General features: G+C 38.2%; 1 protein-coding gene across 6 annotated transcripts; it reads right to left on the reverse strand.

Annotated features, from left to right (window-relative positions):
- Positions 1-468: 468 nt before the first annotated feature.
- Positions 469-104,693, reverse strand: PPP3CC (protein phosphatase 3 catalytic subunit gamma). Of its 6 annotated transcripts, none has more exons than XM_019466985.2 (16): positions 104,344-104,692; positions 64,032-64,229; positions 63,583-63,707; positions 51,844-51,955; positions 39,447-39,592; positions 37,892-38,031; positions 32,736-32,813; positions 32,555-32,649; positions 28,712-28,837; positions 27,911-27,982; positions 16,127-16,153; positions 15,132-15,213; positions 14,415-14,512; positions 7,587-7,616; positions 6,027-6,230; positions 469-5,607 (listed from the first exon to the last, which is right to left on the reverse strand). In XM_019466985.2, exons 1-16 carry the CDS (start codon positions 104,390-104,392, stop codon positions 5,597-5,599), a joined length of 1,593 nt encoding a protein of 530 aa, XP_019322530.1. In that variant the 5' UTR covers positions 104,393-104,692; the 3' UTR covers positions 469-5,596. The 6 variants fall into 6 exon arrangements, with proteins under 6 accessions (XP_019322530.1, XP_019322534.1, XP_019322529.1 ...); XM_019466989.2 differs by adding an exon at positions 68,797-68,866 and having other exon boundaries at positions 469-6,230; XM_019466984.2 differs by having other exon boundaries at positions 469-6,230.
- Between the last annotated feature and the right edge of the window lie 15,602 nt (positions 104,694-120,295).

Raw genomic sequence — 120,295 nt, forward strand, 5'->3', positions numbered from 1 at the left:
TTTCCCGAGATGGAACTCATGCCTGTTATTATTAGGATCATATGCAGAGTTATTAAATTGCTACAATAAAAAGTATTTTTAATATCTTTTTAAAGACTATACATTTTCTGGGATGTCTTTCTTCCTTTTCTACAAGTAGTGGCCTCTGCCAGAGAAGCAACAGAAGGAGCTGGAACTTGAGTTAGTGGTGGGCAGAGTGCTGGGAAGGAGGCTGGGGCAAGGCAGTAGATTCTGAGTGGGAGAGCACCCTGCAGCCACCAAAGCCTGTCTAAAACTAAAGGAAGGGCTGAAGAGGGTGAAGGAAAGAGGTCTTTTTTTATTGTGATGAGATTCCTTTATCAGAGACCAGACCAGACATCAAACACCAGGCCTTCCCTTGACTTCTGGAATTATTAGGCTTTGAGCAAATGGATAAGAGCCAAATATAAGTGCCTCTAACAGGAAATAAAGGAAATAAAGACACAGGAAGCCAATAAAGTTATCATTTAATTTTAACAGTGCTTTTTTTTTTTAAAGATGACTTCCAATTTACAATAAAATTTGAACAAATTAATTTCTTGATCACAAAAAAGACTTGTTCACTTCTGCCAATAAATAACATTTTCACCATTTTCTTAAACATAACTGAAAGCAAGAAAAAGCAAGTAATCTCTCAGCACAAGCACATAATCTATCATTCAGAAGAGCCTTTAAAAAAATGACCATCACCAGCTACTCTTATGTCTGACCACCTCAGGAAGCGAAACCAGGATCCTTTCTTAGAAAATGCCTGCTGACATTTCTATTAGGAAAAAACAATATTGGTCACAGTGCACTGAGAAAGGAAAAGGTGCTCATGATGGCATCTTCAAAAAGGTTCTCTGACAGACCAAAAAATGTGTCTTTACTGCCGCAAATCAAAATCTGTGGTAGGCCTCCTTATTACATGCACTTCCACTTTAACATGCAAAACAAAACACAAGTTATTTGGAGATAGCTACGTCAAGGAAGTGAAGGGAATCTGGGCAAGAACTTACAGGAAGGCAATGTGCATGGCCCTACTTTAGAGCTGCTCGGAGGGATAGTCCACATCCATGTCCTTGCTTCTTGATCTTAAGCCACCTTGACTTGTCATGAGGGTGTAGAAGAGGAGAACATGCATAACCCTGTCTCAGACAAAGGTGTTATTTAGCCAGTCTGGCCAAGGTTGCTGGGGCGTGAGGCCAAGGCCTCCCAGGAGGGAATATCCTCTCCAGTATCACCTTTACCTTTGTGACTGCATAGATGAAGGCAGCTAACCCTGGCCCCATTCACTCTGGCTGGCTAGACATAGGCAGGGCAGGTCACAAGTCTCAGAGTAACACAGGTTACCTCTTTCACACCCTGTCAATGGCACAAAGCTTTACTGTTAACGCAATTCTCTGTACAACTCAAGAATAACAACCCTGTTTTTCGACTACACAGCTTTCTTCCCCTACATACACATCTGCTCTCTCTTCAGGCTTTCCTATGAGCATTTGATCACAGCAGTGCCGAAGAGGGGCTGTGGCAACACTGCTTTGGAACTACCCTCCAGGTCATCCAGACCCTCCTCCAGCTCCAAGGCCTCCAGCTCTTGTTGGGGGCCCCCAGGCTGCCCTTTACTCCCTCTTATAGCAGACTTCAGGAAAGCTGTGGACCAGGTGCCAGACAAGGTGGTATCTATCCATCATTATAACCACAAATGATTTAGGAAATTGGAGCCTCATGCCCACAACTGGGGCTTTGGGTTCACCTTTCCCCTGAAATCATTTCTGCCTACATATGAAAAACTGAATAATGCTCTGAAAAAAAACTTGGGTTCCACTGTTACTATAACAACTATAATAAATAGTGGGGATTCTAGAATGATATCTTAACAAGTCTTTATGGGTTCAGGAATACTTTTCAATAGAAAAACTGGAGGAAAAAAACTGGTAATACAAAGAAAAACTATAAATTAGTCAACCTGGGGCAAGCTCTTCCTAATTATTTTAACTTAAACGGTTAATTCTCAAGAACTTCAATTTTATATTTATAGATAAAGTATGGTCAAAAATTCTGGAGATCAGCTACAATATGTACATAAAACAAAGGAGGGTGGAGGGAAGTGATTTTAGCCTTGCTCCTTCAGAGAGGCTGGAGAAGACCCACGAGTAATGACCATGAGCAGTAAGCCCAGCTGTGTGCCATGTAAGCATGGTTTGTAATGTTCTTACAAAGGGCAGCTGCTTCAAACTTTGTTTTAAAATTACTTAGAAGAGGATCTGTGAGACAATGACAAAGCTGAAAGGGTCCCAAAGTTACCTAATTTTAAAAACTCCCACCCTTGCTCCTTAATAATATTAAATAATAATATTCTGTTAACAAAACAAATAAAAGGATTTTTCTTTCCCTATTTTGAACAGTATCAGGAAGTCATACCTAAGTTATTAGGATAAGAAATCAACTCTTTGTTATTGACAGGAACTTGTTTCATTGAACTGCAACTATTGTGTAGAAACAGAAAAGGCAATATAAATGTAAATAAAATTTACCAATGTTCCTGGAAGGCCTGATTTTCTATCTCTAGGCAAGAAGCCAGATCAAGCCCATAGAGAGTGACAAGCAATTTTCACTCTGCTGGTCAATATCTAGTCACAAAAGGCCAGCAGACCAGCAATGTCAGACCCATAACCACGTGTTTGCCTTGAGGTTTTAAAAGAAACTGAGGCGGCATTTGTTTTAGTATTCCATTAAACACACACACCCCTTGGCTTATTGGGGGGGGGGGGGTTGCTCTTAAATATTCAGAACACAGAGATTTAAAAAGGATGTATGTTCTAAACTTGTGTTAGATGAGTTTTTAAATTTTTATTTAAAAAAACGGGTCACCTGATCGATTTGAAATTTCATATGATGCAGACGTAAACACAAATGGAAAAACTGGTCCTTGGGAAGTGTCATTTTTAAAATGATATTTCAGTAAAGTATATAAAAGAGTCCTCCAACATGCCTAGGGAACTGATGTAAGAAGTGTTGTTTTTTTTCCCCAGATAAAAGAAGTTGAAGAAAATAAGGTCCCTAAGGACCTTAAAGTAAAAGAGAACAAGAGAAAAGTATTTTTAGTATCTTTAGAACCCGCAGGGGTATGATTTACTATAATAGAAGAGGCTTTGAAAATGGGAATACTGCAGAGCTCTGACAGCAGTGAAAATGTTTGTTTGAAATGATGGCCTTAAGGCAAACCCAGAACAGGCAGCCAGCCATCTTGGGAGCTACTGTTTAGATGAAAACATTCGAAAATATGTTAAAACCCTCCAATGAAGTCTAAAGTGAAGAACAAGTCCTGTTACCACAATATATATATCCATATATATATATACTTCCCCAAGGCACATGCCTTCTAAACCATCTTGAGTCACAGGTGTAAATACATATAAAGTATAGACTGACAGTCTCACTTTCAGAAGCTGTGTGTATTACACAGAGACACGTTTACCACACAACTTTCTCCATTGCTGAAACACACACCCCAGCTTTCTACAGAACATAAGAAATACCTTTATCTTTAGAATTCAACAAAATTTGAATTTTCAAACCTAACTTCCTTGTTGCTTTATTTTCAACTCACTCTGATTTTCTTGAATCATGACTTCTTACCCCTCTGGCTGATCCCTCAACAGCTCCCAGGGTACCTGTAAAATACATCCTCCCCCCCACCCCCATCTTTTTTTTTTTTTTTTTTTTTAAGTATAGTCGATACACGTTACATCTCAGGTGTACAACTCAGTGATTTGTCAAGTTGATACATTATGCTATGTTTACCACAACTGTAGCTACCATGTGTCCTGTTACATCGTTATTATAGTATCCCTGATGGTATTCTTTATGCTGTGCCTTCTATTCTCATGATTTACTCATTCTATAACTGGAGGCCTGTATCTCCCCCTCACCCATTTTGCACCCCCTCCCCCGCCGTGCCCTCTGGCAACCCTCAGTTTGTTCTCTGTATGTATAGGTCTTTTGCCATCCTCTATCAAGGAAACTTGCTTTACTGTAAAGCTTGTTTTTGAGAAGATAATGAAGACATTTCTAAATAATCATCCTTTTTACTAGTACAGTATCTTTTGCTTGTAAGGATTTGTAGTAACTATTTCACTACTTACTTGCTGACTGAAGCCCTTAAGAGTGGTTTCTACCTGTGGATTATATATGTATAACAATAGCCTCAGCTAGAAGAAAAGAAGAAAGGGGTAAGGGATTCCCTCCCATCCATCAACTGTCATGTGGACTGACCTTCTTATTAGGTGAGATTTCCAAAACAGTGTCCCTTCTAGAGTGGGACTCGGGGAGGGAGGAGTACGAGGCTATGCAGATGATGAATTCCCTCTTTGAATATAAAGAAATGACCATCGGTAAAGGAAACTATTCAAGACTTTGTCTCCCTCCTTTCATAGGTTTTACTCACAACCTAGTAAGAGGTCTTTTATCTCCTTCCCCCATATCCTTCCTATCTTTTTTTTATTAACAGAGTAATCCATGCCACCAGATCCCAAGCCTCAACATGCTTTCTCTCTCATAAATTGGGAACTGTTATTAGCAAAAGGTATAGGGAAACATAGATAGATGGGCTAAATCCTCATTCTTCTAGTGAAATTGTGGGTTTTTCTTTGAAAAAGGTTTCTGGTGTCCTTTAAGCTTACAACATCAAGTACTACTGTCTGAGATGCTTGCTTCAATGCTGGACTCCTACATGCCAAATGATATTAAGAACTGTGTAAATATGCACTTTGGTGTAGTATTGCCCAGACATGGACATTCACTGCAAAGCTGACAAATGAGCATTACGACATGGTACCTGTCACCAGGCTAAACCAAAAATGGGAGCCCAAGGATAACCAAAATTTCTTTCACTCACTGGTTGTTGAGAAGACTATTCAAACACTGTATCTGAACACTTGTTTTTGTTGATGGAGATTGACATACAGTTCAACCTAATGAGTGTGTAAGGTGGAGAAATATCCCAGTAACTGATACAGAAAATAGGAAATCCTCACTTGTCCAATGTCCTTTAGCAAGACTCCCAATTCATAAGGGGATCATTCTACTCTAGTCAGTTTCCTTTACCCCAGTTGGTTTTTAAAATGCTGACACAGGAATATAAGGACAATGGGGAGAACAGACGCAATAGCTGATACAATCGCACAGAAGGACACAAATACCTCTTATTTTTGAAAGTTCTACGGAGGACATTTATAAAATATTTAGAAATGTAGCTTCCTTTGCAGTTGGGTAAATTACCTGGGCTTCAAAAATGAAAGCAAAAGGATTTGGGATAAGAAACCTCCAAAATTCTAAGGGAAGTTTAAACCAACCATGCCCATGGTTGGAAGAACAGGTTTTGAATAATTCTAAGAAAACCTCTCATTGCTTTTTATTTTGTCTTACTAGAACATATTAAAAGGAATTGAGAGTCCAGAAGAAAGTAGGTTATATGGAAAACATTCTCCTTGGCCCTCAAAATCACTGGGTTTGGGTTATTCACTGAGAAGTTTGCCTATAATCAAGTTTTCCATAAGAAGAGTAGTTTTAGCCAGTGAAATCCAGGCCATCTTCTTCAACAGTACCCTGTAGAAAGGGAAAAGAAAAAACCCTCTTATGTTTGAAAAACTATTATTAGTCTGAAATGAAAGCTATCACCTTCCAAAAGAACAGGAGAAAAGCCTGGCTAGTTCAAGTCAGAAGCCCAGTGTGGAGGTTTCCAAGGCCCTTTTATTAGGGGAAGGTCCCCTGTGTAGCACAAGACTTCACATATGTATCAGACAATCAGATCAGTTCCTAAAAATTAGGAAGAAAAGGGAAAAACAAAACAGATGCACTTTTTATATATATTAAACATAAATTAAAAACAATTTATAAAATGGTCACCTTTCTTACAGCATAAATGCAAAGTGTATATGAATGCACCTCCAGGTTTAAGTTGTTAAAGTTGTTTTTGTTTTGTTTTCCAATAATAAATAAAATTTGTTCTTAAGTTTTCGATCCACCTGTGCCACAGCAGGGCTCTGTGTCATTGTTGGCTCTTCTCCCCCTGTCGCTCCTGTGCGCAGCGCTGGGCTGTGCCGGCAGTCTCACTGGCCCGTCAGGGTACTGGCTGTCTTTTCGAGGTGGCATCCGTTCGTTAATTCGGTCCAGTCCTCGGGCTTCTTCAAAACTCCGGATCCTGTGCTGAAGCGAAAACCCTCTGATGGCTACAGGAAAACAGGAAAGGGAGGAGCTCAGTTAGACAGCAAAGCAACAAGCTTAAAGCATGCTAGCACACAGCAACCTCCATAGAGAGTACCATACAGGGTTGGAGCAGACGTCTGGTGAAGGTAAATAGGCAATATTTGATCTGAATCAGACTTGTCTGAAGCTACTGCTTCCTTAAGGCTCAGAGGGCAGCTGACACTGTGGAAGTACTTTTCACAGAAGCTCTCTGTAATTAATCATGGCAGAAGCACGCCTGACAAATGGCTAAGAGGTTCGTTCCCAACTGTAACACATTTGAGAGTTTCTTATGGGCCTAAAACATGCTGAGTGTCAGAAAAAAAGGCAATGCTAGAATAACAGAACACGTTAAACAGAGTAGTTAACTTTAGCACAAACACCATATTGGCCACAAAAAAAGTACCAATAAGAGCTCATCTTTTTGTTTAAAAGGACAGCTTTTTGTCTTGCACAACCAGGAGCTGAATGTAAGTTAAAAGCCATCTGAAAAAGAGCCTCTGGAGATCTTTCTAATTGAATTTTTGTATCACCAAGGGAAGGCCTTCCCATTTTCAATCACCTTACTTAACAGAACAATTAAATTTATAACACATGTTTATCAATTCCAATGATTTTCACCATCAGATTCATAGATGATTTGTTACTTGAAACTTGTTTTCTTAGAAACAAAGATAATTTAGCCTGACTGCCTTAGTGCAACCTCAGAAATGAATTAAACTAAATCCCTGTCTACTTTTGACTCTGTTCTTGATGTCCTTTAGAATCATTAGAAAAAGAAGCTGACCTGTTTGAGTCTCTAGTAATCAAATAGAAATCACTTCCACATGGAGGGGCTACTGGATTAAACCACTTGATCCCTCATGACCACTTGCTTAAGCTTCAGCCATTGCATTAAAATTGATGGAGCCCAAGGGCACCTGGGTGGCTCAGTTGGTTAAGTGTCTGACTCTTGATTTCAGCTCAGGTTGTGATCTCAAGGTTCATGAGATCGAGCCCTGTATCAGGCTCTGTGCTGTCCGTGCAGAGCTTACTTGGAATTCTCTCTCTCCTCTTTCTCTGCCCCTCCCCACCTCTCTCAAAAATAAACATTTTACAAAAATAAAAAACAAAAACTGATAGAGCCCAGAGAGGACTTCAGCTGTGGAGAAAGTCATTTAAATTAACACCAATACAGGACACTGAGGAAACACTTTATGAGCATGCCTAGAAATACTTAATTCTTTTCTCACTGTTACAGTTCTGGCGATGCAATAATTGAAGATTTCAAATGTTGACACAGCTCTTTAAAACTAGTAGACAGACACATGATCACATCTAACACAGGAATATGGCCATACCTTCCCGGGCCTCTACCGCTTCTACTGTGGCTGTAAGAGGCAGGAGCAGTGGCATGCAAAAATGAAGACAGAAAAAGAGTGAGTAAACCAACAGCATTGCTGCCAGCACAGACATCCCAGGCTCCCACCTCAGCCTATTCCCATTCATAACAAAAGTCAACTAGAGAAGCGAGGATTGCTGCAAGAAACTAAATTGCGGGGAAATGTGAGGCGGGGAGAGTGTCTATTATTTTTAACATTTCAGGTGGCATGGGAACCTTTTAAACTAATGGCATCCATAGCTAAGACAATGGGTCAGTCAAGCTGACTACAAACAACCAAGAGTTATGTTGCTTTACTTATTTTAAATAGCCAACTGCTAATTTACGTCTTGACATTCACGTATCAAAATAGCTTGAGTCAAATAATTTAACATTACAACTGTTCTTTAGTTTCTAACAGCTCAGATGGTATTAAATGAGCTGTTGCTGGGACCTATTCAAAACAGTTATTTAAAACTACTTCCTGCTCTTAAGCAATTTATGTGGGGTCCAACTGTCCTTTTTAATTACTTAATAAAAAAATGAATGGCCTTTGAATAACAGACTAGCATTTGGAAGGGAAAGGAACGTGGGTTATAAGTGAGCGATTATTTCTTGTCCCAGGGGTGGAGTACTAAGCTGGCAAAGGCATAAAACTACTCAATCCTGGATACAAATTCACCTGCCATCTGGGATTAGAGATACAGCAGAAGCTGACATTTCCAACCCATACGGCTTCCATTTACTGTGCTTCTATTTACTGTGCAGGAGGGCAGGCCAATTACTAAGGCCTTCTCCTTCGGTGATGGAAAAGGAAGCAATTTAAAAATTAGTGCCAACAGGTAAGTTTCCTAGTATCATCTTTTTAAAACAGTAAAAACTCGAATATATGAAAAGGTCACAGGTTGTAGCAAGAAAGATCCTACTAGAAGAACCCTCTCAGTTCCTCCAGTACCAATTTTTAAAAAGAAGTCAGGAAAGAATAATGAACAGTAACAGTTTGCTGTCCTGAAGTTTTACGTGTCAATAAGAGAGGAGAAACTGGAAGAACTGACAGTTAACTTCCTATCACAATGTGAAAAATGGAAACTTGGAATCAATTTATCAAGTGCTTAAATATGTCAACCATTTGTAGGCCTGTGGTAAAGCAATGTCACACCCTCCCTAATCTCCTCAAATAGAATAAACTTTCACAAGAAAACGATAGTGCCTTCAAACAGTATATCACTGGTGTTATTACAAAGCTGATGAACAAAGTGCAGCCTGAAACTGTATACAGATTGTTGTTCTAATTGGAGTTTAAAAGCTATGTGGTAAAATATGTACTAGTGTTGCACTGTTTTGGGTCCTCCTAGAACTGCTTTTTGCATTGGGTATTTAGATACCAGCCTGCATTAAAGGACATTATAAGAAATAGTCCCATAAAACTGAGAAACTGGTTTATTTTATTTATTTATATTTATATATATATTTCTTATTTTCTATTTATTGAAATTTTCTTTGTATCTTTGTATCTTTCTTTACTGAAATATAATTCATACACCATAAAATTCACTTGCTTAAAGTGTACAATTTGATATAGAGTTGTACAACCAACAGGACAGTCTGTGGTCAGAACATTTTCATCACCCCAAAAAGAAACCTATTTACCTCCCGCCTCCCTTCCCCTGATCCTAGAGTCAACCAATAATCTACTTTCTGCCTCTACAGATTTGCCTGTTCTGGACATTTCATATAAATGGAATCACACAATATGTGACTTTAGTGACTGGCTTCTTTCATTCAGTCTAATATTTTTAAGGTTTATTTATGTTGAAACCTGCACCAGTATTTCATTCCTTTTTATGACTGAATAGTATTCTATTCTGTGTCTATCCACCTCATCAGGTGATGGGCATCTGGGCTGTTTCCACTTATTGGCTCTAATGAAAAATGCTGCTTTGGGGCACCTGGGTGGCTCAGTCAATTGAGCATCTGACTTTGGCTCAGGTCACGATCTCATGGTTCATGAGTTCAAGCCCCACATAGGGCTCACTGCTGTCAGTGCGGAGCCTGCTTTGGATTCTGTGTCCCCCTCTCTCTGCCTTTCCCCCACTTGTACTCTCTCCCAAAAATAAATAAAACATTTTAAAATTAAAAAAAAGAAAAGAAAAATGCTGCTATGAACATTTGTGTACAAGTCTTTGTGTGAATATGTTTTGATTTCTCTGAGGTATTTAACTACAAGTGAAACAGATGCTCATAAGGTCAACTGTATGTTTAATCATCCAAAGAACTCCCAGATTGGTTTCCAAAGTACCACATCATTTCACATTTCCACCAGCAGCATATAAGGGTCCCAATTTCTCCACATCCTCACCAACACTTGTTATTATTCTAGTGGGTGTAGTGGCATCTAATTGTGGTTTTGATCTGTATTTCCTTAATGTCTAATGATGTTGAACAACTTTTCACATGCTTATTGGCCATTTGTATGTCTTTGGAAAAATGTCTACTCAACTTTTTTACCCATTTTTTAATTAAGTTGTCTTTTTTTTTTTTTTAGGGTTAATCCTCTCTTTTTTAAAATTTTATTGTTTTAAATTTACATCCAAATTAGTTAGCATATAGTGCAACGATTTCAGGAGTAGATTCCTTAATGCCCCTTACCCATTTAGCCCACCCCCCACCACAACCCCCCCAGTAACCCTCTGTTTGTTCTCCATATTTATGAATCTCTTCTGTTTTGTCCCCCTCCCTGTTTTTATATTATTTTTGTTTCCCTTCCCTTATGTTCATCTGTTTCGTCTCTTAAAGTCCTCATATGAATGAAGTCATATGATATTTGTCTTTCTCTGACTAATTTCGCTTAGCATAATACCCTCCAGTTCCATCCACATAGTTGCAAATGGCAAGATTTCTTTCTTTTTGATTGCCGAGTAATACTCCATTGTATATATACACCACATCTTCTTTATCCATTCATCCATCGATGGACATTGGGCTTTTTCTATACTTTGGCTATTGTTGATAGTGCTGCTATAAACATGGGGGTGCATGTTGAAACAGCACGCCTGTATCCCTTGGATAAATACCTAGTAGTGAATTGTTGGGTCATAGGGTAGTTCTATTTTTAGTTTTTTGAGGAACTTCCATACTGTTTTCCAGAATGGCTGCACCAGCTTGCATTCCCACCAACGCCAAAGAGATCCTCTTTCTCTGAATCCTCGCCAACATCTGTTGTTGCCTGAGTTGTCTTTTTATTTTTCAATTATAAGAGTTCTTTAAATTCTTTAGATACCAGTCCCTTATCAAATGCATGATTGTTAATATTGTCACTCATTCTATGGCTTGTCTTTTTACTTTCTTGATGATGGCTCAGTTTGCTGCACAAATGTTAATTCTGATGCAGTCCAATTTATACCTAATCTGTTTTTTTATTTTATGGTCTTTGTGAATCTGTTTAGTTCTTGGCACTCCTCTTTATTTTGGTATTAGGAAGCTTGTAGTAAAAGTTGTGGCTATTGGCTTGTTTTGTTTTGTTTTCCTTTGTGCTCCAAATTCCCAGCTTCTTTACTTTACTTTACTTCCCTGTATTATGTGTGTACTGTAACTTACTCAAATCCCTCGTGGAACAAGGTAAGATGTAAGTGAATGCGTGCTATGAGGCCATATGGGATATTGTTGGTTGAAAGGTCTCCAAGTAAAGTTACAGGAACAATAGGGTAGAGGAGAGCGGAGAATGGGTGATGGGCACTGAGGAGGGCACTTGTTGGGATGAGCACTGAGTGTTGGATGCAAGCGATGAATCATGGGAATCTACCCTTCAAACCAGGAGCACACTGTACACACTGCATGTTAGCCAACTTGACAATAAATTATATTAAAAAATAAAACAAAATCACGTAAATAATTTTTTAAAAAGTTACAAGAACAATAAAAGGTCTTTTTTAGCTAATGTTCCAGTTTGCCAATGAACCTACAGAACTGAGACTCTGATGGGAAAATGACAAAATAAGCTCAGTTCCTGTCAATCAGTGAGAGAGATAAGGAAGTCTAAAAAGCTGGCTCCACCTTCAGTTCTGTTCTTATATATTCCTGAAGATGTCTATCAATTAAAAACCTTATGTGATTAAAACACTAATATTCCAATTAGGAATGAAGAAAACAATATACTTGGGACTGAGAACAGAAGGCAGATCAAAGATTATAAACAAACAAATCTCCAAACAACACATCTATAAAATTCTCTTCATTATTCATCTCTGATTTGCTCTTTCAAGGTCCAGATTAAAACAACAACTTTGTGGATCAGCAAGTTTCCAAAACTTTTCAAGAAAGGCTGTAGAAGACACTCCCTTCTTCTTCACCCATGGTGTTTCCAACTAATTCCAACCTACCAAAACTGCTCTCAGAGTAGCTCACATGACTAATTACCAAAGTAACAGTGGGAAGTATTTCCTCACAAGAAACTGCACATTTATTTGAGAGAAAAAATTCAATCTAAAATAGTTTACTGATCCTTTTTATGAAACTAAACAAATTAAGAAAATTAGTTATATACTTCCAAGGAGAAAATGTTTATTTCCTCCTTCTAAATAGCTGAACTCTAACATTCCAGTATTTAATTTGAAAGAGAAGGAGAAAATCAATCCTATAAAAAGAAAGGGGAAAAAGGGGCTTGTTCCTAGTAATCAACATCAGTGGACTTTCCACAAAATGGAAAGGATTCCTGTAAGTAATGGGATGACAAGAAAAAAAAACTTAAATAGAAACAATTCAATAAAATAAGGGGGCAAAAAGCAGTGAAACTCTAAGTTGCTAATGCTTCGACTCCAGTTTTTGTGCCTAGAATTAATTGTCTTGCTTGACCAGATCTATGTCTATTCTGACAAATATCGATCTTTTCATTCCAGGATTCCATAAAGCCCTCTCCTTACAAGCCAGCACCCACACAATTTTTAGAACAGACCTCTGTTTGGATAGGTGACATGGCAGTGGAGTAGAACATGGCTTGTAGGCAGAGGCAAACTCCCTCTCTGAGACATTCTAACACCCAAAATTAAGGTATAAAATATACATTAGGTGAGGCATATCATGTGCACGAATCTGAAGTGAACAGCTCTATACGTTTTTATGTATGAATACACTTGTGTAACTACTACCCAGAGAGTGATACAGAATACCCCCACTACTCCAGAAGTCCCTTCTGCTCCTTCGGGGTCAATTAGTCTCCCACCAGAGGAAGTGCCATTCTATTCCGACTTCTATTACCATTTGGCTAGTTTGCCTATTCTTGAACATTCTGTAAACCAGACAGTCTGTGCCATTTTGTGCCTAGCTTTTTGAGTTTACCATAATGTCTGTGAGGTTCAACCCTGTTTTTGCATGTATTCGTAATGTGATTTTTCATTGCTGTGTCGTATTCCATTGTATAAATAGAACACATTTATCTATTCTACTATTGCTGAACATTTGGGTTGTTTCCCGTTTGGGGCTATTATGAATAAAGCCACAGTGAACATTCTTATGCCTATCCTTTGGAGGACATACGCACTGATTCTCTTCAATATATACCAGGTCTTATTGCTGGGTTGCAGGGTAAGACATATGTTTTGCTTTACTGCCCAACAGTTTTCCAAAGTGGCTGAACCAATTTCCAAGTACACCAACAATGTATCTAGTTCTCTTGTCCATAAATTCACCAACACTTGGTGTTATTAGACTTTTAATTTTAGCCATTCTGGTGAATATGTAGTGGCATCTCACTGCGATTTTAATATCTATTTCCCAGATAACTTTATTAAGCATCTTTTCATATGTTCATTGGCCATTTTGATACCCTCTTTTGTGAAGTGCCTGTTAATATCTTTTGACATTAAAAACATTAGTTGTGTGGGGCGCCTGGGTGGCTCAGTCAGTTAAGCGTCTGACTTCGGCTCAGGTCATGATCTCATGGTTTGTGAGTTCAAGCCTGGAGCCTGCTTTGAATTCTGTGTTTCCCTCTCTCTCTGCCCATCCCCCGCTTGCACTCTGCCTCTCTTGTTCTCTCTCAAAAATAAACATTAAAAAAAATTACAGGGGCGCCTGGTGGGTCAGTCGGTTAAGCGGCCGACTTCAGCTCAGGTCATGATCTCGCGGTCCGTGAGTTCGAGCCCCGTGTCGGGCTCTGTGCTGACAGCTCAGAGCCTGGAGCCTGTCTCAGATTCTGTGTCTCCCTCTCTCTGACCCTCCCCCGTTCATGCTCTGTCTCTCTGTGTCTCAAAAATAAATAAACGTTTAAAAAAAAAATTTTTTTTTAATTAAAAAAAATTACAAAACAAAACATTAGTTGTGTTTTTCTTATTGAGTTTGTAGTTCTTTATATATTCTGAATTCAAGCCCTTTGTCAGACATACACATTGCAAAAAATCTTTTCTCAGTTAATGGCTTGCCTTTTCCCTTTCTTAATCATATATTTTTGTAAATAGAAATTCTTAAGTTTTTTTGTTTTTTTTTTTAGAAATTCTTAGTTTTATGGAATTTAGTTGATTTTTTTTCTTTTAAGGTTAGCACTTTTTGTGTACTATATAAGGACTTTTTATCTACCCCAATACTCTCCGTCCTTTCTTCCGGGAGTTTTATTGTTTTTATCTTTTATATTTAAGTTATAATTCATTTTGAATTAGTTTTCATATGTAAAGAAAAGAGTCAAGATTCACTTTTCCCCCAAATGGATGTCCAATTGCTCCAGTATCATTTCTTCAAAGAAGCCCTAATTTTAGATTTTATGTTGACTGCTGGGTAATGGGAGCACATCTTCCATGAAAGCAGTATTTCTCAGACTCACCTGTCTCAATAGTCTGCTTTCCTCCTGAGAGGACACCTAGAGGGAGTGTCCCTGTAGGCGTCAGGCCCTTGAGAGTCAGCACACTCTCACTCTCTTCCCTGCAAAGGAAGGTGAAAATCCTGCATTAACGCCAGGGTGTCCACCACTCGGCAGTTCAAAGATACTAGAAGGAAGTTAAGAAAGGATGCACAGAGATGGAGGACAGGTTCTCCTTCTTCCTACCCCTTCCCTGACCCAAAGAAACCGATGTTTTATGAAAATATTCCAATTTTAAACCACCAGCCAGTTCTTGCTTCTCAATTAGAGGTACTTAATAGGCAGCCGCTGTTCTAATGTTTCCCATATATCATACCATTTAATCCTCCTAATAACTGTATAAGGCAGGTCTTGTTATTGTCACTCTATTATAGACAAGGAAACTGAGGCTCCAAACCATTCAGCTAAGAAGAGGTAGAGCCAGGATGTGAACAGGCAATCTGGATCCAAGAATTCACACTAAATCACTCCATTCACTATACCTAAGCTTGTACCAAATGAATGTTTGCCAAAACATTTCTAGTCACTTTAGTAGATAGGTCAGATTCAATCTGCACTCCACTTTGAAGACCTATCCAATTGTACTACACTTTAATTCTAAAAAAAACTGTTCTGAAATCAACTTCTAATTGTCTCTCAAAATACTTTTATCCCATACTGTAATGACAGATTTATCCTCACCGCAGAATTGAAAAGACCCGTGCCATCTTCCCAATGGCTCTGATTTTATTCTTGATGATCTCCTTTCGAACTGTAGTGCCTCCTTAAAGAATACAAAGAATAAGTGAGTTAAAAGAATGTGTTAACAAGGTTAGTTTTAAAATATGCAGGATGAAGTATCTTTCTAACTTAAAGAAATTATTGTTTTAAAAAAAGAAATCAAGGCCTAAGTTTGTTTAAACAAACAAAAATCCCAGGAAGTTCTAAGGAGCAAGAGAGAAAACAACCCAGAAGGGGGGAAAAAAAGATGGAAGTAAAAATGGAGGGGTCACAACAAAGACAGACTGGATGGATCTATGAAAGGTAGGAACTTATTTGTGGTTCTGAAATGTAGAACACAGCAAAGAATGAAATATACACATAGACAAAGACAGTTGCTACAGCAAAGATCTCTTTTGCAAATGCTGTGGGCCACCTTAGGATGCAGGGTTTGGCCTGCCAAATGGCAAGTGATGATTCAAGCAGTTGTCTTCTGCATATATACAGCTAGCTCTCCTGAACTTAGTGAGGGCTACTTTCATTCTATAATCCTCACTTACTCACAGACTGGTGAGTTATTGCCTACCATAGACAACTGTGTGGTACAAATCATGATGATGGGTAAGGTCTTTATAAAGCAACATCAAAAAAAGTTACCACAACATTTTATGGCCTTTTCCCATCTATGATTCAGGAAACAGCTCACGTATGAGAAGCCAAGGTCCAGGCATGCACCAGGTGACCACATTCAAAAGTCAGAAAGAGAAACATGGTCTCTCCTTCCTCACCCTTCCAGCTCTCAATATCCTGCAGAATTATATGGCAGGTCCAGAGAAAACACTCACATTAAAACAGAAAGGGAGGATGGAGAGCCTGTCTGAAATTACTCAACTACAACTAAAAAGATCCAATAAAATTAATAGACTGTATGTGACAGACAGCGAGTAGTAAGCTCTTAGCACATTTTAGTCGGATACCTTTCCGATAGCTTGAAATGTAGTGATCTTCAGGGAGAAGAGACACCAAGAAACAAGGAGATGAAGATAGAAATATGAGAAGAGAAATTTAAGTTTACATGGAAGAGAGAAAAAAAATCAAAGTGAAATGCAATGAGAGAAGCAGGCTACTATCTTTATCAGCTCAGAAGAGACATCCTTGGTATCATGATAGAACATTAAATTACAAACTTCTTGTCAGCAGTTTTCCATTTCTTAAAGTTTATAGTTTTACATTATTTCACATCTGTTTTTATCTAACATATCCCATCCCCACAAATCATGAAAATAAAATTAGACAAAGAAAAAGATATTACTTAGGAAACAAAACGATGCTGAAAACAAGGAACAAAAAACAAAGGACAGAATGAACAGCCTACAAATCTCGTAATAAGAGCAAGATGTTTTTGTTTAACGGATTCACTATCTTCCTATACCTTTTTGGAGATATTATAGGTTTTCCTTTTTTAAGTTTTATATTTTCTTGAGAATCTCAAGCTCATTCACATTGTTTTTTGCTGTTTGTATTGTTGTTTGACTGACTCCAAGACTTTCCTGAGGTAGATGGTAATCCTTGGTGTCGGCTCCTGATTAGGAATGAGGGCCTAAAAGGCTCTCAGAGTTGCCAGGTAGACTGCAGACTTGGAGCTTTACAGGTTGTGATCAGGGTGAACTTTTGTTAGGGAATTCTCTTTATCAGTATTGAGGATGCACATGGCTGCTTAATTCACTGGTTTGGGGCCAGGTAATGATGCCCTCAGCTGTATTCCTAGCCCAGAAATTCTTTGGTTACACTTTTTTTAGAGATTAGCCTCCAGACCTGGAGGAGAGGCAACTGCCCAGTGGCAATTAGGATTTTAACTGCCTTTGAAACAGCTTCTACCCAGTCTTTTTTTTTTTTTTTTTTTTTTTTTAGCTCAGTGCCCATCCCCTTACTCCCCCTAACCCAGTCCCCAATTCTAGAAACTGGTACTACCAATTCCTTTGCTTTTTGAGGATTCTGTGCTATAATTCAGCATTCCACATTACTTTAGCTTTCTTGAATTAGCTAAGTGAGGAACACAAATTATTCATGTTTCCCAGCTTCTAAAAATTCCTATAAAAATCTCCACATTTTTCTAGGTTTATCACTTTTTTATTGTGAGGTATGATAAACATACAGAAAAGTGCACAAAACAAATGTAAAATGTCTCTCTTTTCCCAAAGAAAATCACTCTCTTGACCTTTATTGAAATCACTTTCATGCTGTTCTTTATAGTTTTACCATGTAAGTGTGTGGGTATCCACAAACACTATGGTTTTCATTGTGTTTTAACTTTGTGTATTTGGAACAATCAAATATGTATTTCTGTGTCTGGCTTCTTTTGCTCAACATTATGTTTGTAAGACTGATCCATGTTTTGCCCATTGTAGTTCATGGTCATTATTGTATACAATTCCACCATATGAATATGCCACAATTTTCCTTTTTACTATCAGTGGTTATTTGGTCTAATTCCAATTTTTGGCTATTGTGAATTCAACTGCTATGAATATTCCTATGCGTTTCTCTTTACTGCTATTTCTGTTAAGTACATTCCTAGAATTAGAACGATCAGTTACAGGGTATGTATATGTTCAACTTTGGATAAGTTAGATATTATCTACTAAAGTGGACGTACGAAGTTATATTTCAGTGTATGAGCATTCCTGCTGCTACACGTCCAGGCCAGCACTTGGTGTCATCTTTAATTCATCTTTAATTTTAGCCAATCTGGTGGGTGTATAGAATCAGCCAGTGTGGTTTTAATTTGCATTTTCACAATCACTAATGTGGATGGGTATCTTTTTATATCTTCACAGACCATTTTGATATTCTCTTTTGTGAAGTACTTATTCAAGTCTCGTCTAACTGACCTGGAGTTCTTCATATATTCTTCAAGTGAGCTCTTTGTTGATTGTGTTGCAAATACCCTCTCCCACTTTGTACCTTGACTTTTCACACTCTTAAAAGGGTCTTTTGATAAATATAAATTCATAAATTCTTACTTTTAATGTAGTCCAACTTATCAATAGTTTCCATATGGTAAGTGTTTTCTGTGACCTGTATTTAAGAAATTGTCCTCTTCCCGCAAGGTCATGAAGATATTTTGTATTATAAATACTAGAGGCTTTATTTTTTTGCCTTTCATATATGAATTATTAAAAAAATTTTTTTTATGTTCATTTATTTTTGACAGAGAGACAGAGCATGAGTGGGGGAGAGGTAGAGAGAGAGGGAGACACAGAATCTGAAACAGGCTCCAGGCTCTGAGCTGTCAGCACAGAGCCCGATGCGGGGCTCGAACTCACAGACTGCGAGATCATGACCTGCACTGAAGTCAGACGCTCAACCGACTGAGCCACCCAGGTGCCCCTCATATATGAGTGTATTAATCTGTCTGGGATTTATTTTGTGTTTGAAATATGATATGGGTCAGGTTTAATTTTTTTCTCAGATATCCCCAAAACACTTATTAAAAATACCATCATTTCCCCACTACTCTGCAGGACCACCTCTGGTGTAAATCAAGTGTCCACAAATGCTGTGATGTTTCTGGATTCTCTATTCTGTTTCAGTGCCCATCTGTCCTTGCACTAATAATCCTAAATGCTCTAGCTTTGCAGTAAACCTTGATCTTCTTCAAGACTTAAACTATTTCCACACTAATTTTAGAACCTATCCTCAGCATTTTCATACAAATTTTAGAATCTATCCTCAGTATTTCCATATAAATTTTACAGTCAAATGGTCTGTTAATAGTTGACTTTGTACTGAATCCACAGATCAATTTGGGAATAACATATCTTTACAATATTGAGTTTTCCAAAACTCAATGTACATTTTATTTCTTTACATTTATTTAGATCTCCTTTAATTTCTCTAATAATGTTTTATAGTTTGTTGCTTAGAGGTATCACACACCACTTGTCAGATTTATTGTTAGGGAGGATATTGTAAATGGCACATTTAAAATTTCATTTTGCTTGTTGCTGGTAATGGAAACACAAATGATTTTTGCTTATTAACTTTGTATCCAGCAGCTACATGCCCTTGTTGATTTTAACAATCTATAAATTCCTTTGAATTTTCTCTATACACAGTCAAATCACCTATAAATAATGATAGCTTTGTTTCTCTCTTTCTAATCTTTATACCCTATGTTGCTTTTTCTTGCCTTATTATACTGGGTATAACTTCTTTTTCTTTTTTTTTTTTAAACGTTTATTTATTTTTGAGATAGAGAGAGACAGAGCATGAATGGGGGAGGGTCAGAGATAGAGGGAGACACAGAATCTGAAACAGGCTCCAGGCTCTGAGCTGTCAGCACAGAGCCTGACGTGGGGCTCGAACTTGCGGACCGCGAGATAATGACCTGAGCTGAAGTTGGACGCTCAACCGACTGAGCCACCCAGGCGCCCCTACTGGGTATAACTTCTAATGCGGTATTATATGGAGGTATTAATAACTGACATCCTTACCTGTTCCCAATCACCAAGGAGAACTTTCAACATCTTGCCATATGATGTTTGCAATAGGCTTTTATAAATATGTTAAAGAATTCCTCTCTAAGCCTAGATTAATGGATCTATTGCAAAAGAAGGATGAATCTTACCTAAAGCTATCTCTGCATCTATGGTTTTTAATGCAGTGAATTATACTGATTTTTTAAATAAAATTTTTATTTTAGAATAGTTTTAGACATTCAGCAAAGTAGTGAAGACTCTATGGAGTTCACATACACCCCTCTCGCAATTTCCACTAGTATTAAGATTTTACATTAGTAATACTGATTAAATTTTTAATGTTAAATCTTCCAACTTGGTTGGGAGGCAGAATTCTTTTATGTATATTGCTAGTTTCAATTTGATGATGTTTTGTTTAGGATTAATGTCCTTTCACATTTTAGGATCACAGTTATACTAACCTCACTAAATTATAGGGGAGCATTTCTTCTTTTTATTCTCAGGAAGAATTTGTTTAAGATTGATGTTGTTTCTTTCTTAAATGTTTGGTAAATCTGTTGGTGAAGTTATCTTCACCTGGAATTTTCTTCATAAAATTTTTTTTTAAATTACAGATCCTGTTTCTTGGTAGGACTGTAATTATTAAGATTTTCTATATGGTGTCAGTTTGGGTAAGTTACGTTTTTCAGGAATCCGTCCATTTCATCTAAGTTTTAAAATTCACTGGTATAAATTTATTCTCATTATTTTTTTTTAAATGTTTATTTATTTTTGATGGGGGTATGGCACAGAGAGAGAGGGAGACACAGAATCTAAAACAGGCTCTAGGCTCTGAGCTGTCAGCGCAGACCCTGACAAGGAGCTCGAACCTATGAACTGGGAGATCATGACCTGAGCCGAAGTCAGATGCCTAACCCACAGAGCCATCCAGGCACCCCTATTCTCATTATTTTCTTAATGTCTGTAGGGTCCGATGTCTCCATTTTGTTTACTTGGTAAGTCTTACCAGGGATTTATCAATTTTATTAAGTCTCTTTTAAGAGCACAATTTGGTTATTACTGCTTTTCTGTATCTTTTTTCCTATTTTGTAACAATATTCTTTTTATTTCATGACATCTATTTTCTTTAGGCGTAAAGTGCTATCTACCCTTTGTCAACTTTTTGAGATAGATGCTGATTTTCTGCCTTTTTCCTTTTCCAAATATGTATTTAAAGCTATAAATTTTCCTCTAAGCATGGCTTTAGATACATCCAATTTTTGTTCCCCCCCCCCAAGTTTAAATCGGTTTGAGTTTAAGCACTGATTTTATACTACAAATGTAGTATAAGATGAACTAAATTTACAACTTAATTTGTTCATGGAAGATGCCTTAAAAAAACATTGCAACTAAGACGTATGCAAGATTTTATATGCATTTTGGAAGAACTCACACAGAAGCAGCTGATTAGTCATTAAGCTTGACCACTTTCGCATCTTTTGGTCAGTTCACCACAGTCATGACAGAGGAGAGTCACTCAGACCTTGCTGTACACACTGAACCATTCTGGGTGATGATTCATCTTCTCTGCTTCAAGGGCAACTCAGGACATGAAGCCAAATGCCTGATTAAAATTTTTGAAGGAGGGGCACCTGGGTGGCTCAGTCAGTTAAGCGTCCAACTCTTGATTTTGGCTCAGGTCATGATTCCACGGTTCTTGAATTTGAGCCCTGTGTGGGGCTCTCTCTGTTAGAGGTGTGGAGCCTACTTGGGATTCTCTGTCTTCCTCTCTCTGCTCCTCCCCCTCACACATGCTCTCTTTAAACAAACAAACAAACAAACAAACTTAAAAATAAAAATTTTAAAGAATTCTTTGTAGATGGCATCTCTTTCACTTAATTCTGACCATCCTGTTACTTTAAGGTCAAGTATAACTTACTTCCTCTCTTCTGCTGTCAACCAGTTAGCATCTGCTGACATGGCCACAAGGTTTAGGCTCCAGTCCCAAACCCAGGCCTGCCTGGTGTGCTGCCTATCCTCAAGTTTTAATATGTACTACTTTTCATAGTCATTCAGCTCAAAATACTTTCAAATTTTCAACGTCATCTGCTATTTGATTCATTGGTTATCAAGTGTGTTTGTGTGTGTGTGTGTGTGTGTGTGTGTGTGTGTGTATACTTAAAAATTTTTTTTCCCCAATGTTTATTTATTTTTGAGAGACAGAGAGAGACAGAGCACAAGCAGGGGAGGGGGAGAGAGAGAGGGAGACATAGAATCCAAAGCAGGTTCCAGGCTCCGCACTGTCACCACAGAGCCCAACATGGGGCTCGAACTCACAAGCCATGAGATCAAGACCTGAGCCAAAGTTGGACGCTTAACTGACTGAGCCACCCAGGCGCCCTGTATACATTTTTTTTTTTTTTTTTTTAAGTAAGCTCTAGGCCCAACATGAGGCTTGAACTCATGATGCTGAGATCAAGAGTCGCATGTTCTATCAACTGAGCCAGCCAGGAGCCCCTATCATGTATATTCTTAAATCTCCCAATATTATGAGGGTGCTCTAGATTGTCTTTTTGTTACTGATTTATATATTAACTGCATGTGGTCAAAGAACATAGTCATTATGATTTTAATCCTTTGATGTCTGAAACTTGCTTTTAGCTCTGTAAATTTTTGTAAATGTTATGTGTATTTGAAAACAAGGTGTATTCAGCACCTGTTGGATGCAGTGTTCTTTATATGTCGGTCAAGTTCATTAATTACATTGTTCTAATTTTCTACGATCTTCCTAATTTTGTCTGTCTGCTTATTCCATCAATTACTGAGAGGTATGTGTTAAATTCTCCTACTACCCACTGTGAATATTTTTATTTCTCATTATACTTCTGTTATTTTTCATTTTATATATTATGAAGCCGTATTATTTAATTGTATATACATTTAAAATTGTTACATCTTATTTTTTAGATTCTACTTCATGTAATATTACTCTATCTGTAACAACTTTTCTTTGGTTAGTACTTGCATGATATTATTTATTCTTCTCCTTTTACTTATAAACTTTCTGTATCCTTATGCTGTGAACTTGTCTCTTATAAAACATAAAGTCTGGGGTGTGGCTCAGTCAGTTAAGTGTCCAACTCGTGATTTCAGCTCAGGTCATGATTTCATGGTCATGGGATCAAGCCCCTCAGTGGGATTCTCCTGGGATTCTCTCTCTCCCTTCTCTCTCTGTCCCTCCCCTGCTCGAGCACATGCCCTCTCTCTCAAAATAAATAAATAAAGTTAAAAAACAAACATAAAATTTAAAAAAATCCTACTTGATAATTTGTCTTTTATCCATTTACATTTAATAAAATCTCTGAAACATTTACCATGATAATTTATTCTATTTATCTTACTGTTATATGTACCTTTCCTCCCTTCTTGCATTCTTCTGGATTATTTTTCTATTGTTCCACTTTTTCTAAAACTTGAAAGTTACATACTTTTTTTTTCTAATGTTTATTTTTGAGAAAAAGAGAGAAAGTGGGGGAGGGGCAGAGAGAGAGGGAGGCAGACAATCTGAAGCAGGCTCCAGGCTCTGAGCTGTCAGCACAGAGACTGACGTGGGACTTGAACTCACGAACTGCAAGATCACGACCTGAGCCGAAGTCAGATGCTTAACCAGCTGAGCCACCCAGGTGCCCCTTGAAAGTTACATACTTAAAAAAACTCTCTTTTCTTGAAAGTTACTCTAAATTGTAACACCCATTTCTTACCAAAGTATGACATGTTTTGTTTTGTTTTGTTTTAGAAGTTTATTTATTTATTTACTTGGTAATCTCTACACTGAACTTGGGGCTTGAATTTACAACCCCAAGTTTTTTTGTCATCCAAAGTACTTTTACTATGATGCGTTTAAGATGTCATTGTTATTTTTTAAATTCATTCTGCTTTGGTTTACAGAGCTTCTTCGACCGATAGCTTAATGTCTTGACAAATTTAGAAAATTTTTATCCATTCTCTCTTCAAATAGTGATTCTGTCCCTGACTCTATCTCTTCTTTGGGACTCTAAACACACAGATGATATGCCTGTTCACTGTATCCTCTGTCTCTTAGGCTTTCTTTTTGGTATTTTATTTTTTCTTTTCATGATTCATTCATTCTAGATTGTTTTTTTCTGACTTCTTACCTAGTTCATTTATTCTCAGTTTAAGCTTTATTGAATCTGTTAATTCATCTGTCCAGAGTTTTAAATTTTATTTTACTTTTCCTTCCTAGCATTTTCTTTTGGTACTTTATCAACTCTGCTATATCTCCTTTTATAATTCACAATTCTTTGCCAAAATTTTCAACCTAGTTTTTTTTTTTTAAGTTTATTTACTTATTTTGAGAGAGAAAGAAAGCACAGGTTGAGGAGGGGCAGAGAGAGAGAGAGAGAGAGAGAGAGAGAGAGAGAATCCCAACTAAGCTCTGCACTGTCAGTGCAGAGCCTGATGCAGGGGTCAAAATCACAAACTGTGAGATTGTGACCTGAGCTGAAGTCTGATGCTTGACCAGGTGCCCCTTCAACCTAGTTTTTTATGATCTTGAACACAGTAATCATTGTTTTGGTTTTGTTTTTAGCACAGTTACTTTATTTTAAATGTTTTTTATTTTATTTACTTTTGAGAGAGAGAATGAGCAAGCAGGAGAGGTGCAGGGGGTTTGGGGACAGAGGATCCAAAGCAGGCTTCTCACTGACAGCAGACAGCCCAATGTGGGACTTGAACCCAAGAACCATGAGATCATGACCTGAGCCTAAGTCGGACACTCAACCGACAGAGCCACCCAGGAGCCCCTAGCATAGCTATTTTAAAGTTCAGTCTGATAAAGCCAATGTCTGGAGAATCTGGCATCTGTTTTTATTTTTTGCTGTTTCTGCTGGTTCTCATTCATGTTGTTCTATCTCCTCATATGCCTAGTTATTTTGGTTGTGAGCCATGTATTATATTTGAAAGGCTATTTGTAGGAATTTAAGGCCCTACATGATGTTATCTTAGCCTAGAGAGGTTTGCTTTTGCCAGGCGCCTGCAGCTACTTTATTTAAATTTCATGGATTGAAATGATTTGAAGGTAAACTGTAGTCCCTTTGAGGGCTGTTCTATTTCCAGTTCACCCTTACCTTTACTTACATGGATGCGACCTTCTGGGATCCCAAACCAATGAGGAGAAACTTACCAGCACTCATATCATCCTTAGCAAGCCATGAGCCCTAACTTTTTAGCTTCTATCAAGAGGGCTGCTCAACCTCTTACCCTCTCTTTTGAAATTCATTATCTCCAGGAGACAAATAGTCCCAAATGTTGGTTTTACCTCTCTGGATTTATGCCTTTTTCCAGATCTCAACTTGGTAATTATTTTACTTTGTTAGCTTTCTGAATGCCTTTAAAGCAAATTTTACAATCCTGTGTGTAGCTTTTGCAGTGATCTTAAGTCAGGGTTGATTTACACTATCTAGTCTGATATTACTAAAGTGGAAATCCTTAATTTATATCACTTAAATAAAACCAAAATTGTATTGTGGTTTTAGTGTGGTTTCAGGAAGGAATGGAATTAGAGGTGTGTTCAATTCACCATTATAACCTAGATGGTTATTCTTTGTTCCTTTCAGAAAAAAAATTAAAAAGCATGTATCAGCTGATATCTTTACACCCTGTAAAAAATGAGAATGACAGGATTCTATTCATTCACTTTTGCACTTAACAGAATATCTAATAAATTTTCCATATTAGCACTGATAGCCTTACTCCATTCTTTTTTTAATAGTTGCCCTTCATATCACTGAATCTAACTCAACAAATATTTACTTTACCATGCTCACTGCACTACACTTGGTTTTAGGGCTATACTGGTAAGCCCTAAAACCAAAAACCAATTGTGTCCCAGCATTCAGGGAATTGACAGTTGAGTGGGAGTAAAATATATTAATCTTACAATAATATAAATAAACGCAAAATTACAACTCTATCAAATGCTAAGGAGAGGTACAGGTTGATATGAGACAGCATGACAGGGGTATTGGATCTAGTCAGGGAGGTCAGAAATGTCTTCCATGAGGATGTTACAATAAGCTGAATAAGAGCTGACTTGAAGAGAATGGGACAAAGGAGGTTTGCATGAAGAAAATAATATTCTATGTAGAGAATCAATCATATGGATATATCATAATTGAATTACCCACCTCTCCACTGAGGGACATTTAGATTGCTTTGAATCTGTTGCTATTATAACAATTCTTTAATATATATATTTGCAATTTTGTAATATATATATTTGCAATCCTTTTATATGTATATATATATGCAATTTTTGGCATAATTTTATAAGCATACCTTTATGATCATCAAGAATCCTTTCTTAATACATATAATAGAGTTCACAATAACTTCCATGTCCACTTAAATTTGAATATAAATTCTACTAGATCTATTTCTTCCTCTTCCTCCAACTTAAATTCTTTATTTCGTTTTAATTTTCCTTGTCTGTACTCTTCCCTCACAAAGAATTGGTTCCTTCTAGTGATCTCTTATCTTACATAAAGTTACTCACAAGCTATGCTCCATCTGCTCCTCACCTTCACTGTGGAATCTAAAACATAAATATGTTTAAGACTCTATCTGCCCAAAGTAGGCTAGGCTTTCCCCGACGTAGATAATTTATCCTAACAGTTGAGTGAATCACTTTAGCACACAGCTTGGAAAACGAGGCAGCCAGAGTTTTGAACTCAGGTACCACCATCTTTCCAAAATCTTCTGCATTCTCAGATAAGTTGGGACCTAACTTTAAAATCAACCCTCGGGGCGCCTGCGTGGCTCAGTCAGTTAAGCGTCCGGGTTGAGCGTCCAACTTCGGCTCAGGTCATGATCTCGCGGTTTGTGAGTTCGAGCCCCACGATGGGCTCTGTGCTGACAGCTCAGAGCCTGGAGCCTGCTTTAGATTCTGTGTCTCCCTCTCTCTGCCCCTACCCTGCTCACATTCTGTCTCTGTCTCTCTCAAAATAAATAAACATTAACAAATATATATTTAAAATCAAACCTCCCACAACACCCTAGGAAAAAAATACGTGGCTACATATATAACAAAATGTTACTACATAAAGATCCCTCACGCCCACAGGCCAATAAGAAAAGCAAAAAACAAAAAAATGTGCACATAACCCAGTAGGAAAATGGGCAAAAGGTATGCATTGACAAATTCACAAAAGAAAAACATATATGGTCAACAAATACAACAAAAAATGTTCATTAGTCATCATAAAAATACAAATTAAAATATAAAAAGCACCAGATTATAAAAACTATAATTGGAGAGAGCACTATGAACTATGCATCACACACAAAAAATATAACCTAGTACAACCTTTCTAGAGGTTATCTGTATCTGATTTAAATTATGATTTCTAGAAATTTATCCTATGAAAATAATCAAGAAAATGTTATTCTCAACATCCTAATATTGCTTCCTTTCTTTCATACCATATATCAACATCTGACTTGCACTTATCTATTGTTTCTCTTTCTTCCACTAGAATATAAGTTTATTGTATGCAAGGACCCAAACAGTACTTGCCATATATTAGGCATGTGATGAATAGTGGTTGTTGACAGAATGTATAAAGATTTATCTTTGAGAATTTTCCAAACTGTGGGGTTTTAAAACAAAAATGTTGGAAAAATCCAACATCCAACAGCAGGGGACTGATTAAAACAAAAATTTATCAACAAGGACAACTATATAACTGTTAAAAATTAGTCTACAAAAAAACTATAGGGGCACCTGGGTGGCTCAGTTGGTTATGCATCTTGACTCTTGATTTTAGCTCGGGTCATGATCTCATGGTTTGTGAGTTCAAGCCCCACATTGGGCTCTCTGAATGTCCAGTGCAAAGCCTGCTTAGGATTCTCTCTCTCCCCTCTTTCTGTCCCTCCCCTGCTTGCACTGTCTCTCTCTCTCTCTCAAAATAAATAACTATAAATGTTTGTGATACTATTATATGACCTCATTTTTGTTAAAAAGAAAAAATGGGAAAATATATGCAAAGACAAAAGACAGGTAACACAATATCACATCAAGATGTGAACAGTGGATATCTATGAGATGGCAGGATTATAGGTAACTTTTTTGTTCTTACTTACGGTTTCCTGTATTTTTCAAATTTAATTTTTCTGGAACGAACATAATTCTTTTTTAATAAGTCAAAAAAATTATTCAAAACGAACTAAAACCAAAACCAAACTTCTTCATTTCTAGTTCAAATGAGAAAAAGGCAAGTTTACCTTCAATTTCATCTTCGGAAATCAATTCATCATCAGAGCATATGTTGAGAACGTTAACCAGCATCTCTGTGACTATACAATAAGACAAAATAACCCAAAATTTATACAATTATTAAGGTACTTTCTCTATAATGATGTGGCTGTCTAAACATACATGTTAAATAAACATAGACAAAAATGATTTGTCATTATGCTACTAAGAGTATTCATAAAGAGTAGCATTAAATCTAGACCTTCGGGTTTATATAGAATTTGGGGAAATTACTTGCTTTGATGAAAGTTCGGTCTTGATGATTCTATTGCATTAATTACTTGATTTCATGAGACTGCTGTCCAGAACCTCTTCCTCACTGATATGTACATGAAAAGATTTCTTACCATTTTACAAAGAAGTTAAGCCACCATGTCTATGTCCAACAGACTTATTTTATATTTGCATAGCTTATTTGTATAGGTGCACAAATGAAATTCTAAGGACAGTATTTTCTTTTTAAATATCTTTACCACTGAAGAAATCCCTGAAGGAATGGTGTAGTGACTTATGTTATTTTAACATCTTGATCACAGTAGGATAGCTATTTTAAGTTGATATTTACAATAAGAAGAATATAATCGACTAGAACTTTAACTTAAAAACTAAGTACCATTTCAAAACCTTTGTAGAGAACAAAGAAAATTCGAAAATACTTCTTATAACTTTAAGAAAAACATTTCTGAACCATCAGGAGACTCATGCAAATATAAAAGTGTACTCCATCACTAATTAAGACAACTGATAGCCCAGATGCTTTAGTTCCTTACCTTTTTCCCCAACAAAAGGCAAAGACCACGTGAAAACATCCATAAAGTTTGGAAGCCAGTAGGGGTGTGGAGAACAGTTAAACTGCCTGATATTCATGACATTGTTTTCATATTTTAACACAGCAGCTAAAAAGGAAAAAGCAAGAGAATCTGGCACAGAGGAACATGACACAGCAACTGGCATGCTTCATACAGCTGCATACCTACTAAACAGAATTCAGGAACTTACTCTCCATTTGTAAATTCAGGCCTCGGTATTTAAGAGCAGATGGAAAATCTTAAAGCATTTTATACACCTCATTCTTTTAAGAATTACCCCAAGGAACAAAGTTATCTGAAGATCCCATATAATAAAAGTACAAAAGAAACTGAGCTCTGAAACTTCAAAGGGCCACTGCACAGTAACCATGTATAGAAATCTCAGGTTCCACATTAGAAAAATGTTGTCATAATTTCCCTTTATAGGCCAAATGGTTACAATTACAGCTCTCTTTTGAAGGCAAACATTTTTCATTAAATGAACACAGCCTATTTTGCTAGTCATTATCCAGAGCCAAAGATTTTATAAACTCTGGGAGTTTATAGCATAGCAATTATCAATTCACAGTGGGGGATACAGACGGTAAACTTAGAGCAATTTACAAGGCTCAAAAGTAGATTAAATAATCTACATATATAAAGAGGACTAAAACAGCCATCTCCCCTATACACAGCCAGTATATTGCTAGCACTGTATAAATGTTTAAATTAACCAGTTTATTTATTTGTACACATACTTTGGTACCAAACTAATTTTCTTCATATTTTAAAAGTTTTGAAATCCAATTTCTTGGACTTGAGCAAAAGCACTGTGATGTTGTTTGCATTATTCTCTTTACTCTTATTGTGATCATAAATAGAATCGGGTATGAAGTACTCCAGAAATGAGATACAGGTCATTCCCTGGTTCCCGTTTCTTTGCTTATTAAATGATTGCCTAGTGTGCTCAAAATGTAAGTTACTGGCTGTCTAAAATGTACATCATGAAGAAAATACATGAAAGTAAGATTGCCTGCTCTTAAAAACCTGCCACTAGATACAATGTTTTCATGTATATGTATTTTATTATGCACATATTTTACTCAATAATTCCCTCAATCTACACAGGAAAAAAGAGGTGAAAGGTGGGTCTTTACAGTGGATAATTATAAATGAAAGGATAAAAAAAAATGTTTTTGTGTACGTTTCCAGTGGAAACAAAAAAATAGGAATAGAAATCTTCAAAAATTATGACTTAAGGATCTTTCACATAATCATTGGAACTAAGAATTACTTGTTGGTACCAATATGCAAGAAAGAAAAGCAACAGAAGAAGAGAGAGAAAAAGAAAAGGGGAAGTGAATTGTCTTGCAAGACAAGTGGTCTTGTCTTTCAAGAAAAGAAGTACTTCTGTGGAGAGTAATTGAGTACAAGCAGACATTGGTTCAGATGCCACATTTTCTTTTTCCTAAAAAAAAAAATTTGAGAAAAAGCAAGGAAAATAAGAATGTTTCAAGATAAAGTTACCAGTTATATCAAAGTCAACAGAAAATTCCAGTAAACTGGACTGTGACTTTAAAAGTTTGCTAAAGGAATAATCAAGATCAATACCAGGTTAGAATGGGCCCAAAATGAGCTGGTGTTCAGTGAGTCAATAAAATGACTGCTGTTTTGGGTGGCACGTTTTAGTTGAGCACACCAATAAATCCACCGTGCAGTCAAGAGACACACTTACCAGCTGAGGTCTAAAAAGGGAGAAGGGACAGTCTTCATCACAAATATGAGGACTATAGCCACTAAGTGTCCTTGAAGAAGTTACCAACACAAGCAACACACACCATTCACAATGGAAGAAACAAGAAAAAAACTGAGTCTCTAATATATTGGGCATATTAGGAAGAAGGAAATAAGAAACAATGGAGTTAGGGAGAAGCTGAGTGTTGTGGCTAGGTAGCTAAGACTCAGAAAAGAATGACGAGATGTAAAGAACTATACGGCTGGGGGAGAACTTAAGCCAAAGAAGTGTTTTTAAAAATGAATAGGAAGCCACTGAAGGACACACTGAGATGACTGATTCAAATCAGATTGAAATGAGATGTGCCATTCCATAGTTTCCCTTTACACAGGCTCAGGTTATGTAGTGAGTATACTGTGGACTGCTTTTAAACTTGACTCCCCACCTGCATATACAAGGTATGACTATAAAGTAATGAGACTTAAGAAACCACCAACTACAAACACACCAGACCTTATATATGAGATGAGTGTGGTCCTTTGACATAGTCATACGAGGCACAACTGTAAAATGTTATAGTATTACAGCAATGTAGAGTTTCATGGATGCTTTTTAATATTTATTTTTATTATTCCAACTTATCTTCAACAACCCTATATGGCAGGTATTTTAAAGATACACTGAGGCTCAGAGAAGTTAAATATCTTATTAATGTGAAATTTAGTGTCATGTTTACTGTGGACTGAAAAGTGAAGCAGGGCTAGACTAGATCTTCTGACTCAGCTTATTAGTGCTCTTTTCAATACACCTTGCTGCCTTACCATATATTTAATCCAAAGATGCTGCCATTACTCAAAACATTTTTGGAACTCCTCTTGTGGAATTGCCTCCAGACCCATTTTATAAGCAACACAAGAAAAACCAGTCTCATTACCCTATAATCATACCTTGTTTCTGACCCCAAATGGTACCATCTAGCTTGATCACTCACCTTATTCACCAGTCTTGACTCCGAATAACTTTTGGCTGTTCCAAAAATCAAATCCACCCTCAAAGGACGAAGGTTTCCCATCACTGAGGATAATCAAAAGAATGTGTCGCAGATTCTGAAGGCAATGCCAAAAGAGGAGTTCCAAAAACGTTTTGAACAATGGCAGCATTGTTGGAATAAGCGTGTAGCTTCCCAAGGTAACTACTGTGAAGGGACAATACTCACTTGGATATATACGTTCTGGCATGTTTGTATTAAAGTTCTATTATTTTATAGTCATACTTTATAAACAACAAAATAGTTACAGAGGATGTTACAGAGGATATTACAGAGGAAGTCTGCCCTGCTACAAAACTTACAAACTACGAATCTTAAAAAATTAAAAAAAAAAAAAAAAAAGAAAGAAAAAGAAGATTTCAGGGCACCTGGCTGGCTCAGTCAATAGAGCATGTGACTCTCAATCTCAAGGTCATGAGTTCAAGGCCCACATTGGGCATACTTAAAAAGAAAAAATTTCAATAGGATAAAGTCTTAGAATGAGAACTTCTGGATTGAAGGCATATTTATATTTAATCCTCTTTTTTAATATGGGAAATTGAGGTTTAGAAAAATTACATGACAGACCTAAAGTTACTACTAGTTTCTGGCAGGGATTGGACTAAAATGATTTTTCTTAATTTTTTATGGTATTCACTCTGCCTGTACCATTCCTCAAGAAAACCAAAAACAGCTTAATAATGTACAAACATTAAAACACCAAACAGTGACATTTTATTGAGGTACTGTTACAAATAAATTCACCAAAACTAGTAATTTATGGTGACTATTCTAACTTGAACCTGAAGTAATTTATTTGTCTTATATTTTGATTCAGGAGTACAAATCAAACCTATTATTTATTTACAGAGCCCAATACTCCTTAGGAAATGAAAACCAAGCAGTAGCCTAAATTCTAAGTTTCTTGGCCTTTGTTTCAACTAAGACCTCTTTTCTTTTTATTTAAAATTTACATATGTTTTAAAACCACACACACATATGATTAAACTAGAGCTCACATTTACTCACAAATTCAAACTCAAATATCGCTGGACTCTTTTACCTTTATTGTTATAGACATCTAGGTAATTGGGGGCAGAGAAAATTGTAATGAGTGATGGAAAGCCTGTTGTTTGGCTCTTCCTGTACATTCGATACCTGGAAGAGAAATAACAGTCCGTCTGTCTTAATAATAAAGGCAAAAACTCCACAGTGATATCTGGTACAGTATAAATCTAACTTACCCAGCATCTTGGGCTTCATGGGCTCTGATTATTGATAACAAATTATTGTTCTGCAAAAATTCACAAACTGCAGGGTAACTGGAATAGAAAATTAGAAAATATAAATCCAGAACTAAAACAACTGTTTTTTAATAGGAGGAAGGGGAAAAGTCAAGATGACATTAGTTGAATTTGTTTCAAAAAGGCAGGTTTTTGACATACCACTGGACTTTTATTGTTTGTCTGATTGTTCATTTATTTGAGAGACAGAGAGAGAGAGCAAGCAGGGGAGGGGCAGAGAGAGAGGGAGACAGAATCTGAAGCAGGTTCCAAGCTCTGAGCTGTCAGCACAGAGCCTGGCGCAGGGCTCAAACCCACAAACCTCAAGATTATGACCTGAACTGAAGTTGGATGCTTAACCGACTGAGCCACCCAGGCACCCCACCACTGAACCTTTATTTATGGCTTAGCAATCATCACTGTTTTTCTACTTCATGAATATAACTCATTCCAGATCAAATACACAGGTAACAGATAACCTTACGACAGAAAAAAAGCTCCCTTATCTTTTAACTGTTTTTGTCTTAATCCATAATAATACAAAACCAAAACTTTTCTTTGTGTCTTGATATAAAAAAAAGTACCAGGGAGAGAGAGAGAGAGAGAGAGAGAGAGAGAGAGAGTGAGTGTATGTGTGGTGTGAGAGAAAGACAGAGAAAGATTATTAGTTGCTAAAAATTGAATATACAATTTTCAAACTGTCAAATGGTTTGAAAAGTTAAAGAATCTACTAACGGCTTCACAGGTTATATCTATGCCAAATTAATATTATACAGGAATATTTTAGGAGTAAATACAAATATTACACCCAACCGTATTCTAATGAAAGGTCTGATATTTACATCTGCTCCTAACATTCTCTTTCAGTAATGTTATCTTTCTACATTTAGAAATACCTGATAGGAAGAACTGGAAAATACCAAATTATCCTGGAATTATCCAAGTGTTAATTATTTACCTTATCATTATTTATTTTGAGAGAGAGAGAGAGAGAGAGAGAGAGAGAGAGAGAGAGAGAGCGCGCGCGCACTAGCATGGGAAGGGCAGAGAGAGAGGGGGAGAGACAGAATCCCAAGCAGGCTCAGCATTGGCAGTACAGAACCCAGTGCAAGGCCTGAACCCACAAACTGTGAGATCATGACCAAGAATCATGAGCTGAGACCAAGAGTTGGATGCTTAACCCACTGAGCCACTCAGGTGCCCCAATTATTTACTTTATGTTTAAATCTTTGTTTCTTATGATACTCATTAGAAAATATTAACTTTTAAAATAGATTGTACATTCATTTGGTATAAAATTGAAAGATACAAATGATTATACAATGAAATACCTCCCTCCCTTCTCTCGTTTTTTAAAAATTTATTTATTTATTTTTAGTAATCTCTACACCCAACATGTGGCTCAAACTCTCAACCCCAAGATCAACTGAGCCAGCTAGGCACCCCAAATGCCTTCCTTCTTCCTACATCTAGCTTCCAGCTACCCTAGAAACAACCAATGTTCCTAGTTTCTTTGAGTACTCTTTAAAAGATGTTCTACAGGCATGCCTTGGAGATATAGTTGGTTCTGTTCCATACCACCACAACAAAGCAAATATCAAAATAAAGTGAGTCAAATGAATTTTTTTGTTTCCCAGTGCATGAAAAAGTTACGTTTACACTATACTGTAGTCTATTGAGTGTGCAATAACATTATGTCTAAAAAACAATGTACCTATCTTAATTTAAAAATATTGCCAAAAAATACTAACCATAATCTGAGATTTCAGTGGTTTTAATCACTGATCACAGATCACCATAACAAATATAATAACAATTTAAAAAGCTTGAAATATAGGGAGAATTACCAAAATGTACACAGGGACATGACATGAGCAAATGCTTTTGGAAAAATAACACCAAGAGACCTGCTCAACACAGGATTGCCCCAACCTTCAATGTGTAAAAAAACTCAGTATCTATGAAGTACAATATAGCAAAGTGCAATAAAACGAAGTATGCCAGGATTTTATATCAGTGTACAAAGGTGTTTTTTTTTTTTTCTTTTTTAAAAACAGCTTCACTGTATATAGTCTGGCACATTCCATTGTCTGAATGTACCACAAGGTATTTAACTAGTCTTCTATTGAACATCTAGATTGTTTTAAATCTTTTATCATAAATAATACAGCAGTGAGGGGCGCCTGGGTGGCTCAGTTGGTTAAGTGTCTGGCTTAAGTGTCAAAATTAACAGCATGGAGCTTGCCTGGGATTCTCTCTCTCTGTCCCTCCTCTACTCATGCTCTTTCAAAATAAATAAACATTTAAAAAGATAATAATACAGCAATGAATAACCTTGAACCATTGACCCCTGAATAATGTAGGGAGTGCTAACTCCCTGCACAGTCAAAAATCTGTGTAACTTTTTATAACTGTGTAACCGTATAACCTTTTTTCACGTGTATTACTCTTTTGAAGTAGGCGCCATGCCCAATGTGGGGCCTGAACTCACAACCCTGAGATCAAGAGTTGCAGGCTTACTGAGCCAGCAAGGCACCCCTCATGTATATAAGTTTTGACTCCCCCAAAATTTAATTACTGGCCTGCTGACCAGAAGTATTACCCGTAACAGTCAACTGACAGATATTCTGTATGTTGTATGTATCATATACTGTATTCTTATACTAAAATAAGCTGGAGAAAATAAAATGTTCTTAAGAAAATCATAAGGAAGGGGGTGTCTGGGTGCCTCCGCCAGTTGAATATTTGACTTTGGCTCAAGTCATGATCTCATGGTCCATGAGTTCGAGCCCCATGTCAGGCTCTGTGCTGACAGCTCAGAGCCTGAAGCCTGCTTCAGATTCTGTGTCTCCCTCTCTCTCTGCCCCTCCCCCACTCACACTGTCTCTGTCTCTCAAAAAATGAATAAACATTAAAAAAAATTTTTTTTAAATCATAAAGGAGAAAAAATACTTTTATAGTGCTGTATTATATTTATATAAAGAATCCATGTTGGGGCGCCTGGGTGGCTCAGTTGGTTAAGCATCTGACTCTTGATTTCAGCTCAGGTCATAATCTCATGGCTCTCACGATCTCTGTGATGACAGTGTAGAATCTGCTTGGGATTCTCTCTCTCTCCCTTTCTCTCTGCCTCTCACCCACCCTCTCTCTCTTAAAATAAATAACTAAACTTAAAAAAAAAAATCCATGTATAAGTGGACCTGCATAGTTTAAATGCATCGTGTTCAAGGGTCAGCTGTACATACATTTTACACATTTGCACATTTATGTAGTTGATTCTTGTTATTTGCAGTAGCTATGTTCTATAAAGTTGTTGCAAAAACGGAATTAGTCAAAACTGAACCACTGCTCCTAGAAAAAATACACAGTTAGGGTCCTGGAGCCTCTGGTCACATTTTCATTAATCAATCAATACATAACCTTGTTTTATGTGTGTTTCTGTTTAAGGACATCTTATTTAATACATACTGTTGATTCATTAACATGGAACTCACGGACAACAATGTCACAAATCATTCCTGAATTAGGTTTATATAACATACACGTATTTTCTCTGCAAGGCACATCACAGCCTTCTTACACATAGAAATACCAGATAGCACTTAAGCACTATGCTTGGGGGCCATTTTACACAGCAAAATTGCCAACAAAAAATGTGAAAAATGTTGCACTAAATGGATCACAGAAAGAATGGTATAATGATAGTCTTGTAGTATGAAAGCTGGAAAAAGAAGGCAGAGCAGCTCCTTGTTAGCCTCAGTTAGGAACACACATGGGGTGACTCGAATTTTGCATTACTCTGCATGTGTGCATGTCTGTGAATGACCACGAAAGTGTTTAAGTGGTGACCTTGCAGTTACAAGTAATTCTTAGCAAGTAGGCAAATTTACAGCTCAGAATTCATAAATAACGAGGATTGACTTATGGCTATAGGATTACATTTTAGAAGGAGAACTCCTGGTTCAAAGGCCCTGGGTGGACATTTATAATTGAGAGATATTATCAAGCTGATCTCCAAGGAGACTGTACCAGTTTATACTGTACAAACAATAACAATAAAAAAATAAATGATGCTCTTTATTTTAAGCAATGTAAAGAGAAGTAAAAAAAAATTTTTTTAATGTTTATATTTGAGAGAGAGACAGAGACAGAGACAGAGAGACAGAGCACGAGTTGTGGAGGGGCAGAGAGAGACGGAGATACAGAATCTGAAGCAGGCTCCAGGCTCTGAGCTGGGAGCACAGAGCCCGATGTGGGGCTCGAACTCATGAACCACGAGATCATGACCTGAGCTGAAGTTGGACGCTTAACCAACTGAGCCACCCACGTGCCCCAAGAGAAGTAAAACTTAAATGATTCAAAAAGGAATAAAACAAGGTTGCTTAGAAAAATGTTAAAACTATGGCAATTTTGAAGTTCTTTACTTTTTGTATGTGGATTTCACTTCATGAATATATTATCTTAGGCAATTAACAGATTTTTTAGGGGACTACATTTATGCATCACTTGTCACAGTAAAATATTGGAACTAAAAATATTTAGACTTCAAACCTCCCTCTACCTCCCTATTTTTGAACGGCAGAACACAATAAAAGCTCATGTGAGATTTAAGACAACAGCCAACTTCCAGGAAATGTCCTGGGCTTAGTTCACAATGTCCTGTTCTTTTTATATCTTTGCCTATAGCAGTGGTTCCAAAAGTTGGAGACCTTTTAAAAAATAACAGGATTTTCCTGTCTCAGACCTACTCAATCAGAATCTCTGGGGGAAGAGTCAACAAACCCTTATTTTTAAAAAAGCTTATCAATGATGTTTGGGAACAAATAATCAAGATTATCTAGAGTCTGAAAATAACATTTAAGCACTGCAAGATACTCTGTTCAATCATGTTCAGTATATTACACTTAAGTATCATGAGGGTATTCATATATGAGGGCATAATGCCAATTAAGATATAAAACACAAAACAAACAAGAGTTTTCTGCCTTCTGTTAATTAAAAAATTAAACAGAAGGTCCGATACTATACAAATTAAAGATATAAAATACTTAAAAATAATTTCATGAAACATATTGCAATTGCCTTTCCTAATTTTATAACTTTGAGGATTAGCTTACCTGTAAAAATAAGAGCACCCTCGGACAGTGTTGTGGGTATAGTGCTCCAAGGTCTTTTCACTGCCATAATCCTCTGAGGGATCAGACCAAAGCAGGTCACACACTGGCCCAAAGGCTGGAGGTTCTTTAAACCTGTCTAACTAGAAGACACACAAGAGCCAAAAGAAGAAAAATCATGAAAGCAAAAGACCTTTTGGAAACTGGTATGCATCAAAAACCCAAAAGCCAAAAACCTCCCACCCACAAGAATGTATTAGGGGAAAAAGCAGCAAGCACCTTAAAGAACCGTTCCTTTAGGAAGAATACAAACACTTAACAAATTTGGATATACAATTTTTATTATTTTCTTGAAATAAATTTTTATAAATATCTCTGTCATCTAAGAAAAGGACTGCTTTACATCCTAATATTAAAAGCAGTAGTCATTTAATTCGAATGTGAAATCAACCACTATAGAGATATACTATTATTGAGAAAGGCTATGGAAAGTCTTCATTTCAACTGCCTAGGTAAGCTAAGGTTATCATCAGAGGAGCAAAGGTTTTACAATGGTTCTGTTCATTTTTTACCTCATCCCAATGGAGATTTCTAGTTTTATTTTGTAAAGGACTTTCATCCTTTCCATTCTATGCAGTGGAGGCATTTCAATGTAAGTTATCAATTTAAAGCCTTTAGTCACTGCTGCTTTGGTTAGCAGCGTAAAAACCAAGACAAAATGAGTAACTAAAATAGCTGAGGACTTCTACTAAGTGAAAGGAGAGTGTTTTTTTTAATACAGTTGGTTCAGAATTGCGAAACTCAAGACTTACAATGTAAAAGAGAAATTCTGGTTATTTTAAAGATGATAAGGCAGCAGAGATGTAGGCACACCCTCTTACCCTGAGGAAAGTGACTTTAATTCAGAGAAAAGTTTTATAAACAGAAAAATCTTTACTTTAAGTACTTACATAGACAGGTAAAAGAATACAAAGGTAGAGAAAAGAAGATGGTAACGTAGAACAACAGAAGTGAAAAAAGATTGATCATCTTTTTTTGAAGTCCTGAAAATAATAATCACCAACTCACGCAAGTATAGCAACTTAAACTCTATCATTTAAAATGTCAATGTCGACAAATTTCAGAGCTGGAAGTCCTCAGACCATCCATTCTAACTTCCTTATTTCCCAGAGAAGAAAATGTGACTAAGACTTAAGGGATTTGGTCAAGATTGCACAATTGACTGCAGGACAGGGATTAGAATCCTGATTTCCTTCCTTTCGTATTGCTACACAATTTATTTAAAGTCTCAGGACTGTACCCAAAATATGTTATGTTTCTACTTGGTAAAAGTACAGATTTCATTAAAATTTACAGAAATTTTCTGGAATAGCAAAATATTATCAGTAGTTATCTCCCAATAATGAGATTGTAGGTGATTTCCAGTTTCTTACTTTTAATTATCAGTATTTAAAAATTTTCAGACAGAGTCATATTAGCTGACTGCAAAAAAACAAAAAACCAAAAAAACTGAACTAAAGATATATATACTCCATGAGACTAATGAAAGATTACTTACTTTCCTAATGTCATCTAAACTAGTAATTTCAGGTGACATCCCTCCATGTACACACAGAAACTGCTGGTTTAAGAGGGCAGCAAGTGGAAGACAGTCAAATGTCTCCATACACGCATCATACACCTGTTCAGAATATTTGATTCGACCTATCAAAAAAGGAAAAACAGTCAAAGGAAGAAAAGCTAAAATTTACCATTACAGGACAGAAAATTATGAAGCTACTTCAAAGCCATTTATTTCAGGCAAATTTGAAATCACAGTCATCTTTATAAAAATACTCTTGAGAAGTTGTGGATAAAAGGTAAAAAAAATCTCCTTAAAGACAAGTGTGACCTTGGATTAACTTTCTATCTCTTTTGCCCTGGAAACCTGATAAGCTGTGTTACTAGGCAACATTGCTTACGGTAAAAATCACTCAATTACCTGGTGGGAAGCTATAGCTTTGAACTTCTGAGTGGGATGACTCAAGGTATGTCCCTAGGGGACCCTGGAATCTATACCAATAAAGCTTCTATGGGAGATATTAGCAGTTGTACTATATGAGGCTTCTAACCCATGGTGGCTCCCTGATCTGCACAATGTGGATGTTGTTTTCCTGCACCTGAGCTGTGACTTGGAGGGGGATGGGGAAGGAAGAAGTGAAAGGCAGAAAACCTTTGGACTGCTATACCCACTCCTATGAGGACTACTCCACTGAAAAGGGATGCCTAGCCCTGCCCCTTCCTGGACTGTATCCTCCTAAGTAGATGAATGCCAGTATGGCCCCTGGCAGTCCTGTAAGCCTGAATATTTTGTTGGGTCTAAAAAGACTCCTTGGGGGTACTGAAGACATGCAAGTGGAAACTGATGTTTTAAGAGTAATCAATAAAAGGGGAGCCTGGGTGGCTCAGTTGATTGGGTGTCTGCGACACTGGCCTAGGTCATGATCTCGCCATTCCCAAGTTCGAGCCCAGCATCGGGTTCTGTGCTGACAGCTCAGAGCCTGGAGCCTGCTTTGGATTCTGTGTCTCCATTCTCTCTCTGCCCCTCTCCCACTCATGTTCTGTCTCTCTCTCTCTCAAAAATAAACATTAAATTAAAAAAAAAAAGAGTAATCAATAAAATATCAATAATCTTTGCTCATGATTTTTAAAGTCTTTAAGTAAATTTTGTCCTGATGCTATTTTATGTAAAAATGCTCATCTTAATGAATTGTATTTTGATGTGGTTGTCATGTTGGGGCTAAAGAACAAGGAAATACTCCAGTGAGCAGAGGGTACGGTCTCCGCAATTATCCAGAAAGAATCCATCATGAACTAACAGGTGAGAAACTGAAAGATGGCTTTAGTTTAAAAAGAAAGGGAATATTTTCTTCTTCTTTGGCCTTGGATTTCAGAGTCAAGTCATGCTTGGAAGGGCATGTTGGTAGAGAAGGCCAAAGATCATGCAGGCAGGCAGCCCTACAGAACTGAGCTCCTTCTCTTCCAAGATTCTGTGAAGATGAAACAGAGCCTACAGGACCTAGAGCTACAAAGCTACAGCAAGTGAGTTAAGATTATGCAGTTGATGATTATTTGTGTATTTCCTTCTTGTATTTAAGTATCAGCGCCTGGTTGTGGCAAGCCATGGGAGAATAAAGTGAAGGGTAATGGTCTAAATTTGGGCCAGAGTACAATGCATGGTTGACAAGACATGTCTGGAGAGACATTCCTAAAGGGAAGGTATAAACCAAGAGACCATATCTGAGGTTATAAAGCTTTCTATCCTTGAATGTGAAGATTTTCTCTTTATTGTCAAGATTTGAGGGAGTTTGTGGGTTCCTTTAAAAACTTTCAGAGCATTCTCTATTAGCATGACAGCAGTTCAGATCATCTATTTCACAACATATGCTAACTCTATTATGACAACCAAGTTAATAGGAGCCAGATCTTAGGCATCTTTACATCTCCTTATAATTACATCCTTATATTCTTTTTATTTGAACACTATTAAATTTTGGCTATTATGAAAGTAGATTCATATTGGCCATAAAGTCTACGTAAGAAAAAAAATCAAACAAAAAATCCTTTCATTTGTGGCCAGTGATTGACTTTTTCTCCTGAAAATCCTTGTAGCCAGAGTTCCCTCTGTTGTCAATGTCAATAAGAAATTCCCTTATAAGGGGGAGCCTGCGTGGCTCAGTCAGTTGAGTGACTGACTCTTGATTTCAGCTCCGGTCATGATCTCGCAGTTTGTGGGATCAAGCCCCGCACTGGCCTCTGCGGTGACAGCACGGAGCCTGCTTGAGCTTCTCCCTCTCTTCTCTCTGACCCTCCCCTTACTCCTGTGAGTACGTGTGCTCTCTCTCTCTCAAAATAAATAAACTTAAAAAAAAAAAAAAAGAAATTCCTCTGTAAGAGTCTTAAGCTTGCATATAGGCAGGGATTTTTTTAAATTGAAGTACAGCTGACATGCAATGTCATATTAGTTTCCGATGTACAACAGGGTGATTCAACAATTCTACACATTATGCAATGTTCACCATGATAAGAGTAGTTGTTATCTTCATCATATAGTTATTACAATATTATTGACTATATGCTCTATGCTATACTTTTCATCCTTGTGACTTATTTATTTTCTAACTGGAAGTTTGTATCTCTTAATCACCTTAACCCATTTGGTCCATTCTCCCATTTGTTTCCCCTCTGGCTACAGATTTGTTCTATGTAATAAGTCTGTTTGTTTCCGTTTTGTTTTTCAGATTCCACATATAAGTGAAATCATGGTATTTGTCTTTCTCTGCCTGATTCTCTGATTCATTTCACTTAATATAATATCCTCTAAGTCCATCTATGTTGTAACAAATGGCAAGATTTCATTCTTTTTTTTACGGCTGAGTAATATTCCTGTGTGTGTGTGTGTGTGTGTGTGTGTGTGTGTGTGTGTGTGTGGTTCTGTCTGTCTGTCTTCTTTATATATTTATCTATCAAGGGACACTTGTGTTGCTTCCATATCTTGACTACTGTAAATAATGCTACAATAAACATAGGGGTGCATTTATCTTTCTTTTTTTTTTGTTTTTTTAATTTTTTTTTAACGTTTATTTTTATTTTTGAGACAGAGACAGAGCGTGAAGAGGGGAGGGGCAGAGAGAGAGGGAGACACAGAATCTGAAACAGGCTCCAGGCTCTGAGCTGTCAGCACAGAGCCCGACGCGGGGCTCGAACTCACAGACCGTGAGATCATGACCTGAGCCGAAGTCGGACGCTTAACTGACCGAGCCACCCAGGCGCCCCTGCATTTATCTTTCAAATTAGTGTTTGTGTTTTCCTTGGGTAAGTATCTAAGTGATAGAATTATTGGATCGTATGATACTTTTATTTTTAATTTTTTAAGGAAACTCCATAGTGTTTTCCATACTGGCTGCACCGATTTACACTCCCATCAACAGAATCCAAGGGTTCCCTTATCTCCCCACCTTCGCCAACACGTGCTATTTCTTGTCTTTTTGATACTAGCCATTCTGACTAGTGTGAGGTGATATAGCTCATTGTGGTTTTGATTTGCATTTCCCTGATGATTAGCGATATTGAGCATCTTTCATGTGTCTGTTGGCTGTATGTAGGTCTTCTTTGGAGAAACCTCTATGAATGCCTCAAAAGAATTCCTTAGCTTACTTCCAAAAGAATACCAAATCTAGAGAAAGACGGCAAGCAATACAGTATCTTAACTCCATTTTGTACATTAAAACAGGAGGTTACACAAGAAACAAGTGTTGGTGAGGATGTGAAGAAAAAGTAACCTTTGTGCACTGGTGGTGGAAATGCAAACTGGTGCAGCCACTGTGGAACACAGTATGGAGGGTCTTCAAAAAATTAAAAATTGAACTACTCCATGATCCAGTTTTCGCACCACTGGGTATTTACCCAAAGAATACAAAAACACTAATTTGAAAGGATATATTCACTCTTACATTTACTGCAGCATTATTTACAATAGCCAAATTATGGAAGCAGCCCAAGTGTCCATCAACAGATGGATAAAGATGTAATACACACACACACACACACACACACACACACACACACACACACACACAGGAATATTATTCAGCCATAAAAATAAGGAAATCTTGCCATTTGCAATGACATGGATGGAGCTAGAAAGTATAATGCTAAGTAAAATAAGTCAGTCAGAGAAAGAAATATCATATGATTTCATTTATATGGAATTTAAGAAACAAAAGAAAAAAAAGAGAGAGACAGAGAGAAAAACAAACCAAGAAACTGACTCTTAACTATAAAGAACAAACTGATGGTTTCCAGAGGGGAGGTGGATAGGGGGATGGGTGAAACAGATAAAGGGATTATGACTTATCAGGACTCCTGGTGGCTCAGTTGGTTGGATGTCTGACTTCTGCTCAGGTTATGATCTCATGGCAAATAGGTTTAAACCCCACGTAGGGCTGTGTGTTGATAGCTCAGAGCCTGGAGCCTGCTTCAGATTCTGTGTCTCCCTGTGTCTCTGCCCCTCCCCGACTCGGGTTCTGTCTCTCTCTCCCTCTCTCTCAAAAATAAACAAACATTAAAAAAATGTTAAAAAAGAGTACACTTATGATGAGTACTGAGTAATGTATAGAATTGTTGAATCACTATATTCTACACATGAAACTAAGATAATGCTACATGTTAACTATACTGAAATTAAAATAAAAAAATTTGATAAAATTTTTTCAAAAACCCAGGAGATGATGAATCAAATTAAGCAAAAAGGAGTTAATGCTGTATTAACACATGACCAAAATAGTTTACAAGATGCTATTTTCTTTAAAAAAACTTTAAGTTTATTCATTTTTTTTTCTGAGAGCGTGCACACAAGCAGCAGGGAAGGGCAGAGAGAAGGGGAGACACAGAATCTGAAGCAGGCTCTAGGCTGTCAGCACAGATCCCAATGCGGGGCTCAAACACACAAACCCACGAGATCATGATTTGAGCCAAAGTCAGACTGAGCCACCCAAGTGCTCCAAAATGTTATTTTCTTAAAGTATATGAATAGGTATATAAATACCAACATATTTGTTTTCTGAGGGGTTAGACTGAAGATGATATCTATATATTTTGTTTACTTCGTTTATCTGTATTTTCTCCAATGAATACATAACTTTCATAGTAACATTTATTATTATATTACCTTTATTATTGAAATTTGTTGAAGGCTCACAATTCATCTGTGCCATCAGGGAGCTATGTGTTCTACACAGCATGGTGGTCAAGAAAATGGAGTTTGGAACCTGACTGCCCTGATCTGAACCTTGGCTTACTAGCTGTGGTACTCAGCACAAATTACTTCATGCCTTGTGCTTTGATTTCCTCATCTATAAATGGGCATAATAACAATACATATCTATGTTACAAGACTGCTGTGAAGATTAAATGAATTCATATATGTAAAATGCTTTGATAATGTCTGGCACACAGCAGATACTATGTAAGTGTTAACTAATAAAATTATTTTATCTTCACAGAAACCCTATGAAACAAGTGCTATTAGTATCGTCCTTAAAAAACTGAAGGAACTGGGCCTACTTGCCCAAAGTTGCAAGCTAGTAAGTGGCAGGACTGGAAATTGAACCTACTTATGCTCTTAATACCATGTGATACTCCTCCCAATCATTATTTGAAATGAAATATCTACTAGGAGAATTTAAATAGCCAAATATGTAATTCCCAAACATTAAATTAGTTGACTCAGTGTTTTATTTTCATGACAAATTTTAAGCTACATCTCATAAAACAATCATTTCTATAATAAAGGAAAAATGCACCTCAGTCACAGGGATCACACAGATGATACAAGTTCTAACTAGTATCAATAATATAACATTCACAAAACAAAATTTCAACAATATTCTCTAAAGTGATTTTGAGGGGCTCCTGGCTGGCTCAGTTGGTGGAGCATGTGACTCTTTATCTCAGGGTTGTGAGTTCGAGCCCCACTTAAAAAAATAAAATCTTAGGGGCGCCTGGGTGGCGCAGTCGGTTAAGCGTCCGACTTCAGCCAGGTCACGATCTCGCGGTCCGTGAGTTCGAGCCCCGCAACGATCTCGCGGTCCATGAGTTCGAGCCCCGCGTCAGGCTCTGGGCTGATGGCTCGGAGCCTGGAGCCTGTTTCCGATTCTGTGTCTCCCTCTCTCTCTGACCCTCCCCCGTTCATGCTCTGTCTCTCTCTGTCCCAAAAAAATAAATAAAAAACGTTGAAAAAAAAAAAATTAAAAAAAAAAAAATAAAATCTTAAAAAAATTAAAAAAAAAGTAATTTTGAGAGTCAGCACTATTTGTAAGAAACCATGACCTGGTCTAGCCACTGATTATACACTTGTCTTCATTTTCATTTGCTTTCATTATTTAAAAAAAAAAATTACATTTACATGGTTCAAAAGCAAAAGTCACAAAAGATTATATGGTGTCTCATACTCCTACTCCTCCTACCCACTCCCTGAAGGCAACTAGTGTTACTAGTTTTCTGGGTGTCTTTACAAAGATACTGTATGCAAACACACAAGATGTGTACATTTACTCTCTTTTCAACATCCTTTTGCTTTTTACATAAATGGAAGCATATGTACACTGCTTTGCACTCACTTTTTGTACTTAACATATTTTGGAGAACATCTTTATACGGAGAGCTTTGTAATTATTTCTTTTATATCTACAGAGAATTTCACTTTAAGGATATACCACAATCTAACCACACCACACCTATCTCTTACTACTATAAATAATACTGTAATTAACGACAAACAATATTTGTTTATTAAAAAAGAAAAAACTTGTCCAAAATATAAACTGTCATAACAATACGGTTTTCTTTTTAATGTTTATTTAATTTTTGAGGGACAGCACAAGTGGGAGAGGGGAAGAGAGAGAGGTAGAGAGAGTCCCAAGCAGGCTCACACTGTCAGCGCAGAGCCTAATGCTGTGCTTGAACTCACTAACCCCAAGGTCATGACTTGAGCCAAAATCAAGAGTCAGACACTTAACTGACTAAGCCACCAAGGCACCCCTATTTTTTGTAAATATTTATTTATTTTGAGAGAGAGCACAAGTGGGAGAAGGGCAGGGAGAGAGAAAAGAATCCCAAGCAAGCTCCACGCTGCCAGCACATAGCCCCATGTGGGGCTCGATCCCAGGAACTGAGGTAAAATCAAGAGTCAGTCACCCAACTGACTGAGCCACCCAGGTACCCTGAGAGGAGTATTTAAAGACCCCTGCAATATAAAGCAATTCAAAAATTGATGTAAGAGTGGCACCTGGGAGGCTCAGTCGGTTAAGCGTTCGACTACAGCTCAGGTCATGATCTCGTGGTTTGTGAGTTCAAGCCCCATGTTGGGCTCTGTGCTGAAAGCTTGGAGCCTGGAGCCTGCTTCGGATTCTGTGTCTCCCTTTCTCTTTGCCCCTCTCCCACTTGCACTCTGTCTCTCTCTCTCAAAAATAAATAAACAAAAAAAAATTTTTTTTAAAGAATTGATGTAAGGAAAAAACAACTCCTCCCTTACAAAATATTCTAACTCCCTTAGAAATACTCTCACGACTACAGCTGCACAATCTGGAACTAAGCATCACTTAGCAGTAATTATAAGGTGCTGATTCTAAAAGCCATGGTGGCCCTTTACGAGAGATCAGCTTATCACTGAAAATATCCATGCAAAGCAGCACACATGCTCCTTGCTTATAAGAACAAAATTTGAAATTATATTCGTGTATTTGTTCCAAGATTTATTCACATTTCAGATGTAGCATTAGAATGAAACAGGAGTATGTCTGTAGATAAGAGAAGAAAAGAAACCTGGTTTAAAGCATGTGAAAAGCAAATAAAAACCGAAGATAAGAAATTCTGTAAAAAATGAGAACACTTAAAATGTTTCCCAAACCTATTGTTCCATCTTCTAAAAATAGTCTGAGCCAATTTATACTAGTCAAAAAAAGAATTCTGATAAAACAGAGGAAGAACTGGATAAAATGTTGCCTAAAAAAACCTAAACCTTAATTCAGAACAGAGGCATCCTGAGGCAGCTTTCTTATTACTTATCTATTGCTAAATACTAATCATTCTAGGGCCTTTGTCAACTGCTTGATACGCATTATTTAATTTTCCCAGGTAAAGAAAGAGAAGTGTAATGAGTAATATCCCCATATTTGGCTTAGAAAAATAATACAAAATAGTTGCAATTTTTCAACTATTTGGTGAAGTGGTTCTCAAATGAAAAATAGTAGATATTTTCCAAACCTCTGGAGCAGGTGTGCTAAACTGCTGCATGCAGGACAATTATCTGGGGTCTTTAAAAAGCCTCTTAAATGCTTGGCACCCATCCAGGTGGATTTTAAGTTACCAGTTTAAAAGTTTATTACAGTAGTAGTACACGGTGGTGATGAAGCACAACTCCAGCAGCACCACAGGAAGATACAAAATCAAAAATACAAGTCCTGCTGACTCAACTCCCCACAGATAATCACTGCTATCAATTTCTTCTGCTCTCTCTCTATATATATATTCCTCGTGTGTGTGTGTGTGTGTGTGTGTCTGTGTGTGTATGCCCCTACACATTATGTATCTTTAATTTACAAAGGAGCACATCTAGGCCCACGGTGATCTTTCAATAGCTGCCTAGTATTCCATTTTTTAAAACATATTATCACTTATTTAAGCAGTCCCTTACTGATATTCAAATTCTCTCTCTCTCAAGGGCGCCTGGGTGGCTCAGTTGGCTAAGCGTCCAACTCTTGGTTTCCGCTCAGGTCATGATCTCACAGTCAGTGAGATCAAGCCCGCATCTGGCTCTGTGCTGACAGTACCAAGCCTGCTTGGGATTCTCTGTCTCCCTCTCTCTCTGTCCCTCCCCCACTCACATGCATATGTGTGTATGCATGTGCGCTCTCTCTCTCTCTCTCAAAATAAATATTTAAAAATAAATAAGCCTGGGGCGCCTGGGTGGCTCAGTCGGTTAAGCATCTGACTCTTGGCTGTGGCTCAGGTCATGATCTCACAGTTTAAGGTTCAAGCCCCACATCAGGCCCTGCACTGACAGTGTGGAGCCTGCTTGGGATATTCTCTCTCTCTCTCTCTCTCTCTCTCTCTCCCTCTCTCTGCTCCTCCCCCATGCTCTCTCTCTCAAAATAAACTTTAAAAATAAATAAACAGCTAAATTTGTGGTAATTTGTTATATAGCATTAAAAAACCTATACAATCCAAAAAAAACCAAAACCAAAAACAAAACACCTATATAATCTGCATGATAAATTCCTAGAAGCCAAATTGCTGGGTCAAAAATTTTTACAGAAACTCCAAAACTGCTGTTCAAATACTTTATAGCAATTTAAACATTCACCAAGAGATCTAACTTTAAAAAAAAATTTCCTGGTTATTACCTACTGATTTGAACTGTTTATTCTAATAAGTCCCAAGGGCTGGAATGATCTGTAGAGCAAAAGCCCACTTGTAGCTGACTGTTCTGTCAGAGGAATTTTTTTTTTAAGTGTTCATTCTCTAAACTTTTTTGTAATAAGAATGACCTTTCCTTTCAGGGTCTACTAGGAGAAAGGCCATCATTACAACTGTCAACTTCAGTGTAGGAAGCTATGGTAACGAGAGTTAATATGAGCATATGAAACACTACCAAGTTGTATTAATTAAAGGGATTTTGGGGCCAAGGATTGGATAAACTCTTGAGTCTCAGAAAACAAATTTAAAAGTTTTTTTTTTTTTAAGTTTATTTATTTATTTTGAGAGAGAGACACAGGAGGGGCAGAGAGGGAGAGAGAAAGAGAATGCCAAGCAGACTCTGCACAGCGACTGAGTGGAGTCTGATGTGGGGCTCAAACGCATGAACTATGAGATCATGACCTGAGCTGAAATCAAGAGTCGCTCATTTAACCGAGTGAGTCACCCAGGATCAGTTTTTTTCAACTTTGAATATCTTGGGGGGAATAAAACTTTAAATATTTTATAATAGATTCCTCCAAGATAATCATTGGAATAGGACACAAAGTGAAATCTGATCAAACCATCAGTTATATGACATTAAAACATTTGTATATATTTATTATTATTTGAGGAAAGAAGCAGATTTTAGAGCAGACAATATCCAAGAATTTAGTTCAGCTTCCTTATTTTATACAGAATATACTAAATTTTAGGAATGAGAAAAGGTAAAATTTTGTGGTTTTTATTTCAGTATTTTCTTTTCACCTTATATAAAAATATAAAACTTCATTAAAATATAAACTGATATATAATCTTTTTGGAGGGCTAGAGTATGTATCAAAAAGTCTTTTAAAATGTTCATGCTCTCTGACTTAGTAATTCTCTTCTGAGAATTTGTGCTAAGATACAAATCCTAGATGATCATTCATTTAACAAATTAATTCAACCACTATTTTTATTTTTATTTTTATTTATTTATTTTTTTAACGTTTTTTTATTTATTTTTGAGACAGAGAGAGACAGAGCGTGAACGGGGGAGGGGCAGAGAGAGAGGGAGACACAGAATTGGAAGCAGGCTCCAGGCTCTGAGCCATCAGCCCAGAGCCCGATGCAGGGCTTGAACTCACGGACCGCGAGATCGTAACCTGAGCTGAAGTCGGACGCCGAACCGACTGAGCCACCCAGGCGCCCCACAACCACTATTTTTAAACATCTCCAATGAGTTATTAGATACTATTCTGGAAAAATAACAGTGGATAAAACATGTCATCATGGAATTTAACTTACGGCAGGATAGAAAAACAACAAACAAATAAATATATTTTTTAAATATAAATTTAATTTTTTTAAAGAATACTAAATAAAAAAGTTTTAAATGATTATTTATTTTTGAGAGAGAGAGAGAGACAGAGAGACAGAGAGACAGAGTGAAAGAGAGGGAGGGATAGAGAGAGAGGAAGACACAGAATCCAAAGCAGGCTCCAGGCTCTGAGCTGTCAGCACCTAGCTCAACGTAGGGCTCGAACTCGTGAACCACAAGATCATGACCTGAGCTGAAGTCAGACACTTAACCAACTAAGCCACCGAGATGCCCCTTGAATATAAATTTTATATAAAAATATATATACATAAATTTCAGGCGTTGATGGATACCATTAAAAAAAAGACAAGGTATGAGAGTAAAATGATGAGATCTTTAATTTAGAAAAAGGAACCAGGGAAGAAAGTCTCTGAGGAGATGACAAGAATGAAGTAAGGATGTAGGTCTTATATATAAACAGATAGCTATCTGGGAAGACAAGAAACAATAAGCACAAATGCCCTGGGGCAAGTTCTCTCAAGCCCAATTTAGTTACCATCACACTGAATGTTAAGAGTCAACTGTGAGTGCTGGTCAAAGAAATGTGCCAGTTTTTTTGGTTTTTTTTTTTCAAATGGTTTAGCAATGGTTTGCCTTTCAAAAAAATTCTACCTTAATAATAAGCTTTTTTTACTAGTACAGTATGATTTATAGTTGGAAACAACAGAAATGTCATACAGCTGTTACTAAATTGGCTACATATATGATAGTGCATTAATAAGATGAAATACTTTTAAAATATTATAATAACATTTTAAAATCATGTTCAAAGATATTTAATGGTACTTAATGATTTAATTAGAAAAAGTTATTATAGGGGCGCCTGGGTGGCTTGGTCGGTTAAGCGTCCGACTTCGGCTCAGGTCACGATCTGAGGTCGCGGTCTGTGGGTTCGAGCCCCGCGTCGGGCTCTGGGCTGATGGCTCAGAGCCTGGAGCCTGCTTCCGATTCTGTGTCTCCCTCTCTCTCTGCCCCTCCCCTGTTCATGCTCTGTCTCTCTCTGTCTCAAAAATAAATAAACTTAAAAAAAAAAAAAATTTAGAAAAAGTTATTATATAAAATGTAAAGAGCAATTTATTAAACAGTACATTTAATAGTCTAATTTTTTTGAAAATATGTATAGATACATATGTATTTCAACTATTTCATGATAGGTTTTTATATATGCAGAAAAGAAGACTATATCTCAAATAGTGAGATAATAGTTATTATTTTTAAGTGGCGTGACTGTGGACAACTTTTATCTTCTTTGGACTTTTCTATGTTTTCCAAATATCCTAAATGTATTACATTACATAATAGGGAGAAACCACAAAAGATATTTTCAAAATAAATGTCTTAAAATGTAGAATCTTGGTTCTTATCAGAAAATAAACAACAGAAACCATTTGGGTTCCATTAGTTTCTTTATTTGGTTTCTGTGCGATTCATTTTGGGACTGACAAAAGGGTAACTAAAAACGTTATGGGGCGCCTGGCTAGCTCAGTCGGTAGAACATGGGATTTTCGATTTCAGAGTTGTGAGTTCAAGCCTGTGAGGGGTAGAGTTTACTTAAAACAAACAAACAAAAAGGTTCTGGAAAAGTGATCATACTTACATTCCTGTTTGAAGGTGAAATATTCTGTAAGATGCCTGCACTCATGATTTCCTCGAAGCAGAAACACTGTTTTGGGATGATTAATCTTTAAACTCCACAAAAACAGCACACACTATAAAAAGACAAACATAAGGATAAATTTTTATTTGTGACCATGACAACGCACAAAGACAATTTACGTGAATTCAAATGACTTAAATGACTTGTTGTAATGGCATATCTAATTGTCATTCCCAAACTGAAACATGAAACCTTCCAGCTTTTTGAAAGGAACAAGCTGTTGCCCTAGACTCCAACAGAGCATAGAGTAGACTTCATAGATACCTTTCCTTAATTTCTATTTCCACGGTTTTTCCAAGTATCTAGAGCTCTGTGACAAATCCACCCCCATATAAATATATATATATATATATATATATATATCCCCATATATAAATATATATATACATATATTTTAAAATCTGTATTTTATTTAATGAGGAAATACCAGAGAAATTTCCACTAAATAAGGAACTAGACAAGGATATCCACTATCTCTGCTACTATTCAACACTATATTAGAGGTATTGGCTAATTGAATTAGACAAGAGAAATCAATTAAAAGCTTAAGAATGGGTAAAGAAAAAAATAAAACAACTCTATTTGAAGATGATATGATAGTATACCTGAAAAACTCCAGAAAAATCAATGATTAAACTAATTCAAAAAATAAAAGAATTCAGTAATAAGGCAGGATATAAAATTAATATCCACAAACAATAAATAGGACACATGGTGGAGAAAACTCCATTTGCAATACCAGCAAAAAAGACTAAACACACAGGAATAAATTTAGTAAGAAATGTGCAAAACTAATACCAAGAAAAATTTAAAAATCTCCTGGAAGACACAAAAGTAGGCAAGAACAAATGAAAAAACATTCCTTGTTGGATAGGATGATTCAGCATCAGTTCTTCCTAATTTATAAAACCACTGCAATTCCAATACCAACAAGTTATTTTATGGAGTTAGATAAGTTGATAATAAAATTTCTGTGGAAAAATAAACATGCACGAACAGCCAGGAAAAAACAAAAAACAAAAACAAAAAACACTGAAAAAGAGAAATATAATGGGGAGAGGGGCCTAGCCCTACTGGATATTAAAAGATACTGTAAAGCTTCTATAATTGGGAGCACCTGCGTGGCTCAGTTGGTTGAGCATCTGATTTTGGCTCAGGTCATGATCTCGAGGTTCAGTTCCTGAGTTTGGGCCCCAGCATCTGGCTCTCTATTGTCATTATGGACCGGACTTCAGATCTTCCCTCCCTCTTTCTCTCTGCCCCTCCCCCTCTCCTGCTTGTTTCTCTCTCTCTCAAAACTAAAGATTTAAAAAAAATTTTTTTCATTTTATTTATTTGAGAGAGAGAGAGAGAGAGAGAGAGAACACGAGTTGGGGAGAGGGGCTGAGGGAGAGAGAGAAAATCCCAAGCAGGCTCCATGCTCAGCACAGAGCCCATAGCAGAGCTCCATCCCACGACCCTAGTATCTTGACCTGAGCCGAAATCAAGAGTCAGACACTCAACCAAGTGAGCCACCCCCATGCCCCTAAAAATAAATAAACATTTTTTTTAAATCTTAAAAAAACAAAACAAAACAAAACAGTAGTACTGGCACATATAGAAATAAATATACCAGTGGAATAAAACAGTCCAGAAATTAATCCAAGTACATACAATATTGGTATATAATAAAAGTAGCATCCTAAGTCACAGGGGGTAATGATGGACTTCTCAAAAAATGCCTCTGGGACAACTGGTGGCATTTCAAAAAAAAAAATAGATCTATATTTCTCACATAATACATAATGAATGACAAATGGATAAGGGAGATAAATGTATCAAAAAACAAATATATCAAAATGAAGTCATACAAGCTCTGGAAGAAAAAGTGCTGAGTTCTTTATCCTTTAGTGTAGGGGAAAACTTTATCACTAATGACAAAAAACCAAATGCTTCTCGGCCTTTTGGCTAAGATAAAGTGTACTAATGACGAAAAACCAGAGGCAAAAAACGGATAAATTTGACTATCTACAAATAAAAATAATTTGCACAGTAAAAAAAAATATGGCGAAAACTGATAAAACAACATATTCATTTAACTTTTGACCACTTCTAGAAGCATACCCTAAAGATACACTTCCAACAATAAGAAAATACATATGCACAAAGTTGCAGTGTTGCTTATAATAGCAAAATTTTAGAAACAAACTAAATAACTATACATAGGATGTAAGGCTGAGCAAACACAATAAAGTACCATGAAGCTGAAAGAAAGAAAGAAAGAAAGAAAGAAAGAAAGAAAGAAAGAAAGAAAGAAAGAAAGAGATAAAGAAAGGGAGAAAAAAGAAAGAAAAGAAAGAGAGAGAGATCTCTATAAACAGATTTGGAGCAATTTCCAAAATATACTGTGAAGTGAAAAAAAGCAAAGTACAAAAAAGTATGCTACTGTTTCTGTAATAAAGAAAGGATATAAGAGATCCACATGTATTTACTCATTTGTGCAGAAGAAATACAGGAAGTATAAATCAGAAACTAGAGACATCAGTTACCTACAAAGGGCACAGAGGAAAGGGGTGGAAAGAAGGGAGCATTGAGAACACTTTAAGGGGGATGAGCAGGGTACAACACTTCTCAAAGCATACCTTTTTGGATAGCTTTGATTTTCTACAACAACAGTAATGTTCTACATGTGCCTCCACAAAACAGGTAATCAACCAGCATGTGAAAGAAACCCAAAATAGAATGCAAACAAGTAATAAACCTAACTGTATTATAAACGAAAAACAAAGCAACAAAGGAGGGTATGGGGAAAAAAGAACCCAAGTAACTTTGGAAAACAGCATTTTGACTGCATACTGCAAGGTAAAGACACAAAGAAATATACACAAATACTGTATCTCTAGTTAGTGAATCTGTTTTCAAAGCATGATTTGGCTGCTATATACCTACTTTGTGAGTATATTAGAATTGACCAGACAAGTGAATATATTATAAATCATGAGAATAGGAAAGAGGTAAGGTTAGGCTGAATCTTGTGAATTTGGACTGAAATCAAAACTCACTTTTCTAAGGGTATATACAGATAGATAAAGAAACAGATAAAAATGTGGGTATATGTGCAGCTTAGTATGCTTATATGTATTTCCTAGCTCCTGATGAAAGGGACTAGAACCTCAAAATCACTATATGTATTGATTTTGGGACTACAAATAAATTTTAGCAGGGAGGCATGTATGCAAAAACGGAATCTGCAAATAATGAAGAGCAATCATATATACTAATAATGAAGTATACATATTGATGAAGTTTTGGGGTGATGGTGGGGTGGTCTGGAGCCAACAGCCAAGAAATTCTTGAGGACGTCTTTGGTGCAAAAAGGTGATTTTATTAAAGCATGGGGACAGGACCCATGGGGCAGAAGAGCTGCACTGTGGTTGTGATGGGTTACTGATTATATGATTATATACCCTCAAGTTGGGAGGGGGTCAGGTATAGAGTAAGTACCTAAGGTATTGTGGAAGCAAGGTTTCCAGGACCTTGAGAGGCCAGCTGTTGCTAGGGAAGTGCCATTTATTACCGTTTAGTAAAACCGTAGTCATGAGACCTTTCAGATGTATGGGGGGTGGGCATTAAGCTTGGAGTATGATTGCCAGCATATATCTTGGGGCACTTGAGATAAACGAAGTAGATTTACAGGATCCTGGAGGTTGAGATAAGGTTAAACTAAGATTCTCTTTTGCCCCTAGCAAAAATGTCATCCTTGAGGCAGCTGGGATCCTAGAGGGAGGTCACTCTGCTGGTTTCAAGGACTTGTCAATGGGCTGCAGGCAGCATGGAATTTAATTTTTCATTTGCCTTTGCTTCCCACATTACCATGGCAAGCCCTTTAACCCCTTTCCTTTGTTCTTGGGTAGCCAGGAGTGTCCACAGAATATCACGCATACTCCACCTGAGGTGGGAGAGGGGGTGCTTTAGCCTGCATTTTGCCCTCAGCTTGCCACACACTCCCTCATTACATATCTCAGTCTCAAAACACACGCAACAACTGACAGGACTATGGTACAGTAATAACTGTAGTTGGCTCTTCTGAAACACCCAAAAAGTAACTCCTAGTTCAAGCAGACAAAAGTAATGAACGTCACAGGGAACAATTCAACAGAGAATGCATTAAGTTTCAAGTATACACAAGACAGTCATAAAGGGGTGGTTGGCTGGCATAGTTGGTAAAGCATGTAACTCTTGATCTTGGGGTCATGAGTTCAAGCCCCATTTGGGTGCAGAGATACTTAAAAAAAAAAAAAAAAGATAGTCACAAAAATCTACTAGGTATCTCATCACAAATAGAGTCCCCATAAATTCCAAAGAATGAATATGTCCAGGTTATGTTCTCTAAATAATTACACTAATAAAATCAATAACAAAATATTAACTTTATGAAAAAAATCTTGCATGACTAGAAACAAAAAACATACTACTTCATTGTGTTAAGGTTAAAGAGAATCTTAAAATATAAACTACTGAATGATAATAGAAACAATACGGGTCAAAATCTGAAGGACCCAGATAGAGCAGCACTTAAAGGGCAAATGTACACTGATAAGTACATTTATTTTTTAAAAATAGATATGGAAATATGCTGGTAAATGCTTAACCTATATCTTAAAGGTCATATAAGAAACTCTTAACAGTGATTATAAGAGTGGAATGGCTAACATGTAAGGAGATGCTTAATTTCATCAGTAATTGGAAAAATATTACTTGAAACATAAAATACTATTTTATACCCATCATTTTTGTAAATATAGAAAATGAGATAAAACCAAATTCTGGAAAGAGGGCTATAAGGAAGTATGAACTCTTAGCTGCTACAGGCAGGCGTATAGATTAGTACAGCTATTCTGAAGAGGAATCTATGATGGTCAGTTCAAGTATGGAAGGTATATACCCTTTTCTCTGTCAATCCCACTCTTGTACATAAGCCACAGAGAAACTAAAACATGGTACCATCAGTAGATTTATATTTTTATGAATATTCATAACAGTAATGTTCATAGAAAAAAGAAACTGGAGGCAACCTAGGTGTCCACCATTGAGAATAAAGAACTAAAATGTCATAGATGTGTACTATGGAATACTCTACGGCAAGCAGAAAGCAACGACTGAGAGACAGCAACTTGGATAGATCTTAAAAACATCATGATAGATAAAAACTCAAATCAACAGAAACAGGGCCATAGCGTGGTCACATTCATCTCAAGTGTAGTGCATTAGCATCACATGGGAACTTGTTAGAGACAGAGATTTTCAGACTCCAGGAATTCTGGGGTGGGGCCCAGCAATCTGTTTTTGAACAGGTGCTCGAGGAAATTATGATGTATGCTTGAGTTTGAGGACACTGAACACTACCATATTTATGTAAAATTAAAATACTTTTATCCACCAAAACCTTACATATTATAAAATTAGCGTAATGTATTATATGTCTTCTGAGGCATATACCAAATATAACAGAAACATATATAATGGCAAGAGGGGGAAAATATTAATAGAGATCATAGATAAGAAAAAAATAAAACAGAGAGGGACTTTGCAATGACTAGTAATAAATGTGTCATGATCTGAACAGCTTGATGAATTTAACTGAGATTTTCCCACCTCCCCAAAAAAAGGTTTCAAAATTCTAAATCCAGATGCTTCCCAAAATGCTTAATTTAAATCACCAATGTCTCTTGCCCATGCTTACAGGATTAGATTCCTAACTGGCCTCCCTGTACCCACTCTTAGGCTTCCACAGTTTACCACAAACCAGCCAGAGTGACTGTTTCAAAACATACATGTGAATATGTCACTCCCACCTCAAAACAATCTCCAATGGCTTCCTTTCGCATTCAGGATAAAACCCAAACTCCTTACTATGGTTTCCAAAGCCTGATATCATCTAACCCTTGCCTATCCCTCTGACACATTGCCTACATCTCCCCCCCTACTCATTTTTCCATCTAGCCAAACTGGCCTTGTTACTATTCCTGGACTGCATTAGGCGTGCTCCAGCCTCAGAGCTTTAATACTTGATGTGTCCTCTGCTGGAATGTACTCACCCCTCCCCCACCTCCCATCAGGTAAGCAGGGCTCACTCCCTCAGGTCATTCAAGTTTCTCTTCAGATGTTACCTCCTCAGATAAGCCTTCCCTAATCTCCATCTAAATTAGCTATCCTTGTGGGCTCTTTTAGTCCCTTACCCTGATTTGATTTTCATAACACTAAACAAATACACAATGCTGCCCCTTTCACTAGAAAACACAGTAAAAGACTTGGCTTTGTTTGTTCACACCCATCCCCAAAATTTAACAGTGTTTCCCAACAGAGGTAATACTGACTATGTGAAAAGCATGATCCTTTGTTGTTTAGGAGTTTCTGCATATTGCAGGATGTTTGTTTCCCTGGACCCAGCCCATTAAATGCCAGTAGGACCCGGACATCTCAGTGAATCAAGATAGTTGAGCATCCAATTCTTGATTTCGGCTCAGGTCAAGATCTCATGGTTCATGAAATCAACCCCCACGTTGGGCTCTGCACTTAGCATGGAGCCTGCTTAAGATTCTCCCTCTGCCTCTCTCTCTCTCTCTCTCTCTCTCTCTCTCTCTCTCTCTCAAAAAAAAAAAAAAAAATCTCCTTTAGCCCTTTCTCTTATTGAAGAATCAATTAAAAGAAACTAAAATTTAGCTTGCCCTACCTCAGAGTAAGTAGTTTATAATAGGTACAAATGAAGAAGGGATGTCAAAAAGCTCAGAAGTAAGTGAAACTTTACTATTTTGTTTTGTCAATGAGATTTGGATCAGTCCCTAAATGCCAAAACTCCTTAGTATTTGTACTAATCAAAGCCTGCATTGCTTCAGGAAAGACATATGCTTGCTCTGGGCATGAAAAAAATCATCTTGCCTTGATTATTTCACACAGGCTCAAGGAAAACAATTATTAAGTATAGAAAGAAAATATAAATACAGTGAATAAAGTTCTGTGAAAACAATGAGGCAATATGTATCAAAAATCTTTAAAATGTTCATAGTCTGGGGCACCTCGGTGGTTCAGTCCATTAAGTGTCTGACTCTCAGCTCTGGCCCAGGTCATGATCTCACTGTCATGGGATAGAGCCTCATGTCGGGCTCTGCCCTGACAGCGAGGAGCCTGCCTGGGATTCTCTCTCTCCTTTTCTATCCCTCCCCCACTTGCTTGTGCACTCGCGTGCTCTCTTCCTCTCTCTCACAAAATAAATAAACTTAAAAAAAATAGAATGTTCATAGTCTTTCATCCACTTCTTTTACTTATAAGAATCTAACCTAAGTAAATATCAGAAATGTTATTAATTCAGAAAGGTATTAACTGTAGCAATATGCAGAAGTAACTAGAAAACATCCACTTACATTACAAGTGATAAATATCCAATTAACAATTGTTTAAGCCATAAAGACATTAAGTATCTCATGAAACAAGAAATCTGGAGGTAAGATGTCCAGATTTAGTGTACCAGCTTAATGCTGTCACCAAGAAACCATGTCCTCTTTCCCTCTATGATCTGTAATTCACAGGTCTGCTTTTCATCCTTAGCACCTCCTCATGATCACAAAATGGCTGCTATAGTGTACCCACCCACATTCGATATGATGTAGTTAAACAGGGGTTCAGAAACTTTCACCTTGCTCGTCTTTTCATCTGGAAACGAAGTGTTTCAAAGTGTGTGTCAGCACACATGCGCACGCGCGCACACACTCACACACCTAAAAAGCACCCAGCAGAGTTCCCTTTATATATTACTGGGCAAAACAGAATCCCATGTTTATCCCTAGACCAATCACTGGTGACAAGGAATGGGTTTATATGACTAGCTCAGACCAACCAATTCATTCCCTGGGGCTGGGTTAAGGGCTTCCCCAAAGTGAAATCAAAGGTTTTCTCTGAAACCCCAATCTCACTTATCTGAAAAAAGTAGAATTTTGATAGTAAGGAAGGAGAGAAAAGATAGGCAGCAAGCAGTATCAACAAACCAAACATCCAAAAATAAAGAATAGTGAAGTAAATTCTGATATTTTTACCATTAACCACAGAGAAAAGTGTTTTCAATACAATGCTGAGTGGGGAAAAAAAGACTACAAAAGGAAATGTCCAAAATGATTTCAATTTTCTTTAAAAAAGGATAAATACAAATGTAAAAGAAGAAAAAGGACTGCAAGAAAATACAAGATGTTGGGGCACCTAGCTGCCTGAGTCAGTGGAGCATGCAACTCTTGGTCCAGCGGTTGGGAGTTACAGCCCCACATTGGGTGTAGAGATTATTTTTAAAAAATAATTTAAAATCTTAAAGAAAAAAAAAAGAAACTATAAGATATTAACAGTGATTATATGTGATTTATACAAGTTTTTGTTTTCTTAGAGTCTACATTTCCCAATTTTTCTACAAAAATGAACTATTTACAACAACAAAAATGTAATAAGGACTCCATTGCCTTATTTTCATCCATTTGACAAAAACAACATACTCGTACTTATCAAGGACACTGATAAAAAAAAAACCAAACTGTGATCCAGTATATACCTATATCATGCTGGACTAAGCTGTAGCCTACAGAAGTTTATAACCTTGGTAGTTTATAAGTAGGTGACTTCCAACTAACACTATATACACCCTGAATTTTAGTTTTAAAACTGGTATAAAATAGCATTGTCACTTTAATGTTTTGATCCATTTACCTCTTAAGCTATTCCAGAAAAATCCTTTAAGTTAGTCAAACGTCAAATAACAGGATAAAGCCAAATACAAACTATGATTTATTAACATTCATTCATTGAGCAAATATTGATTGAGTGCCAATTATGTGTCAGGTACCATGCTAGTATGCTAGGTCTTAATATGAAGAATATTGCAGAAAATTAAACAAGCACTTTTATACAGTATTGAAAAATCTAGTTACAAGTGCATCTTTTCTAACAGACTGTCAGCTCCTATAGAAAGCATTAATCTTAAAAACAAACAAAAATAGAAAGCATAAATCTTATTCATTATTTTATCCTCAGAGCCTGCCATAAAGTTGGCAATCAGGAAACATTTGTTGATGAATGAGGAAAAAATATGTAACAGAAAATATTCTGAATATAGTATGTGTGTACAAAAATCATTATGGAGTTTTTCAGTGTGTGCTTTATACTGAATGTATTAATGCATTGAAACTATTTGTAAATATGTCAGTTAACAACAACGAGAAGATGATTTGGCATAATATTATCTTTTTAAGAAGTTGTTTCATTAAATATAATGACTAATTAAAAATTCAGTAAGTTCTGTATTCTTCTCTTCAGCCTCTAAAACCTCTTCATGCTGGGGCGCCTGGTGACTCCATCAGTTAAGCATCCAACTTTGCCTCAGGTCCATGATCTCACGGTTTGTGAGTTCCAGCCGTGGAACTCTGGGTGAGCTTGAGCCCAGCTCTGGGCTCCATACTCTCCCTCTCTCTCTGCAACTCGTGGAATTCTCTCTGCCCCTCGCTCACTGGCTCTCTCTTCTCTCAAAAATAGATAGATAGATAGATAGATAGATAGATAGATAGATAAAACCTCTTCATGCTAATCAATACCCAAAGAAGTAAACATTCAATGTGTCTTTCAAACATCCACATTTTTGATTGTCTCTTGAAACATGATGTGAATAGGAATTAGAAAGCTTTTCCTTTTTAGACTATGTTTGCTTCCCTTTTTATTTTATTTATTTATTGAACTACAGTTGACATACAATATTAGCTTTTGGTGTACAAATAGTGATTCAACAATCCTATATATTATGCAATGCTCACCACAATAAGGATAGTTATCACCTGTCACCATATGAAGTTATTACAGTATTTTGACTATATTCCCTGTGATGTACATTTCATCCACGACTTATTTATTTTATAACTGGAAGTCTGTACCTCTTAATCCCCTCTACCTATATCCTGACTTCCTACTCCCCTCTCCTCTGGCAACCACCAGTTTGTTCTTGGTGTTTATAAATAAGTCTGCTTCTGTTTTGTGTGTTCACTTGTTTTGTTTTATAGATTCCTTACCTGAGTGAAATCATAAGTATCTGTCTTTCTTGGACTTATTTCTCTTAGCATAATATCCTCTAGGTCCATCCATGTTGGTGCAAATGGCAACATTTCATTCTCTTTTATGTCTGAGTAATTTTCTATTATATTATATCCATTATATATATTTATTACATCTTATTCATCTATCAATGGACAATTTTTTAATTAAAAATTTTTTTAATGTTTATTTTTGAGAGAGAGAGAGACAGAGCATGAGCTGGGGAGAGGCAGAGAGGGAGACACAGAATCCAAAGTAGGCTCCAGGCTGTTGGCACAGAGCCTGACTCAGGGCTCAAACTCATGAACCGTGAGGTCATGACCTGAGCTGAAGTCAGACAATTAACTGAGCGACCCAGGTGTCCCTACCAATGGACACTTAGGATACTTGGAATAGAGAAGCATTTCAATGATACAGTCTGCAGGTATCATCTCCACTCATCTCAGGTACGTACTTGGAGACCTTGGGAATTTACTGAGCAGCGGGGCAAGAAGATAATTTTCTTAGCTTCTACCATTAACCTTTGTCCTCACAGATGACACTAAATTAATTTGGGGCACTGGCACATAACTCTGAACTTCTCTGATTCATCAATTTAGACACATCTATTTAACTAAAGAGTTTCTGCCAGCTTTAGAATAACCACTGCTTCTTTAAGCACTAGGTGAGAGAGTTGACTTGGATTTAGGAGTGATGCTGCACAAATAAACTTTTAACCACTAGAAACACACTAAATACACCGAGACCATCACACTATGAGGGAGAGGCAGGACTAAAGACTACAAGAACAGCAAGCGGACTCAATTTCTCATCTCATGCTTATTCTTGGGCACATTATAAATTCAATTACCTGTACTATTTCAAAAGTTACTTGCCTTTTATTTGCCAAGCATGTACAGCTAAATCAATTGATATTAAATATGAATATGGTTCCACTGTACTCAAGTCTTTGCATGATGTTCTAAAATAGTTTTATTTTTTATACACAACAGCTTATACTTTAATTCCAATCATTTTTTCTCTTCATTCAGTTTTCAAAATACACGAAAGTAAATTTTGAGTTTCCATTAACTTCATTAATTTTAATCATTTTTTTTTATTCAATGAACATTTATTAAGTGCTTACTATGCATAACAGTATCAAAAATTATTCCTACAGTAAACTAAGTGCCTGGTGGTTTAGCATTGGAAGTTAATCTAAGAGTAAATTACAGCCCACCAGCTTGTGGTTTTAGAATTAGTGTCTGCTAATCCAAATCCTGTTTAGGGTGAATAGCAATTTATGCCATTTATATACAGCCTGTACACTATCTTCAAAGAGGAAAGGTTGGTAAACATTTGACTTACCTGCAAAGCTGGGTTTAATATAGCCCCTTCTATATGTCTACCACATATAGAAGCTACAAGAAGGAACAGAACTTTCTTACACCAATGAAAACATTTTTCTAACACCTTAATTACTAAAAGTAACAAGGTTTATAAGTTCTGCCAGTGTTCTCATTTTAATTTCTTCTACCGAAGAACAGAAAGCAAAGTTCTAAAAAAAGGTAATGAAAGTTCCCACGTATCCAATTTAATTTTTACCTCTATACTGAAATAGCCTCTGTCCACATAGTCACCCAGAAAGAGGTAGCGTGTGTTAGTAGGTGATCCTCCAACTTCGAACAACTTCATCAAGTCAAAGAATTGTCCATGAATGTCACCACACACTAGGAAAAAAAGGGCATAAGGTGAGGTGAAAAATGATGTCTTAGAAGAGAAAGGGCAGTACATCAATAAGATCACAGTTTAACTTTTAACTGAAATCACTTTAGCTTTTGACTGGACTGTTCTATAATTGTAGTCAATCTATCAATACTGAATAGTCCCATAGGAAATATGAGATATTTTAAGTTGTATTTCTTCAATAAACAACAAACAATCCTAAGACTACCTCATAATTCCTAGAAAAATTATCACACATTTTAGTTGGTTATTTGTAATAATTTTTCAAATAAGCTCAAATCTAAGTGCCACCCAAATATTTCTCATACCTGTGATTGGAGAATCTAGTTCTATCATAGTCTTCTCTTGTCTCAGGATAGCAGCCCCATCATTGATTATCTTTAAGGCTACTTCCTCTTCCAGTCGCCCTTCCTTCACCAAATGGTTTCTTAAGACATCAATTTTAGGTTTCCCATTCTCAAATACTTCCTTCAAAGTAAGCCGTTGGGTTGGAGGAAAGGGGACAGCTAGAAAGAGAGAAAAAGTAATTCAAAATACTTAAATGCATAGAGAACTGTGAACCCATTTTTTTTTAATGTAACAAATTAAACCTAATACATCACATGATTTCAAATCCACAGCAACAGAACCATGTGGGGGAAAAAAATCTAAGATACTATATGTTACAGAAGATCGATTCTAATTTTTAAAAAGGCCACAAAGTCAAAGTCAGTGTGTGGATGTATGAATTATACTGTTTTACATATAAACGTCAAAGACTTGAAGCCGATTCAGAAAATAAACTAAAAAATAGGGGCGCCTGGGTGGCTCAGTCGGTTAAGCGTCCGACTTCAGCTCAGGTCACGATCTCACGGTCCGTGAGTTCAAGCCCCGCGTCGGGCTCTGGGCTGATGGCTCAGAGCCTGGAGCCTGCTTCCCATTCTGTGTCTCCCTCTCTCTCTGCCCCTCCCCCATTCATGCTCTGTCTCTCTCTGTCTCAAAAATAAATAAACGTTACAAAAAAAATTAAAAAAAAAACAAACAGAAAATAAACTAAAAAATAAAGAACTAGATGATATGAGTTATCTTTTACTTATAGAAAAAGTATTAAAACTGAAACTGTGGTTAAAGAAAATGAAAGGAAAGAAATTTCAACACTAAAGGGTATTTATTTTTCCAAAGAACTGGCCTAATGGAATTGTGTTTTAAAAGTCTGACTTCAGCTCCTGATCGGGGCAATCACAGATGTATACTTTATTATTAAAAGGTAGCTGCTTAATGGGAATGCAAGCTGGTGCAGCCATTCTGGAAAACAGTACAGAGGTTCCTCAAAAAAACTAAAAATAGAACTACCCTACGACCCAGCAATTGAACTACTAGGCATTTATCCAAAGGATACAGGGTGCTGTTTCGAAGGGACACATGCACCCCCATGTTTATAGCAGCACCATCAACAATAGCCAAAGTATGGAAAGAGCCCAAATGTCCATCGATGGATGAATGGATAAAGAAGAAGTGATATATATATACACAATGGAGTATTACTCGGCAATCAAAAAGAATGAAATCTTGCAATTTGCAACTACATGGATGGAACTGGAGGAGGGTATTCTGCTAAGCAAAATTAGTCAGTCAGAGAAAGACAAATATCATATGACTTCACTCATGTGAGGAATTTAAGATACAAAACAGATGAACATAAGGGAAGGGAAGCAAAAATAATATAAAAACAGGGAGGGGGACAAAACAGAAGAGACTCATAAATATGGAGAACAAACTGAGGGTTACTGGAGGGATTGTGAGAGGGGGGATGGGCTAAATGGGTAAGGGGCACTAAGGAATCTATTCCTGAAATCACTGTTGCACTATATGCTAATTTGATGTAAATTTTAAAAAATAAAAAATAAAATCAAAAATAAATAAATAAATATTAAAAAAATTTTTTTAAAAAGGTAGTTGCTTAAAGTATTACTGATAATAAGCAAACACTAACTGGATGGAGCTATTTCTGAGAATTACTTGCTATAGTAACACAGCATAAACTTGAGAAGAATAGATAAAGAAGGTCTAGCTGTGTTTTCTAATCTGAAAATGCTAAAAACTAATTTCAGTTTATGCTAGGTATAAAGTTAATCTAATATGGTGAATTACCAACTTTAACAGAAAAAACCTTTGACATTTTAGACTTGACCATCATTTCATTTACCTACTCTACTGTATAATGTATTCTAATTCTCTATGATCTAATATCCACAAGCCTATAAACCATACATTTAAACAAGGGGTTCATTGTAATTTGTGATTTATGCCTGATGGTTCCACTTCTACTTTTATGAAAGTGTTATTAAGAACCAAGTTAAGGGAAGCAAAAATAATATAAAAACAGGGAGGGGGACAAAACATAAGAGACTCTTAAATATAGAGAACAAACAGAGGGTTGCTGGATGGGTTGTGGGAGGCGGGATGGGCTAAATGGGTAAGGGGCATTAAGGAATCTACTCCTGAAATCACTATTGCACCATATGCTAACTTAGATGTAAATTATAAAAAATAAATTAATTATGAAAGAAAAAAACATTAAAAAAAGAAGATACATGAACAGTCAATAAGTCAATAAAAGATCTTTAACATCCCTAATCATCAGGGAAATGCAGATTAAAACCACAATGAGATACCATTTCATACCAAGTAGAATGATTATAAGAAAAACACAAAAACAGAACAGAAAATAAAAAGTATTGGAAAGGATGTGAAGAAATTGGAAAAAAACAAAAACAAAAAAAAACCCAAGTTGGGGCACTTGGGTGGCTCAGTCAGTTAAAGCGTTCAACTTTGGCTCAGGTCATGATCTCACAGTTCCTGAGTCCAAGCCCACCTACATTGGGCTCTGTGCTGACAGGGCAGAGAGAGCCTACTTGAGATCTTCTTCTGTCTCCCTCTCTCTCTCTCTGCCCCTCCCTCACATGCATATTCTCTCTCTCTCTCTCTCTCTCTCTCAAAAATGAACATTTAAAAAAACCTAGAAAAAAAAAAAAGAACCAAGTTGAGGGCACCTGGCTGGCCGAGTCTGTGGAGTGTGTGGTTCTTGATCTCAGGGTTTTGAGTTGAAGCCCCATGCTGGGTGTAGAGGTTACTTAAAAATAAAATCTCTAGGGGTGCCTAGGTGGCTCAGTTGGTTAAGTGTCTGACTTTGGCGCAGGTCATGATCTCACAGCTCATGGGTTCAAGCCTGAAGCCTATTTAGGATTCTGTGTCTGCCTCTCTCTCTCAAAAATAAATATTAAGCCATCCATTGATGAATGGATAAAGAAATTGTGGTTTATATACACAACGGAATACTACGTGGCAATGAGAAAGAATGAAATATGGCCTTTTGTAGCAACGTGGATGGAACTGGAGAGTGTTACGCTAAGTGAAATAAGTCATACAGAGAAAGACAGATACCAAGTGTTTTCACTCTTATTTGGATCCTGAGAAACTTAACAGAAGACCATGGGGGAGGGGAAGGAAAAAAAAAGTTACGGCGAGAGCCAAACCATAACAGACTCTTAAAAAAACTGAGAACAAACTGAGGGTTGATGCAGGGTGGGAGGAAGGGGAGGGTGGGTGATGGGTACTGAGGAGGGCACCTGTTGGGATGAGCACTGGGTGTGGTATGGAAACCAATTTGACAATAAATTTCATATTAAAAAATCACAATCAATCAAATAAGTTCAAATTAAAAAAAAATAAACATTAAGAAAAAAATGTTTAATAAAAATTAAAAAATAAAACCTCTCAAAAAAAAGAGAGAGAACTAACTTGAGGGGTGCCTGGCTGGCTCAGTCACAGGAGCATGCAACTCTTGATTTTAGGGTTGTGAGTTTGAACCCCACATTGAGATTACTTAAATAAAAAACTTAAAAAGAAAAAAAAAACAAGTTGAAATCTACAGGCACTATAAAAATTTTAGACTTGAGGGGCGCCTGGGTGACTCAGTCGGTTGAGCATCCGACTTCTGTTCAGGTCATGATCTCACGGTCTGTGAGTTCGAGCCCCATGTCGGGCTCTGTGCTGACAGATGAGAGCCTGGAGCCTGCTTCGGATTCTGTGTCTCCCTCTCTCTCTGCCCCTCCCCTGCTCATGCTCTGTCTCTGCCTGTCTCAAAAATAAATAAAAACATTTAAAAAAATTTTTTTTAATTTTTAGACTTGAAAATTCAATGTAAGTTTCATCATGCTCCTAGCTACAACTTGACTAATTTAGGCAATTCAAAGCTTATTGAAAAAATGTAGCTATCCAAACAGCAAATATTACTTTGAGAGGACCACATATATCCCAGTTTAATCAGGACAGTCCTAGATTTCCACTGCTGTCCTAGCATAACTGTTAATAGCACCCCCTTTTACTCTCACAAGTATTCCAATTTGAAAGATAAATCAGTTTAATTTGTGTTAATTTGTATAAGATATTATGATGAATCTTTTATTTATTTATCTGGTGAGTCTTTAAGACAGAGTGAAAGGTAAGTCCTAAACAAACTTACTTAAATTTTTACTAAAATGTAATGGCAATATGGTTGTGGTTAACAACAAAAATCCTTTATGGTTTAGAGATTCTTACTGAAATATTTTCAGATGAAATTATATGCTATTTGGAATCTGCTTCACAACAGTGGGAGGACAGGGAATAAGCAGGGGTACAGATGAAAAAAAAAACTGGTAAGGAGTCAATAATAACTAGTGAGGCTGGATGATGTTTACTTGGAAGTTCATAATACTATTCACTCTACTGTTCTAATATGGTTGAAATACTTAGCATAAAAAGGTGGAAAAGTTGCCCAAACTAAGAGTATATCTTTTTTTTTAAGTGTATTTATTTTCAGGGAGAGCAAAAGAGAATTCGTATATGCATGCAGGCATGAGCGGGAGAAGGGCAAAGAGAAAGGGAGAGACAGAATCCATAGTCAGCATAAGGCCCGACTCTGAGCTTGATCCCATGAGCCATGGGATCATGATCTGAGCCTAAATCAAGAGTCAGACACTTAACTGACTGAGCCATCCACGTGCCCCTAAGAGTGGAAGTCTTAGAGAAACTTTCTTTAGAGAAACTTACATGAGGTTCAATCAAGAGATATACTTAATCGCTTGTTTGTGACTTCAGAGAACCCTCAGTCCTATGAAATCTTGATCCAGAAAAACGAATGGAAGATACCACATTTAATCATTCCCCTTTTCATACCTAGTTTACCTCTTTTTCAGTTTTCAAACTCTTACTCTCAATTTCTAGCTAGCCAATCTGCCCTTCCCCATTTTGAAATGAACCCCATAAGAAGCCAGCTTGTTTTTAATCCCCACTTTGTAAATAATTGAAATTGGTTAACAAACTAAAAATAAAATGAAATAATACAAAATCAAATATATTGGAATTGACAAAAAAGGTATTATTATATATAGACATAGTTCCAGAGACAAGAGATCCACAAAATATTACTTGACTTCTACCAGTAGTATTATACCTACTAATAAAAATAATTTTCCTCCATTATTGTTGCAATCAGGTAACAGTTTACAAAATAGGAAACCATTTTTCTTATGTATCATATAAGTTATGAAAGAGATAAGCAACCTAAAGAACTTCCGAGAAAAAAAGTTAGAAAGATATTTTTTCTTTCTTTCAAAGTCTCTAGTTGCAATTTACTTAAAACAAGTAAACAAGTCACCTAATTAAATGAAAGCAAAAGCAAGGTTGAAATGGATCAAGGGGATTATGCCCAGCTAAGAGAAATGGGACACAGCTGATCCAGGAACACTAAGAGGAATTAAGATTGGCTTGAGACAACATACATAACAGAAAGTTCCAGAAGAATCCTAAGTTTTTAGGTAAGGGCAAATAAATTCAATTTCCTTCAAATCAAAAGAAAAGAATCTTCAACTTTAAAGGAGTGGGTCCTATCCCCTCTCAAGTTACTCCTAGCTATGTTTAGAAGCCCTAAATTACAACTTCCTTCCTTTATTAGATAGTTGTATACACAATATAGTTGAGGTTGATTCATAGAAGAATGGGAACAGCCACCATCCTGAGAAGACTAAAGGGAATCTAGCTAAGTTTGGTCACGATAGGAAATAGCAGGAACTTTCCAATTAAATTTTAAAACCCCATTTTTAAGGGCTTCTGGCTGGCTCAGTCGGTTAAGCGTCTGACTCTTGATCTCGGCTCAGGTCATGATCTCTTGGTTCATGAGACTGAGTTGGGCTCCTAGTGACAGTGCAGAATCTGCTTGGGATTCTCCCTCTCCCTCTGCCCCTCCTCCACTCGTGCTCACTCTCTCTCTCTCTCTCTCTCTCTCTCTCAAAGTAAATAAACTTAAAAATAAAATAAGTTCTCGAGTGAAATTTTAAAACTCTATTTTTATTTTTTTTTAATGTTTATTTATTTTTGAGAGAGACAGAGAGAGAGAGAGAGAGACAGAGTGTGAGTGGGGAGAGGGGCAGAGAGAGAGGGAGACACAGAATCCAAAGCAGGCTTCAGGCTCTGAGCTGTCAGCACAGAGCCTGACTCAGGTCTCCAACTTACAAACTGAAATCAGAAGCTTAACCAACTGAGCCACCCAGGCACCCCTGAAGTAAGCGTTTTTAAATGAAAGAACCAAAATGTCACTAGTGTCAGCGCTCAAGTTACTTACTGCTTTACTGGTTATATCATATCCTAATTTGGGGGGGGGAGAGCAGTCCCTTCATCTTTTTTTTTTTTTTTTAATTTTTTTTTTAACGTTTTTTTATTTTTTTTTATTTTTGGGACAGAGAGAGACAGAGCATGAACGGGGGAGGGGCAGAGAGAGAGGGAGACACAGAATCGGAAGCAGGCTCCAGGCTCCGAGCCATTAGCCCAGAGCCTGACGCGGGGCTCGAACTCACGGACCGTGAGATCGTGACCTGGCTGAAGTCGGACGCTTAACCGACTGCGCCACCCAGGCGCCCCCCTTCATCTTTAATATAGGTCTGTTATTTTATAAACTACAACCCTTACCAATGAGAAAGGAGACTTAACAGAGGGTTGAAGGGTCTCAAAACACCACTACACAGTTAAAAAAAAAAATGTGAACCGAAACATCACTTATCCAGAAATGTAATAATTCATGGGTAATAAAACTACAGTATTTTTCTTTTTTTTGAAGAGTAGAGGAGGTACTTGTTATTCAAAGATGACTGGTACTAAGAAAGGCCACTTAAAGTGTATCCACATAAAATAAACATACACAGTAAACTGTGGGGGAAAACAATTTGGCATTTTATCTTTAAATGCGAAACTAAGAATTATGAAAATGTTTCATTTCATAATACAATTTACAGCATGATCATAGAGTTATTTTTACAAATACAACCAAGGATTTCATCATAAAACTTCTAAAAAATGATTAGCCTAAATTCTCCTTTGACTCTTAAATCCAACAGCCTATTTAATATCTGCTTGGAGGTTTAATAAGCATTTAAAATTTAACATGTCATGGAAACAACATAAAAGTGGACTGATGGATGAATGATAAAGAACTTGTGATACACGCGCGCGCGCACACACACACACACACCAGAATATTATTCAGCCATAAAATATGAGGAAGTCCTACTATTTGTGACAACATGTACGGACCTTGAAGGATTTTGCTAAGTGAAATAAATCAGACAGAGAAAGACAAATACTGTATGATCTCACTTATATGTGGATTCAAATCAAAACAAAACTCACAGAAAAAAAGAACAGACTTGTGGTTGCCAGAGGTAGTGGTTGGGGCAAGGGAGGTGAAAATGGAGGACTATAATCAAAAGATAAAAAACTTCCTGTATAAGGTAAAAAAGTACTAGGGATATAATGTACAACATGATAACCACAGCTAATACTGCTATATGATAGAACAGTTGTTGAGTAAATCCTAAGAGTTCTATTCACAAGGAGAATTTTTTTTCCTTTTTTTTCTTTTTATTGTATGTATATGAAAAGATGGGTGTTAGCCAAACTTACTGTGGTAACCATTTCAAAATACAGTGAAACCTTGGTTTATGAGCATAATTTGTTTCAAAAACATGCTTGTAATCCAAAGCACTCGTATATCAAAGCAAATTTCAAAAACCATTGGCCCAGTTGTGATCATGTGATATTGAGTGTCACGTACTACTCATTATGCAAGACACTGCTACTTTATCAAGTTAAAATTTATTAGAAATGTTTACTCGCTTTGTAGAACACTCACAGAACAAGTTACTCAAAATCCAATGTTTTACTGTATATCTAAATCAAACCATCACGCTATATGCTTTAAAGTTATACAGTGATGTATGCCAATTATTTTTCAATAAAACTAGAAAAAAAATAACATGTCTAAAATTAAACTTATTATTTCCCAGACTGCCTCTAATCTTTTCCATCTAAATATATGGAAACATCGCTAAACCCAGGTGCTTAGGCCAAAAACCTGTGGGATCTTCCCTTAATCCTGACTTCCCCAGTTCTCCCCAAATCCCAATTTATCAGCAAAACTAGCTCTTTTTTTTTTTTTAATGTTTATTTTTGGAAGAGCACAAGCAGGGGAGGGGCTGTGAGGGGGGGACAGAGGATCCGAAGTAGGCTCTGGAATGACAGCAGTGAGCCCAATGTGGGGCTTGAACTCTCAAACCATTAAGATCATGACCTGGGCTGAAGTCAGACACAACCAACTGAGCCACCCAGGTGCCTCTCTTTTTTTTTCCTTTTTTAAAGTAAGCTCTGTGCCCAACATGCAGTTTGAACTCATTACCCTGAGATCAAGAGTCACATGCCACGCCGGGGTGGCTCAGTCAGTTAAGCACCCGACTTAGGCTCAGGTCATGATCTAGTGGTTTGTGGGTTCAAATCCCTCATGGGGCTCTGTGCTGACAGCTCAGAGCCTGGAGCCTGCTTCAGATTCTGTGTCTGTGTTGCCCTCTCTCTCTGCCCCTCCCATCTTGTTTGCTCTCTCTCTCTCTCTCTCTCTCAAAAATAAATAAATGTTTAAAAAAATTTTTTAAAAAGTCACATGCCCTACCTGATCTCTACCAACTGAGCCAGCCAGGCACCCCTAGCTGATTCTACCTTTAAAATATACTTTAAATTCAAAAAGTCTCCAGCTAGCCCTCATTTATGTTGGGAGTACAGTGTAGGCAGGAGTTCCAAGCAGATGCAGTCACACTGAGTTTCTGTCTTTTGAAAGTGGGGGGAGGTTTTCCAAGGTGTATATTTTTTTGAGGCAGCAGTTTTAATTGCTTTGAATAAATACTCCCTAATAAAATAATAAAATAAACTCTGGATTCAATAATTTTTAACACATCCGTCACTACTACCTTAGTCTAGCTATGACTGTGTCTTCCAGATTACTGCAACAGTTTTCTAACTGGTCTCTTTTTCCACTCCTCTATTCTTGGCCTTTTATAGCAACTGAAGTGACCTTTCTCCCCCAGCTTCATTGACACAATTAACATGTAACAATGTGTAAGTTTAAGATATACAGCCTGTTGATTTGTGGTAAGAATGTTTAAGGGGCGCCTGGGTGGCTCAGTCTGTTAAGCGTCTGACTCTTGCTTTTGGCCCAGGTCATGATCTTGTGGTTTATGGGATCAAGCCCCACATCGGGCTCTCTGCTGACAGCTCAGAGCCTTCCTGGGATTCTCTCTCTCTCAAAAAAATAAACATAAAAAATAATTTTAAAAAATTCATGCAGTGGCATGTTTAAAAAATAAGAAGAGGGGCGGCACCTAGGTGGCTCAGTTGGTTAAGCATCCAACTTTGGCTTAGATCACAATCTCACAGTTCATGAGTTTGAGCCCTACTCGTGCTCTCTCTCTTGCTCTCTCTCAAAAATAAATGAACATTAAAAAAATTTTTTAATAATAATAAGAAAAAAAATAAATGGCTGTCCTATATTTTCCAAGCTATTATCAAATGAGAATATTTATTCACTTATTAGAGAGAAAACATTAAAGTAGATATATTCCTAAATGTTTCAAAATAATTTAGGGTGCTATATTAGAAGTTGCATAAACTAAATATTTTCTGATTAGCCAGGTGTTAAAAAATAATCAAGGTTTTGGGGCGCCTGGGTGGCGCAGTCGGTTGAGCGTCTGACTTCAGCCAGGTCACGATCTCGCGGTCCGTGAGTTCGAGCCCCGCGTCGGGCTCTGGGCTGATGGCTCGGAGCCTGGAGCCTGTTTCCGATTCTGTGTCTCCCTCTCTCTCTGCCCCTCCCCTGTTCATGCTCTGTCTCTCTCTGTCCCAAAAATAAATAAAAAACGTTGAAAAAAAAAATCAAGATTTTTTCCTTCTAAATAAACAGAAGGGATAAAAATGCAAAAATAAACTATCCATGTAAAGTATACATTTTTAAAATACTTGATTCAAAATAAAATGGCAAGTTCCCAGTTTAAAATGAAGCTATCATGGTACTAAAGATTTTCAAGTCTAGCTTTTATCTACTTTGAACCCTAGACTCAGAAGTCCAGGTTGATTTCAAGATTATGCAACTCTGAGATCAAACTTCTCCTCGTGTGCACAACAACTTCCATTTCAGTTCCTTCCCAGTCCCAGAAAGGTGTTTCTGGAATGATTTTTTTCATCCCATTGTTAAAACAGAAACTCTCTTGACATGGTTGATGACCACATCCAAATTACATTTTGGACACTCTGCAAGGAAAATTACATAACAAAATATCTGTCTTTCCCTACCCTCTCTCCTCAAAAGCAGAAGCACAGTAAGTAATAAACTATTTTCACTGCCAAGTAACTCAAGTAATGATTTTCCGTATTATTTAAAAACTCACATAGCAAGACAGGAGCCTGGGTGGCTCAGTTGGTTGAGCCTCTAGCTCTTGGTTTCGGCTCAGGTCATGATCACATGGCTGGTGACTGCAATGACAGTGTGGAGCCTGCTTGGGATTCTCTCTCTCCCTCTGTTTCTGCCCTCCCCCTGCTTGTTCTGTCTTAAATAAATAAATAAATAAATAAATAAATAAATAGTCACATAGCCAAGAGAGCCCAGTCTAGGGGCACCTGGGTAGCTAAGTCAGTTGAGTATTGGACTCTTGATTTTGGCTCAGGTCATGATCCCAGGAACATGAGATCAAACCTGAGTTGGGCTCTATGTAAAGCCTGCTTAAGATTCTCTCTCTCCCTCTGCCCAGGCTTGCAGGTGCTCACTCTCTCTCTTTCTAAAAGAAAAAAAAAAAAAAAAAAAAGCCCAGTCTGTCAGTGTTTCAGCAGAAAGACACTGCACTGAGAACTGATATCAGTCAGTACCTTCAGCTGAGACATTCTGGCATGATAGTATAAGAAACCAGGAGAAGAGGTGAGAGGGGGCACATAGTGCTCTGTTTTACTAAGTCTGGAATGTTCTTTTGAGAAATTTTTTCAAAGCGTTTTTTTCTCCTAAACTGCTGCCCCCACAGGGATGCCAGAACCAGGGGAATCTTGTCCCAAGGAGCAAGAGGGAAGAGCCAATGGAAACACTGATGTCCCTGGACCATTGATAATAATAATAAACAAGGTACAGTGAAAACTCAGCTGTCAGGGACCCTTAGGGAGTGAATCAATTTGAGCAATGGAGTTTTTTGTGTGTTCTTTTACTATTTCATTAAATACTGAATTATGAACCTATATCAATACAAATATATACAACAAATATATACAACTACAAGCATATATAAAATTTTAAAAATAAAAAACACATTTATGAATCTAAAACAAACTTATACAGAATCAATGAAGTTATTTTAATGGTTAGGACAAAAAAAAAATGACTAGGCAGTAAGTAATATGTCAAATGCCTCTTATTTAAAATCTACAAGTGTTCCAGTGTTAACTCTATTTAAAAATAAATCCATACAGGGGAGCCTGGGTGGCTCTGTTAAGTGTCTGACTCAATTCCAGCTCAGCTCATGATTTCATAGTGCATGAGAAATAAAAACATTTTTAAAAATTAAAAAAAATAAATCCATACACTAGGATCTAATCTGTGACCAAGGAATGCATTAGAACAGGCACTAAGGAAATATACCCAAGTATTAGTGCTGGGTAACAAGATTCTAAATTATTTTATTTTTATTACTTTCCTATTTTTTTTAACTTTCTCCAATGACTGACTTTTATTTTTTTAATGTTTATTTATTTATTTTGAGAGAGAGAGTACACACCCAGGGGAGGGGCAGAGAGGGAGAGAGAGAATCCCATGCAGAGCCTGACCTGGGACTTGATCCCATGAGCCGTGAGATCATGACCTGAGCCAAAATCAAGAGCTGGATGCTTAACTGACTGAGCCACCCAGACGCCCCTGTATTACTTTTATAATCAGAAAAAAACATATACTTAGGAAGTCAGTATATATAATTATTTCATATATACATGATTATAATAATATTCTTTTAACCGAACAATAAAAACTGGAAGAAAATGATAAAAGTATAAGGAAGAGTGTTTGGACTACAGGTGATTTTTGTTATTTTTCTATCTGCTTTGCCCTACATTCGAGTTTTTCCAAGTTTTTATAAACTTTATTGAAAGAAAAGTAATAGACACTAAGGGGGAAAAAAGCAATCCCATTGGCAATAACTTTCCTTCTGTTATTCAGTTTTACGAATAAGACTTTTCTCATATCAGCAGAGCTGTATCCCAAGCTGACTCTTACCAGTAACATTCCAAAATTCAACCTCAAATTTAAGTTACACCTATAAACCACCAAGAGTTACTAAGATGACCCAGAGGCTTATGCTTAAAATGTTAAAAAGACATTATGGTAGGCTGGAGGTAGGCTCCCCAAGATTCATGGCCCATGATATACACACATCTCATCCCAGTTATTCCAGCAAACAGTGATGTAGGTACTGCTGTGAAGGAAGTCTACACACATAATTTAAGTCCCAGGGGTGCCTGGGGGGGCTCAGTTGGTTAAGCGACCGATTTTTGGCATCAGCTTGGGTCATGATTTCACCATTCATGAGATTAAGCCCTGCATCGGGCTCTGTGCTGGCAATGCAGAGCCTGCTTGGGATTCTCTCTCTCCTCACTTCTCTCTGCGCTCCCCCCCCCCCCATTCTCTTTCTCTCTCTCAAAATAAATAAACATTTTTTTTAAAAGTCCCAAATCAGGGGCCCCTGGGTGGCTCAGTTGGTTAAGCGTCCGACTTGGTCTCGCAGTTCTTGAGTTTGAGCTCCCTGTTGGGCTCTGTGCTGACAGCTCAGAGCCTGGAGCCTGCTTCAGATTATGTGTCTCTCTCTCTCTGCCCCTCCCCCACTCATGCTCTGTCCCTCTTTCTCTCTCTCTCAAAAATAAATAAACATTAAAAAACAAAATTTAAAAGTTCCAAATCAGCTGACCTTTAAATGAGGTTATCTAGATGGGCCTGGCCTAATCATATGAGACCTTTAAATCTGGATCTAGAGGTCAGATATGTAGGATTTCAGAGATTTGAAGCACAAGAGGGATTTCATGTGCACGTTCTGCATTGTTGGCTTTAATAGAGAGGGCCATTTAGCAAGGAATGCAGGTGGTCTCTGGGAGTTGGGAGTGACCCCTAGTTGACAGACAGCAAAATTAGGGACTTCATTCCTACCACCACAAGAATTGCCAACGACCTCAATGAGCTTAAAAGCAGATTCTTCCCCAGAAGCTCCACATGAAAACTCAGCCTGGTGGGCACTCTGACTTCAGCCTTTGAGACCCTGAGCAGAGAAATCCATGTCATGATTGGACTCTGACCCACAGAACTTTGAGCTAAAAACTGGCCACTGAGTTTGTGGTAATTTGTTACACAGCAATAGAAAACTAATGCAGAGGCACCTGGGTGGCTTAGCTGGTTAAGCATCTGACTTCAGCTCAGCTCATGATCTCCCAGCGTGGGTTCAAGTCCCGCATCAGGTTCTGTGCTGATAGCTTGGAGCCTGGATCCTGCTTGAGATTCTGTCTCCCTCTCTTTCTGCCCCTCTCCCACTCTCTCTTTCTCTCTCTCAAAAATAAATAAATATTAAAAAATAAAAAAGAAAGAAAACTAATGCAGAATTCTTTCAAAATTATTTTCTACGTCCCTTTAACAATTATAAACACAGTTTTAAATACACAAGAAACTAACATGGGCTGTCTCTTAGAACTGAAAACAGAAGCCACACCTTATAACTGTACTATGACTCATAAAACAGATAAACTGAACAGAACTAAACCACAACATGCAACACAGACTACCTATGCTCAAACTTTTTATTTTTCCATTTTTCTCCTTATCTATTTCATCCATTCCCCTACCTATCTCCTCTCTGGCAACCACCAGTTTGTTCTTTGTATTTGAGTCTGTTTTTTTGTTTGTTCATTTGTTATATTTTTTGAACTTCACATACAAGTAAAATCACATGGTATTTGTCTTTCACTGTCCAACTTACTTCACTTAGCCTAACACCCTCTACGTCCATCCATATTGCCTCAAATGGCAAGGTCTCTTTTCTTTTTTATGGCCAAGTAATATTCCACTGTATGTACATCTATATGTATATAGACATACACACACACATATACACACACCCCACATCTTCTTTATCCATTCATCTATTGATGGACACCCAGGCTTAGACTGCTTACATATCCTAACTAATGTAAATAATGCCGCAATAAACATAGGGACGGGTGTATCTTTCTGAATTGTTTTCACTTTTTGGGGTAAATGCCCAATAGTGGAATTATTGGACCACGTGGTATTTCTATTTTTAACTTTTTGAGGAACTCTGTACTGTCTTCCATAGTGGTTATATCAATTTATATTCCCACCAACAGCGCACAGGGTTCTCTTTTCTCCACATCCTCACCAACACTTGTTATTTCTTATGTTTTTGATTTTAGCCATTCTGACAGGTGTAAGGTAATACCTCATTGTGGTTTTGATTTGCATTTCCCGGATGATCAGTGATGTTGAGCATTTTTTCATGTGTCTGTTGGCCATCTATATGTCTACTTTGGGAAAATGTCTATTCAAGTCTTCTCCACTTTTCTTAATCAGATTTTTTTTTTTTTTTGTATTGAGTTCAAACTCCTTTTAACACCAGATCCTTCAAATCCGTATGTTCCAAGATAAGACCTCACACAAACTAATTTAATAGTAACTGCACAACACTACATCTGATCTTACACTAGAACTTCACAAGTTCTACCAACTCATCTATTACACAAATTCTATCTAATCCTTGCTCAGATTACAAACTTCCACCCTAAAATCTAACAACAGTCCCTAATCTAACAACAGTCTCAATGAGCAGCCTTTCTTAACTGTCCTCCCATTTTGAGAAGATCCCAAGTTCCTCCAGTTCTCTCTGCTTGTTGCAGCAGGTTAAATAAACCTAACTTTTTTTTTTCTTAACTACAAATAAATCCTGGATGATCTTTGGTAGGTGGTTTATGGGCGTCCTACTATTTAACAATTGGCATTTCCAAGATTCAGCTGACCTCCTTTTCCTGGGGAGACGTATGACTCTCTGCCACAGTGTGCACGTATGTGACCACTGATTTCTACCTGCTCAAGGCCATCCTGCCTGTGACAGTGAGGTATCTGAGCCTCAGTAATTTTGTTGAGCACTTCAGGATTGAGGTGATAGTTGGGTCCTCTGACTTTAAGTCTTATCGATTATACTGTTCATGAGTGAAGTTTGGCTTCTACCTAATTAACAGCATTCCTATCATCTGCCCACTTGCTCAGTATCTTTTTTTAAGTAGGTTCTATGCCCAACATGGGACTTAAACTCACAACCCCAATATCAAGAGTCACATATTCTACTGATATGCCAGGCAGGCACCCCTTTTTCAGTATCTTGAGTGTCATGCATCTGTAAGACGAACTCCACAGCATAGGACAGACATAGGCCTAATATGTATACCTTCCAGCCAGCTCCAAAAGCTGACAAGTCCAGGAGGTCTTATCAGACCAGTGTCTTTACATAAACTTTGTACTGGGTCACATTTCCTAAAACTTCTTAAGGACTTCCTTAGTCCTTATAATCTTGAGATACGTTTTGCTTAGTTCTGTCTGCCTGGAGCTGAGGTTCTGCGAAGTCCTCAAATGATGACAGCCAATCTTTGGTGTCACTTCATGTCTTCTGGAGACAGGTGGTTGCAAAAGCCCCATCCTCACCAATTACCGTAGGTCACATAAGAATCTTCTCAGTCTAAATCCACGCCTACTCTGTGCTTTCTGTATCTACTTCTTTCCTGTTTTCAGATTATGAATATAACTCAACAATAATTTCACGAAGGAAAAATTCTGAATTACAAATGTCTTCTTGGGGAAATTTTGACATGAACAAGATTGTTTGAGAGGCACCTCGAAAGAAAAAGGGAACCAGAACTCTGATATCCAACGGTTTGCATTCTTTAAATGCAATTCAAATTCTAAAACTGCCTCCCTGAAAGAATTCCCAAACCCCAGGGTAAAAAGCAGAAAGTTTACTGAAAAAAAAAATCAGCCTTGCGTAGGCCTCCCAAATCAATTAGTCCATACTTTGATGTGCCTACAAGATGCAAAACCTGGAAAAGGCTAGTTGGCATCACCCTAGAAAGAATTTCAAGATTAATCCTTAAGAAACAATTAAAAGCCCTTAAAAATTTTAACTCTCTGGGAAGCTATGAGATTACTCAGTGAGAGCAATTCCTAACACCTCCAGAGTTTCCTTCTCACTTTAATATTGTCTTGCAGTTACAGTGATTTTGGAGGAATAAAAAAGAATGTGTGTGAAGACAAGGGAATATGAATGCATAGTATCAGAAATGCTTTTGTTTATCTAGAAATAAAAAGGATAACTTTGTCTTAAATAAGTAACGTATGATTTACCACAAAAAAGAAATGGTAATTATGTGGTGTTATATGTCATTAGCTAATCCTATGGTGGTAATCATTTTCCAAAATATATAGCTGTATCAAATCGACACATTGCATACCTTAAAATTATGCATGTTATATGTCAACTGTATCTCCATAAAGCTGGAAAAAAAGAGAAATTTCTGGTTGTACCAAGATGTGAAAGAATCTAGTGAGAAACAAATTTGACAATACACTGTAAGGGAAGAAGGTCTAAGAATAAGTACACTTTATTTGTCTGGGTTTGTAATAGTTACAAAAAAAAGAATTTGAAGGAAGAAATATATTAAAATTTTTGACAAAATTGGTCAAATATGAGAGGTTTATCATAAAAAATAAAACCTTATAAATCCTTTTAGTGTAGCTTCTTCATGAATAATAGACTAAATCTAGAATTTAATTTTCATTTTGTTAAAAAAGAAAAATTAGGGGTTCCTGGGTGGCTCAGTCAGTTAAGGGTCCAACTCTTGGTTTCAGCTCAGGTCACGATCCCACGGTTCATGCGTTACAGCAATGTTCAGCTCTGTGCTGATGGCAAAGAGCCTGCTTGAGATTCTCTCCCTCCCGCTGTCTCTGCCCCTTCCTCTCCTCTCCCAAAAATAAGTGAATAAACATTAAAAAATATAATAAATAAATAGCTTTGCTTTGTTAAAAAAAAAAAAAAAGCAAATGTTTTGTGCCCAGATAAAACATCCCTTACATCATCAAAATATTCTGTTAACTCTCTCTGCTTTTTGAAATAGTCTAGTCATAAACCTTTTTTTTTTAAGTTCCTTACTTTTAGGGAAAAGTTAACTGTCATTTATCGCTGTTTTTGAAGATACTGCCTGGGGGCACCTGGTTGGCTCAGTCGGTAGAGCAGGAGACTTGATCCTGGGGACTTGAGTTTGAGCCCCACATCAGAGGTAGAGATTACTTTTAAAAAATTAAAAAATAAAATAAATTAAAAAACTGCCTATAACTGTTTCTTTGGATAGTCATGACTTACATTTTGTCAAATGAAAATTCTCTTTGATTTTCTTCTTCTCCAAATTCAGAATAATAAAACTGTTAAGATGCTTCTGACACCTATGACATCTTTGGGTTTATGCTAAATGATCATTAGGCAACATAAAGATTTGGTCCTTCATCTTATTAAAAATGTTTTTAAAGGATTACAGAAATTATTAGCTTTGTTTGGCATTCTCCAATTTTTAATTAACTCAAAACTATTATGAGAGCTTTTTTGCTTTATTAAAATTGGGTTAAAAGAAAAAAAAAAACCTGATAAAGAGTTCAACCTTCCTAAGTTAATCATGTGTTGTGTGAGTAAAATATGCTTCAATGTTTGTGTATCTTTCAGGTTAAAGGAAACAAACCTTCATATACAAAGACTGACACAACAGCTGTCTACACAGATTGTATCTTGAGGCTTAAATAAGTTTGTACTGGTGAAATTCATGATACATTTTATAGGGTAAATAAAAGGCCTGGAGATTTGGCATAGCACATTCTTACTTTCAGGATAATCAGTGACTAACTCCTTATAAAACTGATTATGGGGGCACCCAGGTGGCTCAGTTAGTTAAGTGTCTAACTCTTGGTTTCAGCTCAGGTCATGATCTCATAGTTGGTGAGATCGAGCCCTATGTCAGGCTCTATGCTGACACTGTGGAGCCTGCTTGGGATTCCCTCTCTCCCTCTCCCTCTCTGTCTCTGCCCCTCTCCTGCTTATGCACTTGCTCTCTCTTTCTCTCTCTCAAAATAAATAAACATTAAAAAAAAAAAACAAAAAACCACCTGATTACATACATCAGTAGAAGATTCTGGTTAACAATGCTGGTTAATATAATAAGTTAACTAAAGCCTATAGCTCAATATCCACAAGTGGTTTCTGCTTTTTCCTTACATTCACCTAAAGTTGCCATCTATAATCTAAGATCAAGTATTGAACTGTGTGGAGATATATCGAAAGAACTTCTATAAAGGTATGCATCATGCACTTACAACTATTGATGCCGCAGAGAATGAATTACATGTACTGCTGACATCATTGCTACAGACAGACCTTGTGGCTGAATCTGGGTTTTCAGAACTGTTTTGATCCAAAAGAAGACAACAATGTGAATAGACAACCTATTTCCAAGATCATCAGAACACAACCTCTCAGATGCCCAGAAGCCACTGATTACCATGTACTTTGCATGATTTTGTCCTTTACCCTCATGGCTATTTTCTTCTCTGCCGGTTCAAGATTACAGACTGTCAGGCACCTGGGTGGCTCAGTAGGTTAAGCGTCCAGCTTTGGCTCAAGTCATGATCTTGCAGTTCATGAGTTCAAGCCCTGCATCGGGCTCTCTGCTGTCAGCACAGAGCCCACCTCAGATCCTCTGTCTTCGTCCCTCTCTGCACCCCGCCCCCCGCTTGCTCTCTCTCTCAAAAAAATAAAATATTAAAAAAAAAAAAGAGGGCCACTTGGGTGGCTCAGTCGGTTGGGCGTCTGACTTATGCTTGGGTCATGATCTGACAGTTCGTGGGTTTGAGCACTGCATTGGACTCTGCACTGACAGCTCAGAGCCTGGAGCCTGCTTCAGATTCTGTGTCTCCCCTCTCTGTCTGCCCCTCCCCTGCTCACAATCTCTCTCTGTCTCTCAAAACTGAATAAACATTTTTTAAAAAGAAAGAAAAAGAAAAGATTCCAGACTGTCAACAAACACCCTGTCCTTTATTCTTAGTACTACCAACACCTTTATCCTTGACAATCACTTTTACATAAAGGATGAATTCTTCAGACACTGGTAAGGCAAATAATCCACATTCAAAATTAAAGGAGAAAAATTTACTTGGTTACTAAACGAAGATCCAAATAGATAATGGTACATATAGGACATTATTTCAAACTTTAATAGTAACTCGTTTGAGGTTTTGTTTGTTGCAGAAACCATGTATGTGTGATTTCCAGGGTCTTAAATGCTACAGTCAGATATTATCATGCCAGATGATTTAACACATGATCATCTAAGAAACAGAACAGGGTTGTGGTGTTTACAGAGGTCAAAATTCCTACCATCAAAAGCTTGATAAACATTCACAACCTACCTAACAATGATATAGATCTTGACTGATCACTTCCCCTAAAGGTTAAATCCTCCAGCTTAGAAAAAAATGATCAAAAGCAGAGACTAAGAATTGAAAGAGAAACCACAAAGTGCTCACAAACACTCTGAAAAACACCATGACTTATAAAACAGATAAACTGAACCAAACCAAACCACAATGTGCATCACATACTATCCAAGCTCAGATTTCTTTAAACATTAGCTCATTATGTTCCAATACCATAGTCAAAGTGATCTAGCTATAACTTCTCAGGGACTCTTGTGTACTAAAGATAAAACCATTGCCTATCCCAGCAACTCACCTAAATTACAGATTTTAGCCAATCCCTGCTGAAACTAATTTCCACCCTAAAATCACTTTATAACTAACCTCAGCTCCTAAAACCCTGTGTATCTTCTTTGCTAACCGCCTCCTTCTGAGATGCCCCACAGTTATTCTGGTGCGTGTCATTCCTTGCTGTAGCAAGCTAAATACATGTGAACTTATTTTTGATTACAGATATGTTCCTGGTGGTCGTTGGCCGTGGGCTTTAACATTCCCAAGGCAGGCAACTGGTGGCCCAGAATTGGGAATAGGAAGAAGACTTTTTGCTGTATACCTTTTTATTATTATTTTTTTTTTTTTTTTTTTCTTTTTGAGAGAGAGAGCAAGAGACAGAACAAGAGACAGGGCCTCCGAAGCAGGCTCCAGAATCCGAGCTGTCCACATACAGCCTGACCCAGGGCTTGAACTCACAAACCATGAACTCATGACCTGAGCCAAAGTTGGACACTTAACTGACTGAGCCACCCAGGCGCCCTTGCTGTATACCTTTAAAATTTTTTATACCATGTTATTATATTATTTATTTAAAAGAATAAAATGAGAATCTACAAATATATATAACTCTTATCATAAATGAGTCAACCAACAGTTACACTACCAATATACAATCAGTAACAACTCATCCAGGAATCATAGTATTGCTGGCTGTCAGCAGACAGGAAAACTCACTACCTGTTTCTATAAGGCTAAGAGGGATTACAGAACATTAACAGATCATCAATATATCATCAATAGATCTTTATGTCAAAATTCAAAATCTCAGGGCACCTAGGTGGGTCAGTAGGTTGAGCGACTGACTCTTTCTTTTTTTAAAAAAATTGTTTAATGTTTATTTATTATTGACAGACAGAGAGCAGAGGAAGGGGAGAGAGAGGGGGGAGACACAGAATCTGAAGTAGGCTCCAGGCTCTGAGCTGTCAGCACAGAGCCTGACGTGGGGCTCGAACTCACAGACTGTGAGATCGTGCCCTGAGCCGAAGTCGGTCGCCTAACCAACTGAGCCATCCAGGCACCCCGAGCGACTGACCCTTGATTTCACCTTAGGTCATGATTTCGGGGTTTGTGAGATCAAGCCCAGCCTGGTCAGCACAGAGCTTGTTTGGGATTCTCTCTCTCCCTCTCTCTCTGCCCCTCCCCCACTCTCTATTGCATTCTCACTCTCTCAAAATAAATAAAATTTATTTTTTATTAAAGATTTTAAGTTTATTTAATTATTTTGAGAGAGTGAGAAAATGTGAGAGAGAGCAAACAGGGGAGGGGCAGAGAGGGAGGGAGGGAGGGAGAGAGAGAATCCCAAGCAGGCTCCATAGAGTCAGTGCAGAGCCTGACTTGGGGCTTGGCTTGACACAGGGCTCAGTCCCTTGGACCGGAAGATCATGACCTGAGCCAAAACCAAGAGTCAGACGCTCAGCTGACTGAGACACTCAGGTGTCCCAGCAAATTTTTCTTATAAAATGTTCAACAGCATAATGAATACCCATGTAGTATCAATTATCAACCTTCAAACTACTCTTTGAAGATTTCTTTAAATCAAAGATACTACATTATAACTCAATGCAAAAGAATTTTTTAAGACTAAAGAGCACAAAAAACAGTAACTACCACAAGACAAAAACAAATCTCTTAGAATGTCAAAGATAACCATTTAAAATTTTGGTATATATCTTAACATTTTAAATATTTAAATATATTATTTTATAAACAGTTATACTATACAATCTTGTAATCTGTCTTTTGTTAAATTTTGTAGTAAACTACTAAAATCTTCTCATAACAACAAATGATCTTCTATAATTTTCAGACTGCATCATGGAGATAACATAATTCACCTAACTAATCTGCTTTATTAAACATTGCAGATTTTTTTTTATTTTCTTTGCTCTTATGAATAATGTAGCAACAAGTATCTTTGTTCATACATTATAAGCTCACGTGTTTATCAGCCATTTAAATGTACTCATTTATAAATTATCTATAAACATTGTATCCTTTGCTCATTTTTCTTTTTCTCTTTTTCTGTGATTTGCAGGGAGGTATAAAAGATCACTAAAAACACACCCACATATTAAAGCTAGCAATAAAGGGCAGATATTTTTTTCCCTATTTAAAAGGCATTTCAACTCTAAGCAATGTTTATTTTTTAAGTAATCTTTGAACCCAATGGGGGGCTTGAACTCACGACTCCAAGATTGAGAGCTGCATTGTTTTTCCAACTGAGCTGGCCAGATGCCTCAACTCCGGGCAAATTTTTATTTTACTTATGTTTTTAATATTTTATTTGCAGGCAATCTTTACACCCCATGTGGGTTCTGTGCTGAGAGGAGAGAACCTGACGTGGGGCTCGAACTCATAAGTCACAAATCATGACCCGAGTCAAAAATCGGGCATTTAACCAACTGAGCTACCCAGATGCCCCTACACTGAATGATTTTCAAACCAATTTTGCATTTCTGGGATATACCCTACTTGCTAATGATGTGTTACTCTTATAATTCATACATTCAATTTGCTTTAAAAAAAAAAAGTACATTCAATTTGCTAAAAAATATCCGATGCTAAATTATTTATATTGTGCTAAACTGCTAAAACTACAGTATCCACAAAGCCTTTTCAATATAGGTTTTAGATTTCAATTTTCTTAACTGGATTTGCAATAATAATAACGACCATGATGTTTACTGTTTGTGTGCTAACTACACAACAGGCATTATGCTATGTGCTTTAAATTTTTTTTTTTTAACGTTTTATTTATTTTGGGGACAGAGAGAGACAGAGCACGAACTGGGGAGGGGCAGAGAGAGAGGGAGACACAGAATGGGAAGCAGGCTCCAGGCTCTGAGCCATCAGCCCAGAGCCCGACGCGGGGCTTGAACTCACGGACCGTGAGATCGTGACCTGAGCTGAAGTCGGACGCCCAACCGACTGAGCCACCCAGGCGCCCCGCTATGTGCTTTACATATACTCTCATTTAACCTAATAACACTCTATGAAGTATTATTTTCTCTTTTTGACAGGTGTGGCAACCAAGGCTTAGGAAGTTAGAAAATTTGTCTAAGACCTCACAACTAGCAACTAGAGGAGCTGGACCTTGATCCCATGTCAGCGGAGTCCAGAGCCTAAGTAAGCTCTTCTCCCTCTTTCGCTACACTGCTTTACCAAATAATCTCTAATACTTTTTCTTAATGTACAAATCAACATGATATAACATGGGAAGGAATGAAAATAAGCCAAGTGGCCACTAAAGTGTAAGTCCAAATGAGAACTATGTAGGCATAACACACAACAAATACACAAAACATACTCTCATGGAAAAGAAAAAGATTTTACACAATTCTAGATAAATTAGCTATAACTGCCTCTTTTATATTAAAAAAAAAAATCCCACACAACAAAGTGAGTGACAGTAAAGTGATTATTAGTGGTCATCTTGAATCCACCCTAATTCTCAGACAAATATACAAAATCATTCAAAAACTTCAGAACTTCCAATGTTGTTAGTAACAACTTCACACCGGAATTGCATAAGGAGTACTAAGAATCTGTGGCTCTATTATAAAAGAGAAGAGAGATTTAAAAAAAAATTACTAAATTTACCTTTCTAGTGTCAACTTCAATATGTGAAGTCTACACATGCTAAGATTGCACTGTTCTTCATAATAATGAAGCATTTTATACTCTTATCATTCTACCTACTATTGCTATTTGTTTTTAAAGTAGCTAACTTAGAAGAATTCACTATCTCTCTTCCTAATAATTGGAGCTAGGAAAGATTGGATACAATCACCAAATCTTTCCTGTTTCTTTATGAAACTCTGGCATTTTACCTTCATCTGCAATTTACAATTCAAGTCTAATTATCCAGTGTCATCCTTATAAAAGCTGAAAGACTGTATGATAGTAAAAAACAAAACATTCAATAACTGAATAGATCTAAGTTTCTATAGCTAGCCTTCCTGGAACTGGATAATAATATCTGCTAAAGTCTAAAGTTCTGAAATCTATAGGATACAGAGAGCTGGAAGGGTTCATTAATTAAAATTCAAAAATACTAGGGAAGTAGTTATATTCTGAGTTAAATAATTCAATATTTATCTGGCACCTATTACATGCTCACATTGTGTAAGTCATTTATAGATTACACAGTTTTAACACATAGCAGCACTTTATGGTCTACTTTTTTCTTTTTTTAAGATTTTATTTTTGGGGCACCTGGGTGGCTCAGTCAGTTAAGCATCTGACTTCAGCTCAGGTCATGATCTTACAGTTTGTGGGTCTGAGCCCCACATCAGGCTCTGTGCTGACAGCTCAGAGCATGGAACCTACTTTGGATTCTGTGTGTGTGTGTGTGTGTGTGTGTGTGTGTGTGTGTGTGTGTGTGTCTCTGCCCCTTCCCCACTAGCTCGCTCTCTCTCTCTCAAAAATAAATAATAAATAAACATTAAAATTTTTTTTAAAAGATCTTATTTTTAAGTAATCTCTGCACTTTTAAGTGATTATTTTTAAGTTATCAACGTGGGGCTTGAACTCACAACTCTGAGATCAGGAGTAGCCTGCTGCACCGACTGAGCCAGTCAGGTGTCCCATGTTCTATTTAAGTAGGCAAAAGAATTCACATAAAACAAGATTTAATATGAACACAAAACAGTTAAACAATACATTGTATGGTACAGGCTCTTAGCATGGAAGAATATAAAGGGATGTCAGCTGTAGCTACAGAAATCAAGGAAGGACATCAGAAACTTGAGACTTGAGCTGGATCTTCTCAAAGTTCCAAAGCCACTTCCACACTTTTTAGGTATTTGTTATAGCAGCACTTGACTCTTGGCACCAAAATAAAAGGTATACTAAAAGAGAGAAAGGAAGAAATGACAGACATACATCTAATATACTGCATGTATGGATTTTTTTAAATCTTTTTAAGTGTATTTATTTATTTTGAGAGAGAGAGAGGGAGAGAGTGTGCGTGAGCAGGAGCAGAGAGAGACAGAATCCCAAGCAGGATCTATACTATCAGTGCAGAGTTCAATGTGGGGCTTGAACTCACCAACTGTGAGACCATGACCTGAGTAGAAATCAAGAGTCAGATGCTTAACCCACTCAGGCACTGAGGTGCCCCTGTATGGATATTTTTAATGAAATATTTCAAAAATAATTTTACATAAAATGGTATAGGAAATAATATTAATAATTTAAATGTTGCTACCTACCCATATACCTAACATGTAGATTTAAAATATTAAGTTTGCCATATCTGTTTCAAATATTTTTAAGAGCTAAAATGTTGCTTGGGGCGCCTGGGTACCTCAGTCAGTTAAGTGTCCGACTTCGGCTCAGGTCATGATCTCACGGTTTGTGGGGTCAAGCCTCACGTCAGCCTCTGTGCTGACGGCTCAGAGCCTGGAACCTGCTTCAGATTCTGTGTCTCCCTCTCTCTCTGCCCCTCCTCTGCTCACCCTCTGTATCTCTATCTCTCTCTCTCTCTCAAAAATAAACATTAAAAAAATTTCTTTTAAAAAAAGAACTAATAAAATGTTGCAGATATAACTGAGCAACCTTCATCCGATTCCTTCCTCTCCAGAGGTTATTACTACATTTAAGTAGTTGTATATCCTTCCCACATGTATATAATTTGTTATATCTATACACAACACAGTATATTTTAAATTTTATATAAACGGTATCATACTGTGCATCCTTTTGTAACTCACTTTTTTTTTTTGGAACTTACATTTTTATACTCGACGCTGCTTTCTAGACTTATCTAGAATGGGGCCACAGAAGCCATTTTTCTGCATTTTTTTAAAGCTCCAGAGCTGATTCTGATTAGTTGAGGACCATCATTCTAAGCCTATATATATTCATCCAAGAAATTTTTAGTGCTCTCAAATTGCTAACATATTATTTTTTTTTAAGTAAGCTCTATGCCCAACATGGTGCTTGAACTCAAGATCCTGAGATCAAGAGTCAAATGCTCTGGGGCACCAGGCTGGCTCAGTCAGTAGAGCATGTGACTCTTGATCTCAGGGATATAGGTTTCAGTCCCATGTTGGGTGTAGAGATTACTTAAAAATAAAATCTTAAAGAAAAAAAAAGTCACATGCTCTACTGACAGCCAGCCAGGTATCCCTGCTGATACATTTTAACCTAGCTTTTTACCATGATTCAGTTGTTAGGTTACCTGTATTTCAATAAAATTTTTTTTACAGTGCTTCCAACTCAGAATCAAAAACCCTAATCCAACCAAGCGTACACATGATTTAAAACAAACAAGGGTGCTTGGCTGGCTCAGTCAGAAGAGCATGTGACTCTTGATCTTGAGGTTGTGAGTTTGAGTCCCATGTTGGGTGCACAAATTTCTTAAAATAAACGAAATTTTTATTTTTTAATTTGTATTTATCTATGTACTTATTTTTGAGAGTGTGAGCAGGGGAGGGGCACAAAGAAAAGGAAAGAAAAAATCCCAAGCAGGTTCCATGTTGTCAGTGCAGAGCCCCACAGGGAGCTCAATCCCAAAAACCATAAGATTATGACCTGAGCCAAGATCAGGCTGGACACTTAACCTATTTAATTGGACACTTAACCTACTGAGCCACCCAGGTACCCCATAAATAAAACTTTTAAAGAACATAATAAACAAACAATATTGAGTTTCTTGAAGAGGATGAGTGTGGCTACAAAGAGGCAGTAACACAGGAGTCTTGTGGTGAGTTACACTGATCATGGTGGTAGTTATGCAAGTCTACACAAGTAAAATTGCATACAGCTACACATACATGCATGCGTGCACAGGTACATGTATAACTGGTGAAACCTGAATAAACTCTATGAATTGTGCCAATGTCAATTTCTCGGTTTGGTACAGTGCTGTGGTAGTGTGAGATGTTGACACTGTGGAGGACAGAGACCTACGGGAGGATGCGTAGGACCTCTCTCTGTACATTCTCTGCAACATCCTATGAATCTATAATCTAAAAACAAAAACCTCACAAAATTTTTAAACTAAGTTTCTAAAGCACACTGAAGAAATTCTGCAGCCTCTTCACAGGCAAAATCAATTCAATATCCTGCTACAATATAGATCTACTACATAAATGATATTTTTAGGTAAATATACCTAATATCAGGTGCAGAGCTGCATACAAGAGAAAGAAAACATTGATGATGACCACTTTAATCCAGCAGCAACTATGAAATATAAACCTTAAAAGCTATTGGCCTATAAGCTTTATTTTTAGATTATTGTGTGGTCTTAACCCCCATGGGACACCAGGATTTACCCAAATAGCTATCTCTGTTCACTACAAATAACCCTGCTTTCATTCCTATTTTAAGCCAGCAAGCCTGCCCTACTTTTGCAGATTTAGTTCCTAATCTACTCTCCTGCTTTTCCAATCATGAACCAGTTAAACACCACTGAAAAGGTTATGTTAAGTATTATTACCGAAAGTCATATGTAGCTTTCAGATCCTTTCATAACCTACTAGAACAAGTAGTTTTATTTCAATGATCTGACATAGCTCTTTGAGATCATTCCCTCTATTCTCTGATAGTCCCAGAGCACACTTTCAAAATATTAGGAACTAGCCCTCCCAGAACCAATTAAGTAATAATCACTATCAATGATAATCTGATAGAAACAGTAAGGTTATAGTGACATTCATAGTTTTTAATAAAACAGCATGCAATAGTCAAAAATAACTAGCTTCCTTTTATGGATAAATCTACCAATTACCTTTATTACTCTGGCCATTCACTGAAACTCTTATTTTATTTATGGTTTTTCTTTTAATGTTATTTAGTTTTTTGTTTTATCCTATGTTATTTTTAAACCTCCACAAACCCTTAGGTCACAAGAACACAACGTACCTATGGATACACACAAAAAAACCACAAATTGAGTCTTATTTCTTTAGGCTACTGATCAATGTCCAAAGTTTAAACTTGAAAGGATTGTCAATTTGTAGAGTGAGGAAGCAAAGATTTCATATCAGATATAGTCTACCATTTAGACGTCTGCTCTCCATGGTGGTATTAGTCCTAGGAAGCTCCATACTTCTAATCTCTGTCACGCTTTTGGGAAGCTAATATATGCTGAGTACTTTTCAAGACTGTATTTAAGCTTAAGAGAGAAATGTGTTTCTTGTAGGAATTCATCAAATATGTTTATAAATTTATGATTTATGAAATTCTACCTATACTATAGAAGGAAATTTCCTTATTTTTTTTACTATATGTTTATTTTTGAGAGGCGGGGAGAGAGCACAAGCAAGGGAGGGGCAGAGAGAGAAGGGGACAGAGGATCCGAAGCAGGATCTGCACTGAAAGCCTGATGCGGGGCTAGAACTCATGAACCCTGAGATTACGATCCAAGACAAAGGCACAAGCTTAATTACTGAGCCACCCAGATGCCCCAAAGGAAATTTCCTTATCAAGCATTTTAGGTTTAAATCCTTTCAAAAGTCCTAAGGAGACTACAGTTGGAAAACATAAAATACAACACTCTTAAACATTCATTTCACATATGCCACTTAAAGTCAAACAGATCTGCTATCAAATCTCACTAAGATTCAAGATTAACTCCTTTAATAAAGAACAGCTAACATTTATTAAGCACCCACTAGAGGTACTATGCATTACATACAATAGGGGAGGGGCAGAGAGGGAGACACAGAATCAATCCAAAGCAAGCTCCAGGCTCTGAGCGGTCAGCACAGAGCCCGACGTGGGGCTCAAACTCATGAACTGCGAGATCATGACCTGAGTCAAAGTCACTCAACTGACTGAGCCACCCAAGCGCCCCCTGTTATCACTCATTTTAAACTCAAAGCAAGGAAGGGCACCTGGGTGGCTCAGTCAGCTAGGCATCTGACTCTTGATTTTGGTTCAGGTCATGATCTCAAGGTTCATGAGTTTGAGTCCCACATCAGGGCTCCACTCTAACACAGAGAATGCTGGGGATTCTCTCTCTCCCTTTCTCTCCCTGCCCCTTCCTCTGCTCGCTCTGCCTCTCAAAATAAATAAACTTAAAAAAAAATAGTAATAGAGGCACCTGGGTGGCCCAGTCGGTTAAGCGTCAGACTTCAGCTCAGGTCATGATCTCATGGTTCATGGGTTCGAGCCCCGCGTTGGGCTCTGTGCTGACAGTTCAGAGCCTGGAGCCTGCTTCAGATTCTGTGTCTCCCTCTCTCTCTGCCCCTCCCCTGCTCATTCTGTCTCTCTCTCTCTCTCTCTCTCTCAAAAATAAATAAACATTTTAAAAATTCTTTTTAAAAATAATAAACTTCAAGCAAGGAAAATAAATAAAAAAGTATCAGAGCTAGTAATTAGCAGAGACTGTGCCCTTTTCTACACTATCTTCCATAAAATAAGCTTCTTAAGCTTTCACTTAAACATTTACTAAGCATTTACGTGCTAGGCACTGTATCCAGCATTAATAATGCACAGTTCTTGCCCTTGAAGAGAATAGTTTAATGTAAATAAATAACAAAAATATTTAGAGAAATTTGAAAAGCAATGAGACTGTTCATAGGAGCAATATCTAACCCTTCATATATATATATTTTTATATATACATATATGTACACAAATATATGTACACATACATATATGAACCCAAAGCAGGGCTCAAACTCAATAACTTGCGAGATCATGACCTGAGCCAAAATCAAGAGTCAGACGCAGGGCACCTGGGTGGCTCAGTTGGTTGAGTGACCCACTTCCACTCAGGTCATGATCTCCTGGTTCATGAGTTCCAGCATCACATTGGGCTTGCTGCTGTCAGGCTGTCAGCGCAGAGCCTGCTTCAGATCCTCTGTCCCCCTCTCTCTGTCCCTCCCCTGCTTGCGCTCTCCCCAGAAATAAATAAATATTAAAAAAAAAAAAAAAAGAGTCAGATACTTAACAAACTGAGCCACCCAGGGACCCCAGTATCTAACCCTTCTAATGATGATGATAGCAGCTAACATACATTGAGCACTTACTAGGCTCCTATCACTGTTCGTGGAGTTTATTTAATCCTTACAACTATCCTGTAAAGTGGGTTATATTATCCCTTTTCTTCAGATAGAGAAACTGAGGAAAAACAAGATTAAGTGACTGGTCCAAGGTCATACTGCTACTAAAAGATGCAGCATTTGTTTTTTTTGTTTTGTTTTGTTTTGTTTTGTTTTGTTTTTTTAATATATGAAATTTACTGTCAAATTGGTTTCCATACAACACCCAGTGCTCATCCCAAAAGGTGCCCTCCTCAATACCCATCACCCACCCTGCCCTCCCTCCCACCCCCCATCAACCCTCAGTTTGTTCTCAGTTTTTAACAGTCTCTAATGCTTTGGCTCTCTCCCACTCTAACCTCTTTTTTTTTTTTTTTTTTTTTTTCCATGGGTTTCTGTTATGTTTCTCAGGATCCACATAAGAGTGAAACCATATGGTATCTGTCTTTCTCTGTATGGCTTATTTCACTTAGCATCACACTCTCCAGTTCCATCCATGTTGCTACAAAAGGCCATATTTCATTTTTTCTCATTGCCACGTAGTATTCCATTGTGTATATAAACCACAATTTCTTTATCCATTCATCAGTTGATGGACATTTAGGCTCTTTCCATAATTTGGCTATTGTTGAGAGTGCCGCTATAAACATTGGGGTACAGGTGCCCCTATGCATCAGTACTCCTGTATCCCTTGGATAAATTCCTAGCAGTGCTATTGCTGGGTCATAAGGTAGGTCTATTTTTAATTTTCTGAGGAACCTCCACACTGCTTTCCAGAGCGGCTGCACCAATTTGCATTCCCACCAACAGTGCAAGAGGGTTCCTGTTTCTCCACATCCTCTCCAGCATCTATAGTCTCCTGATTTCTTCATTTTGGCCACTCTGACTGGCGTGAGGTGGTATCTGAGTGTGGTTTTGATTTGTATTTCCCTGATAAGGAGCGACGTTGAACATCTTTTCATGTGCCTGTTGGCCATCCGGATGTCTTCTTTAGAGAAGTGTCTATTCATGTTTTCTGCCCATTTCTTCACTGGGTTATTTGTTTTTCGGGTGTGGAGTTTGATGAAAGACGCAGCATTTGAATCCAAGTATGTCTGACTTCCAAGCCCGTGTTCTAAAAACCATTATTCTAGACAGCCTCTTAGTAAAAGAGAAAACGCTTCTCAGATGTCCTCTTAGCTAAATCTTGAAAGAGAAATAGGACCTGGTCAAGTTGGGGCACAAGAGTCTATATAAAAATAATACAAAGAACCCATTCACAGATATAAAATTTCATGGCATTCTAGGGACCACAAGCAGTAGTAAAGTTTGGGAACAGGGGTATGAAATGAGAGGAGAAAGTAACACACAGTTTAGCATGAGGGGAACTATAGATCAACAGAGTTTAGAGTTCATTCTGTGGGCAGAACAGGCTCATGAAGGATTTCAAGCATAAGAATAATCCTTTACATTATCTACAGATCATGATGGCAATATAGACATTAGATTAAATAGCCCTAGCACAAGGCTACTGCAATGGTATAAACAAGAAGTCAGAGAGGGAGATGAAGTAGAAGGCTATGTGCAAACCAAAAGTCCATAGAACTGAGTCTGGAAGAACTGGATGTGAAGTGCAAGGGACAGGACAGGGTCTGGCCTGACTCCCAGGCTTGTCATCTGAGCCAGTGACTAAATGGGTAAGTGGTGTGATTAACAGGGATGGGGAAATACACTTAGAAAATCCTTTCTATCTCCTCTGCTTATTAGTGCTTTTGAATATTTGTTTTATCCCTATGCCACCTTTTCCCACTTTTTTCATAATCTCTTCAATAAAATTAAAACAGGTCTCACTTTCCACAATTTCTATTTGTACAATGTTTCAATTGTCTATAATTCTTTTAATTTTTTTAATGCTTTACTTACTTTTGAGAGAGAGACAGAGTACAAGTGGGAAAGGGGCAGAGAGAGAGAGGGACACACAGAATCCGAAGCAGGCTCCAGACTCTGAGCTGTCAGCACAGAGCCCAGCCCAGGGCTCGAACTCACAAACCGTGAGATCATGACCTGAGCCGAAGTCGGGCACTCAACTGACTGAGCCCCCAGGCGCCCCTCAATTACCTATAATTCTGAGTTACATTTATAAGCCAATTAAGCTTTGGGTTTTTAAAAACATATAGCCATCAAAATAATCTTGCTATTCCCTTAATAGAATCACCATCAATTGCCCTAGCAGTTTTCAGCTATCTCTCTTCCTCTTTTTTGTTTTACCTCTTTCAATTCTTTGAGGTTTCTAGTTTTACCCACCCTGTCTACTCCTTAATCAAATACACTTTGTTTTTCTCCATCCTCATTTCTGCATGTTTTTCCAAACCCTATGTAACTGCAACAACCTCTTGTTCTGCTAAAGAAGTTACCTCTACTTCACATCAGGTATAATATACTTTAAAATTTTCTTCTTTTAAGCTTTCCCTAAGACACTACTGAATCCTTAAATATGATGGTAGCCTTTCCGAAGCCTTTCTCTCCCCAACTTTGTATTTTGAAAAACTGAAATCCTATAAGAAAGTAAAAGATTAGGGGTACCTGGCTGGCTCAGTGAGTGGAGTGTGCAACTCTTGATTTTTTGTGAGTTGTGAGTTCAAGGCCACGCTGGGTGTAGAGATTACTTAAAAATAAAATCTTGGGGCGCCTGGATGGCGTTTGAGACCCATGTCGGGCTCTGCGCTGGGGGCACAGAACCTGCTTGGGATTCTTTGTCTGCTTGGGACTTTCAGTCTCCCTCTCCCTCTGCCCCACCCCCTGTTCAAACTCAGGCTTTCTCCCTCTCTCTCAAAACAAATAAGTAAAAGCTTTTTAAAAATTTAATTAACACCTTTAAAAAAAAAGTAAAAGAATAGTTAAATGAATACACATTTGCTCCTTACCTTTTCAACATGGTAAACATTTTGCTACTTTTACTCTCTCTCAACAAATACATAATTTTTTTTTCTGAACCATTTGAAAGCAAATTGCTGACATCATGACATTTCAACATAAATACTACATCAGGTATTGGCTAAGAATAAGAACATTCTCCTTTATAAGCACAATAGCATTATCATCAGATCCAGACATTTAACACTGACATGTTATTATCTATTATATACTCCATATTCAAATTTCCTCAGTTGTCTCCAAAATGGCCTGTACAGCTTTTTATTTTCCCAATCCAGGCTTGGCAATATACCTGTCATTTCTCTTTCATTTTCTTTCATCTATAATAGTCTCTCTGCCTTTTATATTTTTTATCACCTTGACATTTTCGAAGAGTTCAGACCAGTTGTTTTAGAGAAATCCCACAAACTGGATTTGTCTGATTGTTTATTATAACTTGATCCAGATTAAACATTTTTAGCAAGGATTATATAGGTAATTGTTGAATAAATTCTTGAATTGTCTCCCAGTATTTATTTCATTTGTTTCAGTCTGTTGGGCTAACACTGTCTAGACTGCACAAAATCTCACGAATTGTTCACATTCAATAAATCTAATAATGATCATAGAAAATGCACATTGCCTTGGCCAGCTTATACAGCGTATCTTTCTGTCACCAGGCTAGAGATCTAGTTACCAAGTTGTACGTTTTTCTAATAATAAAGACTCAAGAAACAAATTTCTTGATAAAAATCTAGTTTGTATCAAATAAATAAAACTAAAAGTACTCTGTGCATGTATCTGAATAATTAGGTAGATTATAAAAATACCTAAGTCAGATACCACCAAGGATGAGCTGAAATTTTTACATCTCAGTTTTGCAATTTAAAATGTGGCTAAGGGGCACCTGAGTGGCTCAGTTGGCTAAGTGTCTGACTTTGGCTCAGGTCATGATCTCGCTGTATATGAATTTGAGCCCCACATCAGGCTCTGCACTGGTAATGCAGAGCCTGCTTGGGATTCTCTCTCCCTCTTTCTCTCTGCCCCTTCCCCACATGTGCTTGCTCTCTCTCTCAAAATAAACTTAAAAAAAATAATAAAATGCAGCTAAAATTTAACATGAAAACTTTAAAACAGAGTATAATAGTCTATTAATGATTGCACCAAAGGATGATAATGATTACCAGACACCCCTTTATTTCCATTAGTCCTTCCAATTAAGTAGCAGCAAAGCTCCAAAATGACTACAAATACCAAGAATTAGCTGAACAATTTTGTCTCATAGATATGTCTAAAAATTATTTTTTTCCCCAAAATGTTACTTTAATGGTAAGGTATTTTATTACCAAATACCACTTCAGAAAGGTTTTCAATTAATTCTTTAATTCATCTTAACTACTGAATCCTTAGCATTTTTCACTCAAATGATCCAAAAACTTTATTTATTTATTTATTTATTTATTTATTTATTTATTTGAGAGAAAGACAGAGCAGGAGCAGAGGAGGGGCAGAGAGAGAAGGAGACAGAATCCAAAGCAGGCTCCAAGCTCTGAGCTGTCAGCACAGTCCAACGCAGGGCTCAAAGTCACAAACCACAAGATAATGACCTGAGCTGAAGTCGGATGCTTAACCAACTGAGCCACCCAGATGCCCCAATGTTTATTTTTGAGAGAGAGCGCACACAGGCACGAACAGGGGAGGGGCAAAGAGAGGGGGTGGACAGAGAATCCAAAGCAGGTTCCATGCTGACAGCAGGGAGCCCGATGCAGGGCTTGAACTCATGAACCACGAGATCACAACCTGAGCTGACGTCCAACGCTTAACCAACTGAGATAACCAGGTGCCCCCCAAAACATTTAAGTTTTATTTTTTTATTTTGAGAGTGGGAAAGGAGCAGAGAAAGAGGAAGAGAGAGAATGTCAAGCAGAGAGAGAGGGAGAGAGAGAATCCCAGGTGTTCCCCAAAAACATTTTTTTAACTTTACTAAAAGTGGTAATATGTTGCTTTATAGAAGAAAGCTTTATTACCACATGTGTTATAAATAAAGCTTTAATCACAACCATTAACATACAGGTAAGAAAGAACACCTTATTCCTGCTCAAAAAAGATTTAAGTGTTTACATTAAGATGTCCTTTCCAAGGTTTGAGACTTCCACTGAGAGGTATGAAACTCAAATAGCATAGATTTCCAGTGTTTAAATGTTGTGGTGGCTTGTTAATTACAATGGTAAACTAAGTATAACTTAAATGGTGTTGACAAATTCAACAGATATGTACTATATGACTTGACCACATTAAATATTTATACTTAAAAATGTTTCTTCTAGATTGGCACTGTATCAAATGATTGAAAATACAAAGGACCAAAATATGAATACAAGCACTTTCAAACCGTTTTCATATTGGTTGAGATCATCATGAGTATTTAGGTAAAATTATAATATTTGTGTTAAAATAATATGAAACATTTGCCAAGTACAAGCTTTAATATATGTGATCCATTCTTCTTTGAATTCAAAATACACTAGCAGATAGAAATACATGAAAAGTATTAAGAGAACTTGTTTCTGCAGGGAAGGAATATGACACCTTTGTTTTCTTCCCTTTCTGCCTTTCAAATGTTATAATAAGCAGGATTGAGCTTACATTGAAAAGAAAAAAACTTGGCGGGCGCCTGGGTGACTCAATTAAGCATCCGACTCTTGATTCTGGCTCAGGGCATGATTTCACAGTTCAGAGATCAAGCCTCTTGTCGGGCTCTGTGCTGACAGTATGGAGCCTGCTTAGGATTCTCTCTCTCCCTCTCTGCCCCTCCCCTGCTCACCCATGTGCACATGATCTCTGTCTTTCAAAATGAGTAAATAAACTTAAAAAGAAAAAGAAAAACAAAAAAACCTTAGTAAATCCATTCTCCTAATAAAAAAAAAAAAAAAAAAAAAAAAAGGCAAGAGAAGGCAAAGAGATGTGGAAATAAATGAGGAATAGGTACCAGAAACTGAAACAGGGTTCAGGGTATACCTGAGAAAACAGCAATTTCTGTCCATACTATTCTTAAAATCCTGTAAGAAAACCATAGCCACACTATTCCAATTGGCAGGATATTAAAGAACCAGTAGCCTCCAGTGTGTGCTACCAAGGACACAATTCTTTCTGTGAATATACAATATACTTGAATTCCAAATGAATGGGAGCAATATATCAGCATCTTATTGAAAATAAGTCAGACTCTTCTGTAAAACACCATTTGGCCACCAACAATGGATTCTCCACATCTGTCATGTAATTCCTGGTGAAATTTCCTTGCTGCTTCTGAAAAGATTCAGCCCAGGGGAAAAAACTGTTTTTATAACAATCACTGTCAAAGAAAAAAATTCCCTCAAACAGAAAAGAAACTTGGAAACCAGAAGGAAAAAAAAAAATCAAGCTGAAAGATTTTCACAATTCAGTCATTTGAGTTTCCAGTCACCAAGAGTGATACCCCAATGCATATGGACTATTCTAAAGACACTCAGAACTGTTACTTTAAAAATTTTTAAAAAGGGGTGCCTGGGTGGCTCAGTTGGTTAGGCGTCCAACTTTGGCTCAGGTCACGATCTCACGGTTTGTGGGTCCGGGTCCCACGTCAGACTCTGTGCTAACAGTTCAGAGCCTGAGCCTCCTTTGGATTCTGCATCTCCCTCTCTCTCTGCTCCTCCCCAACTCACGCTCTTTGTCTCTCTCTCAAAAATGAATAAACATTGGGGCACCTGGGTGGCTCAGTCGGTTGAGCGTCCGACTCTGGCTCAGGTCATGACCTCACAGTTCATGAGTTCGAGCCCCGCATTGGGCTCTATGCTGACAGCTCAGAGCCTGGAGTCTGCTTCAGATTCTGTGTCTCCCTCTCTCGCTGTGCCCTTCCCTCATTCATGCTCTGTCTCTCTTTCTCTCAAGAGTAAATAAAACATTAAAAAAAATTTAGATCCAGACACCTTCAACTGCTAGGGAAGAAACCAGCTGCCAAGAAAGTACTAGGCAGAACTGTACTGGTCTCTCTTCACTTTCTTTCACATGGGACTCCACCCAGACAGATACCCTCTAAACTGTAAGACAGAATGGGGCACCTGCCTGGCTCAGTCAGTACAGCATGGGACTTTTGATCACGGTGTTGTAAGTTTGAGCCCCACATTGGGTATAGAGATTATCTGAAAGTAAAACCTTAAAAAAATAAAATAAAGTAATAAATTATAGAAGAGATATTTTCAGTTTTCTAACTTATAATTTCATGTACTTTCTAATTCTGGTGTTTTTCAAATGTTAACGATTTCTCTACCTACCACTTCTGTAGAAACTGATTTATTATCAAACTACTATCATGTTTCATAATACTACCTTGTCTTTATTTATTTATTTTGAGAGAGCTTATTTATTTATTTTGAGAGAGCGAGAGAGCGTGCAAGCGAGCAGAGGAAGGGCAGAGAGAGAGAGGGCAGAGAGAATCCCAAGCAGGCTCCACTCAGTCAGCGAAAAGCCTGACACGGGGCTTGAACTGGCAGTCTGTGAGATCACTACCTGCGGCGAAACCAAGAGTCAGACGCTTAAGCTACTGAGCCACCCAGGGGCCCCCATAATACTACCTTGTCTTAAGCTTTTCATGTCAGTTATATCATTTGCATGGCTCAGATGCCTGACGAAGAAGGTATCATTAACCCTACTATGCAGATGAGATTGTAGAAAAAAGAGAGAGAGAGAGAAAGTTTCAAGGTTACAAGTAAGTTCCAGAGACAATAAAATCTAGGTTTTTCTGATGATCAGCCTAGTCCTTCATTTTAGGAAAGTTGCTTTTCAAAGGACACTTAAAATACTAATCACTCCCTCCTACCTACCCACTCTTCTCCAAGATTTGTTCAAACAAAACAATTAAGTAGACTTTTAAGTTAACAGGAAATGACAGAACCAAAAATAACTCTGGTGTGGTCTCACCTCTGAAAAAGATTTCCAGCTGTGAATAACTGCAGACAGCTCTGGCCAGGCAGGATAACATCGTATCAGGATTTAGTACCCGGTACAATGGATCTTAGCTATATTATACATACAGTGACACCTTACTTTCTTAGAACAAACCTCAACTATTTCAAACTCTGGAAAACCCAGAAAAAAAGCAACATAAGTCACGGAGAAGCCAAAATTGCTGTGGTCAAGTTCTTACACTAAAGTGTTTGGTTGTTGTTTTTTTTTTAATGTTTATTTATTTATTTTGAGAGAGAAAGAGAGAGAGAGAGAGAGAGAGAGCCAGGAAGTGTCACAGAGAGAAGGAGAGAGACAGAATCCCAAGCAGAGCTCCAAGCTCACCTCAGAGTGCTACGAGGGGCTCGATCTCACCACCTCAGAAGAGTCAGCTGCTTAAAGACTGAGCCACCCAGGTGCCCCACACTAAAGTTTTTATATACAAGATAAATCCATACATTTCTAAGGCGTTGAAATCACTATATTTCATTTATTTAAGACTAATCTTATAAGTATACAACATGCATTAATTTATAAGTTCGCCAAAAACCAAACTTAAATGATACAGACTATGAGGGTGTTTTCTTAACTATGAGCATGCCTAGCACTAAGACAGCACCTGCCTTTTAACTATGTTTTATTTTACTTTACTTTTATATTTTAAGGGTCTAAGAGGGTTATTTTAACATCTCTTTTATATCTTATGATGGACATTACATGCAACAATGGCGATCAGAATTTGATAATACCTGAAGGTTTGAGGACTGCCACTAAGCTTCGCTCAGATCCTATTTATTCTGACTTGACACACAATTCTGGTTTATCTGGTTTCCCTGCCTACTTCAGCTTAGAAACAGCAGATTAGAAGGGCATATTTTGACAGATAGAAAACAGTCTTGGAGGAGATAAACTAAAAACAGACAAAAGCATTAAATGGTATAGCAGTAAGGAGTCATTTTGGTACAGGAAGAAACTGCCAACACCCTTATACGGCAGAATGCACCAGCCATGTTAAAAGCACAGGACAGAAATTAATGTACACAACTGACCTTGATTCATCAAAAAAGGTTATGTTTAGTATATTCTTTATCTTAAGAGAAGATTTATACTTTTTATGGGTTATATGCTATATAAACTGACATTAAAATGGTCAAAATATTTAACAGTTAAAGGGCTGTCAGTTATATGAACAATTCACTTAGATCCTTAATAAAACCAAACAAACTGACAAATCTCAAAAACCCATTACCTTTACTAAACATTATGTAGTGTATGTTTATGATCATCACTTATGCTCCTGGCTTTTTAGAGGGGAAAAAACTAAGTTACACACTAGAATTATGTAGTGTAGAAAATCAACATTTATGATGATTCATGTGTTGGGGGGGGGGGGGGGGAGAATCTAAGTTAAACGCTAAAATTCTCCCCCTTCACTGAACATTCAAGAGACTTTTCCACTTAAAAAATATATGCATTCTTGTCACCAATCTTAGTTTCCTTTCTCCTTCTAATTATCAAAATGAAAAAATAAGAGCATTTTAATAGTTTTCCCCTCGTACAGCTAACCCCTTTATCCAGAAGCCACTAACAGGGCTTGTCGAGGTATACGCCCTTCTTATAAAATCGTGCTATCAAACCGATTGTTAAAACTCGGGCGAGAAGAGTTGTAGTTAAGTGTTAACGCTAAACAATAGTGCATAAATTAGTGGTTATGTTTAAACCAGTATTCTTAGTTTAAGAATAGAAACAACAATGTAAAATCGCACAAGTATTAGTAAGGAACAGTTTAGTTTTGGTTAGACCTCTGAATCAGAGAACATCCTTCTCCAAGTCTCTTTGGCCAAAAAATAAAACACCAACATCATGTCAAGAGACCTGTGAATCCCTTTCACACATTCCCAAATGGATTTATTTGTATTTATTTCACCACACTGTTTCTTTTAGTAACAACAGTGACTTGTGATGATCTCTAGAAAGTGGGCCAAAAGGTACGCGTAAATGTCCTTTAAAAAAGGTGGGGGAGGGGCGAGATAATCAGATCCTAAAGACGGGGAGCGGAGCGGCAGAAGATCTGACTTGGAAGAATCTGCTAAAGTCCCTGCCCACGCCACTCTAGATGGCTTCACCAGATACAAGACGAGAAAAAAGGAATTGTTTCTTTTTTAAAAAGATGGGGATCCTGGCCCTTTGGGGTGGTGGCAGAAGAAATCCCCACCCCACCTGCAAGTCCAGCTCGACCGGAGATAAATCAGCAATCTCCAGCAAACTACGGGTCAAGGCGCAACAGAAAATGCCCGGGGCCCCGCGGGGAGGGGATCCCCCTCCTCTGTCCCATAGCCCCTCCAGGTCCTCCTCCTCCCGGACGGAAGCAGCCTGGGTCGCCGCCGCCCTCCCTCCTCGGCTCTCCCCCTCCGTTCTCCCGCCACCGCCCGGCCGAGGGCCGTTTCCCGCGGGTGGACGAGGAGGGCCCAGCCCGCCCAGCACCTTTGATGACGCGTTCGGTGGTGGAGAGGTGGAAGTTCCTCCCAGACATGGTCCCCTCAGCCTCCTCCCGGCGCCAGGCGACCGCCGGACGTGCACCTCCGCCTTCGGGTCCAGCAGTCTCAGCTCCCCGGGACCAGTCAGCCCGCCGTGACCCGGCCCCGGCCCCTCCGAGAGGCTCAGGCACCAGAAAGAGGTGGCCGCGGCAGCCTGGCCTCAGAACCCCACCGACAAGATGCTAGCCCACTGGCCGCTCCCTCCTGAGGCGCCGAGTCCCGAGCACACCGGGCTAAGGGAGGCAACCGGGACGGCCGCGGCTGCTCGCAGCCCGGGCCCGCGTGCGCGCGCGCGCGCCGCCGCACGCCGCGCTCCCAACTTCCCGGCGGCCCGTGCGCGCGCGCCGCCGCTTTGCCGAAGCCCAACGCGCGGTCCCGCTGCCCTGGCCGAGGCGGCCACCTGACTTCCCGCCCCCCCGGTCGTTGCGGACCCCACTCCTGAGGCCCGAGGGCTCCGCGGGCGCTCTCCGCGCTCGCGTGCTTCCTTTCTCCCCTCCTGCTTCCAACGGTCCGTCTTCCCTTCTCCTCAGCCTGCCCTCCCCGCAGCTGACTCCATCTGGGCTGCCTGCCGCTGCCCGGACCTGCAGCACCTAACACCAGCCCCCGGGTCCTGCACGGAAAGCCGCAGCGAAGCAGCAGCCATCTTGTGCCCCGGCCGCAGCGACCCAGCAGCAGCTCGGTGGAGGTGCGAACCTCACCCTGGGCCCACCTTGCCGAGAGCCCTTGTCTTCCCAGACCTTCCCCACGGGAGGCCTCCCTCTTTTTCTTCTGGTCTTCCGCCCACTCTGTCTGTGGGAGTCCCTAACAATTTGACCACGCTCCTTCCCATTGGTTATCCTCCCCCGATTCATCAAACCCATTTAAGACCTGATTTCAGTTTTCACATTTGTTGAGTGCAGTTAGTATTGTAAGAAGTACGTTCGTGTCCATGCCAGTTCTAGTCCAGGACGTGGGGGGGGGGGGGGGGGGGGGGGGACTCAGATTCCAAGTGGCCTAAGACCCTACGAGAGGCTCGGTGGCCTCCTCACTTCCTTGCCACCTTCTAACAGAAGGGAGGGCAGCCGCTCCAGGGAGCCCCTGAGCCAGACCTCCACCGTGCAAGGAACTGACCTTATAATTATGCTCTGCGTGTCCCCTACTCTGCTAGAAGCAACACCTCTTCCCCTTTGACACAGTGACACAGTACCTGTTTGCCCCGCTCATGCTTACTGTGGAACACAGTAAGGGCAAGTCTCTAGAGTCTTAATAATCTAGCGCATCTCTGGGTTAAAAACCGACCTTTTCTTTCCTTACGTTGTAAGTCTAGAGTAGAAACTATGACTGCCTTCCCTCACTGAGTATAGCTTCCAGCAAAGTCAAAAATATTTTGAGTTTAGCAATGATAATGCGATATTGAAACCGAGATACAAGAAACAGAGTCAAACCAGTCTTAACAGTTATAATGGTGGCCAATAAGTCATTTGTGGTTATACACATTTAAGTTAAATAGAATTAAAAATTTGAATATTCAGTTCCTCAAGTGCATTTCAAGCGCTCAATAACTCTGTGGCTAGTGGCTACCCTATTGGACATGGTAGCATAGTACATTTCCATCATAGCACAAAGTCTTTTTGGACAGCCTCTAACTAAAAGATTATAAGGGTTAAAGCCTAAATCTCCATTAATATAGATTTATGTATTGGGAGGAGATCTGGGGGTATACATTGGAGGCATCCCTTGAATTATGCCTGGCAGTTTTGACCTAAGGCCGTTCATAGCAACCCCAACAAGGTAGGAGCACTTTGGAAGCTGGGTTTAATTTAGTACTGTTTTCTTGGGTCTTGACTTAAGGCTTTCACCCAAGAGAATTGTTCAGATACGCTGAGGAAGTTCTTCATTTAAGAAGTAATGAGTGGGGCCCCTTGGTGGCTCAGGTAGTTAGGCGTCCAACTCTTGGTTTCGGCTCAGATCATTTTTTTTAATTTTTATTTTTTTAAAGCTATCTTTTTAATTGTTAAAAAATGTTTATTTTTTAGAGAGAGAGAGAGAGAGAGCACAAGCAGGGAAGGGGCAGAGAGAGAATACTAAACAGCTCTGTCCTGTTAGTGCAGAGCCTGATTTGGGGCTCAAACTCACCAACACTGAGATCATGTCCTGAACCAAAATCAAAAATTGGACACTTAACAACTGAGCCACCCAGGCACTCCTCCGCTCAGGTTATGATCTCATGGTTCATGGGTTCAAGCCCTGTGTCGGGCTCTATACTGACAGCAATGGAGCCTGCTTGTGATTCTCTCTCCCTCTCTCTCTGCCCCTTCACCGCACACTCTCTCTCTCTCAAAATAAATAAACAAAAACCTTAAGAAAAAAAAAAGTTGGAGCGCCTGGGTGGCTCAGTCGGTTAAGTGTGTGACTTAGCTCAGGTCATGATCTCATGGTTTGTGGGTTTGAGCCCTCCATCAGGCTCCATGCTGATGGTGTGGAGCCTGCTTGGGATTCTCTCTCTCTCCCCACCCCCCCCGCTTTGTTCACCCCTCCCCCACTTGTGCTTTCTCTTTCTCTCAAAATAAATAAACTTTTAAAAAATCATTTAAAAAAAAGTAATGAGAACACCACACTTCTATCAAACAGAGCAAATCTTTAAAGTTCAAAACTAAAGTGGTGCCTGCAGCACAGTAGAGGCTAAAATTCATCTGAAGAACATAGCTAAAAAACAAAAAATGGTAAGAAAACATTGCAAACCAATGTGAAGAGATGGATTTTTCAATAATAGTAATAGTAGTAGTGGAAAAGTTACCATTTGGATCTCAAGTTGGAGCCACTCCGTAATATTAAAATAAAGTGAATCTTGTTTAAAGAGTTACGTCGAAGGGCACCTGGATGGCTCAGTTGGCTAACTCTTGGTTTATGGCTCAGGTCCTGATCTCACAGCCCCATGCGGGACTCTGCACTAAGGTGGAGCCGGCTTGGGATTCTCTCTCTCTGCCCTCTCCCTCTGCTTGTGCGCTCTCTCTCTCTACCTCTCTCTCTCAAAAACAGATAAATAAACATTTTTTAAAAAGAAAGAATCTTAAAAAAAAAAAGTTACATGCAAAAGTAAAAGAAAAAAACCTGGAAGAAAATGAAGTTATCCTACTTGGTTGATTGGCGTAACTCCAGAGCTAATAGATGCCAACAGATGCTGATGCTCCCTCCCCCCATTTATCAGATCAAAAACAACTTAGTTAATTCAGATAAGGACTTTCTAAGCTCAAAAGTACTGAAAGGAATCACAAAGGAATGTTACGTTTGACTACTTGAAAAAGATAAACACAATTAAAAGGCACAAAAGCAGGAAGATATTTGCATCTCGGAAGTCAAGATAAAGAACTTTCACTATTCAAAAGAAGAACTCTACAAGTATGGGTAAAGGCCATAAGCAAAGAGTTTATAAAAGAATAAACATTAAAAATGTTCAACTTCAGAAGAAATTAAAAAAATCAATTTAAAACAAGATGCCATTTTTCACATAGCAAATAGGAAAACATTTTGAAAAGGTGATACTGTTAGCAGAATTACAAATTAGCACAACTTCTCTAGAAAGGGATTTGTCAGTATCAATAAAGAAGAGATTACATATGGCCAATGAAAAGATTCTGTCAACATCATTTGTCATCAAAAAAATGTAAAATAGGCCATATTGAGATACCACTTCACTAGCCTACTAGAGTAATTGAAACTAAAGATTCTCAATACTGGGGTGTCTGGCTGGCTCAGTCGGTAGACCATGTGACTTTTGATCTCAAGGTCATGAGTTAAAGCCCTTTAAAAACAAACAAATAAAATACAGCAGTTTTTTGTTTGTTTTTTTTTTAACTTTTTATTTAAGTAATCTCTACACCCGACATGGTGCTTGAACTCATGACCCCAAGATCAAGCATCGCATACTTTTCAGACTGAGCCAGCCAGGTGCCCCACCAAAAAAAGATTCTCAGTGCCAAGTGTTGGGCAAGGGTGAGAGCAACTGCAACTTTCCCACGTTACTGATGGGAAAGTAAAATGCTATACCTACTTTGGAAAACCGTTGGGAAGGTTCTTATAAAGTTAAATATACACCTACTCTATGACTCAGTAATTCTGTTCTTAGGTGTTTTACCTGACAGCAGTGATTATTCAAACAATGAAATACTACTCAGCTAATAAAATAAAGAATTACTGGTACATACAACAATATGGATGAATCTCCAAAACATTGTGGGGAACAAAAGAAGCGAGATACAAAATAAGACATACTATATTATTTCATTTGCATAGGAAAATGGTTAAACGAAATATGATATCGGATGGAACATTATGTTTTAAGAAAAACCAACATATTTAAAAAATTTGGGGGGAGTGGCTGGGTGGCTCAGTCGGTGACTTCAGCTCAGGTCATGATCTGGCGGTTCATGAGTTCAAGCCCCGCATTGGCCTCTGTGCTGATAGCTCGGAGCCTGGAGCCTGTTTCAGATCTTGTGTCTCCCTCTCTCTCTGAGCCTCCTCCACTCACACTCTCTCTCTCTCTCAAAAATAAACATTAAAAAAAATGAAAAAAAAATTTTTTTTGTTATCTGTACATTGCATGTGGGACTCGTACTCACAACCCCAGGATCAAGAATGGCATGCTCCTCTGACGGAGCCAGCCAGGCACCCCCAAAAAACAGCGTATTTTAGACTACAAAGATATTTGATATGAGAAAAGCCTCAGGAAATAATAGAATATAATAATGTACAGTATGGACCCCCTTTGTGAACAAACAAGCAAATGTATGCATAAAAAGGCTAGAAGGAAATATTTGTTCGTTCAATAAACATTAATCAAATGCCAACTGTGCCTGCTGGCCCTATGCCAGGCGGTAGGATACAGTGATGAACTAAAATTGACACAGTTCAAACCCTCACGGAGCATTGTCTGTTGTGGAAAAGAATGTTAATAGTAGCCATCTCTGGGTAGTGTGACTTAGGAGAAGGGTGGCTTAGGAGAAACAAATGAACAATAATTTCTGTATTTTACAAATTGTCGGGACGCCTGGGTGGCTCAGTTGGTTAAACATCCGACTTCAGCTCAGGTCACGATCTCATGGTCCGTGAGTTCGAGCCCCGCGTCGGGCTCTGGGCTGACAGCTCAGAGCCTGGAGCCTGCTTCTGATTCTGTGCCTCCGTCTCTCTCTGACCCTCCCCCGTTCATGCTCTGTCTCTCTCTGTCTCAAAAATAAATAAATGTTGGGGCGCCTGGGTGGCGCAGTCGGTTAAGCGTCCGACTTCAGCCAGGTCACGATCTCGCGGTCCGTGAGTTCGAGCCCCGCGACGATCTCGCGGTCCATGAGTTCGAGCCCCGTGTCAGGCTCTGGGCTGATGGCTCGGAGCCTGGAGCCTGTTTCCGATTCTGTGTCTCCCTCTCTCTCTGACCCTCCCCCGTTCATGCTCTGTCTCTCTCTGTCCCAAAAATAAATAAAAAACGTTGAAAAAAAAAATTAAAAAAAAAAAATAAATAAATGTTAAAAAAAAAATTAAAAAAAAAACAAATTGTCTATGCTGAGGAAGTATTACTTTATAACTAGGTGAAAATAAAGAGCTCTTTTCTTTCAAAGACCTATTGTCCTGGCCTATTTCCAGTAGTGTTACATACTCATTTGGGGGATTTTCTGACAGATTTCTCTGATCAGAGCCACTCAATGAAAATATGAAAAGAAAACTCTAATTAAGCTCCTTCCCAAATAATTTTTTTAAATAAATGAGATTCAAGCTTATTGGTAGTGGTGATGCTTTTTTTTAGTCATGACATTAAGAGTTTCCAGCAACAATCGAATGTTCTATTTCATTCAGTTTGTACACCCATTCACCTGGCCAGGGTATGTGGTGTTTTTATCTAACTAGCAAGTCTGGTTCTCTTTCTTTTTGCTTTCTGCATTGGTTATGATTATTAGAAATCACCAAGACCCAGGGCCCCTGGGTGGGTGGCTCAGTTGGTTAAGCATCTAACTTCAGCCCAGGTCATGATCTCACAGTTTGTGGGTTTGAGCCCCGCATCCAGCTCTGTGCTGACAGCTCAGAGCCTGGAGCCTGCCTCGAATTCTGTGTCTCCCTCTCTCTCTGTTCATCATCTGTTCATGCTCTGTTTCTCTCTCTCTCCTTCAAAAATAAAAACATTAAAAATTTTTTTTTAGAAATCACCAAGATCCATGTGTAATTGGCATTTCTACTAATCTCTTCAAATCTAGGTTTCCATTTTACAGAGCTTGCGAGATTTGGTGTATTTCCTTATGAAACTCCCAAGGCACTTCATAAATCTTAATTAATGACCAGCCCTTCTGAGAAATAATTATTAATGCTTTCAATTTAACAAATGTACAGGGAATCCTAGTTTCCATTGTTGTATAAAAGTAACCTGGTTTCAGTTTTGATTTGTATGAAGCCATTAAATATTAAACTTCTGTGTTAAATGCAGGTAAGAGAACTATAGAATTTTTTTAAAATTAGAGTAAAATGAAGGTTTCTAAAATGGCTACACAGGGGTGCCTAAGTGGCTCCGTCAGTTGAGTGTCCAAATTCAGCTCAGGTCATGATCTCTTAGTTCATGGTTTCGGGCCCTGCATGAGGCTCTGTGCTGACAGCTCAGAGCCTGGAGCCTGCTTCAGATTCTCTACCTCTCTCTCTGCCCCTCCTCCACTCATGCTCTGTCTCTCTCTTTCTCTCAAAAATAAATAAACATTAAAAAATATTTTAAAATGTCTACACAGAAAAGGTCTTTTATGGTGTATACTTCTTAAATTTATATGAAAAGCACTGCATAATTTTTTTAAAGCAGTCTCTATGCCCAATGGGGGCTCAACCTGAGATCAAAAATTGCATGCTCTACCGACTGAGCCAGCCAGGCACCCCAGTTAGTAATACATATGGTATAGACATCATATACTGTATTATATTTAATTCATATCTTCCTGAGTATGCTTAGTTTCGATTAAATTACCTTGGTGTGGAAACTCCACAGTCTTGATGTCTAAAAAAATTAGTGAATCAAAAAATATATATATTTATATATTTTGTAATGGAAAAAACACAGTCCAAAGCAACATCCTACTAATTATGATAGCCTGATATCAAATTAGGAACCCCTCTAGACAGTTGTAAGTAAAATCTCATGAAAGTTCTGCTGACTTGTGTAATGTGTAACATGTATTCATAGGTTGATATTCAGCCCATTTTGGGGGGCAGTATGCAAACGTCTTAGCAGTGGTCTTCCTGGACCAAGGTCTCCCTTCCTGGACCAAGGTCTCCCTTGGTCTCCTTGGGAGACTCCAACACTGTGAGAACTGTGATGTGACAAGGAGCCCCAAAGCTGCCATCATTCCCTATTACTTTTGTTTACATCATTACGAAGCAGGAGATAATGGTGATAGTCATTATTGGCTACATAATACAATCGTCTAGGAGAGCAGAATTTAATACCTCTCTCACATCTGGGCCCCACAAGGGAAATGGCACTGACATTCATCAAGTCACTTGTGCCAGAAATGTAGAATGGGCGGGCTGTTGGAGGAGGAGGCAAGATCCCTCACAGGACATATCCTGTCAACTGATGCCCTCTACAGTCCATTTTGCCACACAACAAATCTTCCCAAACTGAAAACATAAATCTGATTTATGTCATTCCTCTGCCTGAAACCCTCAAGTGCCTCTTCCTTTCTCCAAAGTGGCCTGTCTCTTTGAACTCAGCTCCAACCTCATTCCCTATGGCTGCTGAAGTTCAAACATGGTGGCCTTGTTTATACTGTATATACTAGATTTATACAAACTGGCCTCACACAGACCAAGCTCCTTTCTGTCCCAGAGCTGTTGCATTTGCCATCTCTTTTGCTTAGAACATTCTCACAAAGCTGCCTCTTCATTGTTTATGGCCAGCTCAAATGTCTCCTCTGATTATGGCTAGCTCTAATGCCCCTCCTCTGATCACTGTGCTAACTAAAGCTAGGGCACCCCCACCACTCTCTTACCTCATTACCCCAATTTACCTGTAGCACTTGTTTCTTTGGGTCTACCCTCACTCCTTAAGGGAAGCGCCTTCTTCTGTCTGTTCACTGGCACTGCCATTGTCATTGCTGTGTCTGGCATGAAGTCGGAGCTCAGTAATTTGTTGAATGGGCGGATATCTTACTCTTGTCTGGAGCAGAAGTTCTTTTTTATTTTTTTAAGCTTATTTATTTTGAGGGAGAGAGACAGAGAGCAAGCGGGGGAGGAGCAGAGAGAGGGAGAGATAGAATCCCAAGCAGGTTCTGTGCTGTCAGCATAAAACCTGACGTAGGGCTTGAACTCACAAACTGTGAGATCATGACCTGAGCCAAGATCAAGAGTCAGACGCTTAACCGACTGAGCCGCTCAGGCACCCCTGTAGCAGAAGGTCTTAACCTGTGGTGCAAGGCTTTCAAATCATTCCTTCCCAACTGTAAATGAAATTAAGGGTTTGAGTACATTTGCAAGTGCTTTTGGGAGTGTGTGAGAGAAATGTTGGAAAACCTTTATTTTTCAGATTCTCAGAGGAATCCAAACAGCAAAATGTTAATTACCACTGGTATAGAGTTATAATTTATAAAGCACTTTCTCATACGTTTAGTTCTCGTTCCATCTATGGAGATAGATAGGATAGAAATGGTATTTTCTACTTGACAGATAAAGGCATTGAGGTGCAGTTCACATAGCTGGTCAATAACAGAATGACAAATCCATTCTTTTGGCCTAAACATCTTGTGCTCTTTCACGTGAAGACAAAGACAGAATCCAGAATCCTGGGCTAGTAGTTTTGCATTCATTCTTGCTCATCTTCATTGGCTTTAAAAAGCACCAAACTTAACACTTTTTAAAGACTTCCTTATTTAAACTAGCATATGAGGCTGCATTAAAATTGTCAATGAAAAATTATTACCATCAGCTAGATCAAGGCAGTTTTCAGGGAAAATTTTAATGTATGAACCAAGGAATGCAAAATAGTTTTCTGCTAGGCTAAGTAGAACATAATTAGGAAAATCAGTTTGCAAGAATAAATATAACAACCCTTAAAATCAAATGAAAACAATGTTGAGATCTCTAATGTTTCAATTTTATCTACTCTTTTAGTTATGATACACAATTGAACCATCTATCTTGAAAAATCAGTTTAATCTAATTTTTTTTAAATCAGTTATTCCAGGGGCATCTGGCTGGCTCTATCCATAGAGCATGTGACTCTAATCTCAGGGTTGTGAGTTCAAGCCCCATTTTGGGTGTGGAGCCTACTGGAAAAAAAAAAAAGTCAGTTTTTCTAGAAAAAAGGCAAACCTGAGTTAAAAATTTTTTCAACGTTAATTCATTTTTGAGAGACAGAGAGACAGAACACAAGCCGGGGAGGGGCAGAGAGAGAGGGAGACACAGAATCCGAAGCAGGCTCCAGGCTCCGAGCTGTCAGCACAGAGCTTGATGCAGGGCTCGAACCCACAAACTGTGAGATCATGACCTGAGCCGAAGTCAGACACTCAACCAACCGAGCCACCCAGGTGCCCCAGGAAAATCTGAATTTAATCTCTTTTCTGCTCACACAATTTTCAAGAGAAGGGGTGGGGATGTGGAAACTACATTATTTGGAGAATTAATACAAAATGTTTAAACTATGTGAATTTAGCAGCCTGAGAGAGTTCTTCTCAGGGGCCACGTCTCTACGATACAACCAGCCACTGGCTTCAAAAGAGCTTGTTTTATTAACCTCAAGAAGTTATAGAAAAACATGCCACTTGAAAGAATTTCCTATTCTGGGAAGATACACTAGATCAAAGAGACTTTTTTCCCTCCTCTCTAGCATCTGTAATTAAAGACCTAAACCTTTATTTTAAGCAACAATAACAAGAAGTCTATTGAATTAGTTGTTTCCCTTAAAACCCACAGGGTTAACATCATGTTTGGCAGGAATTTTCATTTAACCGGCTTGGGTGTCATTCTTAGATTTTGTTGCATTTTAAACTGTTAGTCAAGCAGAACACATGTTCTTCCCCTGGGCCCTGCCCCGCTCTGTGTCCAGTCTCTGCTTTCCGGGCAGCCTGAGCACAGCCAGGACTCAAGCAGGACACCCCCATCTTCCATGTTGGCAGCCATGGAAGGGAGAAGACCAAATCTGCCAGCCAGCAGCAGCAGCAGCATCGTGGTAGCAGACAACCACCACCAAAGTATCCAGATTTTCTCTGGTGAAGGCCAGTTCTGGGAAGATGTGCTCTGGGATTTGAGAGCATCACCTGGGCAGCTTCAGTGCCTTCTAGCTGTGGCAGTGGACACCAAGGGAGATGGTAGTGTGGCTGTGACAACCACTGGGGCAGCGTCTTCGTTTAAGACAAAGATCAGAGCTGGCTCACAGGCCCCCCGGAGTGGCCACCGCATTGTGGCCGACAAGTTCTGTCTTTACCTCCCAGCCCAATGGCACTTTGTAGGGCCCCATCTTGTAAACAGGAATGCAGTTGTAGTGAAGCATTTCCAGTCATTCAGTGGGGGTGTACAGTGCCAGTGGAGAGTTCCTTTTCAAGTTTGGCTCCCGTGGGAGTAGCTGTGGACCCCAGAGGGATTGTGGCTGATCCAAGTATTCGACAGCTCCTTCCGCTCCTAGATCAACAAGACTGCGGAACCAGTGCAGGGGCCATCGGGACAGGCACTGGCCACATGGTGGTGGCTTTGGCTGATAATCACTGATTTAAGACCTAGTAGCTACATCGGGGTCCTGCCTGGTTCCAAGGGATAGCGGTAGGGGGGTCAGTCAAGAGGGTCTGGCCAGGAGGTGGGCCAGACCCGGCAGCACTGAATGTGGGCTGCACCATTTGTCCGGTGCCTTCCCTTTCCTGCCTCCCAACACCAGGGTTGCACTGTTGTATTCTATTCTTGCTTCGGTGACAGAGTGGGCCTGGACTGTGGTCCAAGGATGTGTGCAGAGCTTTACCACCCTACCCACCCCGTCCCCTCAATCCGCATCCTTCTCCCCAGCCTGGGGCCAGAACAGCCTCTTACTCTCTGGTTGTCTCCCTACCACCCTATACACACTGACAGAGACAGCAGTACCCCACTTCTCATATTAAATGTGCACACACAGAAAACCAAATGCAGGGCAATATGTATTTTAAGAGCACATCTCACAGTTAGAATTACTTCATCAAAAGAGGTCTTGTCAGGGGCTCCAATAGGAATTGCCTGATGGCTTTCTAGGATGTGTATAGTATTTGTAAAAACCCTTATGGATTATTGCCTGAGTTTATTCTTAGTGTTCCAAAACAACTATAAACAAACCACAGACAGAGAAAAAAATCCAGAGCCCAGTGGAAGAAAGAACTACTTCTTGGCTTGTGATTGCCAGAGTCAGAACACTTCTGGGTTATTCCTTAACTGTAATTGATGCTACTACCATCACGGAATCCCACCTACTGCCAGGGTCAAGGATTGCTGTTATACAGGGCGGATAGTCTCTGTTAACTTCCTTCCTCCATTTAAAACAAACCGTGAGTGGGGGCACCTGGGTGGCTTATTTGCTAAGCATCCAACTCTTGATTTCTGCTTAGGTCATGATCTCACAGTTCATGAGATTAAGCCCCACGTCAAGCTCTATGCTGACAGGGCAGAGCCTGCTTGGGATTCTTTCTCTCCTCCCTCTCAAAAATTATTTAAATAAACATTACAAAAATTCTAGGTTGAAAATAAATAAAAATAAACCATGATGGGTTCCTGGCTGGGCCCGGTCAGTAGAGAATGAAACTCCTGATCTTGAGGATGTGAGTTCAAGTTCCACGTTGGGTGTGGAGCTTACTCAAACAATTACAAAACAAAAAAACAACCACGAATGGGCATATGGCAAGAAGGGGCTGTAGTGTTGGTAAGAAAAATGATTTTTTTTTGACCAGCAGTTCTAAACATACTTAGCCAAAGGCCGATAAGGACCTATGAATCTTTTCCAACCACTAATATTTTTTGCTGTAAATGGAATGTTAATCCATTTTATTCCCGAAGGATGAAAGGGATTCACTTCTGCTGGTATTTGAACCTATCATCCTTCATAAGTTTAGATATTTCACACTAAAGCATTAAGAATAAAAAAAAAAAATCTTAAAAAAAAAGAATAAAAAATCTTTAAAACAGATGAGCACTGGGGGATCTGGCTGGCTGGAGCTTATGACTCTTTTTTTTTTTTTTTTTAAGTTTATTTATTTTTGAGACAGAGAGAGACAGAGCATGGACGGGGGAGGGGCAGAGAGAGAGGGAGACACAGAATGGGAAGCAGGCTCCAGGCTCTGAGCCATCAGCCCAGAGCCCGACGCGGGGCTCGAACTCACGGACCGTGAGATTGTGACCTGAGCTGAAGTCGGACGCTTAACCGACTGAGCCACCCAGGCGCCCCTGGAGCATATGACTCTTGATCTCGGGATTGTAGGCTTGAGCCCCATGTTGGGTGTAAAGATTACTTAAAAACGCTTTGTCCACATTTGGTGTCTCTATTATTTCTTAAAGGGGGCTTTGCTCAGATCACATCTCAGCATCACTGCATGATAAAGAGTGTGCTTCTAGAAGCAAGGCAATAGAAAAGCATTTACCTCCCACCAAAAATGTCCCAAATGGCCTAGCTGGTTAAGAACATTACAAAGAATGGTCTAATATCTAACTTTTAACCTCCTGAAGGACTTGTTTACTCTGCTTAGCTCTGTTCCACCTGGGTCACAAATTCATCTCTCAAACTTGTTTCTAAATGAAGGAGGACCAAGGGTACCTGGTTGGCTCAGTTGTTACAGCAACTCTTGATCTTGGGGTCATGAGTTTGAGCCCCACATTGGGCATGGATATTACTTTTAAAAGTAAAAGCTTAAAAATGTTAAGGAAAAAAAAGGAGGGGGAACCTGGGTGGCTCAGCCAGTTAAGCATCTGACTCAGGCTCAGATTAGGCTCAGGTCCTAATCTCACAGTTCACGAGTTCGAGCCCTACGTAGGACTCTGTGCTGATAGCTCAGAGCCTGGAGCCTGCTTCTGATTCTGTGTCTCCCTCTTTCTCTACCCCTCTCCTGCTTGTGTGGTCTGTCTCTCTCAAAAATAAATTAAAGCATTAAAAAAATTAAGAAAAAAAAATGAGTAATAAGAAGACATAAGCAAAACCAACACCAAAGACAGAAAAACACCAATGGAATAGCTGCTGGTGGAAAAAGATTGTTTTCACAGACCTTTGAGACATTTCTTTTTTTTTTCCCATTCATTCCTCCTATGTGGCAGGTGCTGAAATCACAAGAAACCAGATATAGCCTCCACCCAGTAGGAACTTGGTGTCTGAAGACAGATTACAGCACAAGCCCACTGACTGGGATATGTACAAGGAGGCACCAATGCCAACCCAGGAAAGCTTTCCACAGGAGGCATACAAGCTGAAGAGTGGAGTGAATGTCATTTTGAAGAACTCTGGCAGATGGCAGGCCCATAGAGTAGCTGGTTAATGCAACTTAGAAGACCAGCATGAGCTACATAATTTTTGAGTTTTAAATAATGGAAGGGTTGAGCAATAGGCATTTGGGATTTTTCTAGTGTGGTAATAAGGTCACATCAATTCTTATACCTTACTGCTCATTTTTGTTGTGGAAGAAAAACAACAGCCCTGGCCCTATGACTAAACTGGAGTGATAACAGGTTTAAACTTTTAGGTCCCATGACAGGATTTTTCCCTGTTAAGACGTATAGGAGGTGTGGTCTAAATGAACCAAGCATACTCTATGAGTTTCAAATCGTAGAATTACACATGGGGAAACAGCACTGACAGAAAGTTCTTCTTAGGAAACACAACAGTTCTTCTATCATGCAACAGGAGTCAAGTCATAGGCTCCATAGAAGATAAATTAAAAATTATTTTTTAAGATTTTAAGTAATCTCTACATCCAACATGGGGCTCAGACCTACAACCCCAGATCAAGAGTTGCATACTCTATCGACTGAGCCAGCCAGGTACCCCCGCTAAATCATTTTAAAGTGAGCAGGTTATACCTAAGCTTCCTCCTAAAATCTCCCCTCCAAATGTAAGGCGGGGCAGTAAAACAAAGCTTTAGAAATCAGTGAGACACCATTGCCACCTTGTGTCCCTCAGCCTCCATTACACCCACATTCCTTTAAAAAATCACACTTGGGATTCAGCAGTATAGAATATAGCTTTATTTATAGAATCTTACAAATAAAACATTTACAGTCCACATAAGTTATTTTCTTTTCTAATTTATCTCATAACACCTGAGTTATTTAAAAAAATACTGTGATGGAACTGCAGAACTGTAAAAGGAAATATGAATAAAAACCTCACCTCTCTTTTGCAAAAATCAGACAGTTTTTAGTCTTTTAAGCAGATTTCCACAATACTACCATCTCTTTGGAAGAGGACTTACCAAAAACAAGTCTTAGGATACCCAAACAGAGATGCATTCTCTTTTAAACCCAGGTGAAGGACCAAATGAGGGAAAGCCCCAAGCTGACACTAGACACAAAAGACACTGAACACCTCAGGGGGCAAGGACAGAAGGCAACCCGCACTCCAGGGCAAGAGTAAGAAGCAGCACAACCCTGCTCCTGGGTCACTGCTCCCGCATGGGACATGTGCTTTCCTTGCTGATGTTAGGAGCTGGTCATCTGGGGAAAGACGCTGAAGAGGACAATGCCGGGGGCAAACAAGACCTCACAACTTGCTACTCCTCAGACTTCTAATATGTACAAATGCTTAAAACAGCAAATCTAGCACTTAAAAGTCAAAAAGGAATCGCCACAAACTTCTACGCCTGAGGCAACTCTGCTGCCAATGGCAACATTTGCTCGCTAGTACTAGCTTGTACTATCCAAGCGCCTCCACCCCTGAGTTCCAGCCAGCACTGGCCTCTGGGCCAACTACAGTTTAAAGAGAATTTCCCTTTGAGGCAGCGGTCTATAAAAGGAAAGTTCTTAAGTTAATATGGATGTGCACGAAAAGGGAAAGCACCCTACTACTTCGTGTTTTATTTTTTAATTTGTTAAAGATTACATTTTCAAGCTCTTCTCCTAAAACTAGAAACCCACTAACTCTAACTTAGTATTTTACTCCAAGAATAACGGTATTTGTAAGGAATGGCAGATCTACAGGGAATGCTAAAATTATACATTTCATCTATCAATGTGAATCAGGGAAAGAAAAATCTTGTAAAGTCTTAAAGTTTGAGTGTTATTTGCTACTAGCTCCTGAAAGCAATGTCAGACACTGAGGAAAATAAAACAGAAGACAAAGAACCGTTTTAAAACAGTAACAACAATAATAAAAATAATGATAATATAAAAGTTAGATTCCAACATTCAAGGAATTGGTTCTTTGGTAAAATTGGACCATTAATCCTATCAGGAGTCAGTCCTGATATTTACTCTAGAATCTTGAGAACTCAAGTTTTCCTTCTTATTCTTCAGCCCATTCTCAAATCTATCAAAGTCAACAGCAAGAGAAGGAGACAAACTTATAAAGCATCACCAGCAATTTTCCCACGCATACTCTTTTTCAAGACTATTCCTGGTTTGAGGGCCATTTCCCAAGAAGAAAAAAAAAACAAAATAGATGCTGCTTTTAATTACTGTATAGTGGAAAGTCTTCCTGTGTAAGAACAGAAAAACTCACAGGTGTTGGCCACGACCAGCACTCGTCAGTCATGCACACAAATCAGTCAGTGAACAAACACAGCCCCTGGGCTGCAACTGTGGGCACCACTAAGAAAGGCTTCTGGAGAGACTGGCTCCCCAAAGTGGCTAAAGAATCTCACATTATCAATATGATAATAATAAATCAATTCACCTAGTGAACCTGGAGATGAGCTCCCCTTGAAGCCAGAGTTCTGAGGAGAGGGCTCCACAGTGCTTGAGGCTGGCCTACA

Source organism: Panthera pardus, unplaced genomic scaffold (genome assembly GCF_024362965.1).
Source record: "Panthera pardus isolate Hobbes unplaced genomic scaffold, ASM2436296v1 HiC_scaffold_13, whole genome shotgun sequence".
Classification (NCBI taxonomy): Eukaryota; Metazoa; Chordata; class Mammalia; order Carnivora; family Felidae; genus Panthera; species Panthera pardus.

Bases quoted from the DNA above. Each gene is read 5' to 3' on its own strand.
- PPP3CC (XM_019466984.2), bottom strand. From the start codon at position 104,392: ATGTCTGGGAGGAACTTCCACCTCTCCACCACCGAACGCGTCATCAAA. The intron at 39,593-51,843 runs GTAAGTATGATC...CTTTTTTGATAG, and splicing joins TTTCACCTTCAAACAGGAAT to GTCGAATCAAATATTCTGAA. The intron at 32,650-32,735 runs GTAAGTTAGATT...TTTCTCTTCCAG, and splicing joins CATGAAGCCCAAGATGCTGG to GTATCGAATGTACAGGAAGA.